The sequence below is a fragment of the Onychomys torridus genome, chromosome 2 (genome assembly GCF_903995425.1).
Source record: "Onychomys torridus chromosome 2, mOncTor1.1, whole genome shotgun sequence".
Classification (NCBI taxonomy): domain Eukaryota; kingdom Metazoa; phylum Chordata; class Mammalia; order Rodentia; family Cricetidae; genus Onychomys; species Onychomys torridus.
Genome location: NC_050444.1, coordinates 27,357,826 through 27,502,004, shown reverse-complemented (window position 1 = coordinate 27,502,004; position 144,179 = coordinate 27,357,826). Strand labels below are relative to the sequence as shown.

The 144,179-nt window shown below is 44.9% G+C and overlaps 2 protein-coding genes across 6 annotated transcripts in view; both read right to left on the bottom strand.

Annotated features, from left to right (window-relative positions):
• Mrps28 (mitochondrial ribosomal protein S28) overlaps window positions 1-25,270 on the bottom strand; it is a 120,978-nt gene extending 95,708 nt beyond the window's left edge. Inside the window, exon 1 of the mRNA XM_036177701.1 lies at window positions 25,028-25,270. Coding sequence (XP_036033594.1) covers window positions 25,028-25,237 — 210 coding nt within the window. The 5' untranslated portion in view covers window positions 25,238-25,270. The remainder of the gene's footprint in view (window positions 1-25,027) is intronic.
• A 6,050-nt stretch (window positions 25,271-31,320) lies between these two features.
• Window positions 31,321-123,504, bottom strand: Tpd52 (tumor protein D52). 5 transcript variants are annotated; one of them, XM_036177700.1, is made up of 8 exons: window positions 123,360-123,504; window positions 55,412-55,527; window positions 48,665-48,813; window positions 46,190-46,291; window positions 45,086-45,112; window positions 37,686-37,727; window positions 36,347-36,395; window positions 31,321-32,911 (listed from the first exon to the last, which is right to left on the bottom strand). In XM_036177700.1, the coding sequence occupies exons 1-8, from the start codon at window positions 123,376-123,378 to the stop codon at window positions 32,789-32,791; spliced, it is 627 nt and encodes a 208-aa protein (XP_036033593.1). In that variant the 5' UTR covers window positions 123,379-123,504; the 3' UTR covers window positions 31,321-32,788. The 5 variants fall into 5 exon arrangements, with proteins under 5 accessions (XP_036033593.1, XP_036033591.1, XP_036033589.1 ...); XM_036177698.1 differs by lacking the exon at window positions 123,360-123,504 and adding an exon at window positions 110,556-110,775; XM_036177696.1 differs by lacking the exon at window positions 123,360-123,504 and adding an exon at window positions 101,824-101,883.
• Between the last annotated feature and the right edge of the window lie 20,675 nt (window positions 123,505-144,179).

Here is a 144,179-nt window from a genome sequence, read left to right as displayed (position 1 = left end):
CAGGAGCAGGACAGCCTTGTTCACCCACTTCTCAAATGGGAACTGCCTGTGGAAGGCGCTGTGGTCTGACTGAAACGCCTCCTGTTGCTGCTGCCATGTTATATGGCTGTGGAGCTTGTAGGAGGGAACCTCGCTGGAAGTAGGTCAACGGGGGAAGGACTTGGGAGTTTTATTAGGCCAGCCCCACTTCGGTAGGCTCTCTGTTTCTATTCTGCCATGTATAGGGAGGTGGGAGGCCCCAAATACACACTCCTGCCACGGTGGGGGCCACTGCCACCATGCCATCAACTTCATCATCAACTGTACCCACTCAAACTGTGAGCCAATGACAACACACTTCGTAAGTTGCTGCTTGTCAGGTAGCCGGTCACAGCAGCAAATGAAAGTAACGACCAGACATGCCGGAATATGAACCATGGCAGAGAGCAGAAGAACACAGAGTGACGACAGTTTCAGGATCCAGAAAGTTGCTGAAAGCAGTAACTATTCACACTTAAGTGCTTAAAAATTTGTAAGGGGTTGGGAGTCCAAAGAGAATTCTAATCAATGGAGTGGTAACATTTGTTAATTGATAAGAAATTTTGTTAGTAGTATACAAGATACACCAGAGAAAGGGAGGAAGTAAGTTTTATACATTTTTTATTACATAAAACTACATAACATTTCAGGGAATGCTGGCTATCTGACAACTTATAAAAAACTGTATATACGCTTATGCCTATTAATATAAACAAGCTTGTTTAGTGACTGTATACAGACACAAATCCCCTCCAAAATTACCCCAAGTGCTAAATGCAAGTTTTAGACTAGAACTATTTTTCTTTACATTATCTACAGTTAAAAACTCTAGACTACAAAGAATATGTATCACTTTAAATACTAGATATATAGTCTATATGTAACTACATTATCATGTTTATAAGGACATTTCACATGCAGCTTTAAATCAAAAGTCACTAGCGCTGATAGAAACAAGGAACATGAACTAGTTCAACTACTTTGCTTAGCAGATGAGAACTACGGCAGCAGAGTAGGAGGACACAGAATGAGGCCAGAAGGATTTTACCCAAATGTCACAAGTTAAACTGTAAGACAAACCTGTGGGCAAAGAGGAAGACCAGAAACCCCAGGAGAAGGCTACTAGAACTGGCTGAAGCCACTGGTACAGGTACAAAGCACTCCAGCATCTGGAGATGACCTGTGACTCACTGCAATACTAAGACACACACGCCTAGGTGGAGATTTAAGATACTAAAGAGACATATGATGCATGAAGTTCTATGCAGAACTACATATAACAGACAATCAAGGAGAAAGCCCAGGCTAAGCAAGTGAGCCTAAAGAGCCCACGCTATGTGACATAAAAGCCCTAATCCTTCATGTAACGCTGCGTTTGAGCTAGTGGACCTCCTTTCTCTGCTCTGGGCTACTCTCACTCCTTGGCCTGCTTCTGTCCAATTCCTCCTTTCAGGACACAAGAACTTCTAGAACTCCTCTGGAAGTGGCTATAGGTAAGTCACCCAAACAGTGCCTATATACATGTAAGCACTCCCCAAAAATTAATTTAACAAAAGTAATTTAAATTTCTTATAGACTCAGTCACCACCCAATTTTACCAATTAACTTGTATTTTTTCAAGCAGAATAAAAATCCCCACAGGGAACATTTGGTATGTTTGGAGGTATGCTTGATTGTTAGGACTGGGTGCTACTGGAATATGATAATAATAATATTGATAATGATAACAGCAAGAATCTATCATCAGCAGGCCTTCCAGGAAAGGTTCAGAGAAATTCTTTAGAAAGAAGGAAATTTGTAAAGGTCAGAAATTTGGGTAAAGAAAAACACACCGGGAAAGGAGTGAGCATGTAAAAAATAAAGACATCTCTTTCTCTTAGCTTCACCAATCTATCTACTAGGTAATAGCTTGTTCATGAGCAACAAGTTCATTAATGACAAAGGGGCCGATTCTCTAGGACAATTCAACAATCCTCTACATCTATAGCAAACTAATAGCAGACCTAACACAACAGTAAAAGGCAAAGCTGACAGAACTCCAGACAACTGGGTAAGGCCACGACCGCAGTCAGAGGTCTACACACTATTAGAACAGGCAGATATAGCAGACAGAGCATGATGAAGACATGGGTAAGCTCAGCACCACCAATACCCAACTGAACATAAATGGACCCGGTTAGATGACTTCATTCTGCAGCACAAGAATATATTCTTTTCAAGCTCACATGGAACATTCACCAAGTTAGAGGAACTTGTAGATCATAAACACCTTCACAAATTTACAACAGTACTTAGCTGGAGGTGTAGACCACTGGTAGAATACTTGTCTAGCATTTGCAAGGTCCTAGGTATGAACTCCAGCATCATATACAGAAAGGAAGAAGGGGGAAAGGGAACGAAGGAGATGGAAGGAAGGGAAAGAAGGGATGGAGGAGGAAGAGTAAGCATACAATGTTTGATCTCAGACTACAATAGAATTAAACTAAGAGACAGAGTTAAAAAATCACACAGTACTTAGATAGTAAACTACATGTTTCTTTATATACACAAATGACAAGCAGAACTTCCAAGAAAACTATATAAGTACTTTGAAGGGGTTTAAAATAAAAACAGAATTTACCAAATGTGTGGCATGCAGTAAAAACAATGCTTTGAATATTCGAGGCCTGATATACATGGTATAAATGCTCAAAACCCTGAATCAATCTCTAAGTCTCCACCTTCAATTAAGACCAAAGTAAGCAAAAGAAAAAATTAAAATTAGAGCAGAAAACAGTAAAATTAAAAACAAGAAGTCAATAAAGAAAATGAACATAAGCAAATGTTGTTCCTTTAAAAAGATAGCATATTTTGAGAAAACTCTAGTCAGGCTAACCAAGAAAAGGACATGGAGAGGTGAGCTGGGAAATGCCCAGAAGTTAAGAGTGCATGGTGCTCTCCCGGAGGATCTGAATTCAGTTCCCAGAATGCTATAAGTGCAGTCTCAACCTCTAATAACTCTAGCTTCCTCATAAACCCACTGCCCTCTTCTGGCCTCTATAGGCACCCGTATACACTTACACAGACATACAAATAAGTAAAAATAAAAAATAAATTAAAAATGAAAGGTATTGTGGGGCAGTGGTGGCACACACCTTTAATCCCAGTACTCAGTAGGCAGAGGCAGGCGGATCTCTGTGAGTTTAAGACCAACCTATCTACAAAGAGAGTTCCAGGCATCCAGGGCTGTTACACAGAGAAATCCTATCTCAAAAACAAAAACAAAGCAAAAGCAAGTTAACAATAATCATTAACAAAATAAAACAAAACAACCCAACAATATAGCTGTTACTGGAAATCTCTGACTCAAAATACTTCATTTCCCCTTCTCACTGACCACAAAAAACAGAGTGCACAGATGGTAAAACCACACATTGAGAAGGACAATGATATTAAAAACAAGAGGGGCATCACTACAGATTCCAAAGGTATGAGAGGATAATAAATGAATACCATGAAAAACTCTGTGCCCACAAACTTAAAAACCAAGATAAAATGGACAAATCCCTTGAAAGACATCATCCACCAACACTCACACAAAAAGAAACAATTTAAAGACCAATAACTATTAAAGAAACCCATCCTTCCAAAAGAGAAAGCATAAAACACAGATAAATGCACTGGCAAATTTCACCAAACATTTAAGAGAGCAATTATTTAAATTTCCCACCATTTCTCTCATAAGACAGAAAGAAATACTTCCTAATTTATCCTCTGAGGGCATCATTACCTTAATGCCAAACCACACAAGAACATTACAATGAACAGAACTATAGAACAGATCTTCAGTGAATACAGACTCAAATATCTATAGCAAAATACCAGTAAACTAAATCCAAAACCATATAAAAAGAATTATACCCCACAACCAAATGTGATGTGACAGAGTCAACAGCTGCAGAAAAAGCCTATGACAAAATCCAATACACAGTCATAAACACTCTGACTAAACTAGGAACAAAGGGGAGCTTTTCAACTTGCTAAAGAGTATCTTCAACACTCCCCACCCCCCACCCCCCAGCTACCATACTCAACGATGAGAAGCAGGAAGATTTCTCCTATCAAGCTGAGAAAGAAGGCAAGGATTCACCCTCTTGAAGTTTTCACCCTCATACTAGAAGTCCTCACTAATGCAGTAAGGCAGGGGAAAAAGCATACAAAAGAAGAAATAAAACTGTCCTTGCAGGTGACATAATCATCTATTTGGAAGGTCTTAAGACTCAGCAGGACAAGGAACGGGAGTGTGGTTAGTAGTGGGCTTGCCTAGCATACACATGCCCTGGGTCCATTCTCTGCACCACATAAAACTGGGAGTGGTGACACAAATTTGTAATCCCAAAGGTCAGGAGGTGAATTCAAGAAGATAGGAAGTTCAAGGCCATCTTTGTCCACATAAAGTTAAAAGCTAGCTGTTGCTGCTATTTTAATGTAAGTTAACAATAAATTAGGGGCAGGGGGAGTCAGCCTGTGCTGCATGAGATCCCACCAAAAATAAAAATAAAAATAATCAATAAGCAACCTTGCTTCCCCCGAAAGTAGTAAGTGATTACAGCAGGTTTGCAGGACATCAGGGCCTGTCAGAATAGTCATCATGTGTAATGGGCAAATAAAATTACAAAAGGAAGCTAGGCTCACATTCTCTCTCTCCCCTTCTCACCTCTCCATTTTTTACCCTTCTCCCACCTTTTTCTCGTCCTCTGTCTCCTCCCCCTCCTCCCCTTCCCCTCCTCCCTCCCCCCTCCTCCTCCTCCTCTTCTCTAACTAGACAGATTTGTCTAATAGAAGTTAGGTCTTACAGCATATGGGATTTTACTTCCAGCCATTCTACGAAGTGAAACATTTTCCCAAGCAAGACCAATGTTTTGCTGCAAGAACTTATGTAACTTAGTCTGTACTATACAATTTCTTTAATAACACAGACCACATTTAAAATTTATTATTATATTTTACCTTCCTTGCTATACTCCAAGATGAAAGAGTTATCTGTATTGCTCACTACTAAAAAAGTTGCATAAATACATAGTCATGGCTCTTAAAAGACAAAGAAAAGTGGTATATTTACTGACTATCCTAAAGAGTCTCCTATAAATCAATTTCTATTCCACCTATGACACCATCCCTCTGAACAATACTCAACCGCCAATCTTTGACACACTAGTCAAAAAATTCTTTCCAGAGAAGATTCTCTTTATAGTAGGCAACTGTTACTGCAGAGACTCAAAACTCCTCCAAGTATTGAGAATAAGTAACTGTTGACAGGACATTTATTATCCCTCAAAGGCTCAGGGAATACACAGAAAAAGGGGGATAGAAAAAGTCAGAGCTTGAGGATGGGGAAGAGAGCTATGAAATGCAATCTTCCAGGCATGACAGCATCATGGTACTCATGAACTCACAACAGTTGTGTTTACCTATGCAAAACTTACATGAATTCCTGGGATCAAACTCAGATCACCAAGCCTACCTGGCAGTGCCTCGATGAGCCATGCTTTCCAGACACACATTAAATTTAATTCACTAGCCACATTTTTTTTTTTTTCTTTTTTGGAGACAGGGTTTCTCTGTGTACCTTTGTAGCCCAGGCTGGCCTCGAACTCACAGAGATCCACCTGCTTCTGCCTCCTGAGTGCTGGGATTAAAGATGGTGAGTGGCACCACCGCCCGGCTCACTAGCCACATCTTAAATGCTCAACTGTGATATGTGGACAGCTTGTTACAGGACATTTCTATCATCCCACAAAGTGCTGGGCAGATGGCTCAGTTCAAAAAGTTCTTGCTGTGAAAGCATGAAGCCTGGAGCTCAGATCCCCAGCACCTATGTAAAACCAAAGGAAGCACCACGGGAGCGCACCTGTAACCTCATTGGGAAAAGTGGAGAGAGGCGAATCCTTGGGGTTTTCTGGCTAGCTAGTCTAGCTGAGTCGGTGGATCCAGATTCAGTGAGAGACCCTGTCCCAGAAAATAAGTTAGAGGGAAATTGAGAAAGACATCCAATGTTAGCCTCTTACCTCCACATGCATGTGCACACACACGGGCACATTACTCACACCTATATACAAACACACAAATATGCACACTACACATACATAAACACAAAAAAAGCCTATATTAAGGAGAACGTGTTTGTATTGGAAGTCTCAGCAAAGTTTCAAGGAGAGACAAGAAGGCACAGTCTGTATGACAGAGCAAGGTACACAAAAAACTATATGATCTACCAGTTCTCACCAACAGACTGGAGTGGCATGTAGGCACTGATCATCCATGTACCAGATCATAGTGAGAGGAAAACAGTATTACTCCAGGTCCAATTATTAAGATGTCTTGCTACATGGAGATTCTGTCTTTTTTTTTTTTTTTAAGATTTATTTATTTATTATGTATACAGCATGTATCCCTGCAGGCCAGAAGCGGGCACCAGATCTCATTACAGATGGTTGTGAGCCACCATGTGGTTGCTGGGAATTGAACTCAGGACCTCTGGAAGAGCAGTCGGTGCTCTTAACCTCTGAGCCATCTCTCCAGCCTGTCTTAATTCTGTCTTAACTAGGGTTTCTATTGCTGTGAAGAGACACTGTGACAATGGCAACTCTTCTAAAGGGAAACACGTACTTGGAGCAGGCTTACAGTTTCAGAGGTTTAGTCCGTTATCTTCACAGTGACATGCAGGCAGACATGACACTTAAGAAAGAGCTGAGAGTTCTACATCTTGATCTATAGGCAGTAGAAGCAATGGTGTCCCATACTGGGTGTATCGTAAACATGAGACCTCAAAGCCCACCTCCACAGTGACACACTTCCTCCAACAAAGCCACACCTATTCAACAAAGCTACACCCTCTAACAGTGTTACTTTCTATGGGCCAAGCATTCAAACACGAGTCTATCGGGACCATACCTATTCAAACTACTACATTCTACTCCCAGACCCCAACAAGCTTGTAGCCACAACATAATGCAGAAATGCATTCAGTCCGATTTCAAAAGTTCCCGTAGTCTATAATAGTTTTAAACTTGTTTAAAAGTCCAAAGTTCAAAGTCTCTTCTGAGATTCATGCACTCTCTTAACTATAATCCCCTGAAAAATCACAGATCACACACTTCCAACATACAATGGCATGGGATTGTATCCAAAATAGAGGAAAGGGAACATAGTGAAGAAATACTGGACCAAAGCAAAACTCAAAACCATCTGGGCAAACTCCAAACTCTGCATGTCCATGTCTGATGTCAAAATGCTCTGCAGATTTCCAACTCCTTTCAGCTCTGCTGACTGCAACACACTTCTCTCTCTTGAGCTGGTTCCACTCCGTGTTAGCAGCTCTCCTTGGCAGGTATCTTATGGCTCGGCTCTGGCATCTCCAACATCTTGGGGTCTCCAAGGCAATCCAGGCTTCTCCTTCACAGCTTCACACAATGGCCTTTCGGGCCTCCATGCAGGGACACCCCTGCCACACACTTGGTCTCAGTGGCTTTCCTTAGTCTCAGAGAGAGATTCCATCATCCCTTTCTTCTATCCTTGACTCGAAAGCCAGAACCACATAGCTGAAGCTGCCAAGTTCTGCTGCTTGCTCAGCTGGAACATGGCGCCCTCATTCAATAACATCTTCATTGGCTTTCTGTTTTCCATAATTTCCTTCACTGCCTAAGCTTGCCTGTCCTGGAACTCACTCTGTACACCACGCTGGCCTTGAACTTAAGAGATCCTCCAGGCTCTGTCTCTGGAGTGCTGGGATTAAAGATGTACTCAACCACACAAGGCTCTTTAATCCCTTTTCACAAATTGGGAGCTTAGCTACATGGGCTCTTGTCCTGAGGTTGCCACTCCTTTATTCCATTTCTTAATCCACTTATCTCCTTCAACATAGGACTTAGCTCTTTTCATCTTCAAATTGTACATTTTGTAATTTTCCTTGCTCAGCTTGTTCCTTTTTGTTATAGATCTGCGTAAGAGTAATAACCACACAACAAAGTCAATACTAGGCTGTTTTGAGATTTCCTCTGCCAATGGAATTAATCCAAATCTCTTCACTTTAGCCCCAGACAGACTTCAGACAAGGGCAAAAAGCAGCCACATTCTTCACCAAAACATCCCAAGAATGATCTCTAGGCAACATAATAAAATTTTTCTCCTCTGAAACCTCTTAAGCCAGGCTCCCACAGTTCAAATCACCCTCAGCACCACTGCCTTCCATGCACCTACTAGTATGGCCCATTAAACCCCACTTATATTATTCAATTGATTTTCTAATCCAAACTTCTAAAGTCCACATTCCTCCAAATAAAAGCATAGTATGGTCAGGCCTATCACAGGAATATCCCACTCCTGATACCAACTTCTGTCTTAATTAGGGTTTCTATTGCTGTGAAAACACACCCATTACCATGGCAACTTTTCTAAAGGAAAACATTTAATTACTTTCAGAGGTTTAGTCCGTTATCTTCATGGAGGTATGCAGGCAGACATGGTGCTGGAGAAGGAGCTTAGAGTTCTACATCTTGATCTGCAGGCAGCAGAAACAACTATGTCCCACACTGGGCATAGCTTGAGCATATGAGACCCCAAAGCTCTCCTCCAGTGACACACTTCCTCCAGTCAGTCCACACATATTCCAACAAGACCACATCTCCTAATAGTGCCACTCCCTATGGGCCAAGCATTCAGACACAGGAGTCTATGGGGCCCATACCTATTCAAACCACCACAGATTCTAAATACAGTATGTCAACATAAGTGACTGGCAGTGGCTTTTAACAGTCTGCTTCTCTGGCTGAATGAAACCTATACTAAATGAAGACAGACTGTACTAAATAGAGTTTCCTTAGTCCAGTGAAAGTATCCAAAAGGCCTGAAGAGAATGGAGTGTTGGAGTGGATTGGCTATTTAAGCGCTATTCACCCACCCTTCACAGTATCCCCTCACCAAGACTGAGAGACACTGGCACTCCTGAAAGAACATGCGGTGGCTCTTCTCAGGAGGCAAGACTAACAGTGGTCACTGTTGTCAAAAAGGGGCCCCTGAATTCACTGAAGATGACAAGGTTCTGCCAGGACAGCAGACTGGGTCAGCAGAGTCTTGGAGATCAGTGGCTATCAGGCACACAATAAGAAAACCATATGCCACAGGAGAAAATGAGCCCTGCCCTGTGAAAATTCTATGTTTGGTGGTCTGGGACATATAAAGGTATCACTTATTCCTAGTAGAAGTACAATGCCTAGTGGTTTTGGCTGATGTCTAGAGGCAACAAAGACATTTCTGATCTGTGTTTCTATTCTTTTTACAAGTTAACTCAAACCTGCTTGTTTTTCATGAACCCAGAACAAGAGAAGGTTTTACAACAGACCCAGGTGCTCATGCCAGCTGCTCCACCCCTTGGGCTGCATGACCTGACAGATACAGTGGAACCTGGAAATGTCCTGCAGCAGATGGAAAGAATGGAGACTTGGATGGCCTTCTATAGGTGACCTAGAGCGCAGATATTTTGTTTGGAAAGAGAGTTGGCTTATATAAAAGGGGTAAGTAGTTTTGCTGGATGGTCAGGAATTCAGAAGGAACATGAATGGGAAGTCAAAGACAAGGCGTAGGAGAATTATAAACAGACCTCTCTGAATGGAAAGGGCATGAATATAAGTCATCTAGTGTTAGCCCTTTATTCTTTCCTAGCTTCACTATCCATTCATCTCCTGATGGACACCAGGCTGTTTGTAAACTCTCGTTATAATAGATAGAGCACCAATAATCATGGGCAAGTGTCTCCAGTAAGATGTAGAGCCAGCCCTTTGGGTATATGTCCAAGAGGAATACACCTAGATCTTGTGGTAAACCTGTTCTCAGCTTTTTTAGGAACTTCCACACTAATTTCCACAATGGCTGTACCAGTCTTCCTTTCCTCCAACTCTGCTAATATCTGCTGCCATTATTATTATTATTATTATTATTATTATTATTATTATTATTATTAATTTTAGCCATTATAAAGTGCCTGACTCACAATTTTGAGGACCTAAGTTTGATCTTCAGAAGCAACAGAGGAAAAGTCAGGTACAAAGATGTTTGTAATCCCAAGCCAGGATGGCAGACAGGCAGATACCTAGAAAACACACACACACACACACACACACACACACACACACACACACACACACAAGCAATTTCTAAAAAGAAAGAATCCTTACTGAGCTTAGTTTCAGGATCTGAAATTCCAAATATCAGGGTGATGGCTCTAGTGAGGATCTTCTCCAACCACACCTTATGGTGGCACATGGCTTCGTGGTAGGAGCCCAGAAGAAAAGGGAGAAACTAAATGTTAGGACAGGGAGTCATTGATTCAGGATCCAGTGCTTTTCCAACAACTCACTCTCGCAGGATCTAAGTAGAATCTCACAATAATGACAACCATCACTTCTGGGGATCCAATGACACACCGTCCTTGCACTAGGTTTCATGTCTAACAGGACCACCACCTCTCACATCACTACACTGGGGACTGAACCTCTAATATATGAAACTTTGGGGGGACAAAATAAATCCAATTTGTATAGGGTCACATGGGAATGACTTCAAATAAGCAAGAATATCAGTCCTATGGACAGTAAGCAACCTCTTTTGCCTTTCTCAAATGGGTTCAAGAATGAGTGGCCATGGCAGCCAGGATGCACTTCCATCTTAGTGTTGAGGGGTATGTTAACAGGCTCCAGATGGTTGCCTAAAAGTTTCATCACAGTGGCAGGCACCCATATATTATTTACTTGTTTGTTTGTTTGAGATAGGATCTCAGGTAGCCCAAGCTAGCCTTAAACTCACTATATAACCAAGGATGACTCTGAACTCCTGAGTTTCCTGCCTCTTCCTCCTAAGTAGTGTTGAAATTACAGGTGTGTCACTGCACCCACCACCACCACCACCACCACATATTTGTGTGTATGTGAAATGTGTGTGTGGTGTATGCATGTGTATAGAGATGCACACATCCACATGTACACGTCTGGAGGTGAGAGGAGGAAGTTGTCTTCCTCTATCACTCTTCCATCTTACTTCCTTGAGAAACGGTCTGTCACTAGAGTTGTCTTTCAGCTGGACTGGCTGACCGGCAAGTTCTAGTGACCCTCCCATCTCTGCCCACCTCAGCACTAGGCTATGAAATGCATCTGAACTCAGGTCCTCATGCTTGCACGACCAGCGCTCTTACCTAATGAGCTCTCTCCCCAGCCCTAAGCCCCTCTACTTCTGTGGGAAGGAGGTTATGCACAAATTCAGAAACACTGACTTCTTTTTACCTGTGGTGACATGGTTATAGTCCCTCCTAAATAAACGATGAGGCAAGCAACCAAGATCAGAGAGCACCATTAAGTTCCCAGTACAGCAGTATTCCCTATGCCACCACCTGCTGAAAAGCTGATTACAAGACACCATTCTGTACAGAAAAACAAAACAAAACAAAACAAAACAAAACAAAACAAAACAAAACCACAGTATAGCTGGGACTGACACTCTGAATATGGACTTACTAATCAGTATTCCATGGTTAAGACTGAACCATGGTTTATTTAATCATTAACTAGTTTTATTTAAATAAACATACAGATTGTTTCCAATATTAAAAATAAAACTGGGCTGGAGAGATGCCTCTTCCAAAAGATTTGGGTTCAACTCCCAGTACCCACAACCATCTGTAACCCCAGTTCCAGGGAATCTAACACCCTTTTCTGGTCTCCAAGGGCTCCAAGCACACATGTGGTGCACAGACATACATGTAGGAAAAACACCTATACACATGAAATAAAATTTTAAATTAAAAAAATTATTAATTAAATAAAGCTGCCATGGGACTGGAGAAATGGTTCAATGGTTAAGAGCACTTGCTGCTCTTGCAGAAGACCTAGGTTTGGTTCCCAGCACCCACAAGGAAGTTCAAAACCATCTGTAATTCCAGTTCCAAGGGTTCCAACAGCCTTTTCTGACCTTTTCAGCAACTGCACCCATATGCTATACAAACATACATGTAAGCAGAACACTCACACATAAAAATTTTAAAATCTTTTCAAATTAAAAGATAAAGCTATATGAATATTTGGATTTAGATTTAGGTTTCATATGATTGTTTGTTTATTTATTTATTATTTATTATTTATTCATTCATATTTATTTATTTATTTATTTATTTATTTATTTATTTAGCTATCTATCTATCTATCTATTTAGAAAGGGTATCATGTAGGCCAGGCTGACCTCAAACTCCTAACATCAAAGGTACCTTCAATTTCTTATCCTCCTGCCTCCACCTTCCAAGCACTGGGGCAGCCATCACTGTTCGGTTTATATAGTGCTAGAGATTGAACTCAAGGCTTCATGCACACTAGATGATCAACTGACCCACACCCCAAATCTGAGCATAGGTTTTTCACTTCTTTGAAATAAATAATCTCTCCCCAGTTAGCATCAGTTCCCAGTGCTCCCTCTTTCTTTGGGAAACTCAACTGTGTCTACTGCATAGTCAGAGTCCAGGCAGTTGGCTGAGCTGCAGACTCCTGAAGAACAGCTGACCACATGCCAGCATGACTCATGCCCAGTGGCTACCACCAGGGAAGTCCACAAACCTTCAAAGAGGAAGGCAAAACCCCAACTGAGTCAAGACCGCATACTTTCATTCCTAAAGCCTACAGCGTGGGCTCTGCTCAGATGTGGTTAGTTTCTCTCTGGAGCCTGTGGACATGCCCTCAACACTAAGATGTTAGTGCGTCCTGGCTGCCATGGCCAGTGCTCTTGAACCCATTTGAGAAGAGCAAAAGAGGTCGACTGATGGCCACAGGACTGGCAGTCTTGCTTCTCTGAGGTCATTCCTGTTATTTAATGCTAATAAATAAAAACAAAAGTAAAGACTATAATCAGGTTCTAAAACTAATGTAATAAAAAAGAAAATTTAATATAGCCCTTGGAAGAAAAATAAAATATTAAAAGAAGGTAGCAAGGTTTCTGGGCAAAATATGGGTGTTAGGAAAGGTCTACAAGTAGAGAAACTAAGTCTGAGCATGAAAGTGAGAAAAGGGTCTAAATGGATCAGGTCATATGATCACCCTTCAAATACAAAAATCATTTTTCCTACCGGGCGGTGGTGGCACATGCCTTTAATCCCAGCACTCAGGAGGCAGAGGCAGGTGGATCTCTGTGAGTTCGAGGCCAGCCTGGGCTACAGAGTGAGTTCCAGGAAAGGCTCCAAAGCTACACAGAGAAACTCTGTCTCAAAAAAAAAAAAAAAATCATTTTTCCTTTCTGGAGATGATGTGACTACTGCTTTTAAGTGTTGATAAAAAGCCTACTCCCTTGAGAAGTCTATCTACTTCAATTTACTATCTCATTGTCTTTATATTAACTGGCAATTTCTCTAATGTGGAAATGAATATTTCAGAAGATTTTTATTACTAACTCTTAGTAACTCTTCCAGAATTCGACAATGTAAAGAAAAAAGGCTGGTATCGTGGCTAAAATCAGAAACATGTTTCAACATTCCTTTACCAATCTAATAATTTTTAAAGTGGAATGTTTTGGGTTTTTTTTTTTTTTTCAATAGAAAACTGGGAAGAGAAAAAAGACAACTAGGAGGTAAGAAGGAAGGGCTAAAAGAAGCGCATAATTTAGTGGACTTAAAACATAAAAAAATCATTTTCCCTTTATATTGAAACTGACATGCTACCTACTGCGCTGAGGCGCCCTCCCTGTATAGTGAAACAAATCCTTTGATATTCCGAAAAGAACTCAATGACCAATTTAATCTCCTATCATGAACTGGAGAGACTGCTTAGTGCTTAAGAGCACTTGATGCTCTTGGGGAACATCCATTCCCAGCATCCACATGGTATACACAGAAACATGCAGATAAAACACTTGTGTACATTTAATAAACAAACTATGTCCTGGAAAATTTAAAGGCTTTTTATTTTGTTTTGTTTGTTCGTTTGTTTGGCTTTTTGAGACTGAGCCTCTCTACAGAGCCCTGAATATCCTGGAACTCACTCTGTAGACCAGACTGGCCTTCAACTCACAGACATCCACCTGTCTCTGCCTCCCAAAGTAGCAGGATTAAGGCATGGACCACCACACCTGGCTAAGATTTTTAAGCAAACAAACAAAAATTAATAAGAAAGTAATAATATCTAACAATTATTTACTTGAAATCCAGCCAAGACATTGTGAAAATAAATCAAACTACAAAGTGTCCTATAATGTCAGTATTCTCAGTAACCTAAAGCAGAAAGGTGTTCAATTGTGCAGGCCCTAAACTTCTTGAAAACCACTTTTTCAATGTACTGAAGAGGGATAGGACACCCTCTTCTGTAAGGAAGCAGTAGTACTTGCCTAGACACAGGAAAACCCCATTCTTTGCTCAATACTGCCATCTTTGGGCAGTTAACATGGGTCATAAACCACAACAGTTCATATTGTCATAGTGTTCAGATTCATGTTGTCTAAATGAAATATGAGAGATTAAAGTTTTAAGATTTAGGAGTGGAAAGGCTGGGATGTCACTGAAAGATACAGCAATGGTCTCTCGTGTGCTAGGATCTGGCTTCGATGCCCTACCCTACAAAGGAAAAAAAGAGACAGAAAAAAAATATTTACAAAAATCTTTATCAAACATTGGCCAGTAGTCTTTTATGCACCAGAATGAGCTGTGTTGATCACAATAATGAGTAATATATTTGGTCCTTACACTCAAAATAAGCAAAACAACTAACAAATTGAAAAAAAAATACCAGTATCAAAGCTAATGAACCAAAGGAAAAGAGATGTGGCCACGTGAGCACAAAAGTCACCATAGAACCCACAGGGCCTTTACATCCAAATTCCCTTTATCTATAACTTCCACGAGAAATAGGACCAAGAATTATGTGGATCAATTCCTGACTGCTTGGTATATATGAAATGCCAAAATGAAACCCATTATTTTATAAGATTCATATATGCTAAAAAAATGTCAGTGGGTGCCACTTAAAATCTAATCACCATATATATATACACACACACACACACACACACACACACACACACATATATATGTATACACACACACACACACACTAAAGTAGGCATCTGAAATGCTATTTTTGTATTTATAACTACTCAACTATCAAACTAAGTTTTACAATTTAAATTAACATATATTCCTACTTAACATGTAAGGCATTATGCACTGGATGGGAAGAAAAAATGAAACCTAATCCTGCTCTCCAAGAGTTATAATTACAAAGTAAGATAACGGCTCAGAAATGACTTCAGTGAAATCACAGAGCTGTCAGCATAAAGACAAATTGAAGTGGCGAAGCATAGGCCATTCAAAGGTGTTTTATGTGGTTGGTAGGATCACCAAGGCTAGACCAAGAATGAGCTTTACAGTGAATCTGCACAGAGGAAACCTATCTCAGGGTGGAGAGCATGGGGAGAGCAATTTCTTTAGGAAACAATGTTTACCTTTAAGCAAAATCAAGCATAAACCATTTAACCAAGGAAATGTTACATAAAACCCCTAATATATATGCTATAAATGTAATTTTGTGACTACAAATTATCATATAAGCTCATTTATCAAGTAAAAAATATAAGCATCAGCAATTTTGACTTAAAATCAAGAATAAGGGATAATTCCAGCTCCCAATTTCTGGTTTGGTTTGGTCACCCAACATCAAGAACATCCACTGATGGGCTGAGATAGAGCTCAGCTACAGGGCACTTGCACAGGCACAGATGAGGCCCTTAGTTCCATTCTGAGCAACGCAAAACAATAAAAGCAAATGGGCACAGAATAAGAAGTCCAGGGAGATGAGGTGGTAAGAAAAAAGGTGTCACCAACACTGTACGAGGGAGTTATGTGTAAGCTTTCCCTCAGTGGGCATCTTCCAGATTTGCTTTCGTATGAAGGAATACCCACAACAGCATTATTGGGGGACAAAACAGCAACAACTTGAACATTCAGAAGGCTGGCCTTTTCTAGTTAAGTAAATTAGGTTCTGGCCATAATATAAAACATCAGCAGAATTGTACTGTGTATACACTGATCATTTGAAGCAATGTGGTGTTATTTCATTTCTTTTTAATTTGTTGAGACTCACTTTGTGACAGAGTATGTGGTCAATTTTGGAGATGGTTCCAAGAGGTACTGAGAAGAAGGTATTCTTTTGTGTTTGGGTGAAATGTTCTGTAGATATCTGTTAGGTCCATTTGAGTCATACCATCTATTAGTTCCGTTATTTCTGTTTAGTTTCTGTCTAGATGACCTGTCCATTTGTGAGAATGGAGTGTTAGTCTCCCACTGTTATTGTGTGTGGTTCTATGTGTGATTTACACTTTAGTAATGTTTCTTTTATAAATGTGGGTGCCCTTGTATTTGGAGCATAGATGTTCAGAACTGAGACTTCATCTTGGTGGATTTTTCCTTTGATGGATATGAAATGCCCTTCTCTTTCTCTTTTGATTAATTTTGGTTAGAAGTCTACTTTGTTAGATATTAGGATAGCTATACCAGCTTGCTTCTTAGGTCCATTTGATTGGAAAATCTTTTTCCAACCCTTTAGTCTGAGGTAATATCTATTCTTGATGTTGAGGTATATTTCTTGTATGCAGCAGAATGATGGATCCTGTTTTTATGACCATTCCATTAGCCTGTGTCTTTTTATTGGAGAATTGAGTCCACTGATATTGAGGGATAATAATGACAAATGATTGTTAATTCCTGTTATATTGGTGGTGGTGGTGGTGGTGGTGGTGGTGGTGGTGGTGGTGGTGTGTGTGTGTGTGTGTGTGTGTGTGTGTGTATCTATGTGTCTGAGTGTTTCCCTTCTTTGGGTTTTGCCTGTGTGAGATTATCCATTGCCTGTGTTTTTGTGGGTGTAGTTAACTTCCTGGGGTTGGACTTTTCCTTCTAGTACCTTCTGTAGGGCTGGGTTTGTGGGTAGATATTATTTATGGAATATCTTGCTTTCTTCATCTATAGTGTTTGACAGTTTTGCTAGGTATAGTAGTCTGGGCTGGCATTCATGGTCTTAAGAGTCTGCAAGATACCAGTCCAGGCCCTTCTGGATTTTAGGGTCTCTGTTAAGAAATTGGGTATGATTCTAATACGTCTGCCTTTATATATTACTTGGCCTCTTTGTTCTGTTTATTTCATGTTTTGATTATTATGTGGTGAGGGGATTTTCTTTTCTGATCCAATCTATTTGGTGTTCTGTAAGCTTCTTGTACTTTTATAGGCATGTCCTTACTTAGGTTGAGAAAATTTTCTTCTATGATTTTGTTAATTATTTTCTCTGAGTTTTCAGCTGGGTTTCTTCTCCTTCTTCTATTCCTATTATTCTTACATTTGGTCTTTTCAGTGTCCCAGATTTCCAGGATGTTTTGTATTAGGAATTTTTTAGATTTACCATTTTCTTTGAATGATAAATCTAAATCCTCTATCGTGTCTTCTACACCTGAGATTCTCTATCTCTTGTATTCTGTTGGTGATATTTGCATGTGTAGTCCCTGTTCAATCCCCCAGATTTTCCATATCTAAGATTCCCTCCATTTGTGTTTTCTTTATTGCTTCCATTCCATTTTCAGGTCTTGGTTTCCTTCATCTGTTTGTTTTTTCTTGTCTTTAGGGGGGGGATTTATTAATATCTTCCAATTTTTTGTCTTTTCCTCTATTTCTTTAAGGGATTTTTTTTCATATCCTCTTAAGGACCTCTATCATCTTCATAAAGTCATTTTAAGGTCATTTTCTTTTCTTTTATTTATTTTTATTTTATGTGTATCTGTGTTTTGCTTGCATGTATGCATGTGAGGGCATCAGATATTGGAGTTACAGACGTTAGCTGCCATATGGGTCTGGTAATTGAACCCAAATCCTCTGGAAGAACAGTCAGTGCTCTTAACCACTGAGCCATCTCTCTACCCCTTAAGGTCATTTTCTTGTGCTTCAGCTGTGTTGGATTTTTCTGGTCTTGCTGTTGTGGAATACCTGGGCTCTGGTGGTGCCATATTGCCTTTTCTGTTATTGTTCTTTCACTGGTATTTAGGCATCTGGATTTGGGGTGATTATAGGTCTAGGTATTGATTCCTGCATTTGTCTTTGTTAGATGGGTGTTTTGTTTCTTGGTTTTTCTTTCTTCTTTGGTCTTATGGCCTAAATGTCTAAGGGTTCTGGTGACTAGCATGTCTTTAGGTCCAGTAAGATTCCCCTCTGGGGTTCTGGGGGCTAGGGTTCCCTAGATCCAGCTGGCCACGATAAAGCCAAAGTCTTCTTCCAAAGTTGTAGAGCAAGATGCAAAGCCCAGGGGAGGGAGTGCAGACTGGGGTCCTTAGATCAATATGGTCTGGCCTCTGGGGCTCCTAGGACCAGCCTGGCCTCCAGTACAGCTGCCAGAGCTGGGATCCCTAGATCTGGCCTGTGTTGCAGTAAAGCTGAAGTCTGCTTCTGAAGCTGCAGACCTGGGATTCCTAGATCTGGCCTGGCCTCTGGTCAAGTAGAAATCTTCTTCTGAAGTTGCAGATCATGGTATGGAGCCTGAGGTTAGGGGTAGGGGACAGGGTGTATATGTAGTCTGGGGTTGTTGGACAGGTTTTAAAATGGGTTTTGTGGGTAGTGGGCAGTGCCTTACCTGGGGTTCCTAGGACCAGCCTGGCTTCCCACAAGGCTGCCAGAGCTGAGAGCCCTAGTATGGAGCCAGTGGAAGCGGTGTAGTCTGGGGTTACTGAGCAGGTTTTAAGGAGTGTTAGCTGGTGGTGGGTGGCGTCTTACCTGGGGTTCCTAGATTGGCAGAAGCTAGTTTCAAGTGCTTTAAATAATGAATTATTTACTTCACAATAATCCCTTAACAGTAGTTTTTCAAAGAATTACTTCTAGAAGAGGCTTGGGAGACAGCTCAGCAGTTAAGAACACTGGTTATTCTTCCAATGGACTGGGTTCAACTACCAGCACACATATGGTAGATCACAATTGTCTACATTCCAGTCCTGGTGGAGACAATGCCATCTTCTGGCCTCCTTAGGCACTACATGCACATGATACATACATACACACACACACACACACACACACACACACACACACACACACGGGGAGGGGGGGACAGGCAGTGGTGGCACACACCTTTAATCCCAGCACTTGGGAGGAGGAAGCAGGAAGACCAGGAGTTCAACGACACCCTGGGCTACATGAACCACTCTAAAAAAGAAACAGCAGTGGTGCACGCCTTTAATCCCAGCACTAGGAAGGTGGAGACAGGACTATAAGGTAGATGGAGACAGGATCTGGGCGCCCAATTAGGTCTGAGATTTGTAGAGGTAAGAAGTTTCTAGTGGCTGCTGCTCTGCTTCTCTGATCTCCAGGCAAGTTTTATTTGTCAGAACACAAAGTTTCATACAACATAAAATAAATGTTGCTTTTATAATTTGTAAACAAATTCTTTCAAAAGTCCTGATCACACAGTAAGTATTTATTCATCTTCTAATTTTAGGGTACTCTTCAATTAATCAAACCCAGAAACTCCAAAACGTGATAGGAGCCTTTTCTCATAAACTAAATCCCTGTCAGTCCCTAACAGCTGCTTGCATTCCTCATCACTACATTTGGTATGTCTCTAAGACAGAGATGTACCAAAAACTTCCAGCCGGGCGGTGGTGGCACACGCCTGTAATCCCAGCACTCGGGAGGCAGAGGCAGGTGGAGCTCTGTGAGTTCGAGGCCAGCCTGGTCTACATAGCGAGTTCCAGGACAGCCTCCAAAGCTACAGAGAAACCCTGTCTCAGGAAGAAAAAAAAAACCAACCTTCCAAGAAACACTAAAATTAAAACTCTCAGGGTATCTGCAGCTTTCTCACCAGTCTGAAATCACTTTTTACACAACCATTCTTATGAACGAGCACATTTAACTTACAGCCCAAACTCTCCTCTTGTGTAAAGTTTGTGAGAAGTCACAAGCAGATCATGGCTCAGACAGAGCAGTAGAAAGTAACTGAAGTTTCAGTACAAACTATGTATACTCCTTATCCATGCATTCATTTGTTCGACCTGTTTAACATTCATTGTCAACTTGAGCAGACCATGGAATCGTGTAGGAGACACACCTCTGGGCATGGATGTGAGAGTGTTTCCAGAGAGACTGAAATGAGGAGGAAACTCACCCCGGATGTGGGTGGCACTATCCCAGAGGCTGAGGGCTCATTCAAAAGGGAAAGGAAAAATGAGAAAGAGAACTGACCACCACCACTCATCTCTCTGTTTCTGGCTCCAGGCACACATAACCAGCTATTTCTGCTCCTGATGCCCAGGTCTTCTCTACCAAGGGGGCTATGGCCTCAGACTATGGGTAGAAAGAAATCCTTTCTTTCTTAACCTGCTTATTGTCAGGTACTTGCTCACAGCAAGTAAGTAAGATAGCAAATATTCACTGACTACCCACCACAGGTCACGCACTGTGCTCAATCCTGGGAACAAACCAGAACAAGAGAGAAAAAGCCCTTTGCCCTCCTGAAAGCTCATTCTACTGGGGGAGAGAGCTAAGGAAAACTTTATATCGTCAAGCATACTAAAGTGGCACAAGCTATCATGTTCGAAATTACTAATGCCTATAGGTTAGGATTAGACATGTGCATGGTGTCTTTGTTATTTTGGGGTTTTCTATTTCTCCAGTGAAAGATTTTATTTTATTTTTGTCTTGTTGAAGTCTACAGTATAATCTGTAGTTATAGCATAGGCCTACTTACTTTTTTTTAAACTTCTTTTTTTGGGGGTGTTGCTGGGGGCATGCCACAAGGCACATGTGGAGATCAGAGAAGAGTTTGTAGGAATCAATTCTCTCCAAGTCAGGAGGCTTGGTAACAAATGCCTTCCCACTCCCAAGTGACATTTTTAAAATAACATTTTCATGACTTCATTATAACATAAACCCAGACCACTCATAGTGACACATGGGAGGTCAGAGAATCACAAAATTGAGGCCAGCTTCAGGTGATATTAGGAAACCTGACTCAAAACAAAATGCCTGTTGCTGGAGCTGTGTTAGAGCTTGAGTCCAGCACATACAAGGCTGGGGGATACCCCAGGGAAGTGTTTTAGTGCAGTTTTGGGGTACTTATAGCAAAATTGAGATGGTAATATCCCAAGTAGCTCTTCCCCAATCCCGACAGTCTCCGTTTTCCACAACTTCAACCAGTGTGACTCTGATGCACGGAGACAAAATCCATGGTTACAAAAGCTTCTCACTAATAGGACAGTGAGAGTTCATTTAAAGAACAAGCTGGTTCTGAACGCATCACGGAAGAGCTGCCATTATGTCTAGTTATAGAGCCTAGCTTTAGAGTGATAACTCAATTGCAGGGTTCCAGTTGAGATGCCACAAAGCTGGGACCGTGTAAAATAAGCCAGCCTCTTTACATCTTCTTCTCCAAGGCATTTCCTTCCCACTAAACCAGACTTCCAAGACTTATGAACAAGAGATTGGTGAACTACATGTCACAACCAAATATATTTACCCACTAGATAGCAGAATAAGCTAAGCTGTGTTAGATTAAGAAAAAAACTTGGAGACGCCATGGAGACTCCATGCAGTATGAGCTGGGCAGAGCAAACGTAAAATGTTCCGGGCTGCCAGGAAACGCCTCACCTCCTCCTGGGAAAACAGAGCACTCTAATTAGAACAAAATTCAGAAGGACAGGAAATCATGGTCATATCTCAGATCTTTCTTTCATCAAACTGATCAATCACTGTTAATTATATGAAACCTACAGATATGATTAAAATTTCCAATAAGTTGTCCTTAAAACAGGGAGATTAATGCAGGGTCATTATGAGGTAGTGAGTATGAGGAGGACTCAGGTTATCACTGTCAGCTTTGAAGATGGAAGAAGCAGCTCCTGAGTCAAAGAATACTGTGTGCCCACAGGAGAAAACAGACAAAGACAGTCACTCCCCTAAACATAAAGAATTGAAACTTTCAATATCTCCTTTTTTTAGGATACTTAGACTCCTTAGGAGCTCCTACTGTGCAAACTTGTATAGCCAATATGGAAATCAGTGTGGTGGTTTCTCAGGAAGATGGGAATTGATCTACCTCAAGATCCAGCTATACTAGCTTGGGCATATGCCAAAAGGATGCTTCACCCTACCACAGAGACTCTTGCTCAACCATATTCACTGCTGCTCTATCCATAATAGCCAGAATTAGAAACAACCTAGATGTTCCTCAACAGAAGAAAAGATAAGAAAATGTGGTACTTTTGCACAATGGAGTACTACTCAGCTCAAAAAAAAAGTGAAATCTGCAAGTAAATGGATGGGATTAGAAAAAAATCATCCTGGATGAGGTATCCCATACCCAGAAAGAGAAATGTGGTTATGTATTCTCTTATATGTGGCTATGAGCTGCTAAGTCGGTGATAACCAAGCTACAATCCATAGAACCATAAACGTTAGGTAGAGAGTAAAGGACTAGAGGAAACAGATACATCTCCCTAGGAAAAGGGAATAGACAGTTATGGATGGATTGGGGGTGGGGCTGGATGGGAGGATTAAGTGGGGAGGGGGAGGAGAGAGGAGACCAGAGGAAGGAGTCTGAGGAGGGACAGCTAGGATTAAGGGCCATTTGAAAGGTAGAAGACAAACCTACTACAGCAGAGGCTTCCTAAAATATAGACATATATGAAGGTGATCTAATTGGCATCATCAAATAATGGGGGAGACAGAGCCCCAATCAGCCATCTCTCGTCACCAAATGAAGCTTTCAGTCCCAGGACGGAGTCACATCTAATTGAGTTGTTGGCCAAATAAGTCCCATGGGAACCAAACCCCCCAGGCTGTTGACAAGACTACAGGCTGCCCCCCACAAACTGACATCAGGGCCCATTGCTAAAGACAGCACCTAGACAGCTTACTGCACATGGAGAAGTCAAGCCAGTGCCCGCACAGAGTCTCCCTACATTTGAGCAGATTTGGTTCAGGAAAGAAAAACATAAACACCCACCCAGGCATAAACTCTTTGATCTAAAATGATGTCCTGCCTGAAAGATATGCTAGTGCACTGCTGGCACAAAGCTTATGGCAGTAATTAACCAATATCTGATTTGACTGAAGGCCCACTCCATGAGATGCTTGGGTGACCAAGAAACCGACACTAGAGCCCAGGGACCTAAGGTAAATACAACTCTGTGTGTGTGTGTGTGTGTGTGTATAAAGTAACAGTAACACTCTGCTATACTCATAGATCAGTGCCTTGCTCAGTCATCATCGGAGAAGCTTCCTCCTGCAGCAGATGGGAACAAATGCAGAGACCACAGCCAGACCTTGTGCAGAGAGTGAGAGATTTTGGAACACTCTGCCCTTAAATAGGATGTCTCTACCCCTCTCCTCAGGGTGAACCCCAGGAAAGAAGAGGTAAAAACAGTGCAAGACCCAGAGTGGGTGGAGGACACCAGGAAAACAAGGCCCTCTAAATTAACATGAGCAATGCTCATATGAACTCAGAGACTGAAGCAGCATGGACAGGCCCTAGGTCTGCACCAGGTCCTCTACACATATCTTATGGCTTCCAGTCTACTGTTTTTATGGGACTCCTGAGTGTGGGAACAAGTGGGTCTATTTCCTGTGCCTTCTCTTGGACTCTTTTCCTTCTGTTTGCTTTGTCCAATTCCAATGTTTAGTTTTTATCTTTTGATGTTTTATCTTATTATAAAAAAGAACTGCTACTGTCCTACGCTGGGAGATGTCTTTCTGTGTGTTGTGAATATGCGTGGCTCCCATAGGATAATGAATAAAGCTGTTTTGGCCTATAGCAAGAAAGCTTACAGCCAGGCGGGAAATTCAAGCAGAGATACAGAGAGAAGAAGGGCGGAGTCGGAGACGCCAGCTGTCGCCAAAGGAGGACAAGATGTCAGGAGACGGCTAATGCCAGGGCCACGTGGTAACACAGATTAATAGAAAGAGCTAGCTAGCAAGAAGCCTGAGCCATAGGCCATACAGTCTGTAATTAATATAAGCCTCTTGAGTATGTATTTTATAAATGGCTGCGGGACCGCGGGGCCAGGCAGAACCAAGAAACTTCCAGCTACAATCCTACAAGTAAAAATTTGTGTTTTAGCCACTACATGTGACAAAAATCACAAAATTGTGTTGTAGGGTCCTTCCCATCCTGTGATCAAAGCAAAGTTTTGACACTAAAATGACCCCTTGATCCAGAGAAATGTCTACATGTGTACTGCTCCATACTACTCCCTAGAGAGTGAAAACAGGAATTCAGTCTTTCCTTATGTAGCCCAATTTAATGTATAACCAAATCTAATCATTAAAAAAATCCCAGCCTTGTCCTTATGTCTATTTCCACTACTTCATGTATCTAAACGTTTTATCCTATTTTTTTTTTACAAGCGTTTACGTTTTCATTCTACACTTCCATTGTACACAAATGGAAAAGAAATTCTTTTAAAGGTCATTTTCAGAAAGCGAGAGTGAAACACTGACAAATCATGCGCCCAGCTCACAGAAGCTGTAACTGTCATTCACCTGTCAGTCCCCTATCAATTCAATTAAGATGTTTATGACAGGCCAGGAGCCTCCGACTCCAGCTCCTTAAGGCAGAGCTAAGACCTGGAGCCCCTTTCCTGCCAGTTCCAGGGGCCGCCCCGCAGAACCCGCCCGCTAGCTGGCCTAGAAGGACGCGCAAGGGGACGCGGAGAGAGCCCAGCCTGCCGTAGATGCAGTTCGGAAGAGAAAGAAAACCTAAGTCCCACGCTCCGCTGCAGGAGATCAAAGGAGAACGCTACACCCGCCGCCCCGTCCCTCCCCGCCACGAAGTCACCGGCAAAGCCCACCGGGGACCGAATCCCGCCCCCCCCCGCCCCCATGCTAACCCCGCCCCAGCGTCGCACGCTAGCCCCGCCCCAGCGTCGCACGCTAGCCCCGCCCCACGCTGGCCCCGCGTCGGGTCGTGGTGCCGCGAGGCCCACTCACCAGCCCGAGCTCCGTCTTCCGCTGCAGCTCCGAGATTCGTTCCAGAGCGCTCGCGAAGCCGCCTGAGCGCGCCCGAGGAGCGGAGGAGTCACGGGTCGCGCCCTCGGAGCCACTCTCCGTGCTGGCACTTCGAAAGGGCTTGGAGAAGAGAAGCGCTCTTAGGAATCGGCTCCCTGCAGCCCCGGCGTGGGAGCCACACAGCGCCGCCATGATGCCTGCGCGACCTCTCACCTCTGGCCTCTTCCGCACGTTCGCGGGTCAGGGGGCGGGGCGAGGGTGGCCCCGCCCACCGCCTCAGCGCCGGGCCAGCCGGGGGTAGGAGGGCTTAGGGCAGGTGCCTGGCCACTAGCGGTCCGCTGAGGGCGTGGAGAAGGTGTGCGCCGCAGAGGGGCCGCGGGGACGCCCCAGCTGCCGGGCCTCACGGGAGGGCTCCTTATCCTATGGGAGTTGGGAGCCCCAAGCCCGTCAGCGCCTCCCGCCCCTTGTTATTCACCACTTCAAAACAACTTTCAGCACCCGCCCTCCAATTCTGTGAACTCTAGGAAGAAAGGCGATTGATTGCCTTTGCAAATGGACATAAGGTTGTTTGTGACACTGGTGGCAGGTCTGTCCTTGGCCACTTCTGTCGTCAGCCACCCGCCTTACAAAAACAATCTGAGAAGTTTTATCCGGGATACCTACCATCCCTTCTCGTGGTTGCAGTGTGTGCCTGGGCATAGCACTTAACCCCACACAAATACTTGGTGTTTTTGTTTGTCTTCAGCGAAAATCCCCAGAATTTGTCCTCCCACTTCAGAATCAAACCTAACACCACCTAACACGAAGTGTTTGGCAATTAAGTGGGTCCACTCATCTAATAATCAGTTTGAGGTTATCCTACACATTAGTAAAACTGGGGCAGGCGTCCTCACAGTTTTCTGTGTTGTTTGCTAACAGAAACTTTCTTTTGGAATCAGGGGCTTAGGTAGCCCAGGCCAGGCTTGAGCTTACTAGTGGAAGCTGACCTCACACCCCTGAACCTCTGCTTCTCCCTGAATGGTGAGGTTTTTGCAAGCACTGTCACCACCAGGACTGGCCCTCTTTTATGTCTTTTGGCTTGTTAAATATCCCTCAATGGCATAGGTGTATATGGACCTTGGAGTGGTGCATGATTTTATGAGTCACTTAAAACTCACCCTTGCTAGCCACTGTAAGGAGAATCCTAAAAATTCAGTAGGTGCTTCAAAGGTAATCTAATCCAGGTGAGGTCTCACTCTACACACTAACTCAATTCCGCTGACAGTTCAGTGGATTCTTGTCTACAATGTCATTCTCTATGGCTATTGCTCCTTTCAGTTCCTTTCAAAAACAATGTAGCAAATTGTAGAGCATGGCCAGTGACCTTTAAGAGCCCTCAGGAGTCCTGAGTAACCTTTATCTTGGACAATCCAATATCATGTTGCTGATGTGGTTTCCCACTTGGGACAGCAAACTGCTAACCAGTGCCAAGTTTAAAGAACTGCTTTGTAAACTTAAATCATACCATTTTATAAACATAAATCTTAACAGTGCTTGCCTGGCATGCCAAGGCTATAGGCCCAGTCTTCAGTATAAAACCTACATCTGGATGAACACAACAAATCAGGCTGAGGTCCCATCTTTAACCAACAGACACGTCATATTCATGTCCTAGAGGAGAAACCTGAAAGATAGGTGGAGCTATTGGGAGACAATTGCTGGAGCTTCTTATTCTTCCTGTTGGGGGGCTATAGATACTCTCAGTAAGCAGGATATGCCTTGAAGTTTCCTTTTTACTTGAAGATAGAGATTAGAAAAGTGAGGATTCATTTCTAGTTGTAATTGGAATTTCTCTACAGAGTGGATTATGCTTATCTGATAGCCATGGGTTGTCGAGAAAATGCCCAAGTTTAAAGGTGTTCGACACCTTTCCTCAAGTTGTTGATCAGAGGTGTCCTGGAGACCCCAGCACAATACAGACTACTGTCTTGTTTGCCTATCAGAACTTGGCGGTAAAACTATTGCTGAAGACACTGCACATATTCATCACAGACTATGGAGAGATGAAGTTGGTACTGACCAGGCTGGCTCTCCATGGACTACTAGACGGTGCTACCCAGACTGCTGGAGGGCAGGATTCATCAGTTTCACCCAGCTGTGCACCCTGTGCACTCCAGTAATTACCAGCATGGCAAACTCTGCCCATGGGTGCAGTGGTAGTAGCATAAATGTTAGAAGGTAATCAAACACTTCCTGGTTGAATTTTGAAGGCTCCCTGCACAGGCAGTGGAACCCACCTGGTTGCTACAAATCTGGCCCAAAACAACTATTTTTGCTAAGTGGACGTAGCATCAAACTGCCCTCTAAATTTTTCTCTCTCTACTCACAGATTCATGCAGTTCACAGACCTCATCAGAAAAGTTTCTTTGCCCAGTAGATGGTGGTTAACACGTAACGACTGTCACAGTGTCTGAAACCTGTGCCTGTGGCATGCTCAGCCACACAGGGGACATCTGCATCACCATTCCACCACCCCAAGGCTCAGGGACTGTCCTGGAAAACCTGGTAAAAAGATGAAGACCCAAGGGTCAGGGAGACCAAAGCTCAAGTGCTTTCTTGACATGACAGAATCCTTGCACTCAAACTCCCAGCAGCTAGGTTCCCCAACTGGGGCCTGCACTTTCTAAAACAGACTGGGATGCGGTCCTTGATCCCCACCCCTAACTCGGGAGCTATGGACAGTTAATAGCTCCTGGGGTAGGGAGAACCAGGTTGTTGTTTTTAAGGGTGTGGCTCCACCTTTTTAAAGAGTTGACTACACTCCAGTGGATGGCTGGACACCCAGAACTAGGCCAGCACAATTTGCAATCAATGGGTATTAAGTTAAAAGTAGAAAAAGAAAGACAGGAAGTTGGGAGTAGGGAGGTAGAATCAGATCAGGGAGGAGTTGAGAGGAAGAGTTGGGAGTAGATATGATTAAAATTTATGCAAGCCTCCAAATTTATTTTTAAAACTGAAGTAATGAGGAGATGGGAATTTTGAGCTGGGGGCCAACCTGAGCTAAGTAGTGAGAGCCTGTCTTAAAAACAAAGTGTGGTGGGGCATGCATGTAATCCCTGTACCTGACAGAAGCAGGATGATCAAGACTTCAAGGTAGTCCTTGGCAACATAGCAAGACTGAAGTCAGCTTGAGCTGTGTGAGACCCTGCTTCAAAAGACAAAGCCAAATGAGGCATCAGAGGGGCGTGTCTGGAGGATTTCTGCCTCCCCAGGCACCAACAGGAGCATCAACTGGTGACAGCAATGACCGCCTCTTCTGACTGGCTTTATTAGAACACATGTTCTTCACAGTTCCAGCGTTATTTGTACACATTGCAGAAACGTTCATAGCAGATAGCAAGGAAAGAGACAACACACTTAAAGCCCTGTCACATCTGGCTATGGGCTCATCTACCACAACATACAACCCACCTCACCCTCAAGACCACCAGTGTAAAAAAAGGCACTTACTAAAATGTCCATAAGAAGTAGATATTAATCCCAGCACTCGGGAGGCAGAGCCAGGCGGATCTCGGTGAGTTCGAGGCCAGCCTGGTCTACAGAGAGAGATCCAGGGCAGGCACCAAAACTACACAGAGAAACCCCTGTCTGGGGGGGGGGGGGGCTATTAGTGGCTTGATGGACGTGACTTAGAGGTGATCAGAAATTTATGCCTCTTGGTTTGGAGTGTGGCTCAATAATGGAGCATTTGCTCAGCATGCCTAAGGCAAGTCCTGTGTTCAACCCCCAGTACCACATAAAAATAAAGGAGAAAAATATGCTTAACTATCAGAAAAGTCAGGAAGAAAGGTCTCAAGTCATGGGTAAGATACACTGTGACACTAAAGACATTCATTTCAGCCACAGTAGAGGACATAGAGGTCACTGAGGATACCATTTTGAGAGTTGGGATAATACTAAAAACTAGTCATATTGAAGAAAAACAAAATCCTAGAAATGAATGAAAAATAGAGCATGTAGAAGTGAAGGGGTTTTCATATATGTGTTCATATGTGTGAGGTGTACATGTCAGCACGCATGTGGAGGCTAGCAGTTGATGTTGGGTACCATCTTTCTGTGAGGACCCAGGTCTTCATGCTGGCATGGCAAGAACTGTCCATGGTGCCATCTTCCCAGCCCTGAAGTGAGACTCTTAAAGGTCACAACCATCTACACATGTAACTTGCACGTCAGGTTGCTTGGGTACTGCTCTGGGCTTGGACTTGGTAGGAACTGAGTTACTAGTTCACCAGAGTACAAGGCCTTGTGATGACTGCACACAGGCCTGAACTCACAGCCTACATCAGCATATGGAAATTACAGCATTAAAATCTTCTGGATTACTTAAAAGGGGCACTGTTTGGTATTAACTGTGAAAATAATCAATGCAATTACAAGAGGGCAGCCACTAAAAATGAGGGCTATTCTACAGTCAGATGTCTGTTTGCTATGGGAAAAATCTGGCCTTTCACCTGGTCTTAAAAATTGTTCGAGAGAGCTGGAGAGATGGCTTATCAGCCCATAGTCCATACTGCTCCAGACACGTTCAATTCCCAACACTCACATCTGCCTGGAACTCCAGCTCCAGGACAACCTGATGCCTCTGACCTCCACAGTCACCCTTGCTTGTATGCACAAATACCACACAGAGCACAAACACATAATGAAATAAATCTCAGAAAAAAAGAACTACTGAAGAATCTGAGATCCTGACAGTTGCTCCGTGCTGTGCCTCTGCTGCAGGGCACACTTGCAGCGATAACCGTTGAATGCCTATTAGTAGCCAACATGCAGCTTCTCCACTTTTGATGATACGCTGATTCAATACAGCGGCTGGGGTTTTGTTTATGTGGTTGTTTTGTTTCGCTGTTTTATATGTCAGGATCTGAAGAGTCTGAGAGAAGTTACATACAAGACTCACCCCTTTCCTGAAAGTGGGGAAATACATAAAAAAGAACCCACACCAAATTATAGTTTTTATTGCTTTCAAACACATCACAAAAAATAGTATATACTGTAACTAAAAGATCCAGAAATACTTCAAATGAACCATTTTTCTGTATTCCCGTAATTACTTTGAGTTGCTAAGATCATAATCCAGTTAATGAGTTCTTCCTTCCATTAATTTCTTGGGGTTCTAAACCATAAGAATTCTTGCTAAATTCCCAACAGACCCTATGAGTTAGGGAAACTGCTTTTGTAAGGCCTCAGAGATCTTTTCCTCCATTACATGTATGTCCTTAAATATCTGAGATTTCACAAATATTTGAGGTTTTTCTTCTGCTGTTTTCTTAGTCTAAAACACAAATGCCAGTAAAGTGGCCTTGACCTCTTTAGAATATTTCTGTTAATTGCTGTTTCCAATTTCTGAAGTATCTGAATTCATAATGAATTTCCCACAAATATTTTTAATATTTCTGAATATTCTAAAATCCATGTTGAATTTTCTGAGTTAGTCCTTAAAATTTTTGTGACTTTTGTTTTGATGAAGCAAGATTCTTACAGTAGATTAACTTTTTAGGTTAAAAGTAGAGAGATATCCAAAAACATGAGTTTCTAATTTTTTTCTTTCATACTCATCCCCAAATTTATCTATATCCCTCCCACTTACCACCACTACTATTATTTTCCTCATATGAGAAATCTCTATGAAATTTTTATGAAAAAAAACCTGCTGTCTTACTCTATTTTTGCCTGGTCACAAAAACAGAGTGGGACACTCAGGAAACAATCTACTGAAGAGATGTTGGAATGCCAAAAAAAAAAAAAGAGAGAGAGAGAGATTAATTGTGGTTACATTGAATGGCAATCTTACCAAAAGCAATCTACAGATTCAATGCAATCCCCATCAAATTACCAACACAATTCTTCACAGACCTGGAAAGAATAATACTCAACTTCATATGGAAAAACAAAAAACCCAGGATAGCCAAAAGAATCCTGTACAATAAAGCAACTTCTGAAGCCATCACCATCCCTGACCTCAAGCTCTACTATAGAGCTACAGTAATAAAAACAGCTTGGTACTGGCATAAAAACCGACATGTGGACCAATGGAATCGCATTGAAGACCCTGACATTAATCCGCACATGTGTGAACACCTGATTTTTGACAAAGAATAGTCACAATATTTCTCTGAAGAGACAAATTTCTACAGATCCAGTCCTCTGGGAAAACGCTTCCAGGAGACCAGCTGATTTTAGAATACAAGCTTTATCCAGACCACTGGTCTCTTAATAAACATTGAAACCTAGACTACTGATACACAGACTTTATTAAGATTTGTCACATATAATAGAGCATGGTTTCCATTGCATCCAAGTAGCAGTCAAGAATGGCAGCATGTCTTTTTGTAACAACTGACACGTGTGGCTTTTCAAATTTGGTTTGCAGAAACTTCATCCTCAATTACATTAGTCATGCTTTTGAAAAATGCTTTAGGTCACTCCAAACTTGGCAATTAACATTTGGCATGGACAATGATAAAACAACCACAATAGATAAATAACAGACAGAATCTCCTAGGCCACAAACACGGCAGAAGGGAATGGTGGTGAGTCAGTAGTTACCACAGTTAATAAAGGAGCATAGCAGAGACATCTGGAAGCTTTGACTCGCAAGCCCCAAGGGTTCTCAAGCAGGGGCAATGCCTACAGTACAGTTTACATTGCTAACACACTGAAAACATGTACAGCATGATGAGCTCATTTGTATTAATGCCTTACATCCTTCGGAGTTATCAACAATACCTTAGTATAAAAAATATTCAAGTTGTACTTCTCATAGAACTTTTTGTGCTTCCTAATGGGCGCTAAATGGATTTAATGGAGGCAGTAATTTCCCCTAAGATGATCGACTTTAGCATTTTTTACAGCTATTTAGACCCAAAGACCTTTCAGACTTTTGGAACTATCATTGACGAGTGTGGTCACATTTCAACTTACAATAATATCATATGCTTGATTCACAATGTTATTCTGTCAATTTACCTGAAATTTTAATCTTATAAAAAATGTGTAAGAGTGGCATAATAAATAATCAATATGTTGAAATGGTAGCTGCTAATTACCAAGGATATAGGAGGGGACCCCATACTCATGCCATTGGTAGTTTGAGTTTCTGCATAAATTTAACTTACAGAACTGCTTAAGTACATATACACCTCTCTCCTTTAGTCTGGTGTGTTCAGAAACCCAAGATATGGTCCTCGTACAAAAACTGTTTATCCAGGGGGGAAAAATGTAGCTGGTACTTTCTCCCTTAAAAGTAACAAAATGATCCCAAAACTTGTAATAACCAGAATTTACAAAAGAACAATTTTAGCTAGAAATCAAGTATACAGAGACTCAGAAAGGAAAAAAAAAAAAAGAAAAGACTTGTATAGGAAAGGATCAAACTAGAATCCCAGGTGTAGAGGGATTTTGTAAAGTAAAAACCGCAGTGGTCACCTGCAGCTTCCTGTCATTCGGTGAGTACCTCGGGGACTGCCCGAGGTTCTGTGATGCTGTTTCCTATCCAAAGGGGCATTCGTGAACATTAAAGGGGGTTTCCCTGGAGTGGAGGTGAAAGTGCTTTCGCTTTGTTTAATTCACAAACTATTTGGTCAAAGAAATAAGTAAAGCTACATCAAAGCACATCTGGTAGAAATCTGCAGCCATGAACAAGATGTGCTTGGATCTCACTTGCAGCACCTGGCAGTGGGCAGCAGAACACAGGTCAGCAACTCAGGGGTTCTCCTCCGTCTGTTCTGGAGGTGTCTCCGTGGACATGGCGCTGGTAGCACTTGCTGTGGAATTCAGGACTTCTCCAAAATCACCACCAGCAGGCTTGGCTCCGCCTACTTTAGACTTTTTTAAAGTGTAGAAAAGAAAAAACATCATGAAACAAAATTAATTGCCTCTGCAGAAAGGAACTCTAAATTTATTTTCAAGAACAAATTGGGCCTCCCACGACCCAGTGATCACTACGTACATGTGGATGTAAGTGCTGCTGTAGTGCTCAGAGTAGCTTAACAGTGAAAGACAACACAGAAGACATGGAAGTATTCTTCCAGGTACACTGTAAGCTTCTCAGCCCTTTCCTACATAAAAGTCTGGCCTACAGACTCAGCGTCATCTGGGGGCTTGTCAGACACAGGGGAATGGAAATGGTAATGCCTGAGGGATCCTGAGTGACTTGGTGTGTGCTGGAAATGTGTAAAGCTCTACTGTCCATCAGTATTTGCTTGAATGCTGCATATGCCTGACATTTCTATTATATTTGTCTTTTCTTTTCAAAACTCCTAGGTGGATGTGGTGGCTCCTGCCTTTGTCAACCCTCAGGAGGCTAAGGCAGGAGGACAGCCATGAGTTTGGGCTCTGGCCTGGGCTATATTGTAGTTCCTGTGAACACTGTCTCACAAGACCAAAACCACATCTCTGTTACTCGGTCTGTCACCTCATGCTTCTCAGTGCTCACTAACTGTTACATGTAATGACTGTACAACATGACAGTTAACGCTAGGAAACCAACCAGTGGCCAGATGTATGCTCAGTGGATTCAAACTTGACCTTCCTGTGACTCCAGTCTGAAGTCACTGGGCAGAGTATAAAAACTGGAACCTAATTGGAATTTTCTCTTTTTCTCTCATCCAATCTTTGAATTGTTGGATAAATCTGCATAACTTATACCCAGTCTTTAACTGTAAGAAATGGTTACAACTCCTTGCAATTCAGCATATGTAAAGATGAACTCCCCACAAGTGGACCCCTCTTCCATTCATCTTTTTTCTTCAGGAGAGCCAATGAAACCCTTCAAACAAGAAAATCTTTACATTGTTTCGTTTCACTGTCTGCTCAGCACAAATTCTAAGAAAAGGTGATTAAAATGTTATGTATCTTAATATTAAATTTAAAGTTGTAAAAGAAAACACTGTAGAGCAAGAGCACCTCCAAAGGTGCCTGGCCCGACACATGGAGCTGTGTGTGAGCCACCCTTCTGGTGCCGAGCACAGTGCTTTAATCCTGGTCTAATGTCTACATTTAGTCCCATCATACTACCTGAATTCTTCACTATCCTCTTCACCTGGATCACAACTCCTACCTCTCAACTGCTCCTCCTGTTTGTGATCCACACTGTCCCTACATTGCAGGAGGCTGCCAATGATGCATTTGAAGAAGGTGTTCAAGTTGACATCAATGGCTTCCCATTTCCATAAGACCAGATTATCATTGCTCAAAAAAGGGCCCTAAAGCCATATGCATGTTTCCAGTTTTATTACTGAGAGGCCTTTGCCAACTTTCCCTTCCTGTCAAGCTAGGTGAGGTCTTCCTCCAGGTCTGCATGGTACCCTCAGCATTCCCTGCCATAACCACATACTCAAAAACTACAGAAAACTGAATCCATCCAAAAATCTCAGTGCACAGACATGTTGATACAAAGCTTAAATCAATGTAAGTATAATCTGGCAAAATTATCCCAAGCATACAACTACAAATTTCTTTACCAATAGCTGTTCAATATACTTTGTAAAGTTACCATTTATGTTTCATCTGTGCTGGAGTTTTATGTCAACTTGATACAAGCTATAGTCACTTGAGAGGAGGGAATTTTGATTGAGAAAATGTCTCTGTAAGACCAGGCTGTAGGTAAGCCCATAGAGCATCTTCTTAATTAGTGATTGATGGGAGAGAGCCTAGCTCATTGTGGGTGGGGCCACCCCTGGGCTAGGGGTCCTGGGTTGTGTAAGAAAGCAGGCTGAGCAAGCCATGGGGAGCAAGCCTCTATGGCCTCTGCCATGTTTAAGTTCCTTCAATGATGGATAATGATATGGAAGTGTAAGCCAAATAAATTCATTCCTTCCCAACTTGCTTTTGGTCATGGTGTTTCATCACAGCGACATTAACTCTAAGATATCATCTGAATGATGCTAAGTCAGATTTGACCAATGGACTAGAATCTATAGATTGATAGTATAGCAAGTGATTGGGCAGACCTTCCTCATCTCTAGGATCAAATGAGCATGAGTCGCTGATTTCTGACTATTTCAAAAGCTAACAAGACAGATGTGAAGGAGAGGCAGGGAGAGTCCAAATGCTCTTGAGAACTGAGTCCCAGCAAACCTTGACTCTGCAATGCAGCTTGCTTTCAGATGTATGGCTTGGCATTGAGATGGATAAAACCAGTCTCATGTACTAATCCGGAAACATTGAGTGTAATGTATGTTTGTATTCATCCAATGCACACCAAGCAACATGCCAAGAACTATTTGAGGCTCCTAAACAGTATTATTGAACAAAATGAAGGATCCCTGAAATCACAGATTCACATACATAAAGCTGTGAGACTTGTGTGTGCAGTGTGATTCTACAGAGAGAAGAGGTCCATGCTAAAAATCCAGACCACTGTACACTATTTGATCTTTCAGTAAGCAATTCTGCCTTTTAGTGTAAGATACTGGTTTTTTGTTTGTTTGTTTGTTTGTTTGTTTGTTTGTTTGTTTTAATACAGGGTTTCATTGCCTAAAAGCCTTGGTTGTCCTGAAACCAGGCTGGCCTCAAACTCACAGAGATCCGCCTGCCTCTGCCTCCCGAGTGCTGGGATTTAAGGTGTGCACCTACGCCACCACTGCCCAGCTATGTAAGATACTTTTAAGAGTAAGTGACTCTTCTAACATTCTGAAAGACTAAGTATGAGTTCTTTTAACTTATTTTCTTGAATAGGGTCTCTCTCTGTAGCCAAGGCTGGTCTTGAACTCATAATCCTCCTTTTTCACCTCTCAAGTGCTGAAATTACATGTGTGAAATTGCTAAACAATAAGAAAATACCCTCAAAAACAATAAAAAAGGACAGTGGCTACTTAATATTTTTAATATTTTAATATCAATAACAATATTAAAATATTACTACTGATACTTGTACTAACTCTTTAATATTATGTGCTTTCTATATGAAAAAACTTAGAGCAAATTTTATTCACTGATAAGAATATTTGAAATAAAGCAAATGTCTGAAGAATTGCAGCTTTATGTTATCCATTCCCTGTGTAGCATTCTACAACACATTCACAAAAGCATCTCTCTCTCTCTCTCTCTCTCTCTCTCTCTCTCTCTCACACACACACACACACACACACACACACACACACACACACACACACACACAGACTACAAACCATGCAGCATCCATTAGTGACAGGCAGGGTACGAGTTTAAAGTTCTCTGAAGCTTCATGTGAATGACATACACAAAGAGCCGTAAGGCAGCAAATAGTGCATCACGATGACAGTGTACCCCTTCACTTACCTTTAAGTTTTCAACCTTTTCTTCAAATGACTTGAAAGTTGGGGAGTTTCTATGTAGACAGAAAAAAAAGTAAAATTACAACCACTGTGGGGAAAAAAAAAACAAGTCTCTGAAGCATCAGAAATGACTGCATTTCTCTTTGTTGTTATTCTTATTAGCAAAAGAGCAGGTATTTATCTGCATGGGTGTGCACAGGGATCAACATATACACTTATATGGTGTATAAAGCAGCCTCTGAGCTAGTATTTCCACAAGTTTGCTGTTAAGTTCATGAAGACAGTCACTCTAAGATATAAGTGATATTGTCATATGGACATGTACAGAAAAGGAAGGAATCAGATAACACCAGCACTGTCACCTCCCTAGCACTCATCAGAATGAAAGAAAATGCCCCCCACCCACCCCGTGAGATCTCCTGAACTCAGGCACTATGCCTTGGAACTCTGGCTTAGCATCTCATCTTACAGGGCAGGATTCCCACATAAGTACAAACTAAGCCATCAGAACAAACTGTGAGGTTCCATTGCAGGGACCCTAATTCCAAAGGAATGGTGTCAGACGGAGAAGGGACCAAAAGAAGTCAGAGAGCTCAGGAACTTCTCTCTCCTCTAGACTTTGGGCTTTTGTCTCTCACTTCAATCTCCACCCTGTTACAAAGTTAAAAGGGCATGGGGGGGGGGGACCAAAGCCAATGGTTGTTGACATGTGATAGCCCACCTCCCCACCCCAGGCCAGCTGCATCAGCAGCTCTCAAGAACATGCTAGGAAACTGAACTCTCGGGCCCCACACCTGCTCTAAATTCAGAAACTCCAAGGGTGGGTCCAGCATGCAGCATTGTAACTACCCCTACCCATCTAGGTTATCCTGCACAGACTAAAGTGATTTCTACCATGAAGGAGCCTCCGCCTGCCCAGACAGATTAAGTGCAGGTCAATTATGAGTGCTCACTGATGAAAGCTGGTTCCAAAGACCACTCTGGGATGTGGGAAGCGGAGGGAGAGGGTAGAAGCCAGAGGCTTGTTAACCAAAGCTAAGAGACAAGGGACAAAATAACCCTGAGCCACTGGGGAAGCTTCAGTCTACACTGGCATCTGCTTTCCAACTCTACTGGTTTCAGATAAAGGTTTTATACAATGCAGTTGGAACAGTAAGTCTTTAAGAAAAATTCCCGTTTTGGATCTCAGAATACATATCCCAACATGGTCAGAAAAGTAACTGCAAACTGTAACAGTGTTAAATGCACAGCTGTGAAGAGAGAGAATTCTAGTTCCCTACTGGACAGTTTGGGTTGCACATCCAAGCAATGGGCGGGAAGCATCTTAGACAGATATACTTTACCTCATAGCAGGCATGCTAATGGAATGCTGAATGGAGCGGATACTGAGAGGCAGCATTAAAGAGAGACAGAAACAAGTTAGTACAGTGACCCGCGCCAAGAAGCTGGCCCCACGTTCCAATAAGTAAAGCTTTCTGACAGCTCATTCTTTCGGCACCGAGAACAATGATCTACTTTTTGAGGTGGGAGGGAGATGTCAAAGTTACTTCAAAAGAATTTACTTCCATGCATAAACCAATTTCCACCCAATGATTATCAGAGCTAATAAGACAAGCAGGCCCTTCCCTTGCACTGTGAAAGCTGTAAAGTGCTTTTACCTGGATCTGTAAGGCTCAAGGCTCAGAAGTGAAATGGTAACCCAAGCAGAAAACTGAGATGGAACTTGGGTCTTTAGGAGTCCTAATCAGTGTTCACCATCTCCCCTCAAAAGTGAAGTGCGCACACAGGAACACACACACACACACACACACACGCCCCAAAAGGGCCACAGTGGCCATCTTTCTCTAGGTATTTGTTTCTGGTTGGAACAGGCTGGTTTCTAAATCTATCCCCCGTTTGATAACTAAGTTATTACAAATCCCACAGCACTCCTTAGCAGTAACAGCATGTGTTGTTCACTAGGAGACACTTACACTGGATCTCAAGACTTCCTACAAGATCGCTCAAGTACCATTCAGCTCTCTATATTCTGGGGTTCAACTTCTATCCCTTAATAGTACAACCCACTGATTGGCAAAGCTCTTGAGCCTGCTCTGAGAAACATTCCCTAGACACTAGCTCACCAGCTGAAAATACCTTCATTCTTGAGCTCCTAAAACAACAACAACAACAAAAAACAACAACAACAAAACAAACTATGTGTTTTGCTCTTGTTCATACTATTTTCTGCACATAATATTTTGGTCACTACCATAGGGTTGCGGTTTTGTTTTTTTGTTTGTTTTGTTGTTGTTTTTTTGAGACAGAGTTTCTCTGTGTAGCTTTGCACCTTTCCTGGAACTCACTCTGTAGTCCAGGCTGGCCTGGACTCACAGAGATCCACCTGGCTCTGCCTCCCGAGTGTGTTTGGTTTTTTTTGGTAAGTAATCTTTCCTTTGAGTAAAGAAAACAGCTCAAATATTAATCCTTATTGACATTTAAAAGAGTCTGTGTGTTTATGACTAAGTTTCTTCAAAGAATTGTTACAGATTGCAGCATGTTATGCAGTATCAAGTCTAGCTTGATATGACTATGTAATTACATAGAGTCTGACCGGGATGTACAGCGGAATAGGAAAACTCTGAGTCACCCCTACAGAGGAGGTGCGCTACGGCTGCACCTCAGACATGAGCTGCACTGGAGGAGGAAGTTACCAGTTCTTCCACTTGATCCTTTCAAGTGGATTGTTCTCATAACTGTAGGGCACAGAGCAATGAAAAGAATCCTTCTAAATTCTTAACAACAGAACATGAATCATCACATGCATTTCCCTGGGTCCTTCTAAAGAGCGAGCCCAAAAGAGCGAGCCCAAAAGAGCCACATACCCAACGAAACACCTTTGACCCTAACCCCTGTGACAAATCAGGGGAGCACCCCCCCCCCAATACTTCTAACCTCCTGTCAATCTGCAGACTGTCAGCACTGAATGGGAACTGTGACAACAGTCTGATCCTGAAACCAGACAGGAAGCTGCTGTCACAGGCAGAGGGTGATCTCTGAGCTGGAAAACTACACCAACTTAAGGTTGTGGAGAAACTGTCAGATCACGGGAGAGCTGTAAGAACTCAGAGGAAGCCTGTTTCCCAAAAAGAGATAAATGGAAGCAAAGACGGGGTTAGAAAGGAGGGAGAAGCCGCCATGCAGGTAAAGACAGGGTAGGGAGGGCAGACTTTCAGATGTGCTAGGTTTCCGCGCGCTACCTCAATTTCCAATGCTTTTCGAGTTGTCGGGCTGGTTTGAATGGAGCTGGGCTTGTCTCTCCCAACTCCTTGGTTTACAAAACAGTTTTGTATTTGTGCAAAGCATTCCCTTTTTGCACTGAGCTAACACAGGTCATTTTCTGTTCCTCAACAAAAACATTCTTTGCTAGAACATTAACTTCAGGAGCAGCTACTAAATTCTGGCCACAGATGGTGAGTAGTGGCCAAATATAATTAAATTGATGGTTCATGGGATTTACACAGAGTTTGATAATATTAACAAAATGAGGACATATGCGGATAAAGTTTGTTTTTAAAAGGCACAGACAAATGTAGTTAATGTTCTTACAGTCTTAGAAAAAGATTTTATTTTCATTGTAGCAGCCAGGTGGCTGGGTTTTCTCACTAACAAACAAGCTAGCACATATTAAATATGCCTCAAAGACAATATATAAGAAAAGACAAAGACCTGTTTATAATAAGGCTTATTTTGTGGAAAAAAAAAAAATCACTGGGCTGAATTTGGATACTTTTCTATAGCTATATTTTACAATTTAAAAAAGTACTTAAAAGCTGGGCAGTGGTGGTGCACGCCTTTACTCCCAGCACTCAGGAGGCAGAGGCAGGCGGATCTTTGTGAGTTCAAGGCCAGCCTGGACTATAGAGCTAGATCCAGGAAAGGCAAAGCTACACAGAGAAACCCTGTCTGGAAAAAAACAAACAAACAAACAAACAAACAAACAAAAGGTACTTAAAACAGAGAATGAAATCAATGGATAGAGATGCCTTTGAAGGCCAGGTCTCTGCTTCTGAGAGCCATCTTAGTGGGAAGAACAAGGCGTATACATCAATTCAACCCCATCCCATTAGCCAATCCCCTCTACAGTCATGTGCAGATAGTGTTTCACTTGGTGGGCAGCGAGGCTGCCCTGGGTACGGGACAGGGCAGCTGTCTTTCATTCCTGGCTCCTCTAAACAAAGTTACACGAAGCTTCCTCAACTGACATGTCATTTCCAATTTCATCCAAAGTTGAACGCAATCAGGAACTCTCTACAGCAAAAAGCCAGAGTCACTACTTCACAGACAAGCTATGGGGATCCATCCCATCTACAAAGCAAAATCTGTTAAAAATCTCCCACCTTGATTTGTAACCCTCAAGTCAGGATACAAAGCTAGGCACCTCCAAACATGAGGGCAAACAGCACAGGGTGGGCTAGTTCTCAGTGCATCCTTCTCCACCTCAGATTCGCTCTTACTCATTCTTTTAAAGAGCTGAATTATTTGGGCTGGGGAGATTCCTCAGCAGTAAAGAGCATTGGCTGCTCTTCTGGACGACCCAGGTTCAATTCCCAGCACCCACATGGCAGCTCACAACTGTCTGTGACTATAGTTCCAGGGGATCTGACACCTTCACACCAATGCACATAAATATATATATTAAGAAAAGCAGAACCATTTAATTTTTTTCCAATTTCTGACACTGTTAGTTGATCTTTCCATCTCTAATGAGGATGGACAGAGTAGGGAAGAGAAAGAAGGGCAAGGCCAAGAAGAGCAATGGCTAACATGTGGATGGATGCCTGCCGCATGGTGGGCATGCTTCTAAGAGCAGTGCCCTGTTGCTCTCACCATCTGCTCTGATGTAAGCAATTACCAGAGCAAGAGCGCTGGCCAATGGCCAGGGGTCAGGAGGCGCTCTCAAACTCGCTGCTCTGGAGACGTGGTCAGCTCTGGGACCAGAGTACTGGGTTCAAAGCCTACCTCAGCCACTTCCATTGGCTTTGTAACCTTGAAGTCATGTAGTGTTTCTCTAGCTCAGTGTCCTCCCAACTATAATAATCAAAGCGATACCCACACCTACTTTGGAAGTGCTCAGATCTTCCATTAACCATTGTTACTGCATCATTTTCATGGCAGATTATCTCTCTTTACAGTGTCCAGGAGCAGCAGTACCTAGTTCCAGCCCTCCAGTCTAGAACAGGGTCTGACACATAGTTAACATTTAACAACAACATCAGAATGAATGAACACGTTTGCTACCTAAAATTGGGAAATGTGAATGAGAAAGGCAGAGAAAGTTAGTACAGTGATTCAGTTCCTGATCCAAAGATACTGTTTCATAAGGAAGGAAAGACATTTATTCTCCCACAAAAAACAGAAGTTTTCAGCAAAAAAGAATTGTCTAGAATGACCATAATAAACCCCAAAACAAATTTTAAAAAATTGAGATATGTATATATGAAGAAATACTCATTTGAAAAAAAAAACTTCTTGTGAAATAAACACAAAATGAATTAGTATTTCTTCTTAAATATATAGGAAATGAAACAATGGAGCCATTGGATTATTCCAGGATACTAGAAGACCATCATCATTTGTGGTTAAAATGAGAAGGTACTTTTAAATATTTCTCCACATTATAAAAGCATGACTCAATGTGTTGCCTATATGTACAGAAAATAGCCACACACATACACACACACACAAAAAAAAAAAAAAAAAAAAAAAAAGAAGTGGAAATGTACATGCTTCTTTCAGGGGTGGTCGGTGATTGTCCCCAAGGACCTCATGGGTCAGTTTTCATTGCCTTGCCCCACCAGGATCCTAGCCAGGCAGAGCTCTCATTTTCAAGACATCAAAAACACCTATTCTCATTCTCTCCCCTCTTGACCTCTCTCCTTTCCTTTCCCTCCTCCATCCCTCCCTCAACCTAGACAAATCATTGCAAATATCTAAATCTCAAATGTTATCTCATTAGCTGACCGTGTTTAATTTTAAAAAAATACAGATGCTGAAATCTCTATCTTTGACTGCTTTGTGCATTTCTCTTCCTGCATCCACTACTACATCAGCGTGAAATCACTAGTCCTGAGTTTGCCGCACGAGGGGGACTGAGGACAGACAGTTAATGGGATTAACCATCTGTTTCAGAGCAGCTGGCAAAAGGGATCTCTGCTGTCCATCCTCTTAGCTCCCACCTGAACCCCCAGACTGGGTTAGGTTGCTGGGGCTGGGAAAGAGACTATCCCCTTGGAGGAATGTGGCCAGAATTTGCCTCGAAGACTCTCATGATCTGAAAGATGTGATTGTTTTTTTTCCTTATATGTCTGAAACCATGAAACCAGATTAAGTGATTTGAGCCAATCTCTAATCTATAAGAATTACAAAGACGAGAATTTTTTTTCTTGTTTCCAAGTTTTCATCAAAAGACTTGATTTCTACATATTGATACACAACACTGATTTGTCAGTAAAAACAAGACAAACATTTATACCACTCCCTTGAAGTTCAAGGAGCATTGTGGAAGAGGGGAAGAATATAAGGGCTGGGATAGGAGAAGGCTATGAATGTCATCTTGTTAGCCTGACGCAGTGATGGCAATCATTGATTCACAGGAGCTATGCCTATTGGACTAGACCTCCCTAACAGTCTGCTATGAAAGCAGAAAGGACTTGTGGGGTCTCACTGCTGAACTGCTGGCAGCTAACAGATTCTGGGAAACGGGGAGGCATAATATCAAGTTGTTTACACACTGGTAAGCCCACGGTGCTATGAAGGTTAGTTCCAAACTCAGGGTAACACAAACAGCCCTACTTAAATTCAGTAGGGTACTAAAGTAAACAAAAACTAATGAATATGGGAAAGACATCTATCTGTAAAGCAGGAGGAGGGCTGGGGAATGTATTTTATACATGTATGAAACTCTCAACAAAGTTTATTGATTTAAAAACAGTGCAGTATAATCGATATTTCTAAGTGAAATAAGGTAACCCAAAAATATTTAGAGGAGCAAAACTCTGTTTCTGGTGCAATAAGACACACTGAACCATACTTATATTAATCTTGCTAACAGTGTGGGGCAAGAATGATCTGTAAGACGAAGCATGCCATTCTCCACCTGCATAGTGCTATGTATGTATTTATGTTAATGTCATACATGACACTGTTTGACGACCACGTCCTTGCAATCTCTTCTATTCTTGAGGCATCCCAAGGCTCTGGCTCCTTCTCCCACACCACTCAAAGATACCTGTTCTAACAAAAACTGTGTCTGCTTTATGCCTGTAGCTTTTGCACGTGGCCACAGCAGGCATTTGTGTGCTAGAATGGCGTATGTGACTAGATTCGTACTCACCTGCCTCTAAGGCTTAGCCATTTTCCCACAGTTGTTTCTTATCATTGATTACTTGGGTTTTTTTTTTATCATAATATTAAATTTAAATAGTTCAACAATGAGAGTTTATGCATCTCTGTGATTTGTTCTGATGCCCAGGAGCTGTATGTTTCAGTCGCTTATCCAAGAGAAGGGGAGAGAGTAGACAGGAGAGCATGAGAAGGAGGAGATCTTGAGGTTGGGAGAAAGAAAAAGCAGAGGGTAACAGAATTCATGTAACATGAGAGAAGAATAGAGGGGGAGGGGAAGAGACCAGTGAGAGGGGTTAGGAGACGGCAGTGGGGGAAGCCATGATGAATAAGAAGAATAACCGAAGACGTATATGTATGCAAATGCCATAATGAAACTCATCACTTTGTAATCTAACTTTAAAAATTAACAACCAGAAAAGGGAGACGGGGCGCGGACAACAGTAGCAGCTAAATCATAGCAAGGGTCCCTTAAGGCAATGATGTACACCAGTCAGGAGAGAGATGGGGACCGAGGTGCCCTTCCTGCTTACTCTTCAACGATCTCCCACTTGTCTCCTCCTACATATAGAATCATATGATCAGAGTCATTCCAGGGACTCCTACAGGGCACACCTGGTACTTTCTAAGACCCTTTTCCACTGACAAACCATAAAACTACCCTGTATGCCTAAAGACGAGCTAGTGGAGAAAGAGTAAAAAAGTAACGTCTAGAAGCTAATAAGACAAATACTGAAAAGTACATGGTAGGTAAGATCTGATGGCTGTCTTACCACACACAAACAGAGTACTGAACCCTTTATGAGACGACAGTACATATGCAGTCTATTATAATTACATAATATGACCCACATGAAGGAGAATTCCAACATCCTTACAAAAGCACCAAAGAAACAAAAGCATCAAAACAAGTCAGACATTAAAAGGGAGGAGTTCTGTATGCCATGGTAAAAATAATAATAATTGAAACTTCAAAAATCATTTCCATATCCCTTGTGCCACCATGTCAAACTCTTCTTTCCATTGGTCCATTACACATGGAATACAAGGAACCCTCCCTTAGAAATACACTCAAGTAGAAGCCACTGTGGATGCAGGAAATCGCACAGTGGACACACACACTCGAGTAGAAGCCACTGTGGATGCAGGAAATCGCACAGTGGACACACACACTCGAGTAGAAGCCACTGTGGATGCAGGAAATCGCACAGTGGACACACACACTCGAGTAGAAGCCACTGTGGATGCAGGAAATCGCACAGTGGACACACATGAGCATCCACCGAGGTATCAGCATCTAATCTCGCACACTCATCTCACACAACTGCTAGGCAGCAGCGGCCGTTCAGACTCTCCTTACCTAAAGGAATGTGAAAAGGCTTGCAATCTGTAAGAAGCCAGAGGAAGCATTAAAACAGAAAGGAAGTTCTGACCAATCTATCACATTAAATTACCTACTTTTATAAGGGTGCATGGTTTACATAGGCCCTAAGACACTAAAGAGTCAGTCGGCATTAAAAGAAGTGAGAGCATGTGGCAGGTGCTCCACACACATAATTGTCCAAGGGTTCAGGAAATCTATCCTTACGATATTATGCTTAGGACAATGGTGCTCTCAAACATAATGGAAATACGAGGAAATGGATTTTAATACACAGTATAAAGTATTGATTAAATTCAACTAACAAAATTCTGGTTGTAAAACCTATTTTCCCCACAGATAAAACATACAAAGTCATGCAGTCTAGGCTTAGAAACAGACAAACATAAGGTTCGCACACCAACAGAAGTACAGCCACCGTAAGCCATGTTGTCATGTCCAGCACTATTCTAATCATGGCGGTCAATGGAAGCACAAAAGCACCACGAAGTGGTTTTCCCAACATGACAAGAAAAGTTCTGCAAACTAATCTCAAATACAAATGCACAGTTTAAAAAAAGAAAGAAAGAAAAAGAAACTCAAAATCAAGACCTGGGCCTGAGCATGAATGTATGTAAAGCGTATGGGTTAGCACAAACCAGTGCACACACAAGCGCCTTGAAACCACACCATGACATACAAATGTCACACACAAACTGTGAAGCCCTCAGGCCAAGTGTGCCCTTCAGTGCTCGGCACTCATCCCCAGAAAGAAGCCCAGTGCTGCCTGAAATCACACACTGGCCAACACCAGAGACGTACTTACACCACAGGAAGGACCGGGATGCAAAAGTTTGCAACCAGAATTTTTCAACAGCCCTTAAAGGGACTCACAAGATGCTCATTTGGGAGGTTGAAATACTAGGGCCTAGAAGGATTCAGGCAAGCCCTTCAGACCTGGGTGTGAAGAAAAACCCTCCCTCACTCTAACAGAAGGGAACCCGGAAGCACCCTAACCCACAGGAAGGGACCAACAGCAACCACAGCACCAGTTCAGTGAGTGTGCCACGACTACACGGGGAGCAAGGGAAAAGGCACACATACTTTACATCTTCCAGCTTTTTGGTGATGACTGAGCCAACCGATGAAAATGCAGCAGAAGCCTTCTGTCCAGCCTGAGACAAGGTTTCAGACGTCTTCCTGTATCTGCAGACAATTGTGAATAAACAGGGGGAGAAATGTCAGCTAGGCTGGTCTGTAAATTCCAGCACAGTGTCACCGCCTGCTGAAGAACTCAAGAACAGAACAGTTTTAAGAACTTCTAGTATTCTCTAGGACCACCAGGGCAGCAATAGTCCCTCTGTCACGATCTTCTGCAGTGCCCGGGACAGAGGCCTAGAAAGGAATGACTCAAGCAGTCAGGGTGGGGCTTGCAAACTCAAGTGTCCCCTCCCCCTAAAAACCTGTGCATGTGTTAAAAGCTCTACAAGGCCAGGGCAATAAAGTGCTTGCCTTCTAAGCCCAAGGACCTAAGTTTGAGCCACAGAACCCATGTAAGAAAAGCTGGGCATGATTGTTCTGGCCTATAATCCAAGTACTGAAGAGGCAGACAAAAGGGTCCCTGAGGTTCATTGGCCACCCTTTTCTACATCAGCCAAACAAAGCAAAATGAAAATGAAATTCCTCAGGTGTCTTTTACATTGTTATCTAACATAAAGGGGTCAGAAGCAAAAGGTATAGTTCATGTAAATTGTACTATCCAACTAAATTTAATGGGCATACAATTTTTTTTTTTAAGTTTGCTGGAGCTACCACATCAGAACTTGCCTGACTTTCAAAGTATAGACAAAATTATTATAGTGTGTGTAGTGGTTTGAAAGAAAATGGCCCCCAACAGACACTATTAGGAGGTGAGGCTTTGTTGGAGTGTGTCACTATTGAGGCAGGCTTTGAGGTCTCATATATGCTCAAGCCACACCCAGTGTCTCAGTTCACTTCTTGTTGCCTGCAAGACATAGAACCATGTCCTCCTACATACCGCCATGATAATAATGGACTGAATCTCTGAAACTGTAAGCCACCCAATTAAATGTTTTCCTTTATAAATAGAGTTGCCATGGTCATGGTGTCTATTCATAGCAATAGGAACCCTAAGACAGTATGATATTTACTATAACATAAAAATAGAAAAGATCACTCCTCTTTGTAGCTATCAACCAAACGAAAACATGGAATCTATCAATGGGTCAAGCTTCCCCACTGAAATTAATGCTGGGTATTTTTTTTTTTCTTACCACATCAAGATCAAATACCAGCAACAAACATGGTTTATGATTAGTATAGTCAAAGATTAGTTCCTTACATGTTTTTCTCTGCCAACTAATATGGGAAGAAAATGAAACAAAAGAACAAGTATTGGGCCAGTGATGTAGCTCAGTGGTAGAGTATTGCCCAAATGAGCAAGGCCACAGGTCCAGTTCCCAGTACTGGAGGGAGTAGAAGGACGTAGTCAGGGTCTCCCCAAGTACTGTCAAGTGAGGGATAGATGGCCTCACTGCTACTGTTGTCAGTGGCTCCTAATCTTGTCAATTCACAACTAAAGTCAAACACAAAAGGCAGATCTATTGCTAGAAGCCTGTTCCTCCCATGCCAGGAATGAAAGGTAATAATGCTGTAACACAGTCTGTGTGATCAGAAAACCAAAAAACTAAGGGACTGACCTTTGCTATTACTATATAGGAGACTGTGACCAAAAAATCTTAGGCTATTAGAGCAAAGTAAAAGATAATCAGCTCTACAGATGGCCAGACCTGAGTAAAAATCCTGATTCCACCACTTTGAGAGGCCTGTAACCTCCAAAGGTCACTCATCTGAGCCTATTCCTTATTTGGGATTATCTCATCACCTAATCTACTAGGTTATTCTGAGAACTAAATATCACTGTGTACATACTGGAAAAGCTAATATGCACTAGTCCCCTCCCTAAGCTGATGGCAGTAGGTTCTAAGATCACCAGTGGATGTCAACAACTGCAGCTTACACCGAACCCTATCTGTACCTCACATCCTCTTAAATGACCACTAAGTGAGTAAAGGTCAGGTGGCGGACACAGTGGAAAAGGATGAATCATGTCCCAAGCTGTACAAAAGATTTACTGATGTTACACAGAACAGCACACAATTTAAAACCTTTGAGTTTTATGCCTAGAATTTTCCATTTAATATTTTCTGCCTGTGAGGAGCTAAACCTTGGGAGGAAACACACACACACACACACACACACACACACACACACACACACACACATATGAAGCGGGGACTACTACCCAACAGTTCTGGAACTTGAATATGGTTCCCTCAGACTGTACATGAGATTGTTTTGCTCTTTATTCCTCAGAATGTTCAGGAGAACCCAAATTAGAAAAGAGTCGGGTGCTCTGAAGAACTGGATGAAAAGGCTATGTGGTCCAAAGAAAAGCAATGGAAATGCCCTCACTCCCCTTCTCCTCCTCTCCCCAAAGAAAAGGTGCAAAGGCATCCTTCATATTGTCTAGAAATGTGTACAATCAAGGGGACATACGCAGAAGTCGCGGTCACGTCTTGCCACCCTTTGGCGATATTCTGCTTGAATTCCTGAAGCGAGCTGATCCCAAGTTTCCGCTTGATGTCTGCAAGGTGTCTCTCCTTTGCTGCCAACACTTGAGACAGAGTCTGGATTTCTTCTTCCACCTACGAGGAACAGGGTTGAGGAGAAGAACCAGCATGGGCTGCTCTGTAAGTCATTAAGGACATCAAAGCAAACCATGCTCACACACTACCGTCACTTCAGGGAAGGTGGTATGTCTGTCAGTCTGTTCATTTAAGACAAGACCCTCACTATGCATCCTTCGTTGGCTGGAACTCTCTATGTAGACCAGGTTGGCCTCAAATGCAGAGAGATCTTGCTGGATGGTAATGGCACACCCCTTTAATCCCAGCGCTTAGGAGGCAAAGGCAGGCAAATCTCTGAATTCCAGGCCAGTCTGGTCTACACAGTGCGTTCCAGGATAGTCAGGGCTACACAGAGAAATCCTGTCTCAAAACAACAAAAACAAAAAGCAAATTCGCAGATATCCCTGCTTCTGTCTCTCAAGTGCTAGTATTAAATGCACCACCTGGCTACACTTAGTTTTTGGATTCATTTACCTGTCTCTTTACAAACAATAATGCTTAGTAAGCAAGCTCCACAATGCTTTCTCTGGCAGAGCTATTCTCTGTGTTATCTCAGAAGCCTTGGGGCTTCAACCTTTACACAGGCTATGCTCAAGCCGTCTGACACCCACTGTACTGACCTCTTTCCTAACCAGACACAAGCTGTGGTTTATGTACTACATCGAGCAATCTCCATCCCCTACCGAAACATATATAACCAACCTTCCTGGGTACTTCATAAGGCTTCAGAGAGGATCTGCCAAAGCCACAGCGGTGTGAATTAAGCAACGTCCTCTAGAGAGCCCTTCACTATGTGAGCCCCAACCCTAGAACAGCTGTGGCCAGGTGTGCTGTAGAAGCATACCATGGCCAAGAGCTGGTGACGGGCCTGATAGTAAAAAGGAGCTAGTCTTATCGGACTCTCTTCTAGGGCCTGTTTGAAGGAATGAGACAATGGTTGAAGAAGCTGGTAAGATTTGGAGACACAGCATTTAGGTATAAGTGAGACTGTGAGATGTGGTAGAAGCTAAAATGAAAAGTAGAAGAGAAAGCTACCCCAAAGACGGAAAAGTGGGACAGACACCATGTGGAGACGAAAATTGAAAATCGGGTTCCATGACAACCGGAGCCTGCATGGGACTGACCAAGCCTCTCTGCATATATGTGACAGTTGTGTAGCATGGTCCTCTTGTTGAGACTCCTACAGTGTTAATAGGGGCTGCTTCCAACTCTTTTACTGGCTTTTGGGACCCTACTCCTCACACTAGGTCACCTTGTCCAGCCTTAATACAAGGGAGGTGCTTAGTCTTACTGCAGCTTGATATGCCATGCTTTGCTGATGCTCACGGGAGACCTGCCCTTTCCTAAACAGAAACAGAGGAGTGGATTGGGGAGTGGGAACAGAGGAGGGTGGGGAGAAGGGGCTGTGAGGAGAGGAGGGAGGGGAAACTGCAGCTGGGATGTAAAATAGATAAGATAGAAAATCTGGTCCCTAAGGTCTATTCATTATGACCCTGTACAAATGCTTCCCTTGGCTTGCTGCCCAGCTGCATCCTCAGCCCCACCCGACCTGCAGCACAAGTCAATGATCCCAAAGCCAAGAGGCCCTTGAAAAACAACAAACAGCTTTGCTGAGTCAGTTCCAACAGGCAAGTACATCTTCAGAACAGAAAGTGATATGCTGTTCATCAATGGAGAGAAGGATAAACAATCTCACGAAGATGGGGAGGGAGGGAGGGAGGGAGGGAGGGAGGGAGGGAGGGAGAGAGGAACTATATCAGCACAGCACTGACATGGCATTAATTGGCAAGTGAGTCCAAAATAAATGCAGGCTCCTCTGTGCTCATAGGGCTCAAACACTAAACCTGATTGCTTAGATTGGATTGCTCAGATACACAGTGAGAAGGTGGACTATGAGAAGAGGCAACAGAGGAAGAAAGAATAGAGTCCAAAATCAGGAAGCTGTACAATTCACCCAGTTATTACTGATGGGGGAGCCGGAGCTTCATCCAGGTTTTCAGACAGCTCTTCGTCACCAGGAGTGAATGCCTCTGTCTTTACCCCAACTCCAAAGCTTCATGGGAAGGCTAGCCACTGTGCCAAAAGGCCCTGCCAGTGTCTCAGCCCTGGCTTCTGGTGGTCAGTGTACACTAACAGCACACCTGGCAGCCACAGCCCCTTCTTTCCCTGGGGTGGGGGAGGGAAGGGGAGCCTGCACACAACTGACGGAAAGAAAGCATGCATGAACACGCTGAGGGGCCAGGAATGGAGGCCGGGGTACTCGGCACAAAGAATAAAAACACTGAGCCGATAGGACAGAATGAAGAGTCAGAAACAAACTTTTTGACAAATGTGTCAAGAGAACTCGGTGGAGAAAGAATGTGAACAGCAAGTGTTGCCCCCAACAAATGTGACTCAGGTAACTGGTTTCCATATGCAAAAGAATAAAGGGAAGGAAGCCCTTAACTCAGTCCACACACAAAAAATAACTTACCTGGATCACAGAGCTGTTTATCACTGCTAACTCGTAAAATTCTGGGAGCAAAACACAGGCAAATCTTCAAAACCTTAGGCTGTTTTTGTTTTTGTTTTTGTTTTTTTAAAGATATAACACATACAGTACAAGCAAGCGAGGGGGCGGGAGCGGAGATTATCAAAATTAAAAACTGAACTCTAATCTGGCACAGAACAGAGGCCCACATGATAGGTGATAGCAGGAGCATCAGGAGGTTGAGGACATCCTTGGCTATGAGTTCAAGCCAGCCCGGGCTACAAGAGACCCTATCTCAAACCTACCTCAAAATCTGCCATGCTTCTGAGTTCAGTACCGTGAGATAAAAAGAAACCAACTGACTAGGGAAATTTCTTCAAAGTCTATGTTAACTCTATCTGTGGTCTCCCAAACACACGAAGAAACTTACAACACAGGCGTAAGAAGGTAAATGATGGGATTTTTAAGTGGGGAAAAGAACGAGACAATTCTCACAAGTAGATATAAAAATGACCAGGCAATGGAAGAGTGCTCAGCATCATCCGTAAGCAACCGAGGAAGTGTCAACGCTGAAGCACCCCACACCCACTTCAGGGGTGCTATAGAAAGAGGACACTAAGCAGCTGCCTGGACCGGGAGAAACAGCTCTTCCCCTGCTGACTGCGCATGGCATTCCTCACAAGTACAAACACACAGCTGTGGTCAAGTCCTCTGACAGGAATTTAAGAGGGTGAAAACCTGCGTCCCCAGACAACTGTGCACACACGTGCTCACAGGAGGCCTGTTCACACCAGCTTCAAAGGAAACTACCTAAATGTCCATCAACAGACAAATGGGCAACTGGGGCCATATGATGAAACATCGTTCAGCTCTATGAAGTACTGCTCCACTCCACAATAGGGAGGAAGCTTGAGCACATCACAGCAAGTCAAAGAAGCAATCGTCACAAAAGATGGCTTTGTACAGTAGCAGTTTCCTCCTAGATTAAAACCTTCCATCTTGGAGGGAAGCTCCTTAAAATACTGGATGTTTAAGAGGGAAGAAGTTCTAAGAGGTGAAACTCTCTATCCTACAGGGAAACCCCCTGAATGTACAAAATAAACAACTCAAAACAGCTTCAGGAAGTCCCTGAAACTGACCAGATTCCCTAGACCCCACTCTCCCCAAGCATACATAAGCAGTAAAGACTCCTGCTAGCTGCCCAGACAATGTGAATTAACTGAATTGCTCAAAAGATGCTCAGACCAGCCAAGATGGGGGCAGGAGAGACACAGATACACAAAACAGACCAGCTGACCTCCCAGAAGAATCAGAGAGTCCATCAGAACCTCCTCCAAGAGGCTCAGGCCAACTGAGCTACCCAGAAAAGACACTGGCCTGTTGACCTGTTCAGATTCCCACCTTTCATGAGATGTCACCCATGCTGGGGCAGGCTTTGGTGATGCAGCTGTCAGTGAGTCATTTCTGCTCTCTCCTCCTCCTCCTCCTCCTCCTCCTCCTCCTCCTCCTCCTCCTCCTCCTCCTCCTCCTCCTCCTCTTTCTCCTCCTCTTGGTTTTTTTAAGACAGGGTTTCTTTGTGTGTAATAGCTCTGGCTGTCCTAGAACTCACTTTGGATACCAGGCTAGCCTCGAACTCAGAGATATGCCTGCCTCTGGAGTGTTGGGATTAAAGGCACAAGCCACCACCACCCAGCACATTCATATTCTTTTATAACTGCGATAGAACTCATTGGTTCACTGAGATGGACTTTGGCGGTATCCATACTTTGGTCTGTTGTTGGTTCCCTCTCTGAGGTGAGAAGATGTCTGTTTACATCTCCTGAGGAATAGTGTCACACAACATATCACAGACGAGAATGACATCCACATGAAATGCCCAGTGCAGGTGAACTTCGGACAGGAACTAGACTAGCAGTAGCTGGGGGAAGGGGCAGGGGGCGGAAGTGACTGCCAATAGGAGCAGGGTTTCTTTCTGAGTTAATGAAAATGTTCTAGTGCACATGGCGATGGTTGTACAGCCCTGGGAATATAAACAAACCACTTTAAAGGGTGGATTTGATAATATGTAAATGAGTATTTCCATTCTGGGCTGAGGAGACAGCTCAGTAAAGCACCTGCTGCATAAACATAAGAATCCCTGGAATGCACAGTTTTGGTTTTTGTTCTGGTTTTAAGTGTGGTGGCATACACTTGTCATCCCCCTGTTGTGGAGGCAGAGATGGAAAATGCCAGGCCTTGCAAGTTGCCGGCCACAGAGAAACCCTGTGTCAAAAACCAACTTAAAACAGTGCACGGTGCAGGAGAGGGTGTCCTCGGCCTGCACGTGCATATGTGTGGACCTGCTTCCTCCCAACCCACACAATCTCCAGTGAAATTTCTACAACGACTTAAGAAATGTCTTCCAGATTGAATTCCTATTGTTCTTTGTAATGCAAGAAAGTAAAAAGGTAAGTTATAGAGTAAGAGAAAATGCTTGGAAACCACAAATCTGATAAGGTTGCAGAATACATATAGTTCTTATATTTGAAAAACAAACCATTTCTTAAATGGACAAAGAACTTAATGAGTACTTTGTCCCCCCAAAGATATACGAATGGCCCATAAGCTCATGACAAGAGGCTCAATATCACCAGTCCTTAGAGGAGTCCAAATCATATCCACATGGGATCTCATTTCTCACCCACTGACACACACAGCTTTAATCAAAAGAAGGAGAGGAGCATGCTTTACCAAGAATGGGAAGAAAATACGACGAGAACGTAAAATAATTTCACTGCTGGGCGAAACAGTTCGGTGACTCCCTTAAAATGTTAAAACGTGGGCTCACCACCAAGCCTGTGCACCACCCCTGGAACCCGTTTGTGGAAGGAGAAAATTTACTGCTGCAAATTGTCCTCTGACCTCCATATGTGCGCACACGCACACACACGCATATACACACACACATGCACACATGCACACACACACACGCACACACACATACACTATACACACACAAACACACACATACACACACGCACACATACACACACACATACACACACACTATACACACACACAAACACACGCACACATGCACACGCACATGCACACGCGCACACACACACGCACATACACACACATACACACACACACATACACACACACACACACACACTCACACACACACACATAAATGTATATAAAAATTTTAATTCAATGTAGAATCACTATATGGTGAAATAATCTTACGGCTAAGCATATATATAAAACAACTGAATTCGAAAAGATCATTTGTGCATATATGTTGCTGGTTCACTATCCACAGTTGTCAATCATATACCTGGCCATCAACGGACATAAGGAAAACAAGACACAGTGTGGTAGATAAAACAGTGGACTGTAATTAGTCATCAAAAGGGAACAAACTACTGACAGAGGACACAAGAGGGATGAGCCCCAAGAGCGTGATACTGAGTGCACTGGCTGATGGAAGCCAAGGCACACAGGCCATGTGTTGTATGTGGACCAACCAGAAAATAGTTCAATCCACAGAGGAAAAAGCAGCTGAGAGGTGGGGGCTGGGGGACTCCTCGGTTAGTACAAGGGGCTCCTTGGGACAGAAAAAAAAAAATCTTCAGAGCTTGCAAGACGAGACTGTTGCACTGAATGTGCTAAATGACACTGAACTGTGTACTGTGACACACCATGTGAAGAACCTATAGGCCGGGCGGTGGCGGCGCACACCTTTAATCCCAGCACTTGGGAGGCAGAGGCAGGCGGATCTCTGTGAGTTTGAGGACAGCCCTGGTCTGCAGAGCGAGTTCCAGGATAGCTAGGGCTACACAGAGAGCCCCTTGACAAAACACAACGCAACAACAAAACATGAGTTTCACAGAAGGAAGCTACGGAAAGAGGGAGCTGGGAATGTTTGGAAGTCAGGCTGACGCCGGCAGCGAAGAAGGGAAAGAGGGAGGAAGCTGGTCTATATCATAACACGGACAAAGACAAGGATGAGGCTGGCCAGCGCGTGCTTCCTCTCCCCACTTCCTGCTGCACTCGACCGCCAGATCAACCTGGAAAGCAACAGGAGTCCCTGTTTCTCTCCTCTGCCCAGGCTATGCAAGCTCAAACAAGGCCCACAAAGCCAGAAAGAATGAGCCTCACCTTAGCAAGCTCCCGTCTCAGCTCTTCTTGCTCTTCCTCTGACAGGTTCTCCGGGGCACTTAGCATCGTGACCGCATCCTCTCCTTCCTCGGCCACTGGCTCTGTCTTCAGCAGACCTTGGGGTTAAGGGGGAAAAAAGAATCATGTCAAATGTGAGAGCTAAGCTAAATCCCCCTGTAGCTGCTCCACTGTCCCAACTAGAACAAAGTCGCTGAGGTCACAGCCATACACCTTCTTTCTGTATATTGAAGTGATCCTGGGGAAAGGTGAAAAAAAAATCCAGGATAGCCAATAAAAACCACCAACTTAGAATGCCAAAACGTTTACTGAGAAACATGCCCGTCTCCCGGCTTCCACTCACTCTCAGTCTCGGTCTCAGAATAATCATGACAGAGCAGAAGAATGGGGTCCCACCATGGTCTACCTTTACACTAAACACAAGGCATGCCTATAATCCCAGCACTCAGGAGAAGACAGGACAATCACTAGTGGAGACCATGTTCAGCTAAGATCAATTTTAAGCCCAGCCTGGGCTACAGGAGATCTTGTCTCCACAAAACATCCATCTTTAAAATACTGCACAAAGAAATCAGCAGAGAATAGATGAAAGATTTTAAGCCCTGCACACCAGCCCACAGAAGACTGTGTGCTCATTAGCACCCTGTGCAGACAATCTCCATAAAGGAGCAAATCAAATTCCCTAATGGAAGTTGATTCTGTCTCCTCCCAAGTGGCAACCATGGTAAAAAAAATTCATTGCAGCTTTTTTTTACAAACTGCACCTCACTGAGATGAGCTTTAAGCACCCAATGTCATGGGGTAGGGCAGTACAGGCCTGCAATCCCAGCACTCAGGAGGCTAAGACAGGAGGATTGTGAGTTCCAAGCCAGCCTGGGCTCTACAGTCTCAAGGACAAACAGCTCTATGTTTCTATGTAGAGACATGACCAGCAATAATATGGAGACTTCCAAACCCACTGCACTCCTTCCCCGAAACAGAGGCCCAATTAAGAAGACCACACTTCCAGAGAGTGGTCAGTATGGTAACTGTCTTCAGCTCTCACCTTCCCTGCCCATGCCCCATCTAAAGGCCAGCTCAGATAAAGCATAGGGTAGAAAACTCAAGAAAGCCACCAAGGACTGCAATGGTATTAGATTAAGGTTTGTGTGTCAAATATCCCCCAAATGAGCCTGCTTTTTTGAGCCATTGGCCTCTATCTGACTTCTCTGTTTTTGAAAGATTGTGGAGCTTTTAGGAGAGGGAGCCTGAACAAAGGAAATGTGTCAGCAGGGCAGGCCCAGGGGTCCTACAGCCTGGTTCTGTCGGCTAAACTTCCTGACTATGGATACAGGCTGACCCACCACCTCACACTCCTAACACCAAGCCCAAAGTGTATCCTCTCAACTAGTAAGCTAAAATAAGCCCTTCTCTTCTCAAGCTGCTTTTCTCAGGCATTTTCTCACAGCAACAAGAAAACAAACATATATTTTAATCTAATTTTTAAAATGAAAGTGAATTTAAAATTTTTTTTGTTGTTTGTTTGTTTGTTTTTTGAGACAAGGTCTCTATGTTGTCCTGGAACTATGTAAACCAGGATGGTTTCAAACTCCCAAAGAGTCACCTGCCTCTGCCTCCAGAGTACTAAGACTAAAGGTATGAGCTATCACCACACTCAGCCCCAAATGGCAAGCTTTCAAACAGAAAGGATGGGCAGAGCTGACGACGGCCTTTTGTCTCAGGCCCCAGAGCAGCTCTGCATGGGTAATTCAGCCACTGACCTTGTTCAACTTCTTGATACTCTTATCATAGGTTTTGTTTGCATTGATTTTAACCTTTTCAGAATGTGGCATTGACATATGATTTGATTACTGAGTTTTCTGGCGCCCTCTTAAACTGTGCACCTGTGACTCACCCTAGCCACAGTCTACCCACCCATTCCCAGCTTCCCAGGTCACGGATTCTGATGCACTGAGGACCAGGGAAGGCTGCCTCCTCTTCCTGTAAGTCAGCGCCATGGCCCTCATCCTGTCATGGTGCGACTGAATCAGCAATGAGATGCCCTCCCAGCATGATGCCAGACAGCAGATGAAGGGCACATGGGAAGCAGGAAAGAGAGAATCACACTGCTGAGCAGGTAGCCAGCACTACAATACACGTAAGAAAAGCAGAAGAAGCAATGTGATCCATGTGTAGCTGTCTGCATATTACAGAGGCACTTGACATGGGGTTTATTGTGTACTAACTTTTAAAGGTAATTAATAATTATAATAATCATTAGCATGCCAGTACCAAAACAGTGGCCCACGCGCAAGATGTTAAAGAATTATTAAAGGAGCAAAAGTAATACAAATAAGCCTGTTCGGAAACTACACTTGGGACTGACAAGCAGAATTTAAGTACATCTTCAGAAGCAGAGGCAATACTTGATACAATCAAAGGGTGAAAAAGCCCACTGAGTAATTGCTTCTGCAAGTTAAGGAAAGCCAAAGAGACCAGGCATGTGGCAGGGGAGTCCATGCATGGAGGCCCGGAAAGCCACTGAGTAGAAGCCTGGATAGGCTTAGACACTCTAAGATGCTGGAGATGCCAGAGATGTGGGATACCTGGAAAGGAGAGCTACATACAGGGTGTGGAACCAGCCCAAGAGAAAGAAGTGTGCTGCCATTGGCAAAGCTGGAAGGGAAGAGCCATCTAACAACCTTCAGATATCAGGCAGAGTTGTGTGATCTGGAGTTTGCCCTGCTGGGTTTGGATCCAGGATTTCCTCACTATCCTCCCTTGTCCCCTTTTGGAATGGTAATGTATATTCGGTCCCATTTTGTGTTCAAAGTATGTGATCTGCTTTTTGATGCTGATTTTACAGGGGTTAGAGTTAAGAGTTTGCCTTCATTCCTCAGATGAGACATGAACTTTTAAACGTGTTGAGATAGACTATGGGGACTTTTGAAGTTGGACTAAATGCATTTTACATTGTTATGGTTACAAGCCTGGGGGGAGGCAGGGAGGGGAATGTGGAGGTTTGAAAGAGAATGCCCCCCATAAGCTCCTATGTCTGAATGCCTGGTCCCAGGTGGTGGAACTGTTTGGGAAGGATCAGGAAGTGTGGCGTTGTTGGAGGAGGTGTGTCACTGGGGATGAGTTTTCAGGTTTCAAAAGCCCACACCAGGCCCCAATATCTTTCTGCCTGCTGCCTGCAGATCAGGATGCAAAGCTCTCAGCTACTGCTCTAGCACCACGCCTGTCTACTTCTGGTCATGGACTAAGCCTCCAAAACTGTAAGCAAGCCCCCAATTAAACATTTTCTTTTAAGAGTTGCCATGGTCATGATGTCTCTTCACAGCAATAGAAGAGTATTGGAGATGCATCCCCTCTAAGACATCTTGAAAGGATTGCTCAAGGGCTATTTCTATAGTAGAAACTGGTCTCCAGCTTTAAATTTTTCTGCTCTTCCTTGTTTTAGAAACAAAGTCCATCCGTTAGGTTGGCACCCCACCATGGGGGCGGTGCCTGCCTTTTGCAATGGTACCCACACTCCAACACCAGCCAAGTCACTGTGAAGTGGGGTGCTACTGTGCCACATATTGTCAGGAGCAGGACCTATGTGTGCTCCCATGTGACAAAGGGAACAAGGGACTGAGGATGGAGAACAAGCATGTGATCCACCATCAGCCAGCACAACACAAAGCTAAAAATCATCATTTGATAGGCTTGTAATGTCCTGCTCAGGACTAAGTTCTTGATGACACAGGACTCAAATCAAAGAATACTAACAGAATTCAAATATTAAACTTTGCCTTCCATAGCAAAAGCTCTTCCATGCTTTTAAATAAACATTATTTTGCAAGTCAAAATAAGCAAGGAGATAAACACAGTATCAAATTGCCAGTGTATGGGGGAATCTTCAATTCCAAAAAGAACCTAAAAGGATCCTGGCACAGGGTAGGAATACTTAACATAAAAAACATTACAATTTTTTCTGAATTTTAGGTTTTGGATGTTCAAATCGAGTATTTTCAATCAGTAAAGTCCACACATATATTCCCTAACCCAAACAAAGACGAAAACAAAAAATCTAAATACATGCAGCCCCAAAATTTGAGATAAGGGATATTCAAATAGTTTTTTATCTTTATTTATTAGTCTTTCATGAGTATGAGTACATCTACATGTACACCTGCACACCAGAAGAGGGCACCAGGCCCCATTATAGACAGCTGCGAGCTGCCATGTAGTGGGAATTGAGCTCATGACCTCTGAAACAGAGTAGCCAATGCTCTTAACCGTTGAGCCATCTCTCCAAATATTTTATTAGGTCATCTATAAAAATAAATGTCTCAGAAAAACAACAACAACAACAACAACAACAGACTTTGGCAACGCCCATACTTGGCTTCAGGACCACTGAGATGACCTGGTTATCTATTAATAGCTAGCAAAATCAGCCAGCAATGATTCAGCCTGCTTTTTTCACATTAACCTGAAGGGGGCAGCAAACCATCGGCATTAAAATTTAAAGGGGCAGGTTGTTAAGATGCTCAACCTGGGAACAAAACTAAAGACATTACAGAAGAACCAAAGGGGGGCTGCTCGACCCACAGACGAGATCTGCAGTCATCTCATACACCTCAGAAAAGTTACTAACCACGGCCACTCTGCACAGGCTGCAATGTACATCCAAATCTGCGCTCAGAGGTCCAGAAGCAGTCATTTGCACCCTGCACTCCTGTGACACGGGACTGCAATCACCACTTACAGAAGAGGAAAGGCTTCCAGCAGCTGAGCAGCCTCCAGAGTCACACACCAGGACAGGTGACACAGCTGGGGTAACAGAAACCAGACAGTCTGATGTGACCTGACGACCAACGGGAAGCAGAAGGCAAGTCCTGGACCGTGTGTGGCAGCAATAAATAAGACCATGAAACAGAAACCGAGACAAGCCAAAGCAGCCTCATGCCAACTTATTTCTCCATCCCTGAACATTCATTTTGCCACAAATAAATTTCAAGGTATTATCTTGTTTCCTATATGCTCATAAGTAGTATTTAGTACAGAGGCGAGGCGAGCTTAGAGGAGAAAATGTATCATTTTCACATTCACATCGTGAAAGGTGAGAAATGAGACCATTACAAACAATCCACAAACGCTGATTCTTTCGCTGTGATGTTCTGCCCTAGAATCCAGTGGAAAGCTATTTTAAATGACACAAAGAATGTGGCTAATGAGTACTTAAGTCTTTTATGCCAGCCACCATGAGGGGAAATTTACCTTGACAGAGATTCTCTGCTTGACCAAATGTTAGTCAGGCCTCTAAACCTTCTCTCAGACTACCTATGTACTTCTTTGCAAAAAAAAATTAAAAAAAAAAAATTTAAAATAATCTAGTTTAAGCAAACAAATCTACTAAGTCAGTATAACCAGAATCCTCATCCCTAATTCCCTAATATCAGGTCCCCCATATCCCCACCCCAGGTGCTGTCTCGTCTCCCTGGACTACAGCCTCAGCAAGACTCCCAATAGTTGGTCTAGCCTGAATGTGCCTGACACTCCCTTAACACTTGCCAATGTGTATGAGGGGTTGACCCAGTCTCTGCAACAATTCAGAACACTGGTCACCATGCCCACCCCAGAAGTGCTCAGTAAAGTCCTCTCGCCGTGCTTGAACAAGAATCTTTTTTTTATGAGAATCTATTTTTTATTAAGAACATTTTTATCAAAGCAAACAAAATTAAATCCACATTCAATGAGAATAATGGTTTCTACTAGAAATCTGAGGCCCCCTCGGGGTTACATAATTTACCCAGAGTCAGAGACAAGCCTACACCCTGATGGTCTTTCTCATTCCACACTCTGGCTTGCTCAAGTACAGTTTTTCTCTTAGAGAGATACCAATGAACAGGACAGGACAGAGAACCAGGGCTAATTCTTTCTCCGGAGCCTTTCATGTCTCTGGCTGGAAAAGTCAGCATCGGCAGGTCTGAATCCAGGTGACTAGACATTGGGGATCACTTCCTCCCTCCGTGACTGATAGTTTAACTACTTCCTTAATTGTCTAATGAAGCAAATCATCATTCCATCTTCAATACCAACCAGGAGACCCCGAGACCCCCATGTGGTTTAAGTGAGGGCATAGCCAGTGTGCCTGTGTCATTGAGACACACAAAGCTGGAGAGAACCGGAAGCCGCATGGTGGGTAACAGCCCACAGGAGGCATGGACGACAGCCAAGCCACCGTAGGAATGAGGACAGAGCTCAGGGACCACACGGCACCATGGTACACCGTTTCGTGTGCTTCTCCTTTAAGATGGACACCACACAACTACGAGGCTAGGTAATCTGGAAATTGGACAGGCACAGCACAGACATCGTGTGGGAGAATACACAGAGCAGGCCTACAGTGTTCCTAAATGAAAAGCACATGGGTCAGAAAACATGCATGAGAGCATTTTAGGAAAACCTCAACTCTCTTCTAAAAATAAGCCCAAGAGTATTACAGTCATCACACACAACCGAACAAATCTTCAGGAAGCATAACTTCAAAATTTTAAGTGACAAGAAAGCACTGATTTTCAGCTTAAGTCGAAATAATTTTTTAAAAACCATATTAAGATCTGAAGTGTCTCAGACTTGCTGAAAGCCTTCAGTGAACTCGTGAGGGAGATGGGATTGTGGTTCTGGCGTGGCAGGGAAGTGTGGAAGCGAGCATGAAGGTGTTGGGAGGTAGGGAAGGCAGGCTGTCAACAGAGGAAGAACAGACTTCAGCCCTGAACACGGCTCCACTTCCGGGTTGTAAGCCCTGGTATTACCTCCTTATCCCTTCTTCTCAGAACTCGGGGTGCCTACAGCGGAACAGATGCTAATATTTTATTTAAACTCCTGTTGTTACCTAAGGGTTTGGTTAGAATAGGTTTCTTTCTTTCCCCATAGATGACCACCCACCCACCCACCCCACACGCCATTAATTTCAGCGAAGAACAGTGTGTCTTACTCAATATAGCCCATGCTGACCTCAGCCTCCTGAGTCTCCTGCCTCAGTATTATCCTGAGTATTATCATTACAAGCTTGCACCACTAAGCCTGACTCTAAAGTCTTTGTTTATAGAATTCTAGATTCTACAATCTAGCCATGGGCAAGTGTGGTGGCATGATGGGGTTTCTCGGCATGAAAGGTATGGTGGGTTCAGCCTCCTGCTGCTGTGGATATCGCTCTGTGTAAATAAAGTTCTGAATGGCCAGTGGCCAGGCAGGAAGTATAGGCAGGACAAGAGAGAAGAGGATTCTGGGAAGTAGAAGGCTGGAGAGAGACACCGCCAGCCGCCACCATGAAAAGCAACATGTAAAGACACTGGTAAGCCACAAGTCATGTGGCAAAGTATAGATTAACAGAAATGGGTTAATTTAAGATAGAAAAGGTAAATAACAAGCAGCCTGCCATGGCCATACAGTTTGTAAACAATGTAAGTTTCTGTGTGCTTTCTTGGCTGGGTCTGAGCGACTATGGGACTGGAGGGTAAGAGAGATTTGTCCTGACTGGGCCAGGCAGGAAAACTCCAACTACATCCTGCCCCAACCTGGACCTCCACCTGAACGGATCTTTGCCCTTTATTCCAACCGCTTCCCTTCAAGATTTCCTACGGTGAGTATAACTACAGCTTTAGCTAAGATTTTCATTCAGTTCTACATCTGGAAAAGAATTCCAAAGTCCATGCACTTGGGAGGCAGAAGCAGCGGGAAAACCACAAGTTCAAGGCCAGCCCGAGTCGCCCAGCAAGTTCCGGGCCACTAATGGATGCACAGAAAGTCCCTGTCTCAATAAATAACTGTGAAATAAAATCAGCCCAGTATGGCGTTAATCCCAGCAGTTGGGCAAGTGGACATCTGAGCTCAAGGCCAACTCTACAGAGTGAGTTCTAGGCCAGCCAGAGCTATCCAGTGAGGACTTGTCTAAAACAATAGATTTGGAATCATTTCATTTAAACATTTCACTATAGGGAGATAAGGAGACTAGAGGAGAGATGACTCAGGAAAAAAAGCAATGAGACATGAAATAAGATGCTGCGGCGGCCTGTTCCTTTGCGCCGGCAGTCTCTGAGACACGGAACCTAGCACGCTGGAGCTGCTCAGTGACACTTCCTGAAGAAATGATCTACAGGGGTCAGAGGGAACAAGTCGGGTCTCACTGTCCACTTTCTGCCTTAAGCCTTTCCTTCATCGCCCTCTTTTCATAGCGTTTACCTACAAAGCTTGTCTTTCTTAAAACTGATCCTACATGTTCCTTCCAGCGCCTGGCTCACTGTGAGCTAGCTCGACCGGAAGCTGCTGCTATTCCAAAAGTGTGTGCGTCATACAGGTGAGTGACTACACTGGCAAGCACAGAGGTATTCTACGGAGACACTTCTGCCCGCCCTCTGGCTATCAGACTCCCGAAATACTGCACCCCAGTGAACTGGGTTTGCTGCAGGAATCTCATGGTGGGGAAAAGACTGAAACCCTGGCTCTGGCCAGAGAAGACTTTGCCTCCCACAATGATTTTACACAGTGCTGACAACTTGCAGGACAGATCGGAAACGTTTGTCAAAGGCTGGACAGTGGTGGCCAGGGCCATACCCAGACCAGAATGCTTAGTTATGCATACCTCTTGCCTGTGCTTTAAACCTAAAACTGAGCTCAGAACCCTGCGGGGGGGGGGGGGGGGAGTGGGGGAGGGGGGAGCGGGGTGCAGGGGGGGAGAGCGGGGGAGGGGTGACAGACTTCATTTGTTCTTCCCAATGTGACAACACTGAATTAACCGCCTTTCTCTGCATTTCGCCATCATCTGTCAAGTGAAATGTCATGATGAGAGCTGGTGGCTGGCGGCTGAGCCTGGCTTGTTAGGGTTTTCAGGGCCCAGTCTTTGACTTAGCAACTCTAGCCGAAGAGGCACAAATGGTATCACAGAAGGAATAATAGGACAACCGCAGTTCCCAAATGACTTTGTACGGTGAGGATCTCTGCTGCCTGACGTCTCAGCCTCCGGGCGCTGGATGTCAGCAGCTGCCTGGAACCCAAACCGATGCCTTCAGGGGGAACAAATCTGCCCCAGGCTGAAGATCACTGACCTAAGGCACCTGAAGATCTGAACAGACACAGACTCTTGCCCTCTGAGGAGCAGAAGCAAGGGCTGCCATTTCCCCGTGATTGGCTCATATGGAGAAGAATTCAACCCTAGGGTGAAATGAAGTGGGTAATTGTGGTTGAGGTGGCCAGCAACAAAGGAAGCTAAAGAAATGACCCGTCTCATCTGGCAGAAGCAGGAACCTCGGGAGCTGAATTAGTGATGTCAGGGTTCCGGAGGAAGAGTGGGGGACAAGGCAGGAAGTGAAATGGTGACAAGGCAGAGAGAGTGACAGGAGCAGGTGTCATGGCAATCCAGAGTGTCTCACGCGGGGCTCAGGGCGCATGGTGACTTCGCCAAACGTCACAGACTGGGCGGGTGAAGAGATTCCCCCAGGCAGAACACAGTCATGTTTCCAAACGCTCACTGCTCTCTTCCATTAAACTGACCTCATTAACTCCTGCATTTTTAAAAGGGGAAGATTTTACCTTTAAAGGGGGAGGGTGAAGAAAGAAAGTCTCTGGCTACTTCAGAACATCTCCACTCCTTCCCCATCCTCCCTCCAAACACCACAGAGAAAACTGCTAGCCGAGACCGTCCACTGAAGAGACAGGTCAGCCGTGGAGAAACTTGGAGATGCTATCATCAGATTTCCTCTCCACGGACAGAGTCCTCGTCATGTCTACTCTGGCTTTAATCTGTCGACCACAGGTAGGTTTGCTCTTGAAGACCTCTGCGATCATAAAAAGCCTAATGAGAAGCAGTTGCTACACCCCTAAAGGAGAAGCAGGGTGACACGGGAAAAATCAGAGTGAAACAGAATTAGAAAGAAACTCCGAGCTGAGGGATTTCAGCTTGACTTCTCAGACTTTTCAGAGTTTCAAATCTGACAGCATGAAGAACAAGATTACTATTGTTTTCCTACCAGCCTCGGGGATTGAACCTAGGCCCTTAAGCATGCCAGGCGAGACTCTACCAGGAAGCTACAACCCCCGCCCAGCAGGCAGGTTATTTTGGCACATCATTTCTGAAGCCACTAGAAGAAGCAAAGGTGTTAAAGATCTGTTGTCTTCCCGACTTTTTCTGGAGAATTCCTAAGAGGAAGGATTCCCCATCAACGGTGTCCAGGAAAGAATCCCCACAAGCACTCCTAGAACAGAAGAGGAAAGGCAAGGAAGGGTGCCAGCTGGACACGATGGTGTTGATAGGCCCCCACAAAAAATGGAATACCATGTTCATGTCCCAGTGGCACAGAAAAGGAACTAGCAAGCCCCTCACAGTAAAATCCTTGACCAGAAAAGACGCTTCGACGATTGGCCTGCTCTGTACCATCCATCACCAGTGATGTGAAGATGTGGTCACCTACACAACTGAGGTACAGCAGACAGGTCGCATGTACTAGGCCCTGTGTGATCCCCAGCACAGCAGAAAAGCAAACCACAGGCTTGAGAAGGTGTGCGCCAATGCCAGCTAGGTTAACTGGACTGAGGACACCACACATCTTTCCTACATCAATGCTCAATCTGTAAAATCACCCAGGGTGTGTCCTAGTCTGTGACAACTCCACTCATTCATCTGTTCAACAATCATCTGCTTTGTTTTATTTGTATTTATTATTGTTGTTATTGCCTGTTGTTGTTTATTGTTGTTGTTGTTGTTGTTTGTGACAAAGTCTATGTAGCCAAGGCTAGCCTCAAAATCACAACCTTCCTGCCTCAACATCCCAGGATTGTATTTCAGACACTAACATGTATCTCAAATTCATGTTTTCAAACGACAGACTGTGAAAGCCACTGAGCAGGAGTATTGCTGAGCACTATAGGAAAATGGAATAGAACTATACCAAAGGTACACGAGCATACTGCAAGGTGCTTTGATCCCTGACAAAAACCCTCTTCTCGCCGGGTGGTGGTGGCACACGCCTGTAATCCCAGCACTCAGGAGGCAGAGGCAGGCAGATCTCTGTGAGTTCAAGGCCAGCCTGGTCTACAGAGTGAGTTCCAGGAAAGGCGCAAAGCTACACAGAGAAACCCTGTCTCGGAAAAACAAAAACAAAACAAACAAACAAAAAAGAATATCTGCCCACTGACTGAGCCTCGTGGTCTGCTCTGTATGTCAAATGTGTTGCTCTGATTGGTTAATAAATAAAACACTGATTGGCCAGTAGCCAGGCAGGAAGCATAGGCAGGACAAGCAGAGAAGAGAATTCTGGGAAGTAGAAGGCTGGGGCAGAGGGACACTGTTAGCTGCTGTCCTGATTACCAACATGTAAGATACTGGCAAGCCATGAGCCATGTGGCAAGGTATAGATTTATAGAAATGAGTTAATTTAAGATATAAGAACTAGATAGCTAGAAGCCTGAGCCATTAGGACAAACAGTTTAAATAATATAAGAGTCCGTGTGTTTATTTTATAAGTGGGCTGTGGGAGTGCCAGGGCTTGTCGGAAGCTGGAGAGAAACTCTCCAGCTACAATCGTCTCCACTTTTGCCTTATGCCGGTGTCTGGATACAAATCAAAGGATTTGTTTAAGTGCTCAACCTTTCTGAGTAGGATGCCTCCTTACATGGGTCCTCTTTGCCTGCACGACCCACCTGTTTATTAAGAAAGGACATACTGGCCAAAAACCACACAAACTTGTAAGTATTAGTCCCAAGTCCCTCTCTCTTCTCAATTAATGTAAACTCAACTTGAGCACTTACAGGCCCATGAGTGGGGTTTTAGTGATTTAGGTATTTGCTTTTTTTATGGACTTCATTAATGCCACCACCCGAAAGGCTTCCAACTGCTTCTAGAAACTGCGGAGACGTGTTTAGAAATTCACAGGGCCACACCCACTCACACCTGCTGCTGTTAACAAGAATACTGAAAGGTGGCCACACTTCTAACTAGGAAGGCAAGTGGAGGGGAGAAGCAGCAGATGAGAACTAAGAGATGGAGGGCAAGCCTTGCTGGGAACTGAGAACCCCCGAAGTTGCTCACCTGCCACTCTAGCCTCTACAGGTCCTCAAAGCTTTACTGACAGCCCCAACTTCCCCTCTGGGGGACACGAGTCCACAGGTTAGAACAAGCTCATCCTTTTAAGTGCTGGTGAATGGGGGAAGCCCTGAGATCCCACGTGGGTCACAGACAAGGGAAGTGAGAAAATGAGAATGAGAAGCTTCCTCATGACCTATCTTCCTGCAGACAATACTAACAGCTGCCAACTTCTAGTGGCCAGTGTTAGCCTGTAACTGTCACCATGTATCCCTTTCTGAAAATCCAAACTACATCTCAACTGTAACCAAGAGTTGAAGCATGTTGTATTAGCACACACCGGTGGCCTGCAAATACCCAGTCTCCAGTCAAGCTGGCAAAGCTTGCTTAAGAGGTTCTGCACTGTATCCTTTACTGTCTGTTTTCAAAGTTTCCCGAGCTCTACTGCTTAAAAAGAACAAAATGTAGCCAACCAATTCTTCACTGTAAGGAAATAATTAACTTCTTCTGGGAAAACCTAGTTGCTTCCTTGACTCATTACAGAGGAGACCATTTAGCCCTCTCCTCCCCCGGTCGGCAGCAGGATCCTCCTGCAAGGTGGCCATGGCTGAGGCTGCGCCCCATTTCTGCTGGACCCTACCTACTTCGCATATCCTGTCCTAATCAACTCAGACAGCTGGCCATGGCCAGGTTCTGGCCTTGTGAATAGTTCCGTGCCACCCTGTGGAAAGGAGCAAGTGCTTCCAAAGGTACGATGAATTCTTAATTTTCCCTTTCTGGAAATTCTCTGGTCTAGGTTTTTGTCTAAATGGCTCTTGGTCTTCCAAAACAAAATCCAGGACAACTACCACCAGCTCTTGAATGTGGCTCGGTGTTTTGGATGCCTAAGCATCCTTTACCAAGACTAACTAGGCTGATCTTAAAACTGTACAGGTTATTCGAACCCAGGGTCTTCAGACCCCTCCATCTGTCAGTTCTCATCACTACATGCATCCACAGACCTCTAAAGAGCACAGAAACGGTGCTGACTTTAAAATCCATTGTCCCACTTGAAATAGTTAACAACCAAATACCTCTCCATGTTGAACTAAAACAGGGTGCTTGGTCAGAACACGGCAGCACCTTGGCACACCTTCACACTGATCTGAAAAGCCAGATGACCCCCAAGCTGCACCTGGGTTCTGGGTTCAAGCACAGTAAACAGAACTACACAAAATCAATAGTTACCGAAGTTCTGCACAGGCGAGCCAGGCGGCGACATGTTCCCACTTGGAGACAAGTAGAGGTAGGTTTTGTTCACTCCAGAATCAAAATCAAACGGGGACTGGTAATCCTCGTACAACTCCATGTCTCTAGAATCCATTCCAGACGAAGGCAGAGAGCATGACGCCCCCGCTGCCTGGAATTACTCCTGGGCCACGGTCCCTCTGCACAGTGCAGCCGGGGAGGGAAAGGACTGGTGTTTGGAGTCCCGCCCAGCTCCGGGCCCAGGTGTGGCTTCACACCCTCCCCAGCAGATCCTTTATTGACTCCTCCCAGCACCCTCGGGAGGGCCCAGTCACCACCTGTTGCTAATTTCAGTGGACAAAGAACAACCAGGGAGGGGTGGCGCTTTCCTCTGTACACAAAGGAGGGCCCGCTCTGCAGCCCCACTCGATGTACAAACAGAGATACCGCCAGGATTACTTTTTAAAATGCCATGTTTTTAGACCAGTCAGCTGACCACATCCTCACCAGGGCAGACTAATCTTCTAGGACAAGGGAGGATTATCAGACAGTAATCTCTCGAAAATGCCATCTGGGTGATACTTTTCTTGCACCCTATATTACCACAGAATTCTGAATGCCTAGCATCCCCAGTTAGCAGCCAGCTTTCTAAGCATAACATGAAACAAAAATAAAGCTAAATTCCCATCATCACTTTTTTCTAAAGCAGAAGCTGAATAACTGTCAAAATTTTAATCTGACTCTTCAGAAGAATGGAGTTTTCAAGCACTGAAAAGACATGAAGCAGTTCTGAAGGTGGAGCTAGCTCCCCTGTGCTCCCCTATGCTCTGTTGTGCTCCCCCTGTGCTCCCCTATGCTCTGTTGTGCTCCCCCTGTGCTCCCCTATGCTCTGTTGTGCTCCCCCTGTGCTCCCCTATGCTCTGTTGTGCTCCCCCTGTGCTCCCCTATGCTCTGTTGTGCTCCCCCTGTGCTCCCCTATGCTCTGTTGTGCTCCCCCTGCATTCCCACTATGCTCTGTTGTGCTCCCCCATACTCCCCCTGCATTCCCACTATGCTCTGTTGTGCTCCCCCCTGCTCCCCCTGCATTCCCCTATGCTCTGTTGTGCTCCCCCATGCTCCCCCTGCATTCCCACTATGCTCTGTTGTGCTCCCCCTGCATTCCCACCATGCTGTTGTGCTCCCCCTGTGTCCCCCCATGCTCTTCCTCTGCTCCCCTGATGATCTCCTGTGCTCCCCCTGCCCTTTCCCTGTGCTCCAACACTTTCTTTGTTTATGTGAGGTCATGCCCTGTGGGTTCTACAAAAAAAAATCGGTTTCCTTTGGCACACTCACTGGGCAGGACCAGCCATGGTGGGAGGGAGCCATGGTGGGAGGGAGCCATGGTGAACTTTTAAAACTTTTCGAACACCAAGTTCATTTCCTCCACCACAGGCTTCTAGGTAGAACCTTCCCACGCTTACAATGGCCTTCGATGTGGCCCTAACAGCATTCACAAGGCCATGCTGGAACTAATGTTAAAAGGAGGAAATAAGCTGGGTGGTGGTGGTTCATGCCTTTTAATCCCAGCACTTGGCGGGCTGAGGCAGGCGGATCTCCAAGTTCAAGGCCAACCTGGTCTACAAAGCCAGTTCCAGGACAATCAGAGCTATACAGAGAAACCCTGGGGGTGGGAGGTCGGGGGGAGAGGGGGGGGGTGACAAAGAAAGAAAAGAAAAAGAAAGAAATAAGAAAACAAGAAGGGGAAATATGTCAAGCTAGGCCTGGTAGCTCATGCCATAATCACAATACCTGACACAGAAGGATTGCCATGAAGCTAGCCTGAACTACAGTCAGAGACACTGTCTCAAGAAAACAAAATAACTAAACAACACTAACAAACAGTGTCCTACCTTTTAAAATTTCAACACATAATCTCTGGAATATATTCATAATCTCTGAAATAAGAACAGACCCTGAAGTATTTATTGTATTATATGAGTGCAAATGTCAGTACCACATGCATGCCAGAACCCTTGGGAGTCAGAACAGGTTGACAGAGTCCCCTGGACCTGGAGTACTGGGCAGTATGAACCACTATGAGCATTCAAGGAACTGAACCTGGGTTCTCTGTAAGAGCAGGGAGCCATCCCTCCAACCCCCAAACCCAAAATGTTCTAACTCTTAGCAAAAAATTCAGTGTTTGCCTAGTGTACAAAATCTCTGGGTCTGCCTATACTCACCTCACTCTATGACTGATTTTCTTTTCTGTTTTTTGGTTACTTTCCTGTACTATGAAACACCTTTTTCTTATTTAAACTTTTTAAGAGTTTATCTTATAGTTTCTTTCTTAAAGATACCAAAAACAGCTACAAATGCTGTTTTATATTTGAAACTAGATTAAATGTTTTTAAATATTAACTGAAATAATGAACTCTCCCAGACAGGACAATAGTTCATACTTGTAATCCTAGACTCTGAGAAGCTAATGCAGAAGGACTACCACAAATTAAAGGCTAGCATGGGCTAAATAATGAGTATCCAGCTTAGGATATGTAATGAGACACTGTGCAAAAATAATTCTTTTTTCAAGAAACATTCAGGTTTCCTGCAGTCCATGATGTCATTCACTCTGACAGGACATGGTCAGAGGTGCGTCCCTAGAATAGACACTGGCGGCAAAGTGTGAGCCATCGCCTCTCTGGCTTGCCCTCCTGGAGCCACAGCTGTTAACTGGTTAAGTAACAGTGCCACAGATGCCTCACCCCCCACCACCTCTGGGGACACGCAAGCTGCATCCAGGACCCAAAGCGCTGCACTTCATTGCTGCACCCTGCAGTGCGCGGCCACTTCTCACAAGTTCTTCTAGTGCCCCCACCCGTTCCCAGCCACGGCACACAGGTGGGAAGCACTCATCCACCAGGCAGACTTTATCTCTACAGCCCTGCTGTGAAGAGCAGATCTCCACTCTGCTGACCCTGCCCTGGATATGGGGTTTATCGCCAGTGGAGAATACAAACATCCTTATTTTCAGATGTGAGGGCTAAGAATCTAAGTAACTGCCTGAAAGCCTGATTTCTCTATCTGCTAAGTCCGTTTTTAGGTCTGGGCCACGAATCCCAGCTCTGGGAAACAGCTCTCCTTCCTATTAACCTGGAGATGTAGTCCAGACATTGCAGCCTTGAGAACAGTGAAAACAGCCGGCAGCCCCAGGAAAAGCAGGGTGGCTTCCTTCAGTGGCAGACTCAGGGTCTAGATAACAGGATTGAAAAAAATAAAACCAGAAATGCAGCTTGGGAATCAACCAATAAAAAAGCTGAATGATAAACCTTTACATTTACTATATACTTTTTTTTTTCAAACTTGAGGGTTTTGAAGTAGCAAAAGTAAATATTAGGAGAAGGGGTGTGGCTGAGTAGAAAGCACTGGCCTATCATGTGTGCAGCCCTGGGCGTAATCACTGGATGGATGGATGGATGGATGGATGGATGGATGGATGGACAGACAAAAAGATAGAAATGACAGACAACTGAAAGACAGTTTACTGTTATAAAGGCCACTCTGGAAATGATGCACACAATACAATGGAGATAGACAGTGATGACAGGAACAGACACTCAGAAAGGATCCTAAGACCATCCAGGCAAGAACAGGGAAGCCTCAAGAACACAGCAGGTCTCTTCATTTCATGTGCGGCTAACTGGCCCAAGGAAGAGCTAGCCCTGTGTGATGGATATTTCCACAAAGCTGTCCCCAAACTTCTTCAAAGCCCAGCATTTGTCACGCTATTTCTCCCTACGCTTCCCACGCCTGACCTCACATGTATTTCAGTCAACAGTACATCAAGAGCTGTCTACAATAAGCTCTGCATCCTCTCCTTCAACTCCTCTGCCACACCCTTCTCAGACCTGCCTGCAGCGTTCTTGTGGCCCGGGGTGCCCATCTGCCTGGTCTGCACAACAGGCTCTTTCCCTTGAAAGAATTCCAGACCACCTATCCCATGCACTCTGAGAAGAGACCACCACAGGCCCACCTGTTCTCTGCCCTGGTTCACATGTGGCCCAGATACACAGTGTTGTTCAGAGGTATGCCTAAGAGCGGACACCTGACCCAAAGAGCCCCAGTCAATGGTTGTCCCTGATACTTACTGAGCAACAGAAGACAGTGACGGTCTCAAGAACCTGAGCCGCTGGATGTTGGTTTGGGTGGAGGGGGCCAGGGTTCCTTCCCTCCACATGCCAAGAGGAGAGAGAAGCAGTAAGCTAACTGGACAGAGGAAGAACTGAATTAGCTAGGCTGTGGCACCACATTATGTGAGCTCCTGCATGGAGCTGCAGTAGGGCTTTACAGTGATCCACAGAGAGACTGCTCTTCTCTTGGGGTTGGGATCACTAGGGGCCCTGGAGTACCCACCTCCCAACACTTCTCCCCACTACTGTGTAACTGTGTTTCAACCGACGTGATTTTCCTCAGTTTTTGTGTCATTTTGTTTCTGTGATGCTAGGGACTGATCCCAAAGGCTTGCACATACTTGTAACATATCACTGAGCCCTTTGTTTTCCAGGACAAGGTTTTACCACAGAGCACAGGCTGACCTCAGCCTTCTGAGTACTTGGATTACAGGCCTGTACCACCACACTTAGCAATTCTCCCATTCTTGAACTAGTCCTCTGTCCTAGAATATTTTAAAGAGTGTTCCTTTTGTTCATGTTGCATTTGTTTAACTCTGTGAAGCTGTATTACTGTGCCTGTGTAAAACATCTGATGGTTTAATAAAGAACTGGCAGGAGAAAGGGTAGGCAGGGCTGGCAGGCAGAGAGAATATATAGGAGAAAATTGGGAGGAGAGATCTAAGATGGAGCATCCAGAGAAGGAGGAGGACTCTGGGGGCCAGCCACACAGCCACACAGCCACACAGCCACACAGCCACACAGCCACACAGCAAGCCATGGAATAAGAGTAAGATTTACAGAAGTAAGAGAATGGGAAAAAGCCCAGAGGCAAAAGGTAGACAGGATAAGTTAAGAAAAGCTGGCTAGAAACTAAGCCAATCTAAAGCCAGGCATTCATAATTAAGACTAAGCCTCCATGTGTGATTTATTTGGGAGCTGGGTGGTGGGGGCCCCAAAAAAGACCAAAAACAAACAACAATCCTCAACTTGTCCTAGACATTTTTTTCCAGTCTAGATTCCTCTCTATATTTTTACCTATTAAATGCCGACTCACTCTTATCAAGCTGTATTAACTTGTACGCTATTACAAAAGGTATACATGCACGGCATACTCATTTTATACCAAACCTGAGAGATACAAGCAATACAAGTGCCTTCTGTTTTAAAGTGTATGTTTTAAATGCTAAAAGAAACGTGTATGTGCAGAAGAATGCACAGGTAGTGTAACATGATAATGGGGAAATATGTATTTAGCATGGGAACATATAGTTTTAGTTTTATTATTTTGTGTGTATCAGAGTTTCACCTGCATGTATGCCTGTGCACCACATGCATTCCTGGTGCCCAAGGAGGTGGTGAGCCTCCATGCTGTGATTCAAACCCAGGTTCTTTACAAAAACAACTCCTGGGAATCACTGAGCCAACTCGTCAGCCCCAAGAATGTATTCTTAATAAACTTAGGGATCAAAACAGTTTCTCTAAAGATGTATTTCTCTAATGTTGTATGTATGAATGTTTTGCCTGCAGGTGTGTTTGTTCACAGAGGCCAGAAGAGGGCACTCGGTTCCCGGGAACTGGAGTTACAGAGGGTTGTGACCTGGGGACCTCTGGAAGAGCAGTCAGTGCCTTACCCACTGAGCCATCTCTCCAGCTGCATCAAAACAGTTTTGAGAGCAGGCCACATTGCATGATCCACATTTGCATAACTAAAGAGAAAGTGAGAGGAATCAACCAAAAGAAAGAAGAGCCCGTGGGTGTGTAACCACCTCAGAAAGGTGTTCATGCCGAGCAGATCCTGCAGAGGGTGCCCAAGGACGGTGCAGAGGTCTACAGAGCACGCAGTGAAGTGTGTGCTACAGGACCTAACCCACTGAGTCCCAAGCAGAAAGGGGCGTAAATGCAAAGGACTACAGAGAAAATTAGGTGTCTGTCTACCTATTAGTGCATAACTCTATTAGGTCAGAATGCTCTCTCTAAACGTGAGACACATGAAAGAGAGACTTGAAAACTACGTCCAAAATTAGAGACTCTTGTGGCTGGCCCTTGAAAGGAACCTCAAGGGCAGCTTACAGGGCTTCCCAAAAGGGAAACAATGCCACAGCTATTCATCTAATTAGCCCTTAGTGGGGTGCAGGGCAGCATTCGCCAGGGAAAACATCAACCCTGTTCAAGGCAAACCCTGTGAAAATGACCTGTATTTAAGAAGGCTGAAAAAGGCTAACTAAATATTACACTTAATCGTAGAAGTCAACCTATAACCAAGGGAGAAAGTTAATCCTACAAAGGCCATTACAGACACACTTGAAAATACTGCAGCTTTGTCCGGGTATGGTAGCACAAGCCTGAGTGAGACCCCTTCACTCTGGAGGCAGAGGCAGAAGGACAATGACTCCATACCAGCCTGGGATACAGAGGTGAGGGCCAATCTGAAGTACACAGTGAGACCCAGTCTCAATGCAAAACAAGAGCTGGGGATGGGTTTGATATGCAGCCACCACACACACACACACACACACACACACACACACACACACACACCAAAAAAAAAAAAAAAAAAATTGGAGCCTACCCACAAATCTCGTCAAAGTCTCATGAAGCTGACAACTCTCCTATGGTTATCTGAGAGAACAAACTCCCTCTTGGGAAATGTAAGGTGAAGTCTCAAGAGGCCTGGGACCTATCATATGCAACTTCCTTTCAGATAACTTCGAAAAACAAGAATCCTGTGTGTATGCATATACTCACACAGAATGATAAAGCATACAGGACCAGCTTCAGCTAGTAACTGCTACATTGCCTGAGGGGAACACGTGACCCAACTTCCCAGTCTTGTGTCACTGTGTCACACTCTGAGAAATGGTCCTAGGTAATTTCATGAGTGAGCTCACACAAACTAAGAAGACGATCTATCTCACTAGGGGATGGTCTCTGACAGATGCACTGTCTGTTATATTAGGGACCACGGCTACAACAAAATACTTGAGATACTCAATTCTAGAGGAAAGAGCTTTGGTTCACAGATTTCAAGGGCTCTGGGCCTGTGTCAATGCAGAACATCCTGCAGTGAGACAGTGATAAAGCAAGGCTGGCTGTTCAGCTTATGACTGGAACCCAGGAAACAGAGAGAGAAAGGGCTGGGGGTCCCAATATCCCTGTGAAGGGCATACCCGCAATGACCAAACTGTCCCAATGCTACGTTCAGTACATGAACTCTTGACGGGGGCATCCCAGAGCTGAACCACTGCTATTGTTTGCTATTGTTCACTGACATGGTATTTGCCCTGTGATGGTGTTGACTCTCGACGCTCAGCATCTTCTAAACAGATATGCTTGGAAATAATGGACTCCGCAGCCAAAGGAGTTTTGTTTGGGGAGTGTTTGTTTTCCTCCTACAATAATGATTCACAAACTGCTGTGTGAACACCTACCTGCCCAACTTCCCACTGGTACCACTCTGGAGTCTAGAATTGTTTTTAAAAAAAGAGCCTGGAACAGCAGCCCAATCCTAAGAAGGGATGAAAGCTAGTCTGAGGGTATTAGCGGTGTATTTGAGAGCATGGTGGTCTCTGTGGCTGAGATTATCAGCAGATTTAAAAGGGCTTGTCTGAGCTGAATGTTTCTAATTTGCTGACTGGGTTTAAAGAGAGTTCATGAGGGGTACATAAACTCCAACTGTCAGGCTTGAGAGGGATAAATGAACCCACGGACCTCGCCATCATTTGGGAAAACTTCCATAGCACTTACATAGCCATCCTCAGATGATGTGTGTCCCTCCGTGAGAGAGCAGGAGTTTCTCAAAACAGTGGACACTTAAAATTAATGTTGACCACAAACTTCAATCACCAGCAAGCTGAGACATAGCAAAATGCTTCAAATACCAGCCAAGCCTGCAGATGGCAATCTGGCCAGCTGTATCCGGAGGCTCAACCATTAAAAACATCCACAGCATGGCCTGAAATCGCAGCACTCAGTAGGTAAAGCAGGAGGTCAGGAATTCAAGGCTAACCTGGGCTACACCATGAGCTTGAGGCCCATCTGAGTCACATCAGACCACCTTAAAACAAAGAAATGAAAGAAAATTACACAGGACAGGCTACTACTTTATTCCTGAGTTTTATTTTTAAGATGTCTCACCTTGAATTTTATAGCATCGTTCTCTGAACTTGCTACTCTGGTGGAGAAATGCCCACACTTCACACCCTTTCCTTCTTAAAACAAGAGTAGACTGTCACAGCCACAATCGACATTTACCTTCAAACCAACAGCTAGGAAGCATGAGGGCTGACTTTATAAAAATATATGACTACCATGACTGTGTTGATTATTGTAAAGACATCTGACGGCCTCCTCTCTGTTTTACACAGTGTCTTTATTGGGAGAGTATGTATCCAACAATATATAAAAGAACCACGTGGTAGTTTGAATGTAACTGGCTCCCATAAGCTCACAGGGAGTGGTACTGTTAGGCGGTGTGGCTTTGTTGAAGTACGCATGCCCTCGTTGGAGGAAGTATGTCACTGTGGAGGCAGGCTCTGAGGTCTCATATCTATACCCCAGCCACACCTAGGGTCTCAGACCACTTCCTGTTGCTGGTGGGTCAAGATGTAGGGCTCGCAGGTCCTTCTCCAGCACCATGTCTGCCTGCGTGCTGCATTGTCCCATCGTGATGATAACAGACTAAACCTCAATCAAATGTTTTTCCTTTCTGAGAGTTGCCGTGATCATAGTGTCTCTTCACAGCAATAGAAACCCTAAGACACACTGGTAGGCCTAGTTTATTATAGAAACCTCTCTCTGTATTACAGAGTAAGTTTGAGGCAGCATGATGTAGAAAAATGCTTTCGTGGAACCAGCAAGACAGCTTAGCAGGCTAAGTGCCTTGAAAGCTCGCTGACCTGTACTTGAAGCCCAGAACCTACATAAAAGTGGGAAAAGAGAGCAATTTCTGATTGTTGTACACACACACACACACACCATGCACACATGGTAATAAGAATTTTTTTTTTAAGAAAAAAATCACTTTCCCAAAAAGCATCAAGAACTAAGAAACTGATCATGGCAGTCACGTCATCCATCAAAGACAACACTTTGTATGGTAATAATCTTACCTAATATGACTAAGAACACTACTCAAGGACCAAACCAATATCCTCGTATTCCTATGCACACAGACAGACTATACTCACTGCTCTTCCCCTTGCAGCTAGATGTGGCCATGTGACTACACAGTTAGACTACATTACCCAGTTCCCCCTGCAGCTACCAAGGGACTAGGTTCTAGCCAAAAGAAAAAGATATATATAGATGTAGATACAGATATAGATATAGATATATGTGTGTGTGTGTGTGTGCGTGTGTGTGTGTGTGTGTGTGTGTGTGTGTGTGTGTGTGTTAACAAAGATTGTACATTGCCACTGAGCTTTTGCAGGGTGTTACTATAGCAAAATCTAACTTAAATCTACTAACAGACATATAGATTTTCAGGTTGATTTTATAAATTTCTCTTCTAAAATGATCTCATCCCCAGATGAACACAGTAGTGTTAGCTATCCAAAGACAGAAATCTAAATGCCGCTGAATCACAGCACAGCTAGAATCAAAAGCATTGAGCCACACACATTCTGCCACAATACAAAGGCCAAACCAAATGATCACAACAGAGTGGAGCTATCCCTGGCTTAGTGGTACACACCTTTAATCCCACACTTGGGAGTGAGAGGCTGGAGGATCTCTGTGAGTTTGAGGCCAGTACAGTCTACATAATAAGTTCCAGAGTGGAGGGGAAGGCCAGCAACCATGATACCGAGATGTGCTGTTAGGAATTATAAACACTCTCCCAGATTTGTAGGGACATTTCCTGTGAAGAGCCTCCCCCTGGCAGAGGCAGAGCTGGTCAGGTTGCCATAGGAAAGTACAACATTTGTCACCAAGACAACAGATGCTGTGAACAAAGAGTACAACACAGCCCGGCAGTGGTGGTGCACACCTTTAATCCCAGCACTAGGGAGGCAGAGACAGGCAGATCTTCGTGAGTTCAAGGCCAGCCTGGTCTACAGAGTGAGTTCCAGGACAGGCTCCAAAGCTATAGAGAGAAACCCTGTCTCAGAAAAAGAAAAAGAAAGAAAGAAGGAGGGAAGGAAGGAAAGAGAGAGAGAAAGAGAAAGAAAGAAAGGAAGAAAGGAAGGAAGGAAGGAAGGAAGGAAGAAAGAAAGAAAGAAAGAAAGAAAGAAAGAAAGAAAGAAAGAAAGAAAGAAAGAAAGAAAGAAAATAACAGCTGTTTCCACCCTATAATCATGGTCCTAAAGGTCTAACCAAACGGGCTGAGGATGTCCATGCTCACTGAACCGATACATTGTTGTTCACAGTAGCTTTAGTCATGGTCACCCTCAACTGCACACAGCCACGGTGTCTTCCAGAAGATGAATGGGTAAAATCCACAATAATGAACAGACAAGGGAACATTAGTGAGCACTAAGGAGGAAGGGGCCATCAAATCATGAAAAGATGTATGAAGGAACTGTAACAGCATTACTAAGTAAGAGAGGTCAATCTTAGTAACACCCCAATATTCTAGAAGAAGCAAACCTGTAAGAGACCTAAGAAAGATCAGTCCTGACCATCGGGCTGCCAGGGGTGAGGAGAATGGAGGGGAGGAGGGGAGGATACGGAAATAGGGTGCAGGAGATTTTGAAGACAGTACAACTATTTTTGCAGGGTCCATAATGGCAGTGTTGTGGTTTGAATGTGAGATGCACACCCCCCACCCCCACAAAGGCTCCTGTGTCTGACCACTTGAATTGGAACCTGCAGAGTCTACCCCAAATGCTACCTTCCCATAGTGCCCTGTGGTATGTGTCCACACTGTTATCTCCTCCAAAGACATTACCAAGGGAATCTGAGACACCATAGCCTTCTACAGAATAGCTGTCTAGCCAGGCCAGGCCTGGTGCCTGTCACCTGAGTGTTCCCTTTGTTCTTTTCAAAATTTCTGTCACATTCACCACTTTAACCTCTTTTAAGCAGAGGCTGCCCATCCTGCCAGTGTGCACATGAGAACTAAGAACTGGCGATCCACGCACCAAAGCTAGGCTTGACAGGGAATGTCCACCAAGCTAGAGATGGCATAAGTGTGCCTGATCTCCTCAGTGGAGACACCAGGGAAGAGAAGACCTCCTGAAGGGAAGAGAAGCCGAGGTGACATGCACACTTTCAACAAGCAGAGCCTGGAGAGAAGCCTCCAGGTCTCCAGGGTCTCCATGAGGGTGAGCTGAGGAGGAGCAAGTCAGAACAGCAGGAGGTATGGGGGAAGGCCATGTTGTAGCATGTCAGAAGGACCATCATTGTTGAGCAGACAGACACTAGACTGATTGGCTGGTTGGCTGATTTAGGTTTACTATTTTTTTTTTAATTTATTACTTTTGTTGTTGTTTTTTGAGATAGGGTTTCTCTGTGTAGCCTTAGCTGTCCTGGAACTCACTCTGTAGACCAGGCTGGCCTAGAACTCATAGACAACCACCTGCCTCTGCCTCCCGAGTGCTGGGATTAAAGGCATGTGTCATCACCACCTGGGTGATTTGGGTTTATTAATAAGGCATAGTCTTGCTATGTCACCCTGGCTCTCCTGATACTCACCGTGTAAAGCAGGGTAGCCTCAAATCCCAGGAACCTGCCTCAGCCTCCCCAGTGATGGAATCGTGTCTGTGTCTGTGTACCACCGGCCCTGCATAAATGCAGATGTCATGAATAAGCTCCCTGCAGAGTGCAGAGATGCAGATACTGCGGCTCTAAAACATGGTCTTTCCTGTTTCTGCCATTCTCGAAGAATCAGCAGAGCCCACCACCGGAAGGAAACCACACGGACTGTTTTCTTGAGTCTTCAAAGAGCAACAAAGAACACTGTTGACAGCATGGACCTGATTCCAATCCAGAAGCCGGAAACAAGTGACAGTCTGCTTCCATCAGAAAATGAAAACTTCTGTGTGGCAAAACTGCCCACCTGTGTCAAAGGAACCAGAAGCTCTATGTGTAGTAACAGCTGTGCTGGGGAGTTTTCTGTCAACTTGACACAGGCTAGAGTTGTCTGAGAGGAGGGGGCTCAGTTGAGAAAATGAAGATGGGCTGTAGGCAAGCCTGTGGGGCATTTTCTTAATTATCGACTGATGGAGAGGGCCCAGCCCAATGTGAAGTCATCCCCCCGGACTGGTGGGCCTGGGTTCTATAAGAAAGTAGGCTGATTAAAACCATGTACAACAAACCAGTGAGCAGCACTGCTCCATGGCCTCTGCATCAGCTCCTGCCTCCAGGTCCCTGCCTGGCTTGAGTTCCTGTCCTGGCTTCCTTTGATGATAAACTGTGATGCAGAAGCATCAATAACCCCCTCCATCCCCAACTTGTGTTTCATCACAGCAACGGTGACCCTAAGACAACACCCCTAAACAAATAAATGATAGAATACTAATGATCTGTAAGAACAAGTTAGAGCTGGGCACACCTTCAATCCCACCTAGTACTTGGGAGCAGAGGCAGACGGACCTCTGGGGTTTGAGGCCAGCCTGGTCTACATAGTGAGTTCCAGGATAGCCAGGGCAACACAGAGAAACTATCTCAGAAAGATGGGATAAAAAAAAAAAAAAAGAATGAGAGACAGGCCTGGTGGAACACACCTGGTATGGTACCTCAGCTCAGCACAGGGTGCTGCGTAAGTAGGAACAAAAGGTTGCGCTACTTACATAGTGAGATCCTGTCTCGAGGAAACAAGCAAACAGGAGAGGAGTTAGATCTTTATGCAAAGATCTCTAAAGGAAAAAGGCTTTCATAATTTATTTTATGGTTATTTTTAATTATGTGTATATGGGGGTGTGCATAAGTGCATATGCCAATGGAGGCCAGAGGAGTGCATCAGGCCTCCTGCAGCTGGAGTTAGGTAGTTGTGAGCTGCCCACAACTGGGAACCAAATCCAGGTCCACTGGAAGAGCGGTAAGGGGAGAGTGGTAAGAACTCTTAACTGCTGAGCCAACTCTCAGCTCCTAAAAGAAAAGGGTTTCTAAGGCCAGTAAACCCAATATCGTGAAGAAACGAAGGAAAGAAAAAAAGCAGTCATTATTACCAACCATAGAGAATTAATAGGATTATAAAGAAATAGTGTGATAGTGTGTATAACTGTATGCCAACAAATTAGAGAGCTTAAATGAAATGAACCAACACCCAGAAAAACACCAATTCTTAAAAATGACTGGAGAATAATCTGAAACCATTTTTAACAAGATTTTAAAACCACCCACAAGGAAAAACTCAGCCCCAGACGGCTTCACTAATGAAAGAGGAAAGAATACCAATTCTTCATGGATTCTTTAAAAAAAATTAAAGATTGGGCAACATTAACCAAACTCAATCTGAGAGGCTGATGTTGCTCTGCTACAAGAACCAAAGACACACATACACACACACACTCACTCTCTCTCTCTCTCTCTCTCTCTCTCACTCACACACACACACACACACACACACACACACACACACACACATACACTAGAAACCACTGTAACTGCAGACATAAAAATCCTCAACAAGCCTAGTAAGCCATCTAGGGATGTTATTTTGGTGTTTATTATATAGCCAGATGTACCTGCAAACACCTATAATGCCAGCACTTGGAAGATAGAGGCAAGGGAATGGGGAGCTCAAAGTGACCTCACTATACCATGAAAACCTATTCTGTAGTGGGAAAAAAATGACTGCTTCATGAACTGCACATTCCTCTGAGGAAGGGAGGGGACTTTAACACTAACTGTCACTACAAAGCATCACAGTAATAGCATAAAGGACCAAAATCACATGCCCATCACAAGTGATGTAAGAGATGCTGAAGTCATTAGACAAGATTCATCACGATTCATGAGAAAAGCACTCCACATCTTTTACAGGCAGATGAAAGCTGTCTTAGGCAACAGTCCCCTTAGAGTCAGTCACAGCCAGACAACGTCAGTTCTCAACACACACATAGGTATATGTATGTGAATGCTGTGGTTTTACTTTGTAGCCCTGGCTGACCTGGAACTTGCTATGTAGACCAGGCTGGCCTTGAACTCACAGAGATCCACTTGCCTCTGTGTGGGAGACCCACCCACTTTTTCCCCAGGGTTCTCTTGAGAAGAGAGGGATGAGAAAAATTTAGATGGAAAGATAAGAGGGGAGAGAAGACAGAAACACAGGAAAGCTTCGGGAGGGCCTGGATCAACATCCACCAGCCCCTTCTGTCTCTTCAAAAGGGCTTTTTATAACAATGCCAAGGGGCAGGTCAAAAGACCTCCTCACCTTGCTAGATCAATGCATACCACACAGCCCAAATGCAGACCCTTCCACACACCTGGTAACCACATGTGGTCAAACCATCTCCTCATGCTGGGTAAAGCAAGCTCAGATCTCACTAGGAAACCTCTGTGGGCCCCCACACCTCTGCCTCCTGAATACACAGCTCTCAGCATTCCTGTTCAACAGGGCAGTGAAGGACTAGTCAGGACACGTGGGTAAGAAAATGAAACCAAGGGCAAAGGAAAAACGCCTCTACTTATAAATAATACAATTTTATAGACAGAACAATTAAAGAATTCACTAGAAAGTTATCAGAACTTATTTTTTTAAATGCAGCATGTTTACAGGATAACACTCAAAAACCCTATTTTGCTAGCTATTCACCAGGAGTAAATAATTGGAAAATGAGATAAAAATGCAATATGCCAAATAATTGAAAAAAATGCATAACAAAAGAAAACCAGAATTTAATCCCGGAAACTATAAACGTGGAAAAAATCAAAGACAACCTAATAAAAAGGAAAGAGTCCCATGTTTATAGACCTGAAAAGCTAAAATGAATACAACAATACTGCAAATCCATTTTCAAAATCAATGTGCTCCCTATGAAAGTATCAGCTGCTTTTTGGGGGCCAAGGGAAGTTCTTAGGATACAGCTCAGGCTAACTCTGAATTTTAAATTCTCCTGCTTAGGCTTCCTGAGAGTACTGAAAATCTTGGCCAGTCCTACCACACCAGGCTCCTGCTAATTACTTTGTAGCAATTGAAAGTTGACCCTAAAATTCATATGCAAATTCAAGGGACCCACACACTGCCGAAACAAGCTTTAAAAATATTAAGAAAATTCAAGCTTCTGTATTTGTGTTTTGTTTTTCCCCCACATACAACAACACCTGACAAAACAAGCCTTTTTTTTTTCTCCAGAGACAGTTTCCCTCTGTAGCTCTGGCTGTCCTGGAACTCACTATGTAGCCCAGGCTGGCCTGGAACTCATCGAGATCCGGCTGCCTCTATCTCCAAAGTGCTGGAATTAAAGTCAAGAGCCACCACCACCACAAGGCTTTATTTTGGCTCACAGGTCAAAGGTATACTTACCATGGCAGAGAAGTCACATGGAAAGAACAGGGAAACAACCAGTCACATAGTATCCACAGCCGGGGGTGGGGAGTGGGGGTGGGGTGTGCCCAGGCTTACACTGCCTTTTAATTCCGTCCAATAGTCAAGCCTTTGGAACTGCCTCCTCACAGTTAAGGTGAGTCTTGCCTCCTCAGTTAAACCTAATCTAGATAATCCCTCACAGGCATGTCCGGAGGCTTGCCTCATAGATGATTCTAGATCCTATCAAGGTGACACTTTCCATTTTCAAGACTTAGTACAATAAGACTTAGTACAATCAAGACTGGGTAGTGTGAATAAGCATACAGGTTGGTGCAATAGAACTGAATACAAAGATAAGCCCGTGGTCATTTGACATTTGACACAGTGCTATAATAATCCAACAAGGAAAAACTTTTCTCATACAGTGGTGCTGGGAAAAGGGTTATCCACATGAGAAAGAACAAAGCTGGATGCGTCCCTCAAAACACATGCTTAGAATCAAAGACAGAAATATGGAGTTTGAACTAGAAAACTCTAAAGAAAACACAGACACAGACCGGAGTAAGCACTGAATCCCGCACAAACCCCAAGACAGGTAAAACAGATAACACAGGACATTAAAACACACTTCAAGAACACCAGTGAAAGGGCGAAACCCCACAGGGCATGGTGGTCCAAGCCTTTAATCCCAGCTCTAGGGAGCCAGGGAATCTCTGAGTTCAAGGCCAGTTTGATCTATATAGCCAACTCCAAGCCTGTCTGGGCTACATAGCGCTACCCTTTCCCTGACCACACACCTTCCCCCTCAAAAGAAAGTAAAAAGACAACAGAGGATAGCAGCTGAAAGAAAAGAAAGGCAAAGGACTGCCTGGAGACAAGCTGGCAGAGCCCTCTCGCCCTCTCTGAGTACGTCTTCTGTGTGCCTAACTGCCACAGCACCTTCCGTGAAGACATGAGAAAATTCACTGACTTGGCAGGGTTAGGCGTAGAGTTCAAACCTTAGCTCCAGCAGCTGCTAGGGTTGTGACCTCGGACAGGTCACCTGGTCACTCTGGCCCTTTCTTCCCATATTTGTAAAACTGGAGTAGCCATGCATACTTTCCATAGTGCCACTAAGATGAAACATGCAATTCAAAATCACTAGTCCTCAGTGTTCAGCTTTGTTTGGTTGCTCCCTTTATTTTCTGTGATGGCTCTTCTTGGTTGTCAACTTGACAACATCTGGAATTAACTAAAATCCAAGCAGCTGGATTGGATTTTAGTTAAAATTGAGGGAAGACCCACTTTTAATCCAGATCTTTCCGGGAGGGAAGATACCTTTGTTCCAGCTCTTTTGAGATGGGAAAATCCACCTTAGATCTGGGTCTCCTGAGATAGGAAGCTCCACTGTAACATGAATCATGAAAAGTCTTATTAATAAACAAACCCAGTGCCAGTTATTGGGGTGAATGCTGGAAGATCAGAGAAGCAGAACAAGCCACAGCTACCTCTCCTTGCCAGTTCCTCAGTTGATCCTGTTTCCTCAGACTGGAAGCCTCTGAATCCTCATCCAAATGGGTCTCAGCTGAATGGCTGCTCAAAAGCCTAAAAGCTTAACCAGCCAAATGCTTCTAGTTTCTGGTCTTCACGCCTTATAAATCTTTCTACTTCCTGCCATCACTCCCTGTGATTAAAGGCGTGAGTCACCATGCTTGGCTGTATCCTTGAACAGATGGATTTCTGCCTCTGGAATGCTAGGATTAAAGGCATGTGCTACCACTGCCTATCCTCTATGTTTAATATAGTGGCTGTTCTGTCTCTGACCCCAGATAAGTATTATTAGGGTGCAAAATATTTTGGGGAACACAATACCACCACACTCCACTTAGATCTGGGTCTCCTGAGGTGGGAAGATCCACCTTAAATCTGAACCACACTTTCTGCTGGCAGCCTAATAAAGGACAGGGAAGAAGGACGCTCTCTTTCTGCATACTTGCCCTCACTCTCACTAGCAAGTCCATTCCTTCACTGGCATTAGAGCCTACTTATTCAGGAGTCACACAAATCCTTAAGACTAGCTGAGACATCCAGCCTTGTGGACTGAACAACTACTGGATTATTGGACCTTCTGTTGGTAGACAGCCGTTACCAGACGGGCTGGACCACAGTCTATAAGCCATTCTAATGAATTCCCTTTATTTCTAGATGACAGAGAGATTCATTCTATAAGTTCTGTTCCTCCAGCAAACCCAATAAAACGTACAAGTCCCTCTTCCTGAACCACTCAGAGGGCTGTCTACATGAACTTTGCATCCTCTGCTGACCCTCAAGGGGTTCCACAGATGGCAGAAAGGAGCACCATGGCCACCTGAGGGCTGTATCCCAAGTAGAACATCTATGTTCCTTCTGCTTTCTTTTTTAACATTTAGAATATGCACATATGCATCATGCATGTATATGTCCAAGCACGTGTGTGTGTGTGTGTGTGTGTGTGTGTGTGTGTGTGTGTGTGTGTGTCTACATGGATCACATATGGAGATCAGAGGACATTCAGGAGTTACTTCTCTCCTCCCACCCTGTGGGTTCCTGTCATCAAACCAGGGTGTCAGCTTTGGCAGTCTTTACCCACTGAGCCATCTCAACAGTCTGCTCTCCTATTAAGACTCACCTTGTTCTGTATTTGTACTTTGACACATCCAGTAATTCAGAAAGCATCACCAATCCCTTGCTCTGCCTCACCACATCCTTTTACTCCTACTGAGCCTCAGGTCTCAGCTAAGTCCCCCCTTCAGTCCCAATCGGGCACTTCAGAAACTACCCCAGGAATCGATGGTGCCAACCCTGGGGACAAAAGTATTAAAAGAACAGTGGAAACATTTCTAGGAAGTTGGGCATGAAGGAGGATGGCAGTCAGGATATAGCAAAGAATAGTAGTCACTTAAAGATTTACGTTTCTATGATGTCATGTCAGCACAAGAAGATGGAGGAGTGAAGTCATGGTGGAAACTCAGACTGGGAAGCCATCCAAATATAGGCAATAAATAAGAACTGTTTCCTGACAAACTGCATCGGATAGAATCAATGACAACATGGCCGACAGTCCTGGCTTACCATCAGTGGCTCTTTTGGGCTGGGGCAATGACTCTGTGGGCAAAGGACTTGATGTATAAGCATGAGTACATGAATTCAGGTCCCCAGCACCCATATAAAAAGCTAGGAATAGCAGCATGTGTCAGTAACCCCAGTGCTGGGGTGAGGGGCAGAGAAAAGCAGATGGGGGGGGGTGTCGATAGCCAGACAATCTAGTCAAAATGGAAAGCTGCAGGTCCAATGAGAGCCCTTGTTTGGGAAAAAAAAAAGAGTGATAAAGACACCTAATGTCAACATCTGGCCTCCACAGCCAAGAAGAGCACTCCACACATATGTGTACCCACAAAACACACACACACACACGGGGGGGGGGGGCGCAATGGCCATTTCACTGATCATTTAATTTTATATCATGCCTGTTATATCTATTTAGAAACAATGACAGCAGCTATAAACTGCATGTGCACCACAGGCCAGGCATGCACTTTGTGACCGGCGTGAGTTTATCGTCCTATGAAGGGTGCTGCAACCATGCAAACACAGGCATGTGCCGTGCATCAGCCAACAGCAGCAGTTTCGGAAGATTATGTCAGGGGCACTGTAGCTGTCTGAGTTAGGACACAGCACAATTCACACAGCTGTGAATTCACTTGACACGTTTCTCAGCACTCACCACACTAGTGAGCGATGCCAGACTGGAACAGAGCTGCAAAGGTTTGGAGGACAGAGCCCCCCTCCTCCCGAGCTAAGCTTTCCAAGTGGAAAATGCCTTGCCTCCCAGATGAGAGTTTACCGCCTCTGGTGCCACTAATGTTCATCAGCTCATTAGCATCACGGGATAACCTGACACAGCAAAGGCTACCTCAGGCACAAACGCTGAGGAAAACTCCCTCATGAGGTGGAGGCCCTAGTCTTCCTGATGCTCAGCATCTGCAGAAAGTATTCATCTAGAGCTGGTAGCAAAAGGGCTGTGCCTGGGCCCACCTGCCAGTGTCCACCCTCTGCACCCTGTCCTCACCAACCCCCAGAACTTTTTCCTAGTCCTTCACATCCACAGCTGGTGAAGTTTTCCAGGTCAGAGAAAGGCAGAAGACTGTAGAAATAAATAAAAAGATGAACGCCAGCCCAAGAAGAGGCGGCACTCTGATGATGTCAGAACAGGGAGAAGCCCCTCTTCTGTCACTGCGGTTCTTCCCCAAGCCAGAGGCTCTCAGAACTACCTGCAAAGCTCACTGGTAGACTGCTGGGCACCCACCAGAAATGAGGCAGTACGTACAATGAGGCCTAAGGACAGCATTTCCAATGCACTACGGGCTGAGGCTGCGAGCTGGATGAAAAGCCTCTGAGTATTTCTTTCCCACAATTGGGGTCAACATGCTACACCATCCGCTTCTTTATAAACAACAGAGCAACCTTCCTAGCCATGTTTTGATAAGTAGGAAACCTGAGGGCCTACTATATCTGTAGGGAGACGGCTCAGTAAATAAAGTGCTTGTCTCACTAGTATAAAGACCAGAGTTCCAATCCCCAGAACCCACTTACAAGTTGGGCAGGTGTGAAGCTAGCTAATCACCTGTATTCCCAACACTTGGGGAAGCCCAGGTCCAGCTGGCTAGCTAGCCTAACCAGCATCAGCAAGCTCCAGGTTTGGCTTCAAATACCCCACAGCAACTCTGGGCTTCAAAACAGACTCCCAAACACACACACACACACACACACACACACACACACACACACACACACACAGAACAGTTTAGCAGTTTTAGCTGGCTAACATCCACCCAAAGCCTCCAGCCTACACATCCCAAATAGCTCATTATTGTGACCGAGAAAAGAGGCCACAGGAAGTTTCATTTTCCCTTCTCACTTCTCTAGACCAACCTGCTCACCACCCCCAGGCAACCCCGGACAATTTTTATCTCAATGAACCACTGTGTGCCAGTCCCTTCCTTCTCCTCGCCGCACAGAGAGTTCAGACGAGGAAGCCTGAAAACCTGCCGCATCCTTTGATTGAAACTGCCGTCATGTTCACATAATACACACACACACACACACACACACACACACACACACACACACACACACACACGCTGACAAGAGTTTCTGAAAACATGCTCAATGACAGCATGCAAGGCATTTTACTATTCTACTGTTTTAATTCGATTAGAAAAACAATTAGTAACTGGACATGGCCACACATCTTTAATCCCATCACTAGTGGATCTCTGAGTTCAAGGCCAACCCGGTCTACATAACAAGTTCCAGGGCAGCCAGGGCTACGTAGCAAGACCCTATCTCAAAATACTAAAAGTCGGTCAGCCATGTACCCATAGTAGACCATGCCTATATGCCCAGGACTTAAGAAGCTGAGGCAAGAGCATCTGGAGTTCAAGGCCATTATTGGCTACATTGAAGGTTCAAGGCCACCCTGACTACATGAACCCTACCTCAAAACTCAAGACAAACAAAACGAAACACCTACTTTACATCCACAAACCAAAAGCAGGTCTCAACACAGTTTGAAAAGACATACCCCTCAAAATAAAACAGCTCCTGAAATCCTCCAGGTTTGAGATAAGAGAAACGGAAATAATGAATTCCCCATGGCCCCAATCGTGTGTAAATATTTAGTTCCACTTCACCCAGACTCATAAAACACACATTAAATGCTTGCATCTCCACCTCATCAAGGGCAACCTCAGGCACTTCCCACTCAAATGCAGATAATTACCCGGGCCCAAATTCTTCTCCTTTCCTACACTAATGAGCGGAAAATCGACAGCCACTCAGCTAAAACTCCCCTCTCACTCAGCAAGTTTGGCCCCAAGGAATGATTTCAATCTTGTCAAATTTTCTTAAAAGGAAGGAAGCAAAATAAAACATCAGCAAAAACTACATTTGCTTGTAAAGAGTCCGGTTAAATACACTTCCGTACTCCATAAAATGGACCACTGCTCACTGATAGGAAGAGAAAAGTCAGCCCATAGAGACCCAAAGCAGATTAGTGTTAGCTGCAGGGTAGGACTGCAGAGGTCTGCAAACAGGCGCAGGGGCAATCTGGGGTGACTGCTTCACAACTCTGTAAATTTATCTGAAATCTATTAATTACACTTAAAGCAAATGAACAGGGAGATAAATTATATAGTGATAATTTGTAGGAAATTACACCAGTTGCACTATTGAAAAAAAAAAGATCTCTATGTGCCAGATACAAGTTTCAGATACAAGTGAGAGGCAGGGGAGATAGCTCAGTGGGCAGAGTACTTGTTGAACATACACAATGCCCTGGGTCCTTTCCCCAGTACCTCATAAACCATACAAACCATGAGTGGTAATGCATATTATAATCTCAGCACTCAGAAAGCCGAGGCAGGAGGATCCAACCATCCAGATCACCCTCAGCGACATAGTAAGCTTGAGGCCAACCTGGGCTAAAGAGGTACTTGTTGTTTAAATTAGCAAAGTAGAGAGCAATGGCCACGCCCAGTTTCCGTGTGGATTTTTTTTTTTTTTTTTTTTTTGTTTTTTTTTTTTTTTGTTTTTCGAGACAGGGTTTCTCTGTGTAGCTTTGCACCTTTCCTGGAACTCATTTTGTAGACCAGACTGGCCTCGAACTCACAGAGATCCGCCTGGCTCTGTCTCCCAAGTGCGCCGCCACCCCCCAGCCTGTGTGGACTTTTGAGATGGTTGCATGCACTTCCTGCCTGGACACGCATGGAAGAACATTTAAAAGGCTGCCTGCAGCCAGAAATGAGTCCAGGAAATACAGCTGGCTTTTAATTGCATAGTGTAGTGGGTAGCCATCCCAGCATTGGCCTGGAAGTTTCAACCCCCATTGAGGCTTCAGTAATGATCACGCCCACAAGGCGGGGCAGAGGAAGGAGCAGAGGACCGAGGAACAGGAGGAGGTGGTCTCTTGGTTCCGGGACGCGGGACACTAGAGGTGGACCGAGCAGAGTTCTCCAGAGAACACCGCCGGACTACCCTATACCTTTGCCTGCAACCTACCCCTTCATTTGTAAGTTACCCCACAAAATAAACCTCCCTTTTAACTACATGGAATGGCCTTAATAATTTCACCAATAGCATAGTCTATCCTACTGTCTGAATTCATCATCTCTGAGCCCGAACTATTTTTCATAAGGATAAAAGGAAACACTGGAAAGCACTCAGAGTAGGACTCACGGCTTATAAGAGTGTGAGGCACCTTTGTCCCTTGAGGGAAGGGACGGTGTGGTCCTTCAGGATTTAAGTATTTAGCAGTAGAAGACTAAAGACTAATAGGTATCTGACTTTGACAATAACTGTTAAGTAACAGAATCTTCTGTCTGAAACTGTATCGCATAAAATGAAACAGGAAGAGGATTTGAATGCCCTCTAAGGAGGAAAATGGCTTCAGATTTAGTCATCCACTTCTGCAGATGTTCACTAAGCACTCTCAGTTTGCACTTTGTAGCTAAAACCTGCGAAGGCACTGGATACAGGAGACACACCACTGCAGGGCTCTGTGCACTGGGAAACAAGTATGTACTGTGCAGAGAAATCTCCACATCATCTACACACACACACACACACACACACACACACACACACACACACACACTCCCTGCAAACATATCCGTCTTCTATCCTTAAACCCATATGAAACAGCTTCCTGATGCAAACAGCCAAGGTAATCAGAATCTGGGTCATAAAGTAATATCATGCCCAACTTTCAACTACAAGACTTCCATCCACCTTGCACCCAGACTCACCAGGAGCCCCTCCCCCTGGAGCCGCCCTTGGTACTCTGGTGTCCCTTGCCCCTGCCAAGCCACCACTACCATCACCGTGCTGACTGACAGGCCATCACACCCTCTGGAGTGATAGCATGCTCCTGTAACCTCTGCTTCTTGCTCCATCTACTTTACACACTAGGATTATTTTAACTAGTTACTTGCTGTGGTCTGACTATGTCTCCCAAAGCTTCATGCATTGGAAATAATCTCCAATGCAGCAGTGCTTGGAAGCGGAGCCTGTGAAGAAGATATCGGATTACGAGGGATTTAGTGCAATGAATGGACAGCCATTATCCCAAGAGTAAGGGCATTTGTTAGATCATATCTGGTCCTCTCTTGCCCTTCCACCTTGCACTATGGGATGATGCAGCACAAAGGCCCTCATCACAGGCTGGCACCTTCTTGGACATCCCAGCCTTCCCCTCAATTATGTACTCAGTGATGCTATCAGTGCATCAGAAAATGGACTTCAACACCCAGTACCCTGTATATACCAAATGCCAACCATGTCTACAACAAAGAGCCTGAGATGAGACAAGGGGATTGTTACAGTAACATTTAGGATGTTTGTTTTCTTAGTAACAGCCTTAGTCAGGCATAAGTGTTAGGATCCTGCCCTCAGTCCTGCACATGTGCAGCTCAGGGTCTTGCATCTTACCTCATCAGTGGGCGCTGGCGACTACCTACCCATGATGTGGTCATGCAGTCTGCGCCTTAAAAGCTGGATGCAGGGTTGGGGATTTAGCTCAGTGGTAGGACGCTTGCCTAGCAAGCACAAGGCCCTGGGTTTGATCCTCAGCTCAAAAAAATAATAATAATAAAGAAAGCTGGATACAGACCCCACCCTCTCTCTCTGCTCTCTTCTCTCTGCCCTCTGCTCTGTAGTCCCTGCTCTGCTCTGTTCCCCTCCTCCTCCACCTCACCATCTTTCTTTCTCTCCAGGCCTGGCTCTCCTCTCTGCTATCCCCTCCTTTCTCCCAATAAAGCTCTTTGTAACTCTGGTAGTCCTGGCCATGGCTCATGACTTTTCCGCCAGTAACCAGCACCGCCACCAGCACCGCCACCAGCATCCTTTCAATAAGTCTAATGCCATGATATTAGCCCTTTATAAAGAGCACAATTTGCCAGGTATGGTAGCTCACTCCTGCAATCCCAGCGCTCCTGAAGATGAGGCGGGGAGTGGATTGCCGTGAGTCTGGGGATACCTCAGACCTCCGTCTCAAAATAATAAAAGAAGTACCACCTCTGGTATCTTCAGGGCTACGCAGCTGCTACCACAATCTAACTCTCGGAACATACTCAGTCAACCGAAAAGAAACCCACACCCACCTGCAGTCTAGGACAGTGTTTTCATAAAAGGATTTCTTCTTTCTGAGTTTCACACTAGCACACTTGGAGAACTTTGGAAATTATAAACTGCCTAATGCATGAAGATTAACAGTTAATAATCACCTGCGTAGAGCAGGTGCAAATTAAATGACAGAGGTAAACTTTTCCCTGGACGATATCTCAGCCTGACTCTACTAAAATAACAATGACAGGGGACAGTGTCTTGGGACAGCCAATGCACTCAGGGCCTGAGGATACAAGTAAATAGAAAGCCAGGTGGTGGTCTGTGTCTGTAATCCCAGAGCTGGTGGGTAGAGAGAGGCAGATCCGCAGGGTTCACTGGACAAACATCTTACCCTGTTTAGAAAGCTCCCTACCAAGTGAGAGACTGTCTCGCAAAACCAAGGCGGGGCTGGAGAGATGGTTCTGAAGTTAAGAGCACTGACTGTTCTTCCAGAGGAATTGGGTTCAATTCGTGGTACCCACATGGTGGTCTACAGCCTTCTCTAATTCCACCCGCAACCAGAGGATTGAATGTTCTCTTCTGGCCTCCTCAGGCACCAGGCATGCATGTGGAACACAGACATGCATGTGGTTCCCAGACATACAAGCAGGTAAAACACACATAACAGGGGTTGGGGATTTAGCTCAGTGGTAGAGCGCTTGCCTAGCAAGTGCAAGGCCCTGGGTTCGATCCTCAGCTCCAAAAAACAAAAACAAAAACAAAAAACCCACACATAACATAAAATGTTGTGGTGGTTGTTTTAAATCAGGTTGTTTATAGCTGGGAGTGACTCCAGCACTCAGGAGGTAGAGGCAGATCTCTGTGAGTTCAAGGCCAGCTTGATCTACATGGAGCAGTGTTTCTCAACCTCCATAATTAATACAGTTCCTCATATTGTGGTCACCCCAACTATAAAATTATTTCATTGCTACTTCATAACTGTAATTTTGCTACTACTAGGAACCATAATGTAAATATCTGATATGCAGGATATTCCACCTCTGTGAAAGGGTCATTCGACCACAGGCTGAGAACCAGGCCCTCCAGAGATACAAAGTGAGACCACGTCTCAAAGAAGAACACAAAATCAGGTATATGCCACCTGAGGAACACTCAAGGCTATCTTCTGATCTCCACACACATGCCCAAACATGTATTAGTATGTGTACACACAAAAATCTGCACATGTGCAGGAACATACACATAACAAAAATGTACTCAAATACTAGTTGCTAACAATACCATATGGTATATTCAGATTTTGTTAAGGTCGACCTCACAGAAGCAGTCTGATCACAAAATAAAAATTTTTAAACACAGTGGCCTTTTCAGTCCTCTCTGCATCCTGGCAGGTACATTTTCAAATGGGAAGCCTGGTGTTCAGGAGAGGCCTGATCCCAGTCACGCAAACAGAATCGCTGGCCTTGCTCTTCTTCCTGGGCAGGAAAACTGAACCAACCAGGGCAATGAGCAGACTCGGAATTACCACTAAGCAATTCCAATTTCTTCTCATCTGAGGGGAAAAAAAGAAAGAAAAGAAAAGCAGAAAAACAGGCCATGAATGGTCTCAGTACAGCAAAGCACACCTTTGTTTTATGGCCTGGAGATCGTCTCAGCTCTGGCTGGGCTGTGTGGCACAGAAGACAGGGGGCTCGTGTCCTCTGTCAAGGCTTTCTCTTTGTTTGGTGGTAAAAATGTGAGTCCTCGCCAGAGCCCAAGTCACCCTGAAAGTTAAGAGCAGAACCTCTTAAGGTCCCTGAGCCTTACCCAGATGGGAAAGCACTTAGAAGTTACTTAGAATCCTTTCATCAAAATGGAACAAAATCCTAATTACAACTGTCCCTGGAATAAGACACCTCCTGACTCATCACGTCTCACAGGAGGCCAACCCACTGGGAACATGGGCTCCACTTTGTTAAGTAAAGACAACATCTCAGGTTTTCCAGGAACATTGACTCCTTTTTTTCAGGCATAAAGCAGTATTTAGAGGGTTTGCTTCTTAGTCTTGAAGCCATTAATGACCTGAAGAAGATTAACCAGCTACAGAACAGTAATCCAACCCAGGTAACAATGGCTAAGGTGTTCCAGCACTCAGGAAATGTGTCTCAGAATCGGCACTGGCTCAGATGCACACAGGCAAACGCCAACATGGAATCGATTTTTGTATGAATCGATTACATATGGTTGTAAATTCTAAACAATACAATGTAAGTAAAAGACTTAGCTGCACTGAACTCTAGGAAATTATATATTCCTGCCAACCCTGATGCCAGCACCACTCCAAAACAGGGGAAAATGTTCTTGAAGGGGGTCAACACCACAAAACCCACCAGCAGGGTCACTTAAGATTCCACCTTAAGCCTTGCCGTGGTGGCGAACACCTTTAATCCCAGCACTCAGGAGGCAGAGGCAGGCGGATCTCTGTGAGTTCAAGGCCAGCCTGGTCTACAGAGTGAGATCCAGGAAAGGCGCAAAACTACACAGAGAAACCCTGTCTCGAAAAAACAAAAAACAAACAAAAAGATTCCACCTGAAACGAATCATATTCTATTCCATTCTCTCCTCTCCTCCCCTACCCTCCCCCATCCCATTCTATTCTATTCTCCTGACATCAAGGATAGACCAAGAGAGGCATTTTCGGGGGTGGGGGGAGTGTGTGTTTGCTCCCTATCAATCCACAGCACTGCAAAACCTGGAGGAGCCACACACCCTCAACGTTTGCAAAACTTAGTTTATTTCCTTCAGACATACCATTCCCACAAACCTGGCTCTGCTCCCCCAGCTCCTGGTGACCTCTGAACATTCACCCTAGCAATCCAAACCCCTGTGCGTATATACCTTTCTATATACCTGGGATCACAGTTAAATACAGTATGTATCACCCCTACCAGACTAAGCTGCCTGGGGGTTAATTCCATGACATGTTAATGCCCACACATCACTCAAGACGCATCAGCACCAATTTCCTCTCGCAGACAGAGCTCCTGGTCACTTAAGTCCCTTCTCCCCTAACATTACAGCCAGATAAACAGCGGTCCCCAAGTATCACTGCAAGGTAGACCTAATGGGCTCCTCCCACAGAGCACTAAGGTGAACTGTCAAAGCTTCTTCAATTGTAGGCCCCAAACCCACATAGGGTCCTAAATGTATGAACCACCCAACAATTTGGTAAAGGTTTCTGAATGCACAACTGTTTACCGCTCTTGTTGGTGGTGGGAGAATGGAGCTGATAAATGAGGCAGATTAAAGTCTCATGAAATGACCAGTTTTATTCAAAGCATCAGACGATTTATACTCAAGAAGAGTCACATGACTAAGGTGTACAATCACAAGGACATGCCACACATGGAGAACCCATGTCTGCCCATAGAGGCATATGAACAAATAACAATAGCCAGTTGTAACGATTAATCTGAAATAAACTCACTCCAATCCACTACACCTGGGAAGGCCACAAAAGTATAAGCCAAGATCAACTCCACGTTTTTTAAGAAACTGAGGTCACAAGACTCTTGTTTTCTTGGGGTTTTCTCACAAGAATTCTCCTCACATGTCTCCATTCCTGGATGTGTTCTGACACACAAGGGCCAAAAATGAACTCCATATCAGGCATGTAACGACCCTGAGGAAGTTTCTGGCATGGCTCATCCACATTGCATGTCCTGCCTTCACTGCAGCGTGGCTCTGAACACACAGTGTGTACACTGTGCACCTGCCACACCACACAATGCCCACAAACACACATCTAGGCTCAGCTTTGACATGAATGTTATGAACAGCAGTATCTGTGCTACACACACAATCTTCTACTCTTCTAGGAAAATAATGGTTTAATTTCTGAAAACAAAGACTACTTAACAGCGTCTTCCCAGCATTCTTCAGCACAAAGTTAGACAAACACACCCATCTCATTAGTATGCAAATTTGTTTTAATCTTTAATGATAAAGAATGTACACCTAAGAACTGTTTCCCCTTTTTTCTTTATGATTTACCATCAGTAAGAGTTTGGTTTTGTATACTTATTTCATGTATCCAGGGTCAGATAAAAAGACCTCAGGTAAAAAAAGTGACAAACAGAAACAGGCCTGATCTGTGTCACCAAAAGTGCACTCTGGGGTTCTCTTTCTCCAGATCATGACCGTGAGGAAAGCCATGCTGTGAAAGGCTCACGGAAAACCCCCCGACCCTGAGCAACAAACAGTGCAAGTGCAGAGTCGCCCGCCGGACCCCAGAGACTGGACCTGGCACAGCAGCGGTGGGGGCAGCGGTGGGGGCGGCACCTGAAGGAGGGGTGTCACCAGTGGTGGGCTTGGGTTCCCAGCATGCTCTCTGCCTCCTGCTGCTGAAAGGAGGGTGTCACCAGTGGTGGGCTTGGGTTCCCAGCATGCTCTCTGCCTCCTGCTGCTGGAAGGAGGGGTGTCACCAGTGGTGGGCTTGGGTTCTCAGCATGCTCTCTGCCTCCTGCTGCTGGAAGGAGGGGTGTCACCAGTGGTGGGCATGGGTTCCCAGCATGCTCTCTGCCTCCTGCTGCTGGAAGGAGGGGTGTCACCAGTGGTGGGCTTGGGTTCCCAGCATGCTCTCTGCCTCCTGCTGCTGGAAGGAGGGGTGTCACCAGTGGTGGGCTTGGGTTCTCAGCATGCTCTCTGCCTCCTGCTGCTGGACCAAGAGGCTCTCAGCATTCCCGCTGCCATGCCTTTGCCCCATCTGACTCTAACCTTCTAGCATTGTAACTCGAATTAAAGGTTTTTCTTAAAATAAGTCGCCTCAGTGTCTTAGTAACTTTTTCTATTGCCGTGCTAAGACACCATGACCAAAGAAACTTAGGAAGAGTTTACCATTTTAGAGGGTTGGCGTCTATGGCCACCGACGGCAGGCAGCATGGCGCTGAAGCGGTAGACCACAGCGATGCGGCAGAGAGGGAGGCTGAGAATGGTGTGGGCTTTGGAAACTAAAGCGCCACCAGCGGCACACCTAGGCCACGCCTCCTAACCGGTCCCAAACAGTTCCACCAACCCGACATCAAGCACTCAATGTCCCCGTCAGCACATTTGTCTCTCACTCAAACCGCCATTCTTGGCCATGGTGTTTTATCACAGCAACATAAAAATAACTAATACAATCACACCGCTCGACTCAGGAATCTAAGGAGGAAGAAACCACTGCAAAACCTCTAAGGGTTAGTTAGTTCCGTTTTCAACATAAGGCACGTAGATTCGAGTACACTCTGCACTGAACTGGCACCAAAGCAGACAAAAAGAAGCAAGTCTGTAGGTCATTTTCTTAATTAAAGATTCATGTGGAAGGGCAAGTCCACAGAGGGTGGCACCACCCTGGGCTGGTGAACTTGAGTTCTGTAAGAAAGCAGGCTGAGCAAGCCATGAGGAACGAGACAATAAGCAGCTCCCCTGCATGGCCTCGGTTTCAGTTCCTGCCCTGACTTCCCTCAGTGATGGAGTATGACCTGGGAGTTGTAATAAACCCTTTCCTTCCCAAGTTGCATCTGTCAGTGTTAAATCAGAGCAACGGAAGCCTGACTAAGACAGATGGCTTGAGCCCAGAGGTTTGAGATAAGTCTGGACAACATCACAAGGCCCTTTCTCCAACATTTTCTAATTAAAAAGCACATTTATAATACATCCCTGAAATATTCATGAAATAGAAGAAAGATCAAGACTTTAAATCATCACAAAAGTCACACTCATTTAATGGTTGATCTTTCAAGGGAGACACAAGTAAGATAATTCAAAGTTTAAACTACATATGACAAATGTTGTAACCAGACTTAAAAATTGATTGGGGGATGATTAGAATCAGTAAGAACATTCACACTTCTTCAAATGAAAGCAATTTTGTTAGGCAAGGATTTTGTAATGTTCTGTGTCGTTCCGTATAGAGTAACAGCACATTTTTTTCACAAAATACTCGAAACAATGCTTAACTTCCATCTTCACTGTATCGGGGTCTAAGGCTGTGATTTTCACAGTTAGCGCTGAAATCAAAGCTGGGGAAAATTAAACAGTACTTAATCATGAACTGTCAAATGGTCCCTCTGGAGGCCCTGGAGAAATCCATCAGGCCTCACCAGAACCAGGAAGTCACCTCAAGCTGAGGCTAAATGACCTCCCCCCCCCCAATCACTGAAAGCCTGTCTCTGTCACAGAGCTGAGACCACGGTCACCTCTCCATAGCAACGCAGCAAGCTCCTTACATTAAATATTTATTAGGTCTCGGGCCAGGAGGCATCTGGGGGAAATCCAGAAGAAGCACACACAACTCACCAATCCTTCCTTCAGAAACACTTCCGTTAGACTCTCTGAAACAACCTCAGCAGGGGGGTGTCCACAAATGGTTCTGGGGGATGGACATGTGTTGGACTGTCCCTTTTATATGGCTTCTATGCCCATTTCTTACAAGGTGTTCTGTGTCCATTTTGACCAAACTTAAGAATTATCGAAGTGTTTAGGACACTTGAACTTCCTCAGCTCCTGATGCCAGCAAATTAAAACAACAAGAGCTTAATAGAGCAAGGCTTTTCTTACAAACAGATGATGTTTCTGGGCGGTGGTGGCGCACACCTTTAATCCCAGCACTCGGGAGGCAGAGGCAGGCGGATCTCCGTGAGTCTGAAGCCAGCCTGGGCTACAGAGCGAGATCCAGGACAGGCACCAAAACTACACAGAGAAACCCTGTCTCGAAAAAACAAAACAAAACAAAAGATTATTTTTAAGATTATTTATTTTATGTATAGGAGTGTTTTGCCAGCATTTATGTCTGTATACCACAAGTGTGCCTGGTGCATGTGGATGTCAGAAGAGGGCATGAGATCCCCTGGAACTGGAGTTACAGATGGTTCTGAGCCGCCATGTGGGTGCTGGGAACTGAACCCAGGCCCTCTGCAAGAACAAGTGTTCTCAACCACTGAGCATCTCCGCAGCCCCATTCTTCTATTTCTTTGAGACAGGGTCTCATGTATCCCTGACTGACCTGGAACTCCCTTCAAGGCATCACTTAAAATCAATGGGCCCTTTGCATCAAGGTTCTTTGGAAAGGATTAAATGGAAATGCATTACTCTGTGGGTTACCCTTTCATCTGTTTCCACAAACTACGTGAGCCTGAAATTGGACCACTCAGACTCAGCTGAGGCCTCCTGGGGTTTCACTCCAGTCTGGGAAGCCTGGGTGCTACAACCAGGGCCCATTCTGTTGTAGTGCATTCGGGTTATCCACACACCCCAAAGCAGACTCGGCAAAGTCACTAACAGCTAGAAGGGTTCCCTATGTGAGAAGGCCTCACTCAACTCTGCCCCAACAGCTAAGCGAAAGCCAGACTTGCCAAGAAGCTGAAAGATAAAACCGCCTTTGTGCTAAAGACCAGCTGTGGCCAAACAGGGTGACCCTCTGCTAAGAACCTAAAGGCAAGTAAGTGATCTCTAAATGGAACTGGGACGGCATTTGTGACCACAGGTGGTGGGACACACTTGCACGGGAAGGTCATCTGTGTGCTACAGGACTGTTTAGGAAGCTGCTGCTGTGTAGAGACTTCCCAACAGGTGCTCCAAGGACAGAATGGAGCCCCTAAGAACTGCAGCAGTGTTTCTTCCTTAGGAGAGCTGCAGAACCCAGGCCCACAGGGACTAACCAGAAACACAGTGGACAAAAGAGGAAGGCCTCCACAGACACCACATTGAGGTGCAAGAAATGACCGGCTCTGGAGCTGACCAGTTAGGCACTAAACAGTTTCACTGAGGCAAAAGGGGGGAAAATTCCTGAAACTAAACTTAAAAGTAATGCCTTTTATTATGGAACAGTTCCCCCCAGGTTGGTTGGTTTGCTTTGTTTTGTTGAGAGGAAACGCTCTTATATTTAAAATAATGGAAGCTTTTGGTATTTCGAGACAGGGTTTCTCTGTGTCGTTTTGGTGCCTGTCCTGGATCTCGCTCTGTAGACCAGGCTGGCCTCGAACTCAAAGAGATCCGCCTGGCTCTGCCTCCTGGGTGCTGGGATTAAACATATGTGCCACCACCACCTGGCCACCTAATAGTGTTTTTGAAATATATAAGAAAAAATTTAGAAAGGCTGGCCAGTAATCCAAAGCCACTTCAGACTACTTAAAAGGGTCCAGCCAAGACACTGTTCGGATTTCATAGCACTAAATTAGCTCCAAATGGGAAGGTAACTAAGACAAACTCCCTAGAGTGGGTATTACTGAGCACAGAGAAGCCAGTGTCTGAACTAAGATTTCCTATGATCAGTAATTTCACTTCGGCACATTCTCCTTGACGAGCATGACCGCACACAGGACACTACCAAGATGTTTGATAAAGCACTTGTTTATAATAATTAACAAAGATCAACACTGGAAAGAACCAAAATACCCACCAACTGCCATTAGATTATTCCACAAAAATGCTCTGGAACGTCAGGCAGCAGCTGGTAGCAGTAGGTACTTGGACAGCACTCTGAGTGGCCTAGAGCAGATGAAAAATACACCAATGTATATATAGCACATTAACATTTGCTTTTCTAAAAAGGCACACAAGGGGGCTGGAACGATGGCTCAATGGTTAGACTCACTGGCTGCTCTTCCAGAAAACCTGGGTTCAATTCCCAGCACCCACATGGCAACTCACAACTGTCTCGAGCTCTATCCAGACCCAGGGAAACTGATGCCCTCTTCTGGCCTCCAAGGGCACTACAGGCAAGTGGTGCACAGAAAGACACTGGTAAGACACCCATACTAATAAAATAATTTTAAAATAAAGTAAAAAGGCCCACAAGAGCTGGGGTGTGACCCAGTGGTTGGATACTTGCAGAACAATGGGAATCCATGGATTCAATCTCCATTCACACGTACACACAGCACACACCAGCTAGACATGGTGGTTCACATCCGTAATCCCAGAACTTGGGAACAGAGTCTGTATGAGCACCACAAGTTCAAGGACAGATCAAAATACACACCAAGTTCCAGGTCAGCCAAAGCTACACAGAGACTGTCTCTCAAATAGCAAGAAACAAAACTAAACAACACCTCCCCCCCAAAAAAAGTGTGCAAGAAAAAAATATCAATTCTATATAATGTGACCAAATGTGGTTTCTGAACAATCACACATGGGAGCCTGCTAAAAAATATACATCACTAGGCCTGACCTCTGACCTGCCAAGTCAAAATCTGTGGATGGAGTTCCATCTGTCCTTATGGAACAGGGGAGGGCTGGTTCACACACACAGGCAGAGATACAACAGGAAGACTATTATCTGAGATCCCTGAGCATCAGCTAAATTTATGCCCACCCCACCCCCTTTAATAAGCAATCTATGCATGGGTCCTATAAGTTAGAGGTGTCTGCTTTGCCGTGTTGCAGATGCCAGAGAGGGACAGGTAAATAGTTAGCTGTATCTGTGGGACGTGTAAAGCCTACAGATGGGAGAGCAAGGTTCCCCAGGGGCTGCCAAGCAATGTCGGTCATGAACAACACATCCAGGAAGGATTTCTCTCCTCACTCCCAACTGGTCTTACTGTTGCCTTCTAAAGAGCAAGCATGTGACAAATGGCCAACTGTAATAGAAGAGCCAGCAGCCATGGAGAGGAGAGTCTGAACAAAGCAGGCCTTGTGTAAGGAGCGCTCCTTACAAAGTCTTTTGTTGACCTGTTTGTTGAAGCTCTCACATTCCGGCAGCAGCAAGCAGCTGGGCTCCTAGACCCTGCTGCCCTCCTTGCTCTGGCTGGAGTTGTCCAGTGGAGCAGCGGGGCAGAGGACATAAGAGCAGGAGCCTGGAGGGAGAGGCATCGAGCCTCATGGAGGACTGGCCAAGGCACCTATAAAGTCCTGTTCAAGCCAATTCACCAAGGTGGAGCCTAGAAAATACACACACACACACACACACACACACACACACACACACACACGCATGCACGTGCGCGCACACACACACACACACCCCATGCTGGAGCCTAGAATAACACACACACACATGCACGCACGCACCATTAACTTCACAGCCAGATTAGGGGTGGGGAACCCTTACTGACAACATTTCTGAAGATAAAAATAAATGCTACAAGATTTACAGAAACCTAAAAATATGAGGTTCATGATACTTAATATTTACTCAAGAAATGGCCAAAGAGGCAGCCCATTAATTTTCCCACTATGCCATAAATTATGATCTAAAGCAGTGTTTAAAGCTGAGTGGTGTTTTTAAAAGAATTATTAATTTCCAGCAAGGTGTGGTAGCAGGTGCCTGTAATCTCAGTGCTTTGCAGGCAGAGTTGAGAGCATTGTGAGCTTCAGGCCAGTCTGGGCAACACAGCAAGACCCTTGCCTCCAAAAACAAAAAACAAAACAGGTGAAAACTGGTCCACACCTAAAATGTTTTCTTGTGTGTACGTATGTGTACAATGTGCACGGGTTTGAGCATGTCTGTTCCCATGTGTGTGCGGGCCTGAAGTTGACCTCTGTGTCTTTCTCGGCAAGGCCTCTCACCAAGTAATTACAGCTAGTGTGGCTACACTGCTCACCATGGGGATTGCCCCTCCCTGCCTCCCGCTGCTGGGATTACAGGAGACATGTCTGCCTGGCTTCTGCACAGGCTGTGAGGATCTGAACTTCAGTGTTTATGATGGTGCAGCAAGCACCGAGCCATCTCCCGGAACAATACATATCTGAGTCAACTCTCAGATGTGAGTCAGTCTCCTTCAAACTCACTGTGCAGCCAAAAACAACCGTGCACGTCTGTCGCTCCTGTTGCATGCACCCCCGCGCCAGTTTTGTATGGTGCTAGGGATCAATCAAACTCAGGTCCTCAAGCACATTAGGTAAGCACCCTCCCAAATGAGCTACATCCCCAGCCCCGAAGTGTTTTAAACTGAGAGCCTACCTGATCTAACACAGAAGTGCTCAGCATTACCGCTGACACAGCAGGCGAGAGGTGGTGGTGGGGTTTGGGGTTTTGGTTTTTGGTTTTTCAAGACAGGGTTTCTCTGTATAGTCCTGACTGTTCCGGAACTCACTCTGTAGACCAGGCTGGCCTCAAACTTAACAAAGATCCACCTGCTCTTGTGATGCAAGCCTTTAATCCCAGCAGGCAAGAGTTTTAAAAGCCCATTTCTAGAACAACCCGGATACCCTTCCTTCACTTTCACATAATGAACAAGCAGAAGTTTTTCTCTAACAAGAACTCTTCCAATTTCACTGGGGGGAAAAACCAAATACATTTTCTCTGCTGAGTTTGGCAACATCAGCTGGTCCAGGTCCACCCTCGTCTTCTCTTGGATGTGGGAGGTCATCACCACCCACTTGTATTCTGACACAGGCAAAGAACCCTGCTTGAGGCCACAGAAGAGCCACAGAGAAACAGCTGTGTGTCATTCAACTGTCTGCGTCTTGATTCTTCACTGTCAGAGGAAATATATGGAATTCTTTTTTAACCTGAAAACAAACACAGGTCTCACCACTCACTCTTCAGCCAACTTATTGCTTCCTTTATCTAGGCCAGATTTTTGGCTGTTTCCATTTAAGAAGTTTAGGTTCTTTTCCTAGAGAAGCAGTGAAGAGCAACATAATTATAGCCTCCTATAATGGGAATATCAAAAAAAAAAAAAAAAAGATCCACCACGGTGTGGCAGGAACAACAGTAGTAACAAGATTATTCTTCATCTCTAAAGACTAGATTTAAAACTTAAAAAAACAGGAATGCCAAACAACAATGCTGGAAGTCTTTGTTTTAACCCCATCCCCTGTACTAGGCCCTAACAGACCCATTAACCCAAAATGGAGTCACTGGCCCTAAGCGCCACACAGTCAAACTGCACCATAAAGCTGGAGGTTTCCTGTTCCACCTTCAAGCCCCACTGTGCTGACAGTGCCCCCTGGAAGGCCTTACCTATCACTTCGTGTATCTGAAATCAGAGTCAATTAGAGCCAGACATTTGCTATGACTTGGTCTTCTGACGCACTGAAGGATTTTTGTGCAATGCATCCATTCCTACACCAGTTAAGCCAGAAGATAAAAGCAGGACACCGGAAGTGACTACCTTTTCGGTACTTTCAGCAGAGGCCTATGCATGGCCAGCCAAGACACTTTTTATATGAATAAGAACCCTGTGTCTCTCTGTTACTTCAAAGCAGCAGACTGCAAGGCTGGGGTTTGGAAGTGCTTTCTGAAATGTGTCTGATTAGCATTAATAGTTTGAAAAGGGGAAATACAAACCCACCTTTGTCTTCAGTGACACAAACCAGGGTATATCTGGGAAGAGGAATTGTCAAGTGAGGAGTAGCTTCTATCAAATTTGTCTGTAGGCAAGTCTGTGGGGGCATTTTCTTGATGGATGATTGATGTGGGAGGGCTCAGCCCAGGGTGGGCTGTGCCATCCCTAGGGCAGGTGTGTTTGGGTTGTATAAAGAAGCAGGCTGAGCAAGCCATGAGAAGCAAGCCAGTAAACAGCACCCTTCCTGGTCTCTACTTCAATTCCTGCCTCCAGGTTCCTGCCTTGACTTCCCTCCAGGAAGGTCATGACATGGAAATATAAAATGAAATAAACTGTCAGGTGTGGTGGCATACATCTTTAATCCCAACACTCAGAAGGCAGATCTCTGAGTCTGAGGCCAGCCTGATCTACATAGTTCTAGGACAGCCAGGACAATGTAGAGACCCTGCCTCAGACAGATAGATGGATGGATGGATGGATGGATGGATGGATGGATGGATGGATGGATGGAGATATAGATAGATAGATAGATAGACAGACAAATGAAAAGAAGCAAAGAACCCTTTCTTCCCCAAGTTGCTTTTGGTCAGTGTTTTACCACAGCAATAGGAATTCTAACTAGGTTACTTTCGCTTGTGGGTTTGTATCTCAGAAGCAAGTGAATCCTTCCTCCTCTTTTCTTATGGAGGGATAGGAGCTGACCCAGGAAGGGAGAGAAGGGGCTAGTAACTTGTAGAGGAACAGCCTGTAGAAGTTAGACCCACCCCTAACATAACTGACAGGGTCACATGACCAGCAGCAAAGCACCGAACCAAGGCGGGTATACCACACTGTTAGGAGAACAGCCTTCCTCAACATCCATCCTTCAAAAGAATGCTCACTACACTGAAGACCAAAGACTCCATCTCTGAAGATGTCTTACAAGAAAAAAGGCAAGCTCATGCAGGTCCTGGGTTCCCTTTGAACGCAGGAAACCTGATATCTTGAAGGGCTGCCAAAGAAAGCAGCCTGTGTGCTCAGGGAAAGGCCTGTGATTAAGACCTTGAACATTGACCTGACAGGGTGTGTGCAGGGGAGGGAGAGGAATGTAGAGGATAAAGAAAATAACTTTTATTAGAATGCACAGCCGTTAGCACATTTGCCCCTTGGTGTACATACACAGCCAAACCTGGAAACTTGGACACTAACAAGTGAGTGCGGTAGAAAAGTGTGCTGAGGTGTCAACAAGTAATTTAATGTTATGGTTTGTATCTGAACTGTCTCCTCCCACCAGCTCGAGTTCTGAATGTCTGTCCTTGGCCAGTGACTCGATTTTAAGAGGCTGTGGAACCCTTAGAAGGTGGGACCTAGCTGACGGAACAGAAGTAGGTCGTTAGGCATGGGTCTTTGAAAGTTACAGCCCAGCCCAAGGGTCCTGCCTCACTTCTTCCTCATGGTCAAATCAATTGAAGAAACTGCCCTCATCACCATGGCTTCACCGCCATGACAGACCAAAATCCTCAGACACTGTGAGCCTAAACAAACAAGCAAAGGTTCTTCACTAATTGACTCGGTCAAGCATTTTGGCCACAGTGAATTAAAGGAAATAATACACTTCATTTCTTTAACAAATTTGCAGAAATAAATTAACTTTTCAAAGTATGGTTTCTTTATAAAGTGCATTATTGCTATGTTTTCTTATCTGCTCCTACACTACAGTTACAGATAACATATGTTTAAAACAAAAAATAAAAGAGAAGAGTGACTTCATGGAGGGAGGCAGGTGGATCAGGAGTTCAAGGCCAGCCAGAGCTAGATAAAGACTTTGAGACCAGGCTTGGCTATATGAGACCTTACCTAATAATAATAATAACAATAATAATAATAATAATAATAATAATAATAATAATACTTTAGAGCACAGAAAAACACTAAGCACATGAAATGCAATGCTTTGGTTTTTGAATGCCTACAAACTGAAGGAAGTCAGGGTTAATCACAATGCTCTGGACTCCTAACCCTGGAAGGTGATTACTGCTATCCTTCAGTAAGATTCTGCAGAAGTTCGCTGCCTCCCTAGAGAAAAATCCTCTCTGAGCACCTGGGAGGACAGGCAAAGCCTCCTGTGCCCTTGCACATCCCTCTGCCCTCTGCCCTCTGCCCTCTGCCCTCTGCCCTCTGCCCTCTCCTCGGCTGCAGAACTTCTCTCTCCAAAACAGCAACAGCAAGGTTTGCTCTGCTGGTATCAAAACATCTCATGGGTGGCTACCTCAGCAGTTCCGAGTCCAGATCCCTTCCTTAAGGCCTGGTGATGGGCTGGGAGTGGACTCTGTCGGGAAAGGGCTTATCTTGGCAGCGAGAGGATGGGGCTTGGTCCCCAGCACTGATGGAAAAAGCGGGGCTTGGTGGTGCATACCTACAATTCCCTCTCTGGAGAGGTGACAACAGGCAGATCCTAGACTTGCTGGCCATGCAGCCTAGCCTGTTTGGTGAGTTCCAGGCCAGGGAAAGACGTCTCAAAACACAAGACAGACAGTGCAGAAGCAACAACAACAGGCTGTCCTCTGGCCTGCACGTGTACATACACACTTGCATACACACTTGTACACATACACACACACACACACACATGAACACACACACACATGAACACACACAAAATGTTGTTTTTAAGTAAACTAATTCCATTTTGGCAAAACTCATTTAGAGTAAGGGTTACTACGTTGGCAGCAGATGAGAAAGTACTGCAGATTTACTTTGATGTTGGAGAGTTCCTTAGACCCTCTAAACTTTGAACTCACCGGTAAACAGGAAAAGACCACAGCAGGAGTTAGGACTCTGAAAGCACTTGATAAAAGAGAGCATCCTCAGCAAATAAAATGCTTTCTGCTCCACACAGTACAGGCTGAAAAGAATTAAAAACTTCAAATATCCCCAAAAGTTCCAAAGTCCCAGGCTGTCCCCTCTGAGTACAGTGTCCTAATCACCGCCGGCCACTGGCCAACAATGCACAGAACTGCATCATTATGACGGCTTAGCGACCTTGTCTTATTTAGAACACAGGTCGGGTGTGAGGTTGTCATGGGAATAAGAAAATGGACACACTGAAACATTAAAAACAAATATATACTATTACTTCCAAAAAGAAGAGGGTGGTTGAGTGGACAAACATCTTGGTAAGCAAAGCAGAAGGATCAGAGGGAGGAGGGCTTATTGTCCCCAGGGCCACATGAGTGGAGAGAACAATAAGCCCTCCTCCCTCTGACCCTTTCCTCTAGGCTAGGAAAGACTTCAAGAGCTGGGGCCTAATGATAGGTTGAATCCATGGTGGATGTGACAATCCCACAGGGGCCACATCCTAGGAGGGACCGGATTCCAGTCACAACTGATTCACAGCTCCTGCAATCCCATTAGGAAAGATAAACCTAAATTTTCTTGTATGACTTCAAATCGGTTTGTTTTTTGTTTGTTTGTTTGTTTGTTTTTTTGGTTTGGGTTTTTTAATTATGATACCCTTAAATCAGGAAGAGAAAGGTGCCAAGCCATGGTCCCTTCTTTCTCTATTGGCCCGGAGTATGACAGTTTTTAAATTCCTAACTAATAGGTTGAAATGTTTCTTCTATATTTAGAAACAACGCATGTATATGTGCAAATAAATTAGCCTTAAAATAGCAAGGAAATTAATAATAAATGAGCAAAGTGAACAAAATAGGTTTCTGGGAATTCTTTTCTTATTACTCCTGCAAAAAAAAAAAAAAAAAAATACTTCGCATAAGGCATATTATTAAAAAGATGCATGAAATCGCTCTTGCAAGTGGAGCAGGTTTGCAAGAGAAAAGGGAAAAGGGAGAAGTGGCAGGAGAGGGGAAGCTGAGGAAAGCCTGTGAAAGGCACATGCTGAGAAGGGCACATGACCTGGGAGTGTGAGAGAACACGGGTATCTAGAAATTCTGCAAAGTTGAAGTTGGCTGTCTTCCCATCTCAAATCCGTCTCCAGTAAGCTGGCGAAGGGGCTATAACACAAGGCTGCTAAGCCCAGAGAAACCTGTCAGGCTGTCTTCACTCCAAATGGGAATGTTCAATCTTACCGAAGCCCCAAGCAATGGGCAGCAGAGTCCATTTATGCCAACGGGGTGTGGAGGCTTCACAGTGAGAGCAGTGGCCTGAAGGAAGGAGCTGACTGACTCCCACCTCAGGAAGCTGAATCGAGAGTTTCTGAGCGAGAATCCTTGACAAATCTAGACTTGGCACAACCGGTCCCATCACGTGAACACAAGTTCCCTCAGCCTCAGAAACCACTGGCTGAATCTGCAAAGTCACCATGTCTCCAATTTTGCTCAAATGCCACCACTGGGTTAAATTGCTTCTCTGGCGACAAGACCACCCAGGGGATGGATAATACTTTCCCGGGACCACTATTTAATAAGTGCCTTTCCTCTGCAATGCTCTCACACATAAAAATGAATTACTGCTTATAGACTTGGGCGGCCTGAAGGTCAAACTCTATAACATCACCATGAAAACGCACTTTGCATGAAAAACCATCTTAACTAAAATCAGGGCATCTAATGGACAGTAAATCTGGTTTCTCCTCATTTTACAAACACTTGCAAAGGCCAAACTTCTCATCCTCTGCACTTTAACAGTTACAAACATCACTCAACACAGGACAAGACACTATCACTTAACCCAAAGGTTCTGTTCAAACGCCCCCAGACTCTTCCAAAAGTAGCGCTCCTTTTTGGCTGTCTCCCTGCCCCCATTCCCATAGACTCAGTCTGTATCTACCATTCTCCCCAGCCTCATCCCCAATATCCTGGGAAATCTCTCCTCACTGTCTACCACAAGCACTCAGCCCTGAGGCTAGTCTCCACTTGTTCATCTCGCCCTACCTGCATCTCCACAGATTTCAGAAGCCTACCTGTTTCTTAATTCACACCTGGAAGGGTCACGGTCCCAGCCTGCTTCGGTCTTGCTTCAGTTCCTCCATGGTCAGCACACAGAGTTCAGGTTTCCTGAGCGTTGACATTTGGCTCACCTTTCTATTGGGAATGTTTCACCTCTGAACACATCTACACAGATGTCACACAGCCATGTGGTGGTCTTAAAACAGAAGTACACACTCCCTGACACTCTTCCCATCCAAAGACGAAGTCTGCTCTCTCTCCTTGAGCCCAGGCTTGACCTGGTGGCGCCTTTCTAACTACTGGAATGAGGTGAAAACAACACTGTGTGACTTACAAAGCAGGACTATAAAAAGCCACATAGCTTGTGCCTGCCCCTCCCAGGACTTCCGAGAAGCCCTGAGTAAGCGTGTGAGACTGCTAGGCCCCCTGAGGGCCACACGGGAGAGATAAGGCCAACAGAAACAGGTATCCAAGGAACCCAGGGGTTGGAGTCCTCTAACACCACCCCTCCCCCACCTGAGGTGGGATCTAGATAACCCTAGAGCAGGCTCCCACTCTCAAGGCTGAGCCCAGGCGAGAGCTGCAGCAGGCAGAGGTGCTCACCCAGCCTTGGCAATGGGCAGAGACCTCAAACATGAACTGCTCTCAATAAATTCATTACCTCCTTCCTGATGCCTAGTCCCTTCTGTATTGGCGATCACAGTTCTTCCTACACGCAATATGAAACGCTCTCTCTTCTTTTTCCTCAGATTCCCACCTCAGTCTCCAGACACCTGATTCACATTCTCCCGCAGGCCTCCCAGGAACCCAACACACCCTTGCTTCACAGCCTCCTCAACTCTGGCCTGGAACATGGAGACACGCCCTATCTGGCTTTTGTACTTTCTACTCAGCTGCCAAGTGACATTTCTTAAGCCCAATTCCTGACCCTCAGTCACAAGGCCCTTCATACCTCCAGGCACAGGCCATTTCTGCGGCTTCCAAGCACCGTCTGTGTGTCCTGCGTCTTCCTCCTCCTCGCCTCTCTCTTCCTTCCTTCTCTCTCTCTCACCACTTGCTCCTGCCATACGTGGTCTTCCTCAGCTCAAGCCATTCAAGAGGGGCTCGACGACACTAACGTCTCACAGCTCGTGACGAAAGTCCAAAACGCTGCTAGCAGGCTGAGCCCAGTGAAAGCTGTTATTTCTGGTTCACAGATTGTTTTTGCTCTGTCTTCATGTGGTAGACAGAGAGATAATCTCTGGCCTGTCTCTCCCCTGAAAAGTCACTAACTGGGCTGTGGAGAGGCCTCAAACAGTACTGTGTGCAAGCCTAAGGTCCCAAGTGCAATACTCAGAACCCACGGCTTTGGGATTTTGGGTTGCTAAAAAGTGTGTGTGTGTGTGTGTGTGTGTGTGTGTGTGTGTGTGTGTGTGTGTGTGTTATGTGTGTATATGTGTGTGTATGTGTGTCTCTAAGGTAGCTTGTGTTTATAATCCCAGCTGGAGAGGCAGAGACAGGCTGATCCCTGGGGCTCATTGGCAGCCAGCCTAGTCTATTTGGAGAATCCATGCCAATTAGAGACCCTGTCTCAAAAAACAAGGCAGCGGCGGTGGTACACTCCTTTAATCCCAGCACTCAGGAGGCAGAGCCAGGCAGATCTCTGTGAATTCGAGGCCAGCCTGGTCTGCAGAGTGAAATCCAGGACAGGCACCAAAACTACACAGAGACCCTGCCTTGAAAAAACTGGGAGAAAAAAAAAAACCAAGTGAGAGTACAGAACCTGAAGAACAACATTGGAGGTTGATCGGCAGCTCCCACATACATATGCATGTATACACACACACACACACACACACACACACACACACACACACACCCTTGCATGCACACCCACACAGAGGCATTTACCCTACTCGTGAGTCCAACCTTCATGACTAAATTACCTCCCTAAGTCCCCCCCTCCAAATGCCACCCCACACCAGAGCACCACCATACAAGTGGCGTCTGCAAGCATCCAGCCCACTGCAGCTTCAGTTCAGAGGCTGACTACTCTGAGTTCCCTTCTGTGAACATGGCCCACGGTTGCTGGCTCCTCCCTGGCAGGGTCAGGCAGCATTCACGCCATCCACTTCCCTTGTAGGGGTGGTCACTCTATAGAAATGTCCCTAAATAAATGGCGTTGCATCTGCACGGGGATCCACTGAGTTCAAGTTCTCCAGAATCATCTAACGTTCGGCTTCAGTATCAGTAACGCCTGTAGCTCCTCAGATATTCACTCAATTTTTACAAATACCTGGGGCAGTATCAACATCAGAAAGGTGAGCTGACTTACCCACTGTCTCAGAACCAGAAAAGGTCATGTGAAATCTGGAACCCAGATGTGATTTCATACCCAGCATGCTTTGCCCTCACCATTTACAATTCGCTCTAAAGTGAGAGGACAGACAGATGACAGGCCACCACTTCTTGGCATGATCTTCCACGCTCTATAGTGCTATGCTATTGCCCTTTAAGGGAAAAGGGACACTGAGTAACTTCTAGATGATAAGTTGGACAATGACATGTCTGTGCCAAGCATTGTGCTCTGGGGAAGTCATTCTATAAAGTACCTGCTCCCAGGGCTTGTCATGACTCCGAGGTGGGAAAAAAAAAAGTAACCAACCTCGATGCATTTAGAATAAAGCCTGGAACACAGAACACACTACAGAACACTCCAGAAATGTTGTCACGCAAAAAGGACTCCTGAAAACCCAAGCAAATGGGAGGCAGGCCTGTTACTTTGTTCCTTTGTCCCTCCAGATTGCAATTTTGTTTTAATTAACAGTGAGGAAAACATTTCTAAAAAGTGTGGTGTAGTATATCCTGCTCAGCAATCATAAAAAAAAAAAAAAAAAAAAAAAAAAAAAAAAAAACACCTGGCTTTGGCCCCAACATCACTTTCTTAGAAACAATCAGTTTAATTAGAGTACTATTTTGTACTGCTTTTCACACCCAGCAGAGTAAATCTGGGGAAGCACGTGAAAACGGAGGTAGTGCTGAGGGCCTCCGAGAAAGCAACAAGCAGAACTCTGAGGAATAACTGAGGCCTGTGGGCATCACACCTGGGCTCTGATGCCAGTCACTGCTAGTTGTGGGTTCCGTTTCCACGGCTTTAGGAGCTCAGGAACAACCACGCTCTGAAAACAGTAAGCTAGGCACGGTGGCTCACACCTGTGATCCCCGCATTTGGGAGAGTGAGCCTGGGAACTGCTGTGGGTTCCATACCAGCCTGGGCGACACAGTGAGTTTCCAGCCATCCTGTCTCAAAATAAGAAACAGACAAAAACCCCAAATATAAGCACTTCGTAGGTTTTAAATACCTTTTAATATGGTTCATTGTTACAATTATTCTGTATTATTAATGTATTTCTATATTAAACACTATGTACCAGTGCTAGCTGAACTCCTGGGCATCTGCTGGGTGGATAGCATAGTGGTTTGAAAGAAAATGGCCCCCATATGCTCACAGGGAGCAGCACTATTAGGAGGTATGGCCTTGTTGGAGTAGGTGTGGCTTTGTTGGAGGAAGTGTGTCACTGGGGGCGGGGCTTTGAGGTCTCAGAAGCTCAAGCCAGGTTTATTGAATTACAGTCACTTCCTGCTGCCTATGGATCCAGATGTAGACCTCTCATCTATTCCTCCAGCACCATGTCTGCCTGCATGCCACCATGCTTCCCATCATGATGATAACAGACTAAACCTCTGAACCTTATGCCATGGTCATGGTGCCTCTTCACAGTAATAAAATCGTAACTATGATAGATGGTTTTAGAACATCTTCCATAGTGTAAGGGACAAATGCACATTGACACACCCTGCATACAAGAAACGGCAAAGCTGGCCATCCCTTTGATAAATGCTCCATAAAGGCAAAATGTCTCCCTTTTTCCTGTTCTGGGGAAACGGGCCCTCTTCAAGCCCTATGTCCTTCACAACCACATTCAAAGTATCCTAAAATCCTGTAAGGGGTCTGAGGATGCGGCTCAGTGGGTAGAATGCTTGCCCAGCACACATGAGGCTCTGGATTTGATCTTCAGCACTACATATATCAAGTTCAGTGCCATGCACCTATAATCCTAGTTCTTGAAAGGGGGGAGCAGAAAGATTCAAAACTCAAGGTCATTCTTGGCTACATCCAGCTCCAGGATGGCCTGGGATGTACCAAGACCACCCATGTCTCTTAGGCTCAGAAGACATTTGAAACACTGACAGAACATTAAAGAACTTGGTTTATTAAAGTAATGACATGCCACTATGCCCAATATCCTTTGCTGAATAAAAACTCAGCCAACACCATCTACTTTATGTACACATTTTTACAGACAGAAGGCAGAAGGAAAGAGCCAGTCTGCTCTATTTACAAAGCACATTTCCTGTGGTTTAAAAAAGCTAGAAGCATAGTGGAGCATGTATTCCTGTCTCGGGCCCAGCCAGCTTCTCTCCCCGATTCTTTGCTTTCACTGTCTACTCCCGTCAGACTCCATTCCCACTTGAAGTCTCTCCAGTCAGCACGTGTGTCCTGTGCTTATAGACTGCCTCCCGCCAACACCCACAGAGCATGGAGAAGCATTCCGGGGACATTTTATTTCTAGCAGAGGGCAGACTGGATAAACCATTTTCTTTCCTTTTCCCGCCCTACCCACTGAACCATACTTTCTATGCCCATCCACACTAGCTCAACTACCTCAGAATGCACGAGGGAACAGATGAGCCATTGAGTTCCCAGTTCAAAACTGTCTATATCCAATTTTTAAAACGGAATTTGCCTCTGCAACATGAGGCAGTGTTTGTGAGCTAAGGTATATAAATGAGTCGCTGAAACCACGGTTTTAGAACTGACTATCAAGGCATTTGAAGTCAGCAGACAGACAGACTCCAAGAAAGAAGTATCAATGGCCACTCGGAGACATACAATATACCTAAAATGTCACCAAAAGGCATTTACTCTATATTCTGTTGCTAAGTTGGCGACTTCTCTTACAGCATTATTTGTAATAATGAAAATGGAACACAACCCATTACCAGCAGAGGCATCCATGTCAACATACCAATGATAGTGTTACCGGACATTTCCGGGAGTCCCTGCATGGTCACCACATGACACCAAGGAAACCAGGGTCACCCCTTGGGGTCCTTACTCTCGTTAACACAAGAATTTAAGAATGGCCTCTCCCTGGAGTTTCAAAGAAAACCCCAGAGCAGGCAAGCTGGAAATCTCAGCAGCCACTGGTGGAGAAAGATGTAGCAAAGGAGAGAGAAAGCCATGATGTTTCGGTTAAGCCATCATGGAGGTCAGCCACACTGGCAGAGGAGCAACCACATGACAGGAAGGGAGCAGCAAAGAAAGGGTGAAAAGGCCCAGAGTGACATAAAATACATAAAATATATATACAAATATATATGTGTGTGTGTACATATATATATATATATATATATATATATATATATATATATATCATACACACACACACACACACACACACACACACACACACACGTTCTAGCCAGTGCTCCAAAGCAAGAGGGAGACAGAAGAAAAGGGAAATTATGCCTTTCTGTGCTGGGACGCAGGCAGTCGGGCAGACCCAAGGGAACACTGGCTGGGACCAGGGGCAGCAGCAGAAGAGCCTGGAACTGGGGGAGAAAAGCACATCACCTCATTAAAGGGGTAATTATTCCTCCCACTCTTCAGATAGCTCACAGTGGAGCTGCCTTTGTGAGGAATGGTGCCTTGGCCAGATGCTAAACCAACCCAACTGGATTAACTCTTAAAGGACAATGGTACATGTCCATCTAAAGGAGGATTCCATTCCTACCCATACCTCTGGAACAGTGAAGCCATAAAAACCATCATTTGTTTTCAAAACCGTGGCAAATGTCTTATTATCTAATAGCACTCAAAACCAATTATATACATAGTATGATCCTGACAAACATTATTCGAGGTATTCAATCAAAAAAAAAAACAAACAAAAAAACAAAAAAAATCACAGACTAAGCTGTGTATGCTACAGCATTCCTGTAATCCTAGAGGACCAGAGATCAAGACCATCCTGAGCTGCATAGTAAGAAAGATAGGAGAAAGACATAGAGGGAGGGAGGGAAGGAGGGAGAGAGGGAGGGAGGGAGGGAGGGAGGGGGGGAAGAAGGCAGAGAACGGGAATGAGGAGAAAGCAGAGCAGTTTCTACTAAGAAGAAAGGATAAACTGATGGCATTTCCGTTCAGATCACTGGGCAGGTTAACTGTAATATTCATTTGGAAATCAAATCTGGCAAGAACAGTACAGGAGAAGTCGGACAGCAAAGGAGACAAAATGAAGCCGTGAGGGTGCACATCTTGTGAGGTCAGCTGCTGTCAGTGAACATGCAAATCAAGCAGGAGAAACCGACCAGGTAAGAATTTAGTGTCTGACTGCGGAGGAACCGGTGGGAAAACCCACCGGGCAGCGATGGCGTTGGGTGGCTGGGCAGCCAACTGGGGAGGGGGCTGAGGTGTTGAAGTTCTAACTTCACACCTCCGATTAAAATAGACTCCAGATGGGGGCCTGGAGAGATAGATAGATGGCTCAGCAGTTAAGAGCACTGGCTGCTTTTCCAGAGGAACTAAGTTCAACACCCAGCACCCACATGGGGGCTCATAACTGCCTGTAACTCCAGTTCCAGGTGATCTGACACCTTCACACAGATATTTATGCAGGGAAATTGGTACCCATGAAATAAAAATAAATTAAAATAAAATAAACTCCAGATGGATGGAAGATTTAAATGTAAAATATAAAGCCATCAAAACATAAAGTCCAAGTGAAGAAGGCATTTCTAGGAATGATTCATAAGCTAGAGTCTATAAATGAAAAAGATCATTTCCTAGTATTTCTGCTAGGAAACAAAAAATCACCATGAAGACAGAGAAGGGACTGAAAACTAGGGAAGCAAACACCACCTCCTACCACGGACGGAAGGACTTGCCAGAACCAGGCTGGGAAACATAAACAGCACAACAAAAAATAGCAACGATTGCAGCCGAACATTTTGCCGAAAGTGAAATATACACGTTAAGCACATCCAAAGAAGTGCAGGCACTCCCTGTCAGAAAAAGGCATCAGCCGGTGCGGTGGTTCAGTCTGAGAGTGAGGCAGCAGGCCTACCCCAATGTGGGCTCCTTGGTGAGACCTTGTTCTCCAAATAAAGAAGGGGAGAGTGTGGAAAAGGAGAAGCAAAGGGGATGGAGGTGAGATGGTCAGGGGAAGCGGGGAGAAGAGAGGACGGCGAGTCATCATTCTTTTGTGAGATAAGCAAAGCTGAATGTGCAAGAATACCCTGACCTCGTGCAGTGGGGAAGCAGACGCTCACACATGCCAGTGGAATAATTGGCAGTATTTCCATGGAGCAGGATTTGGCACAACCCAAAGTGAACAGTCATACTCTTCTAAGAACTCTTCCTACAGGCATGAGGCACACACATGTATTCGCTCCAGTTTGCTCCAGTAGGAAAAGCCCAGCTCAGGACGCCACAGCAGGCTACCTCTGGCTAAGTTAGTGTTCTGTTGCTGTGAAGAGACACCATGGCCAAGGCAACTTAGAAAGAACAGCAAGAGGGGCTGACTCACAGTTTCAGAGGGTTAGTCCATTATCATCATGGTGGGGAACACAGACGCAGGCTGGCAGGCATGGCGTGTGGTCAGTGATCCTGACCCACCGGCAAGAGCTAGAGCAAGACAAACATGAAGGGAGGGAGGGAAAGGGAGAGAGACAGAGAGAGGGAGAAGAGAGACTGGGCCTGGCATGGGCTTTGGAAATCTCAACGCCCATTCCAGTGCCACACCCCCTCCAATAAGGCCACACCTCCTCCAATAAGGCCACACCCCCTCCAATAAGGCCACACCCCCTCCAACAAGGCCACACCTCCTCCAACAAGGCCACACCTACACACACACACACCCAAAGGTATAGGTACTAGAAACTAGGTATCCAATATACAAGGCTGTGGGAGCCAGTTTCATTGGAAGCAGCGTATTGTCTTGAACTAAACAAACTGGGTAGCAGTAGTTACAAGAGGGCATTCTGGCCCCATCTTCTCCTCCTGAAATAAGATGATGCTCCCATGAAAGATGGCCTCTCCATACCAGATGCAAAGAAAGAGTTGGATACAAAGAAGGAAAGTCCAAATGCTGGCAAACCTTGTTACTGCCCAGTCATATCACACACCAAATGCAGGAGGATCTCCATGAGTTCAAGGACAACCTGGTCTACATAGAGAGACATTCTTCCACACACAACATTTAAATGCCTATTGATGAGAAACAAGTTAAATCTTGCCTACCTTAGACACAAAATAGTATATCAACAAACAAGCATGCCCAAATGGCCTTGAAAATAAAAATATGGCCAGGCTTGGTGGTATTTGGGAGGCACGGGTAAGAGGACCAGGAGTTTAAGATCAGCTCAGGGCTGAAAGAGACTTCTTTCCAAAAAAATAAATAAATAGCTTAGGAGATGGCTTAGTTGGTGAAAGTGCTTGTCTTGCATGAGGACCTCAGTTCAAACCCCAGTAAGTACTGAGTGGTGGTAGTGCATGCCTTTAATCCCAGCACTGGGAAGCAGAGACCCGAAGATCTCTGAGTTCAAGGCCAGCCTGGTCTATGAAGCAAGTTCCAGGATAGCCTGGGCTACACAGAGAAACCCTGTCTCAAAATACAAAAACAAACAACAACAAGAAGAAAACAGCGCCCATGTATAAAGCAAAGTCACTGCCAATGCCTGTGACCCCAACACTGGGGACAGAGACAGGTAAATTCCCGGAGCTCACCAGTCTGGCTAAAATGCTGAGCTGCAGGGTCAGTGAGAGCCTTTATGTAAAGTGGAGAGATTAACCACCTGTCTTTCTCTGGCTTCTGAGCGCGCGCGCGCGCGCGCACACACACACACACCCCCCAAACAATGAAGCTGCTGGGTACATGGCTCACTATGAGAACCCTCACCTGGGTTCCTTCCCCAGACCCGGGATCATCCAGCAGCCCCAGTGAAAGAAAAACAAGTTTTACTTCCTTTTTCTACTTCCACGTTTCTACTTTTCCTAAAATAAATTATTATAGCACCGACAAATGTATTTTTAGATCTTAATTTTTTTTTCCAATTTTCACTAACAACGTAAGTATCCTGAGTCAGCAGGTATATGTTGACTACATCTATGACCCCAGCACACAGTCAGAAAGGTTGCAAGTTCTAGGCCAGCCTGAGCTACCTAGCAAGACCCAGTCTAGATCAATCAACCAATCAACCAACAAATCCTTTGATCCCTTTTTTAAATTAAAAATGTAAAAACTATGGTATCTGTACAGCTGGTACCCAGCCAGTTTAAATAAAGTTTGGGAGAGTCTCAAAAGAGAGATTTCACAACTGTCAACAATTAAAGCAGCAAATTAACCCCAAGAGACTATATAATGGGCTTAGCCTGAAGCACAAGGGTCCTCACAGGACCAGGGGGACTGACTGGGCACTGCTTTGTTCTGCTTTGAGCTGCTGAACTGTGGGTGTCTGCTATCTGTTTTTATTACACGCGCAGATTATTCTGTTTAGAGAATCTGCTAAGAGACCACAGCCACTCCCACTACTCAGATTTTCCCCTTGGGACCAGGCAGGCTGTCACGAAAAAATTAAAGCAGGAAGTAGAGGGAAACCAACAAAGATATCCACGAACACCATATGGCAATGGAGGGTGCCGGGCAACAACCTGGGCAGGTCACTCCCAGTGGCGCCCCAGCAGATCCTCTGGGTTATCCTTTCTTCTTAAACCCACTTTGCTTTTAATTAAATGACATCCCAGATTTGTGCTATCTCTAAGGCTAAACGGTTAGATAATAACAACACATCAGTCCATTGTTCTTTCCCACAGCCTCTTCTCCTCGGGTTTCTAGCCCGGGCAACCGCTCCTCTTTCCCTTCAAAATACAACTTTATTGAAACTAATGCCATGCTCAGTGGATGGGTCACTGGCGCTGCCGGATTACAGTGCCGAGGTTCTTACTGACATAAGGGAGTCCTGGCATATTTACTTATTCAGTCCTGTAAAAGAGATGGGGGTGGGGGGTTGTTCACACAAGGCATGCTCCAGTTAGCAAGGGGCACAGCAGTGGACCGTAGGAAACCCCATACACGTTAAGTTTCCTGTGCCCAGCTCACTGCCCAAGAACGCTTGAAAGGCAGTATGCAGCTGGAGGTGTTTTTGAGAGCACTTGCAATAGAAGGAAAGCAGGGCACCCGAAGTCTAAACAGAAAGTAGAAAAATGGTAGAAGCTGGGCCACGCACTGCAACGTACCCAAGAACATGACAGAAATGGGTTCCGTTTTTAAAAGCTCATAAGGTCTGTTAAGAAGATCAGTAGCAAAAGTTAGATTCGGGGTACCATCATACAAAGAAATTTAAGACCTTTTCAAGAGAGTTCATATAAGACAAGAAAGGGGCATGTAACTTCACAGCTACACTTCCATTGATGATGTTCTAAGGGACAAAGTTAAGAAAACTCCAAGCACATAAAATGTAAATCCAGCTGGTGGTGGTGGCACGCGCCTTTAGTCCCAGCACTCAGGAGGCAGAGGCAGGGGGATCTCTGTAAGTTCAAGGCCAGCCTAGTCTACCGAGCGAGTTCCAGGATTGGCAGGGCAACACAGAGAAACCCAATCGAGAGAGAGAGAGAGAGAGAGAGAGAGAGAGAGAGAGAGAGAGAGAATCCAAACAGTTTTTAATTTAGACTGAAATATTTTAATTAAGGACACAATCACAGTTTGCTACTCCATCCCATCCAACAGTTTGCTAGTGAACATCAGATTTAAACTGGCACATCTCACCCCCAGCCCTTCACAAGAAGCCAGGCATCCTACCTTCTCCTCTAAGGCAGACCCACCTACACTGCCAGTTCAAAGGCCCTTTACAGGTAAAGTTCTCTGCCCCGCCCAACACAGCCTTATCACAGAGAAAAGGAAGTAGGAAAGAAAAAGAAAATGGAAGCAGGAAGCAAGAGACCGAAAAAGGAACTAGGGAGACAGAGGTTGGCAGCTGGAAGCAGTTGCCCAGGCCCTTTGCATCTTAGGCATCATTGTTGATGGTTGTGCCTTACTGAGTACCTAAGTTCCCTGGGGTCTGGCCGATGAGACAGGCCACAGGCCTGTCACAAAGGTATAAGGAAATCCTAGCAAGAATAAGGCAGCCGGCCTTCCCCAAGGTCCTGGGGATCCCACACTCCCCAAGGGGACAGGGTGCCCCAACTGAAAATCTTGGTAACATGCCAAGTAAATATGTCACACACAGAAAACAATTGAACATTGTAAAGTCCTAGCATTAGGAACTTTAAAAAGCAAGTCCCATAAAAACCACACAGAGTGCATTAGCCTGCTGGAACACTGCAGTGGCACCAGGGGCCGAGACAGCTGCTGGGCGAAAACACATCGTCCATTACAACAGTCACCCAGACACCTAAACCAAACAGCATTCTAGCACACTTGAAAGTCACAAGCTGTTACCTAAAAAAATCAGTATGTTAAACGTGGCGATGCAAAAACAGATTCACACACAAGCACGCATAGAACACACGCACCAAACACATGTACCCTGACACAGTGTGCATGAAAAGTCAGCTGAAATAATGCTGGTTTATAAAGGTGTCCTGGGGTCTTCTAATACAAACTTTCTAACTCATTGACCTACAAAGGACAAGTTACCTGTTAACGCAGCCAACCACACAGGCTCAAAGAGGGGACACAAGTTGTAAGCCCCAAAAGCCAAAATCTAGACAGTATGTGTGCATGTGTATAGATACACGAGTGGCAAACTTATGAGCATATAATATATTGTATGTAAGGCTTATAAGCACACACAGTGAGTGTGAAATCAAAAGGATGGGTTACTAGGTTTAAAAAATGCTATCTTACAAATTAATTCTAAGTAAAACACGGTTTTATTTACATTTTTAAAAATTCATGCTTGAAACCCATACCAAAGGCAAACATCAGCAGCGGCAAGTAAGCAGAAAATGAGGTGTTCTACCGGGTACACAACAGCAATGATTCCTAAACATTGGGCATTTCTTCAGCATTTGCATACCCCAATCATGCCTGTCGTCCACACCAGTTTCTCAGCAGAGCCCTTCTGTGTAGCAATATTTCAATTGCAAACCATAACCTACTCTGGCCACATCTCCATTATGATTCTATTCCGAGCAATTTCACTTGAGTTGCTGTCTTAAAAAGAGAAAAAAAAAGAGAGAGAGAGATTGCTGTAGTGAACAAAACCGAGGGTTTCGTGCTGTGAGATTCACCTGGCTCGTAACAAGACCCAAACCATGAGAGCTCCCTTCCCCCACCCAAACCCTCAGGCAGCACTCTACAGTTTGAGGACTCCTAGTATGACGAATATCTACATCCAAACACGGTGGCCACGGGCTCAAAGGCCACTAAGAATCCTAACTGGCAGGCAGGAAGTCTTCTCAAGTCATGGACCCATCCGAACGCCATCACTTCCAGGATCCGGCGGTGACCCTAAGGCCAGGCGCTGCCTGAGTGGCCCTCCCTGCGCGCATCCCAGCACCTCGGCGGGCTCTCTCTCCCCTGCACACTCGCGGACACTCGCACGCGATGGCGCACACTCGATCGAGCACGCCAGGGCACACTCGCTCACACTCAACGCTCCAGCGACGCGGCCCCTTTTCCCGCTCCGCGCTCGTGAGTGACCCCCAGGCTCGGCCACCGAAGCGTGCCGGGTCGGGGTCGCCCAGACGTCGCTGCCAGGCTCCTACCACCGCCTACCTTGCTCGCCGCGGTCCATGTCTGTGCCACCTCGCTCCCGGCGCTCCGCCCGCCGCGCTCCTCCGCGCCGCTCCGCGCTCCGCCCGCGGCCGCCCCGCGCAGTCCCCACCCCGGGCGTTGGCGCCGCCCTCCCGGGAGCCGGTCCCGGGCGTCACCGACCACCTGACCGCGACCTGTGCGCCCCGCCACGTCGGCGCGGGTGGTGGCGCTGGGCAGGAGCGCTGGAGGTCAGAAAAGGCCTGGGAGGGGCTGGGAAAGGGAAGGGGGAGGCCCAGACTGTGTGCAAGCAGCTGCGAGCCGGTGGCTTTTGCACTTGGCCAGCAAGTTTGCGACGCCGAAAGTTTCCTCCCAGGCTTCTGGCCTCGCGACTGCCCCTTTCTCCGCCCCTGTGCACCTGCTGGAGCGGAAAACACTGTTTGCAAGGTGGAACGAGTCATCTGGGTGACTTAAATTAGTGTTCTTGAGCTATAGACAACCATACTTGACTCAGAATAAATTGTTACCAATGAATTTGAGCTACATATGTCAGGGAATGTAGCTTAGTGTTAAAAATGTAGGCATAGCATTACGAAGATGGTATATTTGAGACCAGCATGGATAATATATATATAACAAGATGAAAGACCCTGTCTCGATTTTTTAAAAAAGACATGCCTTATCCCTCATCTCTGGAAGAGTTTACATACTCGTTCATGTATGTAAATTTTCTCAATCTCCTTCCTGTTTGGGAACCCCGTGTCGCACAGCTGAAATACTGCCCAGGCAAGCCGGTGTAGCTGGGCATAGCTCTCCCGGCATAAGCAAGGTTTGCTAGTTGGGGCCTGTGTGTCGTCAGAGAGGATGGAGCCTCAGTTGAGAAAATGCTTCCCTGAGATCCAGCTAGAAGGCATTTTCTCATTTGTGATCGATGAGGGAGGGTCCAGGCCATGGTGGGTGGTGCCATTCCTGAGCTGATGGTCCTGGGTTCTGTAAGAAGGTGGGCTGAGCAAGCCATGGGAAGCAAGCCAGTAAGCAGCACCCCTCTGTGGCCTCTGCATCAGCTCCTGCCTCCAGGATCCTGCCCTGTTTGAGTTCCTGTCGTGACCTCCCTCAGTGATGAACAGCAATGCTGAAGTATAAGTCATAAAAACCCTTTCCTCCCCAGCTTGCTTTTTGGCCATGGTGTTTCACAGTAATAGAAACCCTAATTAAGACAGGCTCAAAGAAACTGTTTAGAAAAGAAGACAGAGAGTCCTTCTTGGCTGCATGCAAAAAAAAAAAAACAAAAATTTTAGCACTGGGGAAAAGAAGAAGAGGACCCCAAGTTTGGAGCCAGCCTAGTCTGCATAGGGCTACCATGTCTAAAGAGAGAGACCATATTTTCCCCTTTACCTGCAGGAGTGATGGGCATGGTGCAGATATGAGGAAAGCCAGGAATGGCCGGCAGAGCCAAAGGACAGAAAGGACCTGGTCACCTAGACCTGCTTCTACCAGAGAGAGATAAATGCCTGCTTTGTTCAACCATTGCTATTTGGGTTCCGCTTACATGGCTCAAGTGCAACCCTGATACATCAGGGCATCTTGCAACCTATTCTGCAAGCCTGGAATGGCAGTGCACACTTATAGGCTCAGTACTGAGAAATGGAGACAGTAAGATCAGGAGGCCATGGTCACATTTGGATACATAAAGATTTAAAGTCAGCCTGGACTCCATGAGACCCTGTCTCAAAAACAGAGACAAGGGGTGGGAGATGTAGCTTAGTTGGGGGAGTATTTGTCTAACATGCATGGAGCCCTGGTATTAGAACTGTGCCCCACCCACATTAGGCTTACACAGGATTTTACCGTATGGCCTAGACTGGCCTCAAATTTATTAATCTTCCGTTATCAGCCTCACAGGTAGCTGGGACTACAGACATGCATCTCAGCATCCAGGTAGGTACTTCTATAAACTAATCCATTGCTGAAATTTCTTTATTTTTTCATTGCTAAAATTTCTACAAAAAAAAAAAAAAAACTGTAGGTTTTTTTTTCAAAATATTAACTGAAACAAGCATATGTATTGAAGAGAATAGGAAAGAAGTTATAGACTGCTGATATGGATGGCTCCTTTATATAGGATGGATTTTAGCATACACAGAATCCTGTGTTTGTTCCCTGGCCCTGTCACCAAATAAATAAATAAATAAAAATCAACATTATACAAGTGAAAATTTGGTACTTTTCCCTCATCAAACATACCTCCCCAACCTGAAAGCCATCAGAAATCATACAAAATATAGAGACATCTGGATGCCTTCTGCAGTGATACCCCTGAAGTTTAGGGCAAGGGTTCTGTCTTAGTAGGGTCTCTATTACTGTGAAGAGACATCATGAGCACAACAATTTTTTTAAAGGAAAACATGTAATTGGGGCTGGCTTATAGTTCAGAGTTTTAGTCCATCATCAACATGGCAAGAAGCATGGCAGAGTGCAGGCAGACCTGGAGCTGGAGAAGGAGCTGAGAATTCAACATGATCTGCAGGCAGCAGGCATGAACTTCCACACTGGGTGTGACTTGAACATCTGAGACCCCAAAGCCTGCCACCAGTGACCATTTCCTCCAACAAAGCCACACCTACTCCAACAAGGCCACACCTCCTAATAGTGACACTCACTATGAGCCTATGGGGGCCATTTTTTTGGGGGGGGGGTGTTTGGTTTGGTTTAGTTTTGGTTCTTCAAGACACAGTTTCTCTGTGTTCAGCTCTGGCTGTCCTGAAACTCATTTTCTAGACCAGGCTGGCCTTGAGCTCACAGAGATCCTTCTCCTGAGTACTGGGATTAAAGGCCTGCACCCCCACTGCCTGGCTGGGGGCCATTTTTATTCAAATCACCACAGGTACCAGTAGAGGCCCTGCCTTTCTCTGGCTCTCTCCTCATTAGACCATCAGCTGCCTCTTGACCACACTTCCAGCCCAGAGGGACCATCACAAAGCTTATCCTAGGAATGAGGCCAAAAGCCCTGACAGTATATGCGGGCCCACCAGGGCAAGAGATTTCAGAGATGCATGCCTGTGGAGGGGTCATGGTCTGTAGAGAGGGTACAGGTATGAACAGGGGCATCTGTTTGGAAATAAGGCCTCCTTCCCCCATAGAGAGGCACTGGTAATCATTTTCTAAAGCCAGGGCCTAGTGCTGCAGCCTCCCAGTAGCCTGGACCTAGAGTTTCCAGATAAAATAAAGGGCACCAATTTCAATCGGAATTTCAAGTAAATAATCGGAATAACAAGGTTGTTTGTTCGTTTGTTTTAGCGTTAGTGTATCTCCCATAGGATTTGTGATCTATTTTACTGAAATTTCTGTTTATTATTCACCCAACATTTTTACACATCCTGTATTTTTATTTGCTAAGTGTCACAACCCTAGGGCAGTTCTGACTTGTTGACTGATCAAAACTGAAGCACCTCAGAGCGCAGTTTTGAAAGTCATCATCATCCAGGGGAAAGATGGCTTTCCCTGCTTGGACTGTGGAAGTTCAAGGGGCTGAGAGGTTAAGAGGGCCAAGAAATCAAGATCAGCTTTGGAGAGAAATCTATTGAACATCATATAATTAACACTGAATTGCTTAAGACAATAGTATAGCTCTCTGATTTCCTCATAGGTGTATAAAAGACCGTGAAGATGAAATGAAGAAGTTAAAAATGCACAGAAATGGGTATTGGCAGGAAAGAGTACTTAACACTAATGGAAGTCTGACATGCGATCCTTAAGTAGTAACAGGAAACAACCTCACAGCCAGCATTGATCTGGACTATGTTAAGAAAAGCCATAGACCACTTAACCCCCTTGCATGTTCTTAAGCCCCTCTGAATTCTGGGTATTGATCAGCCTCCATCATGAGAGCTGGGAGGGGAAGGAAGCCCAGGAGGGACACAGCCCCTTTTCTCCTGAGCATTCCCCATTGCTCTTATCAAGGGTTCTCATTTTCCCATCTATCCCAAAGATGACCCAAGGGTATACATATCATCAGCTATTTTAGAATCAATGATAGTATAGTTAACAATACTTTTTCCTTATTTTGTTTCAGTGCTTGGAAATGAATCCAGGATATTGCTCATGCTAGGCAAGGGATATAGCATGTGAGCTACATGCCCAGACCTGGATTTGAGTCAGTGTCTTACAGACCATTTCACTGTTGCAGGGATGAAGGTTAGCTTTCATAATTATCAGTGATCCTCCTACACAGACAGGGTAGGTGGACTGCCAGTGCAGGGTCAGTGCTGAGCAGCCCACCATGCCACCACTCAAAGAAAATGCCGCAAGGCCAGATACACAGCTGAATTAGCATTAAATGCCCGATTTCAACCATCACTAACTTGGGCTTCTCACTGGAACTTCTCTGGTTCATTCCCCTCATCTCCAAAATCTGTAGTCATATGTTACAACAAAAACACCAAGTACCAAAAGTTTTAAAATGTATTCTATTGGCATAAAATGTATATACCATTAAATTCACTCTTTGGAAAGCTCGGTGGTTTTAAATATCTTCCCAGCATATATCCATGCTTACTCCTCCCTAAGGCTACTTAAATTACAGTGAGGTGATAAAACCACAAGGACAGAGAGAGTGCACAAAGCTAAGTAATGATAATTGATCTCACAAGCTGAGCAAGCCAAATGCTAAATAGTGAAGAATGCCAAGAAGAACAATATATACATGACAAATTTTTAAAAACTAAAAACTCAGGACTTGCCAGCAGGAGCCTGTGGGTACAAAAAGAGAGTTCAAAACAGGAGGGTAAAACCAAGCTTGGTAGGAGCACTCTGGAGATAGCAGGAAGAGGGTCAGGAGTTCAAGGGTTTCCTGGGCTATATAGCAAGTTCCAGGCCAGCCTAGGCTACATGAAGTTCCCCGTCTCAAGAACAAAAAAAGCAAAAGCATGGGCTAGATAGGAAAATAGGGCAGTCCCCACCTCTCTCTCTTTGGTTTTTTGAGACAGGGTTTCTCTGTGTAGCTTTGGAGCCTTTCCTGGAACTCACTCTATAGCCCAGGCTGGCCTCGAACTCACAGAGATCCACCTGCCTCTGCCTCCCAAGTGCTGGGATTAAAAGCGTACGCCACCACCGCCCATGCCTTCCTCTCTTTATCTATTTATCTATATATCTATAGCTATCTCTTTCTTCCTTTCTCTTTCTTTCTCCCTCTCTATCTCTTCCCCCCCCCACACACACACATGCATAGATACAGAGAGAGAGAAAGAGAGAAAGCAAAGAAGAAAACCAAGGGATTTGTGGTTGTTTGAATGAGAATGGTACCCATAGGCTCATATATTAAAATCCTTGGTTCCCAGTTAGTGGAATTGCTTGGGAAGGATTAGGAGGTGTGGCCTTGTTGAAAGAGGTGTGTCACTGAGGGGTGGGCTTTGAGGTTCCAAGAGCCCATCTGAGGCCTAGTCTCCCTCCAGACCTGATGTAAACTCTCAGCTACTGTTCCAGTTCCATGCCTGCCTGCCTGCCTGCCACCATACTTCCCACCATGATAGTCATAGACTAGCCCCAATTAAATGTTTCCTTTTATAAGTTAACTTGGCTACTATGGTATCTCTTCACAGCCATATAATAGCAACTAAGACAGGGTTTCTCTGGGAAGAATTTGGACAATCCCTTTCCTCCAGTGAGTACAGAAATTCATTAACATTACACATTACTGGTGCTGAGGTCCCCAGCCGCCTCTACTTGGTCCCAGAATCCAGATAACAAGGCCCACTTAGTCACTGAAAATGTAGGATTGAAAGATGTGCAGATCATTTCTGTGTTCAGGCAACCCAAGAGGGAAAAAGAGGTGACAAGTTGCTGCAGAGTAAGCCAGTTTACTGTGCTCCCGCCCGTGGTCAATGAGCCCCACTCACAGTCTGAGAGACTGATCTGCTTTTTAATGGCCACCATGGGCAGCCAAGAAATAACAGACAACTCCTGAATGGAAAATAGAGACAAAAATCACAATTTTTTTTAAAAGGCTTATAGGAAATAAACTATACAAATTGAAGAAAATAAACAGGCTAAACAAATAAAAGTTGTTATTGTTATATTCAAGAAGACAAAACATCCTTCAGGTGGTTGTGTGACTCGGTGGTGGTGTGTGTGCTCAGCAAGGATGCACAAAAGTATATAGATCCAGCTAGGTGCAGTGGCCCACACCTTTAATCCCAACACTCAGAAGGCAGAGGCAGCTGGATCTCTGAGTTCGAGGCCAACCTGATCTACAAAGTCACTTACAGGACAACTGCAGCTATGTAGAGAGACCCTGTCTCAAAATACAAAAACAAAAGTTGTGCCTAATCCTCAGACTCTGGCAGAAAAACTTTACAAGATAAAGCTAGCCTGAATTATTGGGTTAGTGTGCACAATCTAATGACATGAGACAGGCATACTGGTGTCATGGTGTGTGCCTAGCATCCTGGCTCTAAAAGGGACAAAATAAAAAAATAAAAAGTCTCTTGTGGCTAGAAGCTGAGAGATGCCACAAATCAACAGAGAGAACAGAAAACATGGAGGAAGTTGGCCCACTGTTACTGTTTGATGTGTCTGAAGATGGACGAAGAAAGCCATGAGCCAAAGATGGAAGACTAGTGGAGACCAGCTGGGAACTAGAAGAGTTCCTGACTGGCAGTCATTGGAAATCAACTTCCACCAACAACCTTAATAAGCAAGAAACTGGATTTTCACGAGTGTCTCCAGGAAGCACGGAGCCTTCCGAGTCAGTGCCTTGTTTTGTGCATGGCAGCCCATGGATCTCAGAGCTAGAAGATGATACATGTGTTTCAACCTACACTATGAAGCAAATGTCCAAGAGAGGAAATGAAAAATAGAACTGAAAAAACAGAGAAGAAAAGTACAAGACTGATCCAAGAGGTTGGATCCAAGAACGTCTGAAAAAGAGCGTAAGGAAGAGAGATGGAGGAGACACACAGAGGGAAATCTGCAGTAAGATCATTCAGTGAAACTTCCCCACCAGGACACATAATTTCCATAATGAGAGCATTCTGAGGACCCAGAGTAAGGGACACACCTATGAAACTCAGAACAATGGAGACCAATGACCTACAGTGTTAGAGATGACAGTGAAGTCACACCGACAGCCAAGGGAATAGAGTTTACTCATGGCCACATGTCGGTCCTGCTCTTGGGAAATGGAGACAAAAGGGAGTTCAACGTCATCTTCAGCAACATAGTGAGTTCAAGACCAGCCTGTGGTACATGAGACCCAAAATAAAGAGGTGAATCATGAAGAAGACATACCAATGCACTTCTGCAATCCCAAATCTTGAGAACTTAGACCAAAGAATTGCTTCAAGTTCAAGGCCAGCCTGGACTGCACAGCAAATCATCATCTCAAAACACCAGGAAAAAGACAAAAACAGAGTAGCAATAATTCTAGATTTCTAAACAAGAAGCTTAGCCTCAATATACAACAGAAAAGTGATGCCCCATGTTTTTCCCATGTGAAGGAGATGTCAAAGGTGGATGATGGTGAACAATTACGTCAAAGATGAGTCTTCCTCATTCATAATGAAACTGGCAGGCACCTCCTGCTGTGCTGGAGGAGTTGTCAATGATGCATGCCTCTTACCAGAAGTTTTAGAAGGACATCAAAGTAGAAGAGAACTATATAGAAAGAAGGGGACCATGGGAAAGGGAGGGGGGAATGAAAGCGATGGGAGTGAGCATGACCAAAATTCTTTACATGGGTGTATGAACACGTCACAAAGGAGCCCGTTATTTTCTACAATTTACATATGCATATGTACACATATGTGTGTGGATGGATAGATAGATGGATGGATGGATGGATGGATGGATGGATGGATGGATGGATGGATAGATAGGTAGATATTGATATAGATATAGATATGAAAAGTAAAACAACCAAAAACACTGTTTGTTCATTTTTATAAAGCAATTTTAGGCCAAGCATGGTGTTGTACACCTTTAATCCCCGGCACTCAGCAGGCAGAGGCAGGAGTATCACTGTGAGTTCAAAGCCAGCCTGGGCTACAGAGCAAATTCCAGGACAGCCAGTACCACTGCCTGGAGCCTCCAGGTAGCACCAAGAGTATGCAAAAAATTCACAAATGCAGCCAGGACTAGCCTTTTTCTGTCTGAGGGGTAAGGACAGAATGAAACAGATGCTTTCTGATAGCAACTCTCTCTTTTTAATTCATCTTGAAAAATCTATCTGAAAAATCTGTCTGTCTCCTCATAGCTACATCATTTTTCACATTGCTACATCTCTCTCCACACAGCTTTCTCTACACAGTTCTCTCTCAGAAAAAATTCTGGACAAAGTTTATATGAGTTACATTTAGAGGGTCACATAACATTCCTTGAGTAAACATTTCTTGAAGCGTGTAGGCTGAGCACCCAGAATTTTCCAATGGAGAGTGACATTGAAATTCAGGATCAAAACAATAAACAGTTAGTTGGCTGAACCTTGAGGGGTTAGGAGTACATGCAGAGAGTCAATTGCTGAAGAGAATTGTGTCTATTAAAGTTGCTTGATGCCTCGCCTTGGTTCAACAGGCACCTGGGAATCTGTTCTTGTGCAATCATGTTCAGGGGCAGCTAGTCTGCTTTAAATTTGTTTTGAGGTCCTAAATCAGCCAAATGTGTAAAAAGTTGCTTTTGTAGCTGAGAACACTGCTATATTCCTATGTCAGTCTGAGCCATGAAAAACATCCCAAGATTATCTCTATTCATCAAAATTATACAGCCTAAGAAGAAATAATTTTTCTGACCATCCACAGATATATGTGCCCCCAAAGTACAAAACACACCAATGGACTGTGGAAAGAACCCCACAGCTATTCTTTTTAGGAAGGAATTGTGGCAGCACATGAGATAATTACACACAGAAGCAACCAGTTTCCATAGCCAGTGACCCCATGGTCTTTTGTCTAGTGGGGCTCCCCATCAGAGTTATTCTTCTGGTAGGTCAATCTGTTGAATATTAGTTGTCATGTGCTGTATTTATGTTATGGCCCATGACAAGCCAGGACTAAATAGAGAGACCCCCATCTCAAACAAACAAAACAGTCAATTTTAGTTGGGTAAAAAAACTAAGGAAACAATGAATGAAATATTTTAATTAACTCTCTTTATTCCACAGGTGTCTTAGGACTATTCTGGGAAATCCTAATTCCTAATAGCCACTCCCTAGCATCTCTCCATAGACTTTATCTTTAGAAATCACTATTTTTCACAATGGTCAGTCCTAGAGGTACCTGGGTTTCTGTCCATGCTCCTTCCTCCCAACTCATCTTTCTGAGAATGAAACACACAAGGTTAAATTAGTACATCAAGGGTTATGCATATCTCCCAGGCAAGTGAAAGCCACAGGCCGGCCAGGGTCCTCATGGCTCTGAGCTGGCTGGGGACATCCACAGGCCAGCCTGGTACCACAAGGTAAATGCCATTATGATGAGCAAATACATGGTGGAGAGATGGGAAAGAAAGAGAAGTGAATGGGTTTATGTGCTGTGGAAAGAGACAGAACCGAAGAGGCATTGGGGAACAGGCCGATGTGGGTGGCCAGCTTGCCACCTGGGTCTATGGTGATGTTCAGGCAGCCTGGGTTGCTGTTGAGAGCCATATCTTGGTTCACCTGTGTTGACATCCATAGCCCATGTTCCCACCAAAGGCCACATGGACGCCCAGGGTCTGGGTCTGGGCCACCACTCGAGGCCATGCTAGTGTCTGAGGGTCATGCTGCTGCCGGGGCCTGTGTGATCTGGGTGGCCTGTGCTGCCACCAGGGCCATGGTGACATCTGTGCCCAAGCTGCTGCCGAGGGCCATGTCTGAGTCCTTGGTCCTCCTGAAGCTGAGGCCTATGCTGATCTCTGTGGCCCAAAATACCATAGGGGACCATAGGAACCATGCTATGTCTTGGAATCCGAGGGCCATGCTAAGTAGGCACTACCCACTCCTCACCATGGGTGTGGGAGAGCTGGCTCCACCGCTTGCCTGAGCTGGAGCTGCCTGAACTGACCAAACCAAGTACCACCCAGACCTACAGCCAGGGCTTTGAGTTGACCCACCCTAACATCTACCCCTTCTGTGACCTGCAGGAGTGTGTGACAGGAACCACAGCTGCAGGATCTCTGTGACTTGGGGCAGTGGCAGGATATCCAGGAGGAGTTTCAGCGAGGAGTGTTGACGGTGCACCAGAAGCCAGAGGCCCTGAACCAGACCAACAACTCATTACAATGGCCATTTGCAAGTAAAGCAGAGTGAACAAACGGGTGTGCTGCGTGACACACTGCAGCTCCCAAAGATGAATGAAGACCTGTTGCAAAGACAGGATAAGATGGAAGAGAGAAGTGGGGTTGCTTGATTTTGTTTGGTTTTTAATTAATAGCTGTTTTCATTTTCTTTTGGGGGGACACTACAGGGGTGAAGAGAGGATATGGAGGTGACAAGGAAATGGGGTGCATGATGTGAAATTCCCAAAGAATCAATTAAAAAATACATATTAAGAAAAAAAAAGAGTTATCGATATTTGTACCAGGAGCCGGGTTTCAGGAAGGATGGTGGGAAAGTTCAGGAGAAGACAGTGGTGATAAATGTGGCTTCCTAAAGCTATTGAGCTGTATATCCCAGAGCTTGGGTGTTGCTTGTCCTGCGTGCTCAAGGCTCTGGGTTTGATCCCCAGCTCCAACAAACCAGGTGTGGTAGTCTATGTCTAAATTCCCAGCACTCAGGTGGTAGAGGTGGGACAATCATAAATTCAAGGTTATCCTTGTGTACATAGCAAAGTGAAAATCAGCCTGGGATTCAGGAAAACCTTCCTCAAAAAAAAAAAAAAAAAAAAAAAAAGTCCAAATGAGCTGAGCATGGCAGTACATGCCCATCATCTCAGAATTCATGAGGCTGAGACAGGAGAATTGCTGTGAGTTTGGGGCCAACCAGGGATACCTGGTGAGTTCCAGACCAGCATGTGCTAGAGGCTAAAAGAGAAGATATCCCGCCTAAAAAGAAAGAAAAATAAACTGATTCCAATGGTAAAATGTTCTCTGATAGTTACCCTTTATTCACTTTTAGTTCATCTTTTTGTTAGTTTGTTTGTTTGTTTTTGTTCTTTCAAGACATATAGTTACTTTGTAGCCCTGACTGTCCTGGAACTCACTCTGTAGACTAGGCTGGCCTTGAATTCAGAGAGACCCGCCTGCCTCTGCCTCCTGAGTGCTGGTATTGAAGTATGCACCACCACCACCGTCTTGCTTAGTTCATTATAATATAATTAGTACTTGACTGTTTCAAAGAAAGAGAAGAAAATATTGGAAACACATTTGAAAAGATATTAAATGTTGTGATGTCTCATAGTCAGTCATCCATGTTTTCTGAAGGTAGCCTTTGGTGTGCATGAAGGAACTTCAAAGTTCCTCTTACAATTGTGTGTGTGTGTGTGTGTGTGTTGTTGTTGTTGTTATTGTTTTTCCATAATGAAAGAACGTGATAAATATGAGAACTCTGACTTGACAACAGGATGAGAAAGTTACTATAAAATGGTTCTCGATTGCAAAGCTACTCAGCTGCTGAGGTTCCCTAGGAATCACTTGTAAGGTGCACATTTCTGTGTGGATTACTGGCATGTGTGATAGAGGTCTAGCCTGGGAAGAGAAGCCAGTAGGGTCAGGCAGAGGGGGGAATGACTGTGATAGACCCGAGAGGCCCCCTGCCAGGAGCTGGGGAGCTAGAGTGCCCCTTCAGAGTTATTACACACTGAAGCAAGTCCAGACTTGCACCCCAAAGTTGACTCATCCTAGGAAGTAGGGTCCCCTCAGGAAGTGATCTTGGGTAAGGTGGCTCTCTGTGGTCAAGAAGAAATCTCAAAGCGGAACTTCACTGAGGACCACTAGCTGCTAACCTTCCCAGGCCTGGAGGAGGAGGAAGGCAGGCCCTGTAATAGCCATGACTCTGCACTCACTGAGACCGTAATGTTTGAGTTCTACCTAGGCTGTAAATTATCAATACAAGCCAGAACGGGACTAAGAGGTGTTGAGGAAGGAAAGAAAAGCTATCTTACAAGGAAACTGGAGTTGAGAACATGCAGAAGGGCTAGAGGTGTGGCTCAATGGTAGAGCATGTTTTCCTAGCATGCCTGGAACGAGGCCCCCTTAGAAAGGAGAAGGAGGGAAGAGGGAGAAAGGGTACGCTGTTCCCACAAGCAGATATTAGGGAGTGGACCTAGAACCTACTCAGAGGGATTCTGATGGCTTGGAAATAACATACTTATACCATTGCTAAGTGCTTTCCAGAGGAGCTGTGTGTGTGCGCGCGTGTGTGCGTGTGTGTGTGTGTGTGTGTGTGTGTGTGTGTGTGTGTGTGTGTGTTGGGACAGGTCCCTCTATTTAGTCCTGGCTGTGCTGGAACTCACTCTGTAGACCAGGCTGGCTTTGAACTCACAGAGATTCACCTGTCTCTCTCTGCCCCTGAGTACTGGGATTGCGCATGCACCACCACTCCCAGCCACTTCTACATTTTTCTGCCCAGCTTTCTTTCTCGAGAGAAGAGAAGAGCTAAGCCACTCCATGGACTTTGTCCAAAAGCAGCAGATACACACTAGGAGCCAGGTCCTTCCTCCACACATGCATCAAGCAAAATAAAAGCAAAGGCTCTTTAGCGAGTGTCTCCTCCCCTCACTTAGGTTCCCTCCCCAGGGAACCAACCCCCACCCCAAGCTCTCAAAGAAATCGATTGCAGACATAAGCTTGTCTTGCAAGTACTGATTCTGAGACAGGAAAAAAAAACTCCCCTCTGCTCTCTCCAGTAAACCATCTGGGGCCTCCATTTTAGCCAAGGGACTTAGGGAATATCACTTATTGCCCTATAGAACTTTCTGGAAAATATTTCCTATGGTTTTCAGTGTTTCTTAAATTCTGTGCTAAATAACCATGAATCTCTACTTCATCGTATTCAATAACGAAATGTTCACACTGTCAAAAATCAGTGTGAACATATATGCTAATACCTTGACTTGCCCACAGCTCCAGGGAGCCAGCCTGCTACCTTGTAAGTGCAGACACAAACATAAAGATTTGTTGTTATTGTTTTATTTTGTCTTGTATTGTTTGGTTTAGTTTTGTGACAGACTTTCTCTGTGTAGCCCTTGTTGTCCTGGATCTCGCTCTGGAGACCAGGCCAGCCTCAAACTCACAGAGATCCACCTGCCTCTGCCTCCCAAGTGCTGGGATTAAAGGCGCGTGTTACCACCTGTTGGCTTTTTAATTTTTAGATTAATATATTTTACATGTATGGCGTTTATGACTGTACCACATATGTGCCTGGTGCCTGAGGTCAGAGGAGGGCAACAGATCCCCTAGAACTGGAGGTCTGGAATGTTGGAAGCTGTCATATGGGTTCTGGGAATTGAAAATGGGTCTTCCGACAGAGCAAGTGCCTTTAATCACTGAGCAATCTCCCCAGCCCCAGCAAAAAAGATTTTTAAAGAAAATTACTGAAATCACATACTGTGGTGGTCTGAATGAGAAAGCCTCCATAGACTGACTCATCTGTTTGAATGCTTGGTCACCAGGGAGTAGCATTATGTGGTAAGGGTTGGGAGGTGTGTCCTTGTTGGAGGAAGTGTGTCACTGGGGGTGGGCTTTGAAGTTTCAGAAGCCCAAGTCAGGCCCAGTGGATCTCTCTCTCTCTTCCTGCCTCTTACAGATCCACATGTAGAACTCTCGGCTTCTCCTCCAACACCATGTCCACCTGCATCCTGCCGTGCTCTCCACCATGCTGAAAATGAACTCACCCTCTGAAACTGTAAGCAAGCCCCAGTTAAATGCTTTGTTTTATAAGAGTTGCCCTGGTCATGGTGTCTCTTCCCAACAACAGAACAGTAACTAAGACACATCCTTCTCAAATGTCAGGACTCCATCTCACCAGAAGTCTCCTAGCAGTCCATCACTGAGTGCAGTACCATAGTAGAACAGCCTATGGGAAAAAGAGCCAACCTCACACAAACATTTCCCGTTTGATCCTGGAACCAGCCCACTGGACAGTCCCAGAATGGAAAGAAGAAAGAAAAGAAATCCTGGGGCTGGAGAAGTGGCTCAGTGGTTAAGAGCATCTGCTGTTCATGCAGAGGACCTGAGCTCAATTTTGATCATCCACATGGTGGCTCACAATCATCTATAACCACAGGGGATCTGACATCCTCTGCCAGCATCAGACACACTTGTGGTGCACATACATATATGCAGGAAAAACACTGATACACACGTATAAAAATAGATTATCCAAAAGAAAATATTATAATCTTGTGACCTGAGGTTAGAAGCTACTCTAAATTGACTTCTGGTTTGGCCTCTCATCTCAGAAGAAACATCTTTATTATGTCCATTTTATTGTATAGAACTTGGATCCCAAAGATCAGTTAGGGTCCAGGGCTTATAGTTATTAAGGAGGGGACAACCAGAATTCAGCTTCCCACTACCTCCACATCGTCTTAGACCCACAGAATAAATCCTCACACGCAGTGAGGTAGTTAAAGGCCAGACTAGTCTAAGCTGACCTTGCTAATACTTCAGGCTTCCCTGTAATGGCCGTTTTCCCAAAGGGTTGTGGTACAGTTGACTGGTGGTATTAGCTCATAGGACACTAGATTACTGCTGAGATGCTGACTAATCAGATGAACAATGGCCAGACCATATGTGGCGATACAACACTAAACTGCAACCTGGGGCCACCAATCCAGCAGGCCAAAGTCCAGCTTCAGTAGCCATTGGCCCAGAATGGTGAGGGAGCAGCCTCCAGCTTCCAGCTTCTGCTTCTCCAACTCAGAACCAACCACAGAAAGCCGAATCTGCTTCTGTCTCCCTCTGCACACAGCTTCCTGCCTCCAGCTACCAAGGGCACCAAGCCATGCATACCAGAAGCCCTAGTTCATTTTCATCTGAGATTTTCCAAGTCCTCTGCCCGCCTTTGACTCTCTGCCAACACACACACACACACACACACACACACACACACACACACACACACACACACACACCCCGAACAGAAGGACAGTAATTCACTCCCTTCTTAGAGCAAGCACCAAGTAAGTAGGTTCACGTTGCTTTCACTTGGGTGTTCCTCGTTTATTTCCAGTTTTCCTGCAAGCTCCACACTGCAGCCTGTACTGACTGCTCCATTCAACCAGGGCAGCACACTTTGGGTGTGGAGCTTTCCAGTCCATGGTAAATCTCTGCAAGTTCTCTTTACATTGGGTTCCTTAGCTATTGCTTTTCTTTGCTGGCTTTCTCTCCCCTTCCCCAGCCTTTGTGGACCAGGTCACTTAATCTTTTCTGCTGCTTTGTGCTTTCCACCTGTGTTTGTTGTGCAGCTCTTTTCTCAGAGCTGAAACACTCCCTCAAAGACGAGGAGGAAGGCTCATTAGGACTGGAGCTCCCCGGGTGTCCAGGACCCCCTGCAGGCTGTGCTCAGAGCTCTAGCGAGGCACCCTTTCAGTCACCATCCTGCTGATGCTGGACTTTTCTGAGGTGCAGCAGCCTTTGCGTGCGTCACCTGTGCTCCTGACAATGACCTCATTGGTTCACCAAGCCTGACCGGAAAGGAGTCATCTCATTGGGCCTGACTGTACCCTGGCTGGGATAAACAGACTTGTGCGCGTGTCTCCCCAGGAAAGAGTCATAAACCAGTATTACCCTCCCTAAAAGTGTGCTTAGTCATGGAAGATAAAGCAGCGGGAAAAGTGTATACATACACCCTATTAGCCTATTGATTGATTGATTGATTGATTGATTGATTTTTAATGAATTTATTTGTGTGTGTGTGAGAGAGAGACAAAGAGAGACAGAGAGACAGAGGAGGGGGTGTGGGCATGTACACACCAGGTCGTGAGAGGGGAAATCTCAGGTTAGAATGCTAGGATTATAGGTGGCCTAGCTACATGCTTACCTTTTACTTTGTTTTGTTTTGTGTGTTTGTTTTTCAAAATAGGGTTTCTTTGTGTGTCCTTGGCTGTCCTGGAACTTGCTCTGTAGACTAGGCTGACCTGGAACTCAGAGAGATCCACCTTACCTCTGCCTTCTGAGTGCAGGGATAAAAGGTGGGCTTGCCACCACTGCCTGGCAGTTGTTGTTGTTGTTGATGATGATGATGTTGTTGTTGTTAAATTTACTTTTGTGGCCAGGTGGTGGTGGTGGCGGCGGCGGCGCATGCCTGTAATCCCAGCACACAGGAGGCAGAGGCAGGTGGATCTCTGTGAGTTTGAGGCCAGCCTGGTCTACAAAGTGAGTTCCAGGACAGGCTCCAAAGCTACAGAGAAACCCTGTCTCGAAAAACCAAAAATAAAAATTGAAAAAAAAAAATTTACTTATGTGACTGTTTAAAGCACCTTCAGAAATGCGTCTAAAGGAGGAGAATGTAAACATTGTGTTGTGCTTGGTGTGTCTTGACTATGAGTTCCTTCTTCTGTAAGAGCCGCTGCCGGCCACATTTGCTGCCTTCACGGCCATGGCCTCTGAGCGTGCCCTTTGGCTGCATCTTTGTGACGAGCGAGCAGTTCTTCACCTTGGCTTCCTGGGAATTCATGAATGGTGAAAGTCAGCTGGGGTTTCATCAGTGGTTACAACCAGGAAGTACTTAGGGAAGCCATCTCTACCATTTTTCTCGTAAAATCCTCTTGAGATCCATCACTATCCCCTCCCCACCCCCTTTTAGTTGGTTTCACTGGTTGATGAGTTAGTTGTTCTCAGCAAACCAATAGCCAGACTAACTTGGTTGTGGATCACCAGTAAAGCTTGGCAAAGTTGTGTCTTCTCTGTCTTTTCTTCTTATTTTTGTCCTGGGATGTTAGAAAGCGACAGCCTTTGAACTGAAACATTTCCTCCAGGGTGGCATAGGAGGGCTCTGAAGATAGGGGAACCTGCCCTGCAGGTTGGTGCACGCCTTTAATCTCAGCATTCAGAAGGCAGAGGGAGGAGCATCTCTGTGAGTGCCATGACAGCATAGTCTATACAGTGAGTTCCAGGATAGCCAGGGCTTCAAAAATAAGACCTTGTCCCAAAACAACAACACCAACAACAAGACTCAGGAACCTAGCACCTGGTCCCCCACTCTACCTCAGGCCCAGTTACACAAAACTAACTAATCACTGGAGAAAGGGGACTCTTTGGTGGAGCTGCCTACGAGCCCTGTAGAAATAGATATCCAGGATACATCTTCATTAGTCATCACCTATACTGAAATGGGCCTTTTGGTGTTGTAGTTGTCTTTGAGTTACCCAAAAGCAGTGCTTCTCAACCTTCCAGACGCTGCGACCCTTTAATACAGTTCCTCATGTTGTGGTGACCCCCAACCGGAAAATTATTTCTTTGCTACTTCATGACTATAATTTTGCTACTGTTATGAATTGTAAATATATGTGCTTTCCAATTGTTTTAGGCAACCTCTGCAAAAGGTTCAGCTCCCCATTAGGACCTCGACCCACAGGTTGAGAACCTCTGCCCAAGAGTAAGTCGCGTTCCAATAAGGAACTCCAGTAAGCTGGCTGGTGCATCAAGCTAGTTTCTGACATCTATCACCCTCTTCTCCTTTATCACTTCTGCCGTCTCTCTTCCTCACATACAGACCCTCCCTGTCCTGTCGCCAAGACCCCTCTTTTCCCAGCAACCCTTGTAATGCCTGCAGAAATCAATGACTTCGACCAGCCCTGTCCTTGCCCCGTCCTTGGCCTGGTCACAAAGCTCATGCGATGTATCTGAGAGTAATAAATGCCACTACAAAGCTTGTCAGCACTGCTGGTAATCTAGGTCTAGACCCTTTCCTTGGCCTCCCAGATGTGCGGTGCAGGCTGACTAAGAACTTACCAACACTTCACCCTGCTTGTTAACTTCTTAGGAGATTGTCTCTTCCGCTCACATTGCAATCTACCATTGCAACACCCTGAACCTAGCCCAGAGAAAGAAGAGGAACCTCATGATTGCTTTATCTCAGTTACGGAACTTCCCTACCCCCACTCCAAGTATTAGGAACCCCCACAGAGACTGCTGACCTAAGCACATTTGGTATGAATTAGCTCAAAACTGAGGCGGGTGGCTGAAGAAAAGGGCTCTGTAGTCTTCATGCAAAGTCTCCTGTGAACCCTGTACTCCCTCATCCTGTTGTTTCATGCTTCTGGAGAGGTCACACTGCACCAGGTACAACCTCCAGCCTTTGACAGACAAACAACCAGAATTGTGACCCCTCCTGTCTGATAGACTTTACCACACTGACTTTTTTTTTTTAATCGAAAGTCACTTTTATTTAGAAAATCTGTGTTAAGATGTTATTAGCTGCTAGACAGTGGTGGTGCAGCGCTTTAATCCTAGCACTCAGGAGGTAGAGGCTGGCAGATCTTGGTAGGGACCAACCTGGTCTACAGAGTTCCAGAACACCCAGCAAAGCCCTGTCTCGAACCCTTCCTCCAAAAAAAAGTTATTCTTAACTATGTGCTCATAAATATCTTGAAATTCTGTGACAGATCCAGATAGATCCTGGTTTCTCCACCTTGGACAGACTCTTCTTTTCTAAACTTGTCTGTAACATACTCCTCCACAGGGCCAGTAGTTCATCCTCCTGGGTTTCCAGGTCTTCTGACAACATTGCATTTCCTGTTAGTAACAACCAAAAAAGGATATTAACATTGAGTCTGTATTCCCTTTCAGTTTAGAATTTGTGCAAAACCCATTTATTTTCTAGCCAGTGGAGCTGAGACCGAAGCTGGGTGAGACACCAAGAGGTTGGGCTTGCATCAGATTTACCACAGAAATTCTGCTATCTTCCAGCTTGCTGCCTTGCTGAGCCTGGCCCAAAAGTTGCAATACACTCCAGAGCCAAGCCTGGAGATAAATTGTCCATTTATAATGTTGCTGATCAAACCCCATCACCGACTCCAGTAACAGCACTGCAGCACTTGATATTAATCTGTGTGACTTCCTAGATTATTTGTAGTCTCATAACGCTGCTACTTGTGACAAAGGCCATTCAACAGGAAGGTGTCAGTAGTTAATGAATCTTCCAAACTTGTCTACTATCCACAGCCATGTAGAATTGTTGCATATAGAAACAGCCTCTTTGTCCCTTTTTCCTGGATCAGAAACCTCAGTGATCAGTTTGGTCAATAAACGTGGCTATTCCTATAGATCTCTCCTCTCGGCCTTCCTTGAGTAATTATCATGACTGAAGAATAATTCCTTCCTTCCTTCTTTCCTTCCTTCCTTCCTTTCTTTCTTTCTTTCTTTCTTTCTTTCTTTCTTTCTTTCTTTCTGATAGTATCTTTCTGTATGCCTAGTCTGGCTTCAAACTTAAGATCCATCCATTACAGCCTCCTGCAAGTTAGGATTACAAGCACATGCCATCACGCCTGGCTATTTTGCTCTTTCGAACAAGAAAGATACTTCTCGGGATTTGTCCTCCAGTAAAGACACTAAGTAGATCCAAGAATGTGCAAGGATATCCAAAACTGTGTGGTATTTGAAGATGGAAAATCAAACACTGCCAAATCCTTCAACAAATAAATAACGAACACCAGCTCAGTCTGTTTGCTCAGCCTCACGCCGTCACTTGTGCTCTGGGTCCTGTCGTTTCTCACGTTTTCAAGGACTTGGTTGTAGCTGCCCTCTCCTTGTCCATCAGCTCTCCCTCTCCGATGGGCCATTCCCATTGGTGTAAAGCGTGGCCTCATCATACATAAAAGCAAACAAAACTCTCCCCTGACTAGAACTGAGGCGAAATTCTAGTTTGTTTCTCGACCACTTTGGCAAGTTCAAAAGCCATGCTTGGTCCCGCCTCGTTCTCACGTCCCAGTTCAAGGTATCTGACAGCTGAACCAGTGTGAGACAGGTTCTTGCTGTTTCTGAAAGATCTTGTTCATTCACCACTCCGCTGCTCTTGCTCCTGAATGCTGAGGTCCACACCATTCTCTCAAAGGCTCAGCTCCTCCATGCCGACCTTCTTTCCTTTTCCACCCTACCCATGGCTTCCAATGATAGCCAAATCGATAACTTGTGGATTTCTCTCAAAATCTAACAGCCTCTTTGTCTCCCCGAGAGAGCCCAACACCTGCTTACCATTTCTGCTTTGATGTCCAATAGGTCACACACCCGCCCCCTGCCCAGTTAGCATTTCTTTGTCCACGTGTGTGCGTCTCTTCAAACCTGAGCCTCCCCCAGTGTCTTCCAAATTATCTGATGTCATCACAGCCACCACATGTTCAGGATGACTCCTTCCAGAAGCCTCACATTGACCTTTTGCTCTCCTCCTCACTGCCCTCCCACTCCCCAGTCCTATCTATCGGCATGCCCCGTGAGTCCCGTATCCAGTATGTGGTGTCCTGAGTCTCACTGCCCCTAGCTCCACTCCTAGAACCTTCCCACCCCAGCTCCTTCCAGACATGGATTCCTGACTGCACTCCCCTCCACCCCATACTCTGATATCTAGTTAGCAGTTCAAGCTGTTTTATAGGACCACAAAGAAGATGATGCCCCATTGCTGCTCCTAGCCTCAGGTAAATTGGGTGAGATCATGCACACCTGGAATGTCAGCACTTGGGAGATGGAGGCAGGATCAGTAGTTCAAGGCCAACCTACTCTAAATGAGACCCTTAGTGTGCTTCCTAATGCTGTGATAAACACCATCTCCAAAAGCAATGTGGGGAAGAAACACCTGCCTGGGGTGGCACCACCCCCGTGAGCTGGACCCTCCCACTTCAATCATTAATCAAGAAAATGCCCCCAGAAACAGGTCTCCAGGCCAATCCTATGGAGGTAATCAATCTCAAAAAGAGATTCCCTTTTCCAAGATAGGTCTAG

Excerpts from the sequence above, each read along its gene's own strand:
- Tpd52 (XM_036177700.1), bottom strand. Across the intron at positions 48,814-55,411 it reads TGAGACGGGAGCTTGCTAAG|GTGGAAGAAGAAATCCAGAC; the intron begins GTGAGGCTCATT and ends TGTTCCTCGTAG. Across the intron at positions 36,396-37,685 it reads ATTAGCATGCCTGCTATGAG|AAACTCCCCAACTTTCAAGT; the intron begins GTAAAGTATATC and ends CTGTCTACATAG.